A 131,380-nucleotide genomic window follows, 5' to 3' on the forward strand; every position below is an offset into this window, starting at 1 on the left:
CTCTCAAAAGCTTTATCTCCACGGGGTTGTTGTTGTTCTTTTTTTTTTTTTTTTCTAAAGATTTTATTGTATTTTATTTGACAGAGATCACAAGTAGGCAGAGAGGCAGGCAGAGAAAGGGGGGGAAGCAGGCTCCCTACCAAGCAGAGAGCCCAATGTGGGGCTTGATCCCAGGACCCTGAGATCATGACCTGAGCTGAACACAGAGGCTTAACCCACTGAGCCACCCAGGTGTCCTCCATGGGGTTCTCCTACTCAAAACTGTGTTTAACACTGGGTAACGTACAAATGTCTTCTAACCCTAACCAACCTTAAACAGCTTCCTCAAATGACCTCAACCCCAGTGGGAACCATGCCCATTGACCTCCATTCGCCAGTTTGTCTAACACCCGCAGCTTTGCCTTGTATCAGAATCCTTCCTCTCCTTCAAGGTCCTTACTAAAATCTCAAGCTTTTGGTTAAAACCATCGACATCCTCATCCCCACCAGTCCAGGGATTTCTGTCCTTCCCAAACCTATAGCACTTCTGTTCAATGTACATTCCCTTCCTGAACGAGGCCCTTCCTCGCAGCACCATGACAGTGACTTCCACTTGCTCTGGAAAAGCAGGGAGGGCACTTTGTTACAAAGGAGGGGGCACAGCGGAAAATGGTGTAAATCTGAGCACCAAGCCCCCAAGTATCTTGTTTTATGGTCTTGGGCAAACCCACTATCACCTGCTGCAGGAAGTTGGAGAGCGGACAGAAGGACTAAAGTTCCCAGGTGGATTTTCATCTTGGAACATGAAGCGCTTTGCACAGTGGAACAAATGACACTCCCAAGCACCTCCGTGTTACAGCCACTGCAGTAACTACACTGGACAAGAAATCAATTTTTTTTTTTTTTTAATTGGGAAACCAATGTAACAAACCTAGACTTATTGAAAATGAAATCAGTAACTAAGACTCTGCAGGCCTCATCCCCAGCCAGCACCAAGGCCTCTGCTTGGCCTGACCCCAGTTCCTCAAGCTCCCAAAAAGGACAACCAATTTGAGAAGATGAGGTCAAGCTCCAGGCTACTCTCCCCACAGTGCCAACTCCCTCCACCCCCACCCTCCATTGACACAAACATCCTGGATCAGCAGTCTGGGCCCAAGGAGGGTACAGTGAGGTTCCCGGGGTGGCAGGGAATGACAGCCACACCCCCACCTGCTCAAAAATCCCACGTTAGCAAAGGAAGACAGAAAAAAGACTGGCTTGCCCACCCGCTCCCCTCCCCCCAGCCACCCCAGACAACAGCCTCACATCCCTGATCAGTAACACTGTGATTCTGAGGTGCCAGTGGGGCTCCCAGTGGCTTTACCAGCCCCTGGATGATTACTGCAAAGAGCTCAGAGCCCAGGGGAGGGGGCAGGCACTGCCCTACCATCTGCTCAGTATCAGCCAGCCAAACTGCTGCCCTAAGCTTATGCTGGGGGGTGCCTGTAACCCCTCTCCCCTCCAGATAGCCACGGCTCGGAACCAGTCCTCCTGCCAGAGAAAAATCAGTTCCAGGAGGCCTTTTCTCCCCCAGCCTGGGAGGAAGGATGGCCTGTGAGGCCAGGGATGGCTACACCAGCTTCTTCGCTTCAAAGAAGCTTTTGAGGTGCCGCATCTGCCAGACACCAATGGCTACGAGGATGAGGGTCTGCAGAATGGACCACCACAGCACCCGCTGGTTGGTGCTCTCACTCGTTTGCCGGAAGCGCTCCTCTCGCCACTGTGGGAGGAGAAAGGAAGAGGGGCTTAAGGTTGCTGGGCCCCAGCTGGCACCACTGTAACTGGGAGGGGAACCCAGGGCCAGGCAGCTCCACTCAGCTTCAAGTACCTGCAAAGACCTGAAGAGACACCCCCCACCCGAGGACTGCATTCCTCCTCCCCTGCCAGAGGACCTCAGGGAACACACTCATTTAAGCCTGTCTTCTCTGGTCCCCTCCCCTGGTCCCCTCGTGGAGCCTCGGGCAGAGGTAAAGTAGCTGCAGTATCACCCCATCAGAGAGAGCCGTCCTCTAGCACTCAGGAGTGGACATGCTCTCACCTCTCTGCCCAGGTCTCCCCAGCTGCTCCTTGAGGACTGTGGGCACAAGCTGCAAACTGGTGGCCCAGTGAGGACATCTGGCATGCACGTGTTTTACAAATATTTAAAACCCAGGAAAAATCCACATAGCTTCTCTTTAAACCCAGGTCTAGAATACCTGCAAGGCTGCCCTCAGCTGACAATTAAGAGGTCCCTGAGGCTTAAACACATAACAGTCCTTATGGTCACAGAGCCACTCATGGTCCCATCCTGGCTCCCCAACACAACGGAGTTTGAAATAGCTGCTCCTGGAAGCACCTGGAGCCACGGAATTAACACCCAAGGTATTAGCATCGATCCCTCCTTTTGTCACTGTGCATGTGTCATTGTGATTTAGAGCAGTAACAGCCTCTTAAGAACCTATCTCCTTGGTTACAAACAGGAGTTAGTGGTACCCACCCTGCCTTTTAGACTTGGCAGAGCAGCACAGACATGTGAATCCCTTGGGTTTCATAATGAAACCCAAGTTTGACCTGCATGCAACTTCTGGATGTGCCAGGGGAAGGTACCTGGGATGAAGCCCACCCAGAAGGACCTGCCCGACATACCCGTTGGTAGTTCTGCTCTTTCTGGATCTGCTCTACCTGCTCCACCAGCTGTCTCACTCGGAGCTGCAACTCACTCAGTTTGTCTTTGGCCGCAATTTCTGCATAGTCGTTGGCGTGCTCCCCTACCTGGATGTCCAGGTGAACTCTCTGGGGACAGACAAGGAAAAGAAGAAATGAGGCAGCCCTGTTCCATTGTCCTGCCAGAGATGAGCAGCTGGTCCTCCACAGTGTCTGGCCCTATGCAGCTCTGGGAAAACAGGCAAGAATCAGTTTAGCGGAGCCTTGGACCAAGGCACACACAAGGAGTTCAGCAACCGTGCCGGGATGTTCACTGGAAACCCAGAATTTTTAGGAAACACAAATCCGACATACTCATCTCACACCCAAAGCACCTCCAAGTCTCCAGGCCTGAGCTGGGTCTAGAACCTGAAAGCTACGAATCCCACGTGGTTCCACTCACCAACATGCCTCCAGCAAAAAGAGAGAACTTGGTGGAATTGGAGTGAAGACAGATCTGGTGTTCGCCAGGGGTATGGGAGGTGAAAGTGAACCGGCCTTCAGAGCCATACTGTCTGGCCAGGATGACCTGGAGAGAAAAGCCTTCAGTGAGTGTTACAGGCGGAAAAGGGCCAGAAGGAAACAGAGCTTCACGCTCTGAGTGCCTGAAAGTTGGCAAACAGAGTCCTAAGCACCTCACAACACGACAAGGTCCAGAGAGCTGCTCTGCAGCAGTTGCCAAAAGCCTGTATCAGAACTTTCTGGGGAAGGTGTGAAGGGTCTGAGACAGAGCCGACATGTGACTGCTCTTGGGAAGAAGGGCTCTTTATTCAGAGCTCCTGCCATTTCCGCTCTTTTGGTCTGGTTCTTCTTTGAAACGAAAGGTGACAACTAAGGATTTTTGTTTTTCTTTGGCTTTAATGTCCTTACTTGTCGAAATTAAAAGCTGCTCCCTCGTTTTGGGAAGCACCCCGTTCTGGGACATCCTCAAGTCTAGATGTCACGGCATCACAGTGACCGGAATTCTCTGACGGCCAGCACCACAATTTATCCACCAACCACGCCTACCAGACAGGTGAGTTAACATCTCACAGGCCAGGAAAACCGCGGCGGCTCGGGGCCGGGAAGGGGCTCCGCCGAGTCGGGCAGCAGTCGGGAAGAAGCTGAGAGGAGCCGCTAGCCAGCCCCGCAGCGGCCCAACTGTGGCCTCGAGCGCAAATCCGGGATTTTCTCTCCAGCACCCAGCTATGCTCGGCAGTGGAGCGGCTGCGGCGAGCAGGAGGGGGAAGAACCAGCACCTGCCGGGTCTGGCGGGGAAAGGCAGAGCGGAGGGCTCGACGGGGCTCAGGGGCCGGCTCACCTTGTCCTCTGGGTCCTTCACCTCCACGAACATGCCAAGGCCGGGGGTGGCCGGCTGGTACTCCTCCCGCTGCTTGTCATACAGCTGCGTCCGGTAGTTTCCTGGAGGAAGTGGGGCGAACCCAGGTCAGAGGAGCGCGAGGTGGTGTGGAGTCGGACCCCGCCAGGACGCGGCGAGACCCGCTGCTCCCCGCTCCGGCCGAGCGGACTCTCCCGCGCCCACCGCCCTAAGACCAAGGTCTTGTTCCAAACTCTCCCCTTCCACCCGCACCTATAACCATGGTCTCGTCCGGAATCTCCTCAATAAAGCACTTCTTTTCGGTCTCCCCGATGTGGAAGTAAAGCGCGCCTCCGCGGGCCGCAAAACACAGCAGCAACAGGAAGGCCCGAATCACCGTGCCCAGTCCCGCTCCCCTCCGGGGCCCGACGACCCTCACGCCCTGCTCTGCAGCCATCTTGCCCCACCTGCCGGCGCAAGCGCAGCCGGCGGCGCCACGTAGCCCTGCCGCCGCCGCCCCGGGGCCTGCCGGGACAGCGAGTTCCACAGGCTGGACTACAAGTCCCGAGATGCCCCGCGGCCACGGCGAGGCAGTATCTGATTGGAGAGTCGCTTCTGCCTGCAACCTAATTGCGCCCTCAGAATTGAAACCTCTGCGTTGATCGCGGTGGCTCCGGCGGCTGCTAGTGTTTATCACCTGTTTACAGATGCTGCCAGTCCCGCAGTTTGTGGTCGCAGAATGAATTATGGCCAGATACGGGATTGAAACCGAGGATCCCTCACTTGATATTTCTGCGTGCGACACTCTGGGCTTCTATTTTTAAAAACCGAACTTTGAAAAAAATGACAGCAGAAGTGCACCAACTTACCTTTGGGGTAAAAAATAAAAGAAGCCTGGGAGACCTCCTTTACCACTTCTTTGCCATCTCCAAATTCATCCACTCCTAGATCTGGTCTGATCCGGTCTGTATGGTCCCAAGCATCCCTCCCCCCATCCCCCGCCCCGCCTCCGTCCCCGCATCGGCCCCAGACATCATCCGCCCCGGCCTTTCTGCACAGCTCGCCCGAGGTGGCTCCTCTCTGGAACGTCGTTCGGTGCCTCAGTGGTCCGCAGGTGAAGGACTATCAGTTGGGGTCTTGAGGGCAGAGGTCTGGGTGTGACCTTCCTGTCCTTCCTGTATTTTATCCATATCCCGGTGTATTTTGGAAGCTCTTCGGAATTGGCAGTTTCTGATTGTGCTACTTCAGGGTTTCATAGAAGTTGGAGGTTTTCTCTCTAATTTGGGTTCTCTTTTTTGTTTCGTTGGGTCTTGGGGAGGGAAATTTAATGAGGATGTGTTGACATTTCCCCCTCATTGGACGTCTTTACCTTATTTTTCTTAAAAGCAACAATATAACATCATCTTGTTTCATACCTTAGTTTTTTAACCATTCCTGTGATGAAAGTGGTTAAGATTTCTTTCCCCTAATCATTTGCTTTCATATATATTGCTGCAATAAAAAACTCCGTTCCTTTGTTTCTTTAAAAAAGCATTACTGTAGGACACTGTGTGTGTGTGTGTGTTATAAATTGCCCTTTCAATCATACCAATTTACAGTCTCATAGGCAGAGTGTTTTGGGGCTTACTTCCGCACACCCTGGACAAAGGTTCTCAATCTTTTTAGTCTTGCAAAATAATTGAATGAAAAGTTGTATTTCACTATTCTCTTAATTTTATTTCCTTGGATATGGAGCAATTTTTTATTGGTCATTTGTTTTCTTCTGTGAATTACAGCTTGTGTTTTTCTTAGTGCTATTTTTAAAAATCTGTCTCTTTTATTTATTTATTTTTTTTTTTTAAAGATTTTATTTATTTATTTGAAAGACGGAGATCACAAGTAGGCAGAGAGGCAGGCAGAGAGAGAGAGAGAGGGAAGCAGGCTTCCTGCGGAGCAGGGAGCCCGATGCGGGGCTCGATCCCAGGACCCTGAGATCATGACCCGAGCCAAAGGCAGCAGCCCAAACCACTGAGCCACCCAGGCGCCCCAAAATCTGTCTCTTTTAAAAAATATTTTTTTTTATTTGACAAAGAGAGGGAATACAAGCAGGGGGAGTGAGAGAGGGAGAAACAGGCTTCCTGTGGGCCTCGATGCCAGGACCCTGGGATCATGACCTGAGCGGAAGGAAGCACCTAACAACTGAGCCCCACCCAGGCACCCATTTATTTATTTATTTATTTATTTATTTATTTATTTATTTATTTCTTCCTTTCTTTCTTAAGATTTTATTTGATTGTCAGAGAGAGAGAATACACACAAGCAGGCAGAGAGGCAGGCAGAGAGAGAGGAGGAAGCAGGCTCCCTGCCAAGCAAGGAGCCCGATGCGGGACTTGATCCCAGGACCCTAGGATCATGACCTGAGCTGAAGGCATCAGCTTAACCTACTGAGCCACCCAGGTATCCCAGGCACCCATTTCTTGGTGCTATTATAACTACATCCTACTAGTGCTGATGTCACCACCATTCGGGATTCACAAATGATTACCGAATTAACATATGATAACATTTTATAATAGACATTTTTAGTATTTTTATTTTTTAAAAAAATTTATTTATTTATTTGACAGACAGAGATCACAAGTAGGCAGAGAGGCAGGCAGAGAGAGGGAGAGAGAGGTAAGCAGGCTCTCCACTGAGCAGAGAAACTGATGCGGGGCTCGATCCCAGGACCCTGAAATCATGACCTGAGCAGAAGGCAGAGGCTTAACCCACTGAGCCACCCTGGCAACCCTTTAGTATTTTTTAAAATTAAACGTTTTACATTGAGATAATTATAGATTTACATGCAGTTGTAGAAACAATGCAGAGTGATTTAGTGAACCCTTTACCCAGCTTCTTCCATGGTAACATTTTGCCCAAATAAATGCAATGTTACAACCAGGATATTGACATTGATACAGTCAAGACACAGAACATTTCCTTCACCATATGGATCCCCCATGTTGTGTATTCAAGACATACCCACTTCCCTATTCCTTCCCCGTCTCCTTAACCTCAGACAAGTAATCTATGTTTTCCATTTCTATAATTTTGTCATTTCAAGAATGTTATATGAATGAAACCATACAGTATGTAACCTTTTGAGATTGACTTTTTTCACTCAGTTAATTATCTGGAGATTTAATCAGCTTATTGCTTACATCAATAATTATAGCAATAAAGTAGCCATAACATGCAATGTGTACAGCCATAATTTGATATCAACCACAAAAAAGGGGTGAGAATAGAGCTATTAAAGGAGCAGAGATTTTTTTCTGTTATTGAAGGTAAACTGGTATAAATTCAAATTAGAATGTTTAACTTTAGAATATTAACTGTAACATGGTAACCACAAAGAAAATATCTGTAAAATATACAGAAAAGGAAATGGGAAAGGAATTTAAGTGTTTCACAACTAGGGACACCTGGGTGGCACAGTTGGTTGGACGACTGCCTTAGGCTCAGGTCATGATCCCGGAGTGCCAGGATCGAGTCCCGCATCGGGCTCCTGGCTCCATAGGGAGTCTGCTTCTCCCTCTGACCTTCTCCTCGCTCATGCTCTCTCTCACTGTCTCTCTCTCTCAAATAAATAAATAAAATCTTTAAAAAAAATAAATGTTTCACAACTAAAAAATTAACTAAATGCAAAAGAAGATAGTAAAAGTAAATAGTAGAAGAGTAAAAAATTAACTAAATGCAAAAGAAGGTAGCAAGAGTAGAGGGACCAAAATAAAAGCTATAAGGAAATAGAAAACAAATAGCAAAATGACAGAAGTTAAGTCCCTCCTTCTGGTAATTACTTAGTTAATATTTTTTAGAGGGAGCACACACAAAAGTTGGGAGGGAGCTCAGCTCTGAGCCCCCATCCCTACCTCCTTCTCCATTTGCCTAATTCCTTTTTATCCTATTAAGACAGGTTCAGCAGCATTGTCTTATTTGTTTCCTTCTTCTGGGTGCTTTGACAATGCCTCTATTGCAGTGTTAACCACATTGAATTGCAATAGTTCATTCACAAGCAAGGTGCTCCCAGCCTGATAGCCTTAGGAGATAAGGATATGGCCTCCTGCTTCAGATTTATCTCTGGTGCTCCCCACAGCCTAGCAAAGAACTAGCAACAGCCTCAGTATGCAGTTGATGTTTGCTTGGAGAAAGGGAAGAGGGAGGAAAGAGAGAAAGGAAAGAGTATGGAGGGAAAAGGAGAGAGAGGCGTGAAAATGAAAGAGAAGATGGGAGAAGAAGGAAACAGTGAAGGAGAGAGAGAAGAGGAGAGGAGGAAGGCAGAGGGAAGCAAGCAAGGAAGAAGTGGGGGGAGAGGGAAGAATGGTAATGATGACATGTAATTATAGGAAAAGCCAAAATCTCCATACTCTACGTCTGGTTTTCTTGTGATGTCTCCTCCTGATTATTTCCACAAGGCATCCTGACCTGGGCATAGTAAGGATGGAATGTTCTGTGCATAAAATCAGAGTCAACAGATTAGGAAATGGTTGCCATTGAAAGATAGTTTCTTACCCATAGTTTCCAAGACAAGTGACTGTACTGCACCACTCAAGGGCTACAGGGGACAGCGCCTGAGAGGGGAAAGCAGGCTCCCCACTGAGTAGAGAGCCTGATGCGGGGCTTGATCCCAGGACCCTGAGACCATGACCTGAGCAGAAGGCAGAGGTTTAACCCACTGAGCCATCCAGGTGCCCCAATCTTTGTGTATTTCACAGAGACACAGACACACACACACACACACAGCGCCAGGGTCTGTCCGGGGGTAGAGAGTGACAGGAAAGCATGGGTAGAAGCCTTTAATGTATCTTTATGGGAAGGAATGGGAGGTGCAGGGAGCAAGTGAGCAGGTTTAGGATTGACTAGTTGGAATAATTTCAACAGGCTCCACTTCTTTTTTTAAAAAGGTTTTTGTGTATTTCTTTTTTTTAATTTTTAAAAAAGATTTATTTATTTGACACACAGAGAAAGATCACAAGTAGGCAGAGAGACAGACAGAGAGAGAGGGGAAAGCAGGCTCCCCACTGAGCAGAGAGCCTGATGCGGGGCTTGATCCCAGGACCCTGAGACCATGACCTGAGCAGAAGGCAGAGGTTTAACCCACTGAGCCATCCAGGTGCCCCAATCTTTGTGTATTTCACAGAGACACAGACACAGACACACACACACACACACACACACACACACACACACACCAGCAGGAGGAGCTGCAGAGGGTGAGGGAGAAGGAGAAGAAGCAGCAAGCTCCCAGTTCAGCAAGGAATCTGATTGGGTGCTCAATTCCAGGACCCTGAGATCATGACCTGAGCCAAAGGCAGACGCTTAACCGACTGAGCCACCCAGGTGTCCCTGATTCAGGATTTCTTAAAAAAGTTTTTAAATTATAAATTATATCAAATCTACCACTGTATGAGTGGAAATTAAGTCTTTATGCAATTTTATATGCTGTAATATTTCTTCAAATAAATCTCTCCTTTAAAAAAAAACCTAAGTCTGAGGTCTTCGGTGAACCACAGATGAGGCAAGTAGATGTACCACCACAGTGTCTTCTTTGAATGTCACAAATGGCACCCAGGTTCAGTGATCTTGGCAGTCATTGTGGAATGAGATTTTTGCTAAGTGGGAGGATCCCAGAAGGGTGGGTTCACTGCTCTTATGTTCCTAGTCTTGTTATTGGTCAGAAACAGTTGTTCTTCTTTCCTCCTTCCTTCCTTCCTCCTTCCTTCCTTTCAGGGGGGGAGAGAGAGAGAGTGTGTGTGCATGCCTGAGAACATGAGGGTGGGGGAGGGGCAGAGGGAGTGGGAAAAGCAGACTCCCCACTGAGTGCAGAGCCCCCCTCCCTGCCCACCTCCATGAGGCCCTATACAAGAACTCTGAGCCCAGGACCCCAGCCAAAGTCAGATGCTTAACTGACAGCCACCCAGCTCCACCCCCACCCCCGGTTGTTCTGTTTTAACAAAACACTTGTGCTACTTGGACAGTCATGTCCAACTCCTTCCTAATGTCTGGGTTCTGTGCCTTGAAATCTCACCGGTGTACTATATCCTTACATACATGTAGCTGCAAGCATTTTCCACTTTTTTTTTTTTTTAAAGATTTTATTTATTTATTTGAAAGACGGAGATCACAAGTAGGCAGAGAGGCAGGCAGAGAGAGAGAGAGAGGGAAGCAGGCTTCCTGCGGAGCAGGGAGCCCGATGCAGGGCTCGATCCCAGGACCCTGAGATCATGACCCGAGCCAAAGGCAGCAGCCCAAACCACTGAGCCACCCAGGCGCCCCGCATTTTCCACTTTTGACCCTTTCGGAGGTTCCTGTGAGTAGTCTGGCCAATGGATCACTGCCATGCAAGAGTGGTATTCACAGTGTGGTGTGGGTGCTGGTACTGGTTCATGTTGGTTATAGGTCTGCTTCGAGGTTAAGTGCAGATATTGAGTTAAGTGTTTAGGAATTTTTACAGAAATTTAATATTGATGTGATATCCAGATACACGATTAGTTTCATTTTTTTAATTGTATTTTATAGGAGTATTGGCTTGTGAGGGATTGCAAATTTTATTAAAAACAAAACAGAGGGGCGCCTGGGTGGCTCAGTGGGTTAAGCCGCTGCCTTCGGCTCAGGTCATGATCTCAGGGTCCTGGGATCGAGTCCCCTTCTCTCACTCTCTCTCTGCCTGCCTCTCTGCCTACTTGTAATCTCTGTCTGTCAAATAAATAAATAAATAAAATCTTTAAAAAAACAAAACAAAACAAAACAAAAACAGAGCCTAAGCTTTACTCTAAGTGGTGGTACTGGTCTGGAGAGGACTGACGGATCAGGACCACGGACAGCACCTCTGTCTCCCAAGCCTGCTTTCTACCTCTGCTCCCACCTCTGGCTAACTCCCTTGGTGAACCATTGGCTCTCAGATCCAACAGATGCTTTCCAGCTTTTGTCTTATTTGACCTTTCTAAAGTATGACTTTTGTTAACATCCGAATCTTTCATTTTTGTTTAATGATCATTCCCAGTGAAGAAATAAAAAACGCTCCCCTAGGATTGCCAATGAACTACACCACTAAAATGAGGGGACCATTCCTGGTAACTAAAAAACACATTGTCAATCTTTTTTTTTTTTTTTAAGACTTTATTTATTTATTTGACACAGAGAGAGAGAGAGTGAGCACAAGCAGGGGGAGTGGAAGGCAAAGGGAGAGGGAGAAGCATGTGGGCCTCAATCTGAGGACCCTGGAATCGTGACCTGAGCTGAAGGCAGACGCTTAGCTGACTGAGACACCCAATACCCCCATATTGTCAATCTTAACTTCCTGTACTGATTTTATACACACACACACACACCACCACCACCACCACCACCACCATCATCATCATCATCACATATTTGCTGAATAAACGGACGAGTACCTCTTACTGCCAGGCACCAGGTGGTGGAAGACTTCATCCCATTACCTGAGTTGGGCTACAGCTTTCTGTTGAAGTGTTTGGGTCCACACTGTTCTACCCAGGGCACTGTGAACTTTTGATTTGCTTTTTCTGGGTCCCCATTTTGTCATGTTGGCTTCATCCTCCCACCCCGTTCAGTTGTGTACCCCTACACTTTTCCAGTGGCTTGCTTGCCATCTTCTCTTCCCTCCAGGCTCACCAGTGCAGAGAAAAATACGCTGGATGAAGGGCTCCCCTGTTCAAGCAGGCTTGGCACCTCCTGCGCCCTCAGATTCAGCCCAATTGCCTCCTCCCTCCACGTTCCTATAACTTTTCTTCCCCCAGTCCCTTAACTGGTCTGGCTGCTAGGCAATGCTACGTCCCCCTGCCTAAATTGCTCTTGTTCCCCGCGCTCAGGGAGATTTTAACCATCCTTCAAGGCTTGAGTCAAATCTAATCCCTTCCATGAAAACCGTGACATCTCCTCCTCCCCTTCTTGAATTACTGCTTCAGACTCGAAACCCCACGGGCCTTCTCATTCCGTCTCACCATGTCACCTCCTTTCCCCAATCAATCCTAAACTCTTCGAGGTTCAAGTCCAAGTAATAAACTTCCCATTATCCCCATTCTTTCCGCACACATCTGGGGTGGCTGCCCTGTAAGTTGCAGAGGGCAAGCCCCCCCCCCCCCCCAGGCTGTTACCTCAAACAGGAAGAAGAGCCAATAGCACCTATGCCTCCACAAGTTTCTCGCGGAGCAAGCGAAGCGGGGCCTGGGTTGAGAGGGGGCTCTCGGGGCCCCTTCGCTGCGTGGGTCGGCAGGAATGCGCCGGGGGCGGGGCCGCGCGGCGGCTCCCGGGAGTTGTAGTCCGCGAGCGCGTTCGCAGTCTCCGCAGGCTCCGCGCGGAGACCCGTGGACTCGCCTGCGAAGGTGGCGGGGGCCTGTGGGGCTCGAGGAGCTGGGCCCGGGTCTGGCCCCGGGCAGGGATGGAGCAGAGCGCGAGCAACCGGTATGGCCTGCCGCTGCTGCTAGGGCAGCTGCTGGCGCTTATGGGCTACGGGGGCGCCTTCTACCTCGAGGTCCGCGAGCTGGAAGAGAAGTGCTTCATCCAGGAGATCCCCGATGGTACCGTGGTCATAGGTGCGCGCGCCGGCCTTTCCGGCCTTGCGCTCCCTGCACCCAGAGTCCTGAGAGGGGAGGGGAATAGGGCTCCGTGGCACCATCTCAGATCCCACCTCCCCTCCCCTGCCGGGGGCGGGGGTGGGCTGGGGGGTCGGTAATGGGTGGACAGCAGTCTGGCCAAGGCATCCTCTCTCTTGCCTGTGCGGGGGACAGGGGGCACCGAGTCTGATGCAGACTCTAACGAGGGCAGAGAAGTGGTGCTGGAGAAGGGAGGAGAGGCAGAGCGCCATGGTCAGCTTCCTCAGATTCGAGATCTTCCTGTCCCCCCACCCCCACCCTGGACCACCAGGTCTGAGTCAGGGGGATGGATGGGAATGCGCCTCTGTTGCCTCTCCATTAGGTAACTACAAGACTGAGCTATACGACCCTGCTATGGAAAAGTACCAGCCCTCCCCACAGTGGATCAATTTGTTCGTGTTTGTGAAGGACCCCGAGAATAAGGTGAGGCAGGCCTTTACTCCTTGCAGCACCCCCGAGGTCCCAGCATCAATGTGTGGCCTTCTCTGGTCCCTCATTTCTCACTGAAGGATGTTTCCTGACAGGCAGGTTAGCTCAAGGAGGGCCATGGTCTTTGCAATCCTGTATTCTGTATCAATGACGTTGGCATATGGGAATTTCCAGCCAAACCTATCCCATTTTCCTTGCACCCACCCCTCGGGCCTGCGGGGGTCTGCACCTGGGATTCTCCTGAAATCATCTCCTGGAAGCAGGTACACGGCTAACTTGTGCTCACTGAAGGCTGCTTCCTCTAGAACCTCCTGGCCCGGCAGTACGGCCCTCAGGGAAGCTTCACCTTCACCTCTCAGTCTCCAGGAGAGCACCAGATCTGCCTCCACCTCGAGTCCATCCGGTTCGCCCTCTTCTACGATGGCAAGCTGGTGAGTGTGGCAGGCGGGAGGTCCACTGTCCCCAGGCGTTCCCCTTCTCAGCCTCTATAGAGTGAGAAGGGTGTGGTGGGTGGTGCCTATTGAGTAGGGCTGGGACTTTACCTCAAGTGTGCATCCCAAGAATCGGTCCTGAGGATGAAAGGACACCTGAGGAGGGAGTCACTCAGACTTAAAATGCTCCCTTGGCTCCAGGCCATCCCTAGGATAAAGACCAGGCTTCGTAACAGGAGGTTTAGAGCTATTCTGCATCTGAGCGCTTCTGGGCTCTACAATGTCACCTCCCAATTCAAAACTTCTAGTAAACTGCCTGGCTCAGAGTCACAGCTCTACTTCTCTGCACATGTTGTCCCATCGTTGGGGATACTCCACACAAGCCAGGTCCTGGTCTGGTGTCTGGACCCCCAGAGCAGGGCCAGTCACCGGGTCAGTGTGTAAGGAATGGAACTCCCAGTGTCAGGCCCAGCCGGGGTGTAGAAGCTAGATTTCTGGCAGGTTCATGGAGGTGAGCTCCCTGACTCCCCCCTCCTGGGTTCCCCATTCCAGGCCATTCACTTGGACATGCAGTTGGGTGAACACACCAATGATTATGCAGAATTTGCGGCCAAGGACAAGCTGACCCAGCTGCATCTGCGCCTACAGCAGCTTGTGGAACAGGTGGAGTTGATCCAGAAGGAGCAGGAGTACCAGAGGGTGAGGGGCTGGCTTGGGCCAGCTGGGATAGGGTAAAATGTGTGACCTCTTGGGAAGTGGCTCTTCCAGCTCTGCCCCCAGAGGGCGCTCTAGACAGGCATCTTTTCCCTTCTCTCCTCCCACAGTGGCGAGAGGAGCGCTTCCGGCAGACAAGCGAGAGCACCAACCAACAGGTGCTGTGGTGGTCCATTCTGCAGACCCTCATCCTGGTTGCCACCGGTGTCTGGCAGATGCGGCACCTCAAGAGTTTCTTTAAAGCCAAGAAGCTGGTGTAGGTGGGCCCCAGAAACCTAGCCCCAACTCATTCCCTTTCTCTTAACTGATGGCAAGTGGCCTGCCCTGGTGTATTTCCTGACTTCGGATTCCCCCAACCCCATGGGGCTTGGGACTGGGGATGGGGGGTGGGTGGGGGGGGTGGGATCCAGCCATGGGGGATGGGGACAGAGGACCTCTTTGAACTGTTTTCTCTGCTGGCACTTGGGAGAGGATGGGTTTCCCGCCAGCCACTTGTCTGGGGAGCTGCAGGATTCTCTGGGGCTCTGGGCTGCTGAGGAGGAAGGGGAGGATGCCCCCATCCCCCATGGCTAACCCGGATATATTGTCCCAAGATGGAGAGAATTAAGAGTGTCTATAAACTGCCAACTTTCTGACCTGAACATTTATTGCCTCCACTCTGCAATTCATTCTGGTGTTTTGTTTCTAACCATATATTAACATTAAGTTTCTGCAAGCATTTGGTGGGACTGATCCCAAAATGGACAGGGTGAAGAAAGCTTGTTCTCCAAAAGCCTTAGCAACCTGTGGAGCCCTTTCGAGAAAAGTCCAGTTTGGGCCCATCTTATGGGTAACCTGAGTGCTTGTGCTGATCCTGTGCCTCTCTGTGGGGCTCCGGTTCCCACACGTGCTCTTCCACTGTTTTTTTCCAGGCAGTCAGACAGGCACCTCTGTTTTCATACTACTCTTCAACCAACCTGTGTCTCTCTTTATGATGTCCCAGGTTGATTTTTTTTTCAGGATATGCTTTCTTTTCTTTCCTTTTTTTTTTTAAATAGGATTTCAAGTAACTGTTTCCATTAGAGTCAGCATCTTGTTAACTCAACTGTGACAGGCACACACGGGTGTTGATAACCAGGCATCTAGGTACCCAGTACTTCTGCCTCATCTGAACTCTGCTGGTTGCCCTGTTGGGAGTCATCTCACATGTGAATCTGACATTTTCTGTGATAAGGAAATTCACTGGCTGGCACCCTCAACAAAATGAAGTCCAACTCCTCAAGGCTAAGGATGTCAATAAAGGGAGACTCCCCATGAGGAGGGGGATATGGCAACAGCCCAAGCACTTGGCCCCTGAGACAGACACATCCTCCCCTAGGATACGCTTGTGGGACGCTGCAAGCCTCGGGTATTTGCTCATTAGTGGATGTGGTCCTGACTGGCTTCTGGAAAGTATGAGTGGACAGAACTGAAGGCTGGGGGTTGGGGGAAACCACTGGAGAGTAACCTCTGACCAAAGTATGTGATCTTAGGGCCCAATACCCTTATCTGATGGGGTATGTGTGTGTGTCGGGGAGGGGGGTGCTCTGCTCTCTTTCATAGAAGAAGCAAAATGATCCAGAAAGGCACATTCTCGCACATGTCTGATACCAAATGAGGCAGGGCTCAAACAACAGGTAAAGGTGGTATGTGCTTCTGAGAAGGATATGCGCCAAAAATGACATGATATAGCACTGGCCTAGTCTAGGTGGTCAGAGAAGGGTGCTTTTTAGAATTGAATTTGTGATGAGGAATCAGCTGGGGGACGTGTGTTCTGGCTAGAAGGAGTGGCACATATTGAAGCCCTAAAGAAAAAAAAAAAAAAAAAAAAGGCAATTTGAGAAACCAAAAGAAAGTCACTCTATCATAATCCGGACACTAAGAGAGACCACAGGACAGATCTGGTATTTGCTGGGGGTATGGGAAGTGCAAATGAACCTGCCTTCAGAGCCATACTGCCCACCCAATATGACCTAGGGAAGGGGCTTCAGCAAGTGTTGGGGGGGAGGTGAAGCTGGAAGGGCTTCATGCTCTCAGTGCCTAAAAACTGGCAGAGTCCTAAGCACCTCACAACATGACAAGGTCCAGAGAACTGCTCTGCAGCAGTTGCCAAAAGCCTGCCTGAGAACTTTCTGGGGTAGGGGTGAAGGGTCTGAGACAGAGCCGACATGTGACTGCTCTTGGGAAGAGCTGTCACATGTCGAAAGCTCTTTATTCGGAGCTTTTATTTATTTCACATGTGAAAGCTCTTTATTCAGAGCTCCTGCCATTTCCGCTCTTTTGATCTGGTTCTTCTTTGAAACGAAAGGTGACAACTAAGGATTTTTGTTTTTCTTTGGCTTTAATGTCCTTACTTGTCGAAATTAAAAGCTGCTCCCTCGTTTTGGGAAGCACCCCGTTCTGGGACATCCTCAAGTCTAGATGTCACGGCATCACAGTGACCGGAATTCTCTGACGGCCAGCACCACAATTTATCCACCAACCACGCCTACCAGACAGGTGAGTTAACATCTCACAGGCCAGGAAAACCGCGGCGGCTCGGGGCCGGGAAGGGGCTCCGCCGAGTCGGGCAGCAGTCGGGAAGAAGCTGAGAGGAGCCGCTAGCCAGCCCCGCAGCGGCCCAACTGTGGCCTCGAGCGCAAATCCGGGATTTTCTCTCCAGCACCCAGCTATGCTCGGCAGTGGAGCGGCTGCGGCGAGCAGGAGGGGGAAGAACCAGCACCTGCCGGGTCTGGCGGGGAAAGGCAGAGCGGAGGGCTCGGCGGGGCTCAGGGGCCGGCTCACCTTGTCCTCTGGGTCCTTCACCTCCACGAACATGCCAAGGCCGGGGGTGGCCGGCTGGTACTCCTCCCGCTGCTTGTCATACAGCTGCGTCCGGTAGTTTCCTGGAGGAAGTGGGGCGAACCCAGGTCAGAGGAGCGCGAGGTGGTGTGGAGTCGGGCCCCGCCAGGACGCGGCGAGACCCGCTGCTCCCCGCTCGGGCAGAGCGGACTCTCCCGCGCCGCCCGCCCTAAGACCAAGGTCTTGTTCCAAACTCTCCCCTTCCACCCGCACCTATAACCATGGTCTCGTCCGGAATCTCCTCAATAAAGCACTTCTTTTCGGTCTCCCCGATGTGGAAGTAAAGCGCGCCTCCGCGGGCCGCAAAACACTCCTCCCAGACCAGCTCTGCAGCCGCCCTGCATTTGTCCCCAAGCCGAAGACGGCGGCAGCACGTGACCTTGACGCAGCCGCTGGGCGTGCCGGGAGGACGAGTTCCACTGACTGGACTACAAGTCCCGAGATGCCCTCGGCTCCAGCGCAACAGTACCTGATTAGGGGGCGGGTTCCGCTGGCAATAGAGTTGGGGAGTTGGGGAATTGAAAGCTTTCCGTTGATTGTCGTGGTGGCCAGCGAATGGTAGTGATGATTAGCTTTTTACGGATGCTAGAAGTATGTTTGTGTCGTATGTTATGCCGTGTGCTTGTGGTGGCAGAGTGAATTATGGGCAGATACAGGTTTAAAACCGAGGATCCCTGACTTTTCTCCACGTGTCTGCATTTACACTTTGGGCTTGCTTCCATTTTAAAAAACTGAACTTTGAGGGGGGTCTGAGTGGCTCAGTGGGTTAAGCGTCAGGCTCTTGATTTCAGCTCAGGTTTTGATCTCCCAGGTCCTGAGTTTGAAAAAGCAAAATGCAGGGGCGCCTAGATGGCTTCCTCAATTAAGCACCCCCTCCCGATTTCTGCTGAGGTCATGATCTCAGGGTCATTGGATTGAGCACCCGTCCCACTGGGGTACCAGGCGGAGTCCGCTTGAGATTCCCTTTCTGTATCCTTCTGCCCTCTCCCCGCCGCTCGGCGCCAAGTTCGCGCAAGCTTTCTTTCTCTAGGATAAACAAACAAACAACAACAACAACAACGACAACAAAAAACCAAAAACCAAAAAAAAAAAAAAAAAAAAAAAAAAAAAAAAAAAAAAAAGAAGAAGAAGAAGAAGAAAAAGAAAAAGAAAAAGAAAAGAAAAAACCAAAAAACCCTCTGAACTTTGAAAAAGTGACACAAATGGTGCGCCAACTTACTTTGGCGGGAGGAAAAAAAAAAAAAAAGCCCAGGAGACTCACTTTACCTTTTTTGCTCTCCAAAACCCATCCACTCCTAGATCTGGTCTGTATCGTCCCAGGCATCCCCGCACAGCATCAGCACCAGACATCATCCACATGGGCTTTGCTGCAGGAGCTGGGCGGTGGTGGCTCCTCTCCAGGCAGGGTTTGGTGCCCTAGTGGCCCGCAGGTATAGGAGTATTGGTGGGGGTCTTGGGGACAGTCGCCTGTTTTGGAGGGCTCTGTGCTCAGTGTGAGATCAACAGAGGGTCTGTGTCTGCCCTTCCAGGATTTTATACAAATTCCAGTGTATTTGGCAGCTCTTGGAACTTAGCAGTTTCTGACTGTGCCACCTAAAGGCTTCGGAAAAATTGGAGGTTTTCTCTATAATATGGGTTCTCTTTGTGGTTTCGTTTGGTCTTCGGGAGTGAAGTTTAATGAGAATGTGTTGACATCTCCCCCTCATTGGAAGTCTTTAGTTCATTTTTCCTAACAGTAACAATGAAACATCATTTTGGTTCATACAGCACCTTATTTTTAACCATTCCTGTAATGAAAATGGTTAAGATTTCTTTCCCTCAATTATTTTTTTCAGTGATCCATCTGTTTATTTTGGAGAGAGAGAGAGAAGACGTGTGCGTGGGTGTGCACAGGCAGGTGAGGGGCTGAGGAAGAAGAGAAGGTTAAGCAGACTCCCTGCTGAGCACAGAGCCCAATGTGGAGCTCCATCTCACTACCCTGACGTCACAACCTGAGCTGAAACCAAGAGTCAGTGGCTTAACTGTGCCACCTAGGCATCCCCCACTTCATTATTTGCTCTTATGTATATTACTGCAATAGCAATTTGTGTTCATTTTCTAAAAATGCATTACTGTAGGACATGTAGGACTCTTTGATAAGAGAACACAAAATTCCCCTTTCACAATTTGTACCAATTATAGTTTCACCAGCAGTGTACTATAGTGCTTAATTTCCACACTTTGGTCAAATATTCTCCACCTTTTTAATCTTTGCAAAAGATTAGGTCTTTTGCAAATCTTCAAAAGATGTAACCTTTTAACAGAATCTTTAAAAGAGTTTATCTTTTGCAAAGATTAAAACGTGGATGAAAAGTTGTATTTCCTTTTATTTTCCATTTATTTCCTTTCCTTCCTATCCTTTTCATTTTTATCTCCTCAGATGCTGAGGGTTTCTTCTTGGTCATTTGATTTCTTCTGTGAATTGCTGGTTGTGTTGTTCTTTTTTTTTTTTTTTCTTAAGATTTTCATTTATTTATTTAAGAGAGTGAGAGGGAGAAGCAGACTCTGCTATCTAGAGAGCCTGACCCCATCTCAGGACCCTGAGATCATGACCTGAGCTAAGGCAGACTCTTAACTGACTGAGCCACCCAGACACCCCTGGTTGTGTTTTTCTTTTCTTTTCTTTTTTTAAAAGATTTTATTTATTAGACAGAGAGAGACAGTGAGAGAGGGAACACAAGCAGAGGGAGTGGGAGAGGGAGAAGCAGGCTTCCCGCCGAGTAGGGAGCCTGATGTGGGGCTCCATCCCAGAACCCTGGGATCATGACCTGAGTTGAAGGCAGACTCTTAACCAAATGAGCCACCCAGGAGTCCCTGGTTGTGTTTTTCTTAGTGCTTTTATAACTACATGCTGATGTCCCCACTATTCAGAATTAACAAATGGCTCTAGAATTAATAAATGATAACATTTTATAATAGAAGTTTCTAGTATTTTTAAAATTGAACTTTTTATGTTGAGATAATTATAGATTCACATGCAGTTGTAAGAAACAATACAGAGAGAATCAGTGTACCCATTATGTTTCCCCTATGGTAACATCTTGCCCACGTATAATACAATATCACAACCAGACTATTGACATTGATACAGTCAAGACATTCCATCACCACAGGGATCCCTCATGTTGACTTATTATACCCACACTTTACCTCCCCGTTCCTTCACTCCATCTTTCACCCTAGACAGCAAGTAATCTGTGCTCTCCATTTCTTTTCTTTTTTTTTTTTTTTAGATTTTTTTTTTTTAATTTATTTGTCAGAGAGAGAGCGAGCGAGAGTGAGCACAGGCAGATAGAGTGGAAGGCAGAGTCAGAGGGAGAAGCAGGCTCCCCGCGGAGCAAGGAGCCCGATGCGGGACTCGATCCCAGGACGCTGGGATCCTGACCTGAGCCGAAGGCAGCTGCTTAACCAACTGAGCCACCCAGGCGTCCCTGTGCTCTCCATTTCTATAACTTTGTCATATCAAGAATGTTATATAAGTATAATCACTCAGTGACTCAGTTCACTCAGTGAACCTTTTGAGATTCACTTTTTCCATTCAGTATAATTCTCTGGATATTTATGCAATTTATTGAGTGTTTCCACAGCTTCTTTTTATAGTAAGGAGTAACTATTGCACACAATATATAGAGATATAATTCTGAGATACCCACAACTGAAAGGGTAACAACTGAGCTGTTAAAGGAGCAGAGATTTTGCGTTTTACTGAAGGTAAAGTGGTATACATTCAGATTAGTGTGTTATAACTGTAAGATGGTAGATATCATTCCTATAGTAACCACATAGAAAATAACCATAGGGGGCACCTGGGTGGCTCAGTGGGTTAAGAGTCTGTCTTCAGCTCAGGTCATGATCTCAGGGTCCTGGGATCAAGCCCCATGTTGGGCTCTCTGCTCAGCAGGGAGCCTGCTTCCCCCTCTCTCTTTGCCTGCCTCTCTGTCTACTTGTGATCTGTCTGCCAGATGAATAAATAAAATCTTAAAAAAATAGCCACAGAATATATACTAAAGGAAATGAGAAAGGAATTTAAATGTTTCACTACTAAAAAATTAACTAAATGCAAGAAGACAGTAAAGGCAAGACATGAGGGACAAAAAAAGCTATAAAGCAAACAGAAAACTAATAGCAAAATGACAGAAGTAAGTCCCTCCTTATCAGTAATTACTTTAAATTTAAGTGGATTAAACTCTCCAGTGAAAAGGTAAAGATTGGCAAAACTGGTAAAAGCCATGACCCAAGTATATGTTGTCTATGTACAGGAGACTTGTTTTAGATCCAGACACACAAGTGAAAGAATGGAAAAGGCTATTCCACACAAACAGTAATCAGAAGAGAGCAGGGAGACTGTACTAGTATCAGACAAAATAGACTTTAAATCAGAAAAGGTTACAAGATATGGTAATGGCACAAAGAGAGACACATAAATCTATGGAACAGGATAGAGAGCCCAGAAATAAACCCCACTTATATGGTCATTTAATCTATAGCAAAGGAGGTAAGAATATATGATGGGGAAAAGATAGTCTTTTCAATATATGGTATTGGGATAACTGGCAGCTATAGGCAAAAAAAGAAACTGGATCATTTTCTTACACCATACACAAAATAAAGTCAAATTGGATTAAAGACCTAAATATAAGACCTAAAATCATAAAATTTCTAAAGGATGATATAGGCAGAAATCTCTTGGGCATTGGCCTTGGAAACATATTTATGGAAGGAAATGGAAGGTAAAGGAAACAAAAGCAATAATGAACTGCTGGGGGGCACCTGGGTGGCTTAGTGGGTTAAGCCTCTGCCTTCGGCTCAGGTCATGATCTCGGGGTCCTGGGATCGAGTCCCGCATCAGGCTCTCTGCTTGGTGGGGAGCCTGCTTCCTCCTCTCTCTCTCTCTGCTTGCCTCTCTGCCTGCTTGGTCTCTCTCTGTCAAATAAATAAATAAATCTTTAAAAAAAAAAAAAGAACTGCTGGGACCATGTCAAACTAAGAAGTTTTTTGCACATCAGAGGAAACCATCAACAAAATGCACAGGCAACCTACTGAATGGGAGGAAACATTTACAAATTATATATCTTATAAGGTCTTAATTTCCAAAATATATGAAGAACTCATACAATTCAACAGCAAAAAACCCCCACAAAAAAACCACCCCCCTAAACAATCTGATTAAAAAATAGAGAACCTGAATAGACATTTTTCCAAAGAAGACATACAGATGGGCAACAGACTCATGAGAAGATGTTCAACATTACTCAAGATCTAGGAAATGCAAAACAAAATCACAATGACATATCACCTCACAGCAGTCAGAATGGCTAGATTCAAAAAGACAAGAAAAAACAAATGTTGGTGAGGATGTGGAGAAAAAGGAACTCTTGTGCACTGTTGGAGGGAATGTAAATTGATGCACCACTGTGGAAAACAGCATGGAGGTTCCTCAAAAAGTTGAAAATAGAACTACCCTATGACCCAGCAATTGCACTACTGGACATTTACCCTAAAGGTACAAACATAGTGATCCAAAGGGGCACGTGCACCCGAATGTTTATAGCAGCAATGTCTACGATAGCCAAACTATGGAAAGAACCTAGATGTCCATCAACAGATGAATGGATAAATGAATGGAGAATATATATATATATATATATATATATACATATATATTGCAGCCATCAAAAGAAATGAAATCTTGCTATTTGCGACGATGTGGATGGAGCTAGAGGGTATCATGCTTAGTGAAATAAGTCAATCAGAGAAAGACAACTATCATATGATCTCCCTGATAGGAGGAAGTGGCGATGCAACATGGGGGGTTAGGGGGGTAGGAGAAGAATAAATGAAACTAGAGGGGATCGGGAGAGAGACAAACCATAAGTGACTTTTTTTTTTCTCATTAAACTTTTGTTTTAATGGGTCTCAAAATTCTGTGACAGATTTTTGGTCAAGTTGTTTCCATTAAAAAGTACTGATTTTAAAAACTAATAACTTAAAACTGCCACACACACACACAAAAAAACAAATGGTCCACAAAACAGTCTCCTTTCCTTCTGAAGGTTTTACGATGCATTGTTATCATTAACCAGTCTTTTACTATTAAACTTAAATGGCCAATTGACACAAACAGTTCTGAGACCGTTCTTCCACCACTGATTAAGACTGGGGTGGCAGGTATTGGGGATAATATTCATTTAGCCTTCTGAGCTTTCTGGGCAGACTTGGTGACCTTGCCAGCTCCAGCTGCCTTCTTGTCCACTGCTTTGATGACACCCACAGCAACTGTCTGTCTCATGTCACAAACAGTGAAACGGCCCAGAGGAGGATAGTCAGAGAAGTTCTCAACACACATAGGCTTGCCAGGAACCATATCAACAATGTCAGCGTCACCAGATTTCAAGACCTTGGGACCATCTTCCAGCTTTTTTCCAGAACGACGATCTATCTTCTCCTTCAGCTCAGCAAACTTGCAAGCAATGTGAGCTGTGTGACAATCCAGCACAGGTGCATATCCAATTTGGCCTGGATGGTTCAGGATAATCACCTGAGCTGTGAAGCCAGCTGCTTCCATTGGTGGGTCTTTTTTGCTGTCACCAGCCACATTGCCACGACGAACATCATTGACAGATATGTTCTTGACATTGAAGCCCACATTGTCCCCAGGAAGGGCCTCACTCAAAGCTTCATGGTGCATTTCAACAGACTTGACTTCAGTTGTAACATTGACTGGAGCAAAAGTGACCACCATGCCAGGCTTAAGAACACCAGTCTCCACTCGGCCCACAGGGACAGTACCAATACCACCAATTTTGCAGACGTCCTGGAGAGGCAGACGCAAGGGCTTGTCAGTTGGACGAGTTGGTGGCAGAATGCAATCCAGAGCTTCAAGCAGTGTGGTTCCACTGGTATTCCCATCTTTACGGGTGACTTTCCATCCCTTGAACCAAGGCATATTAGCACTTGGCTCCAGCATGTTGTCACCATTCCAACCAGAAATTGGCACAAATGCTACTGTGTCGGGGTTGTAGCCAATTTTCTTAATGTAGGTGCTGACTTCCTTAACGATTTCCTCGTATCTCTTCTGGCTGTAGGGTGGCTCAGTGGAATCCATTTTGTTAACACCAACAATTAGTTGTTTTACACCCAGTGTGTAAGCCAGAAGGGCATGCTCACGGGTCTGCCTGTTCTTGGAAATACAGGCTTCAAATTCACCAACACCAGCAGCAACAATCAGGACAGCACAGTCAGCCTGGGATGTGCCTGTAATCATGTTTTTGATAAAGTCTCTGTGTCCTGGAGCATCAATGATGGTCACGTAATACTTGCTGGTCTCAAATTTCCACAGGGAGATATCAATGGTGATACCAGCCAGCTTTCAGTTTATCCAAGACCCAGGCATACTTGAAGGAGCCTTTTCCCATCTCAGCAGCCTCCTTCTCGAATTTTTCGATAGTTCTTTTGTCGATCCCACCACATTTGTAGATCAGATGACCAGTAGTGGTAGACTTGCCCGAATCTGTGTGTCTGATGACAACAATGTTGATATGAGTCTTTTCCTTCCCCATTCTGGTTTAGGATGAGCGGTGGTTTTCACGACACCTGTGTTCTGGCAGCAAACTCATTATGAAAAAGCCATAAGTGACTCTTAATCTCACAAAACAAACTGAGGGTTGCTGGGGGGAGGGGAGGTCAGGAGAGGGGGCTGGGGTTATGGGCATTGGGGAGGGTATGTGCTATGGTGAGTGCTGGGAAGTGTGTAAACCTGGCGATTCACAGACCTGTACCCCTGGGGATAAAAATACATTATATGTTTTTTTTTAAAAAATAAAAAATAAAGATTAAAAAAAAAAAAAAAGGCAACCTACAGACAAAACAACAACAACAACAAAAAACCAAACCAGACCAAAAAAGGACTGCCATACAGGCCAGAGGTACCTGGATGGCTCAGTTGGTTAAGCATCTGCATTTGGCTCAGGTCATGGTCCCAGGGTCCTGGGATTGAGCCCGCGCTGGGTTTCCTGCTCAGCCAGGAATCTCCTTGTCCCTCTTCCTTTCCCTCTGCCCCTCTCCTTGTTTGTACACACATGTTCTCTCTTTCTCTCTCTCAAATAAATAAATAAAGTCTCAAAAAGAAAAAAGAAAGAAAGAAAGAAAGAACTTACTGTGCAGTCCATAATTCCATTGTTGGGTGCCCAAAGAAAATGAAAACACTTTTTTGAAAAGATATGTGTACCTCTGTATTCATCGAACTGTTATGTACAATGCCAAGACATGGAAGAAACCTGTGTCCATCTATAGACAATGGATAAAGAAGAAGTGGTATCTATCTATCTATCTTCATATATATTCATATATATGTGAATATCACTCAGTCTTAAAAAAAAGAATGCAATCTGTGATAACATAGATGGACCTAGAGGATATTATGCTAAGTGAGGTAAGTCAGACAGAGAAAGATACAATATGATTTCACTTATATGTGGAATCTTTTGTTAAAAAGAGATTTTATTTATGTATTTATTTGAGAGAGAGATAGAGAGAGAGAAAGAGAGAGCATGAGTGAGGAGAAGGGCAGAGGGAGAGGGAAAAGCAGACTCCTTGCTGAGCGGGGAGCCCCATGTGGGGTTTGAATCCAGGACCCTGCGATCATGACCTGAGCCAAAGGCAGACGATCCACCAACTGAGCCATTCAGGTGTCCCTTAAAGATTTTATTTATAAGAGAGAGAGGGAGAGAGAGAGAGAGATCTTGTGCATGAGTTGGGGGAGGGGCAGAGGGAGAGAGAGAGTGAGAATCCCAAGGAGGCTCTATACCCAACATGGAGTCTGACTCAGGGCTTGATCTCACAATGCCAAGATCATGACCTGAGCTGAAATCAAGACTTAGAGATGCTTGATTGATTGAGTCATCCAGGTGCCCCTGTAATAAGTCTTTAAATCAGGTAGTGTTGGTCCTCAAACTTTTTTTTCTGTTTCCATATTCTTTTGGCCATTCTAGTGCATTTCAGTATGAAGAATCAACTCGTTAATTTAAAAAAAAAACCTGCTAGGGGATGTCTGGGGGGCTCAGTCCATTAAGTGTCTGACTCTTGATTTTGGTTCAGGTCATGATCTCAGAGGTCTGGGATTGAGCCTTCCTTATCCATTGTCTATCGATGGACACAGGTTGCTTCCATGTCTTAGCATTGTACATAACGGCTCGATCAATACAAAGGTACGTGTCAGGCTCTGTGCTCAGTGGGGAGTTGGTTCGAGGATTCTCTCTGTCTCTCTCCCCCTGCCCCTGCTCTCTCTCTGAAATAAATAAATCTTAAAAAAAACAAGGAGAGAGAAAAAATATGCTGGGATTGTGATAGGGATTGTGTTGAATTTGTAGACCAAGGTGAGGAAAACTGATATATATATTTTTAATTTTTAGATTTTATTTATTTATTTGATAGAGAGAGAGAGCGAGAGAGAGAGTGCGCAAGCGAGTGAGCATGAGTGGGGTGGGGGAGGGGTAGAGGGAGAGGGAGAAGTAGGCTCCCGGATGAGCAGGGAGCCTGATGAAGGATTTGATCCCTGGACCCTGGAATCATGACCTGAGTGGAAGGAGATGTTTAACCAACTGTGCCACCCAGGCGCCAACAACTGATATCTTTTTTTTTTTTTTAAGATTTTATTTATTTATTTATTTATTTATTTATTTGACAGACAGAGATCACAAGTAGGCAGAGAGGCAGGCAGAGAGAGAGGAGGAAGCAGGCTCCCTGATGAGCAGAGAGCCAGATGCGGGGCTCGATCCCAGCACTCTGGGCAGAGGCTTTAACCCACTGAGCCACCCAGGCGCCCCAACAACTGATATCTTAACGTTATTGAGTTTTCTGGTTTCTGAATACTGTATACCTTTTTGTTCATGTAGATCTTTAATTTTTCTGAGCATGTTCTTATGTAGTTTTTGGTTGTTTAAATCAATCAATTAGCATCAGATAATTCAGTTTCTTTATTGTACATGTTTTGCTACTTATTTGCGGTTAATTACAGTGAAAAAATGGAGACAACAGGAAAGTGACACATACCACTTCAACTCACTATGCATTTGCCAGAGCTAATGGTATGTTCCCACCCAGCTCTAAGGGGGCCAGGAAATACAGTTCTGTTATCCATCTGGAAAGGAAGAAAACCAGAAATATTGGGTGACCATCACTGAAGACTATTATAATACCCTTTGTGGCTATCCAACAGCCATTCTCCATCCTTTATTACTTGCCAAGAGAACCCCAGTCCTGTTTACTCTCTTCTGGGTGATATCTGCTTTAGGAAAGACGGGACCTCTCATGGCAATCCCATTCCTTCCTTTTTGGGACTAGGACATTAACCATGTTCTGGGTAAGAGATGTAAGGATGTCTATTTCTGGAGCTTCTGGGAAGGTTTTTCTCTCTCTCTTAAAAGAAGACATCAGACAAAGGGCACTTATCTTTGGTGGCGAGTTATGATGTGATTACTTTAGAGCTGCAACCAAGATGGGGAGTGGTGGACACTAAAGATGACAGAATGGTAAGCTGGACAGATGCTGGAGGATTGAAGGCATTGGTGTGCCATGTTGAAATGATTGGTCCTGGAACCACCCTACTGGTAGACTTCTTGTTAGAAGACAAGAAATGTCCTTCCTTTGGGCCTTTTTTGGGCTTGGGTTTTCTGTCAGGTGAACTGAGAAGCATCTAAATATACCAAACAGCTGAGTCATGAGTTGGGAATTGTGGTAAGAACTTCATCTGTGTAAAAGTAATGTAATCGCATTTCATCCCCATAAGAACACTGTGCCCTAGGTGTTATCATATCCTTTTTGTGGGTAGAGAGATTAAATCATTGCATGAGGCCACACAACTTTAAGTGGTAAAAAGAAGGACAAAAGCTTTTGGTCTAGTCTATGCAAAGAATAACTTGACATCATTTGTGAATATTGTATACCTTCCCTACTTTCATTTTTCTCTGAAGCATATGTAAAAAGTAGAATTGCAGTGTTTCACCCCAAGAACTCAGAAATTTTCGGGGGTATGGGAAAATACCAGAGAATGTAGAGCTGATTAACCTTATGATTTAGTGTTATCTAACTTTAGGTAAGTATTCTCTTTTTTTTTTAAAAGATTTTATTCATTTATTTGAGAGAGATAGCGAGAGAGAGAGAGCATGAGTTGGGGGGGAGTGCAGGGGAGAGGGAGAAGCAAGCTCCCCGCTGAGCAGGGAGTCTAATGTGTGGCTCAATCCCTAGACCCCGAGATCACCACCCAAGCTGGGGCAGACGTCCCATGGACTGAGCCACCCAGGTGCCCCAAGTATTTTTTTTTTTTTAATTTGGATGAATGTGTTCTATACATCAGCATCAGCAATACAAGCATTTAGTTATTCATTTAAAAGGAAAGGAAATGAATGACAGGGTGCCTGGTGGCTCAGTCAGTATCTGCAATTCTTGATCTTGGGGTTGGGAGTTCCAGCCCCATGTTGGGTGCAGAGATTACTGAGAAAAATAAATAGACCTAAAAAAACCCCCCCACACACACAAAAAGAAAGAGTGAAAAAAGGAACACAGCATGAAGTCAATGCTTGATACTTATATATTATAACATAGTCACAACCATCCTATGAGTATTTTTTTTTAAAGATTCTAATTATTAGGGAGAGAGAAAGAGAGAGAGAGCGAGCGCACAAGCAGGGTGAGAGGCAGAGAGAGAGAGGGAGAAGCAGACTTTCTACTGTGCAGGGAGCCTGACATGAGACTCCATACCAGGACCCTGGGATCATGACCTGAGCCAAAGGCAGATGCTTAACTATCTGAGCTACCCAGGCATCCCCATCCTAAGAGTATTAAATATACCTATTTACAGAGGGGAAATCTGAAGGTTAGAGTAAATGGTCAAACCAATAATTGCTGGAACTCTGTTGTTATGGGATAAGATTGAAAACAGTTATGCGCCTGATCCATTATAAAATGTTTTCTCACTACATACTTGGTATGCTCAGATATTATCTACTATCTGTTTTGTCTCGGAATGAAGCTGGGCTTCATCATAGCCTGGGCCAGCTTTCTATCTCTACCTCATTCGTTACTAGTAGCATGGCCTTGGGTTAGTTATTTTATTTTATTATTATTTTTAAAGATTTTATTTACTTATTTGACAGAGAAAGAGATCACAAGTAGGCAGAGAGGCAGGCAGAGAGAGAAGGGGGAGCAGGTCCCCGACGCGGGGCTCAATCCCAGGACCCTGGGACCATGACCTGAGCCAAAGGCAGAGGTCACCCAGGCAGCCAGGTCAGTTATTTTAATCTCATGCAGCCTGCTTCTTCATCTGTATTATCTGTATCACGAGGTGATATAACTACTTCATATGGTTTTGTGAAGCTTGGGAAAATAAAGACAGTACCCTGGGCTCTTTTTTTTTTTTTTAAAGATTTTATTTATTTATTTGACAGACAGAGATCACAAGTAGGCAGAGAGGCAGGCAGAGAGAGAGGAGGAAGCAGGCTCCCCGCTGAGCAGAGAGCCTGATGTGGGGCTCGATCCCAGGACCCTGGGATCAGGACCTGAGCTGAAGGAAGAGGCTTTAACCCACTGAGCCACCCAGGTGCCCCGAGTGCCCTGGGCTCTTAATTAGCGACAGATATTATATTGGCATAGCTAAGGAAATTATGATACACAGAGATCAAGGTAGTAGTAAATATTCACACGGTTCAGTGATATCTGTGCTGGGGCCAGAATATAGAACCTATTTCTGCAACAGGCAGAAGACATGAACAGATATTTTTTCCAAGGAAGACAACCAGATGGTGAACAGACACGTGAAAAAATGCTCAGTGTCACTCATCATCAGGGAACTACAAGTCAAAACCCCCCTCAGGGGCTCAGTTGGTTGAGTGTCACACTCTTGATTTTGGCTCACGTCATGCTCTCAGGATAGTGGGATTGAGCCCTGCCTCAGGCTCTGTGCTGTTTGTAGAGCCTGCTTGGGATTCTCTCTCCCTTTGCTGCCCCAAAGAGATTAGGAGCTCAAGGATTACAAAGCAAGTTTTTAGAGGGTGGAGATGATCAGTCCTGATTCCAGATTCTAAAATATGGCCAACCAATGAATATTTGTTTTTGTGTCTCTGCAGTTTTAGCTGCTGATGAAACTGACAAGATAAAAAAGGTTCTGGCTCTTGAGTTTATAGTCTAGTGAAAAGAGCAAATTATAAATAAATAAACTAAATAATTTAAAGCAGTGGTAAATCATAATGGATTGATGTGGGAGAGCCTGTCTAGGTAAGGGATAGAATCTTGTCTTAAATGATGAGGAAGTACTGGGAGGAAGATTGTCTTGGGCAGGAGGAAACTATGCAACTGGAAATTTCCCTTGATGGTAATGAACTTGGGTGTGTTCACGGGCAAGAAAACAGAGCCTGTGAGCGCTGAAAGTGAGGAAGATGAGATTCAGGGAGGTAGGGCAGAGGCCTGCTCAGTAGTGTCTTGAGGGTCCTGGTAAAAAATTGTGGGTTTTTAGGGTGCTTAGGAGGCTCAGTCCATTAAGCATCTGCCTTAGGCTCAGGTCATGATTCCAGGGTCTTGAGATGGAGCCCTGCTTCAGGCTCCGTGCTTCATGGGGAGCCTGCTTCTTCCTCTCCCTCTGCTGCTCCACCTTCTTGTGCTTGCACACTCTGTCAAATAAATAAAATCTCAAAAAAAAAATGTGGGTTTTAGTAGTTGGAATAGGGAGTTACTGGAGTGTTTTATGTAGGAGTGTTAGCCTATCTGGCTTATATTTTTATCTTTTTAGGATTTCATATATCTTGAGGGGCAACTGGATGGCTCAGGTCATGATTTAGGGTCCTGGAATCGAGTCCCGCATCAGACTCTCTGCTTCGTGTGGACCCTGCTTCCCCCGCCTCTCTGCCTGCCTCTCTGCCTTTTTGTGATCTCTCTCTGTGTCAAATAAATAAAATCTTGCGGAAAAAGAAGATTTTATTTATTTTGAGAGAGAGGGAGAGAACGTGAGCAGGGGAAAGGGGCAGAAGGGGAGGGAGAAGCAGACTCCTTGCTGAGCATGGAACCTGATGTGGGGCTCAATCCCAGGACTCTGGGATCAGGGCCTGAGCTAGAGGCAGGAGTTTAACCCACTAAACCACCCAGATGCCCCCATCAGGCTTATATTTTTAAAAGGATCACTCTGGTTGCTCTTTGCAGAATGGATCATGGAAAGACCAGAGTGGAAGCAGTTAGGGTGGCTAGGATTAGGTTTATGTCAGTGGAAATGTACGCAAGGAAGAGCAAATTCTCATAATCCTCTTTGACTTCCAAAACAAAAGAGTCCCCCATTTAGGGTCGCCACATAAAATACAGTGCTCTGTTAAGCTTGCACTTCAGTAGAATAAGGGTTTTTTGTTTTTGTTTTTTTACTACGTGTTCCCAAATATTGCATAGGAAATTCTAAAATCCTATTCGTTATCTGAATGCAAATAAAAGGGGGCATCCTGCCTTTTTGCGCGCTACATCGGGCAACTCTACCCCCACCGGAATGTGAACTCCTTGAGGGCAGAACCCGCGTCACACACCTGGTCCCACACCTACGTACGTGGTGGCGTAGTGCCTGCCGGGCACACAGAGGGAGCCCGCAGAGGCTCACCGAAATAATTAATGAAGGATTTAAGGAAAGAATAAAAGGAGGCATGGGAGCCCCTTGGTGCGAAGGTGCGGACGGGGAAGGACGGAGAGAATGGGCTGCGTGGGGGCCGCGACACAGGCAGGCAGCGGCGGAGAGGTGAGGAGCGACCGACGCGCTGAGGTCACCGGCGCCCGCTGCCCTGGTGACGTCATCACGCCCGCGCTCTTCGCTTCGCCCGGGCTCTCTGTGGCGCCGGCGCCTCCTCGGCTGTTGTGGTGACCGGGTGGGTTTCTGCTGACCCCGGCCCGGCTCAGGCCGCCTGCGGAGCGGTCCAGTCCCGGCAGTGGCCGTCCGTCCCTGTCATTGACCGAACGCCCGCAGGCCTGGCCGCTCCCCCGCGGGGAGAACTTCTCAGGGCCATGTCCAGGCCGAGCAGCGTCTCCCCGCGGCCGCCCGCTCCTGGGGGCGGCGGGGGCGGCCCAGCTCCGTGCGGCCCTGGGGGCGGGGGCCGGGCCAGGGGGCTGAAGGACATTCGTATAGACGAGGAGGTGAAGATCGCGGTCAATATCGCTCTGGAGCGCTTCCGATACGGGGACCAGAGAGGTGAGGTTCCCGACGGGGACCCCGCCGGCTGCCCCGCCTCCCCCACGCCGGGACCCGCCGTGTAGAGGGGCCGCCTCCGAGCGGGGAGGGAAGGCTTGGGCCGCCCCCGGGCCCGCGGCGCACTGGAGCCGGCCTCCACGGCGGGCCCGGGGCGCGCTTCGTAGTGCTGGGTGGGAGGCACGGTGTCCTGCATATCCGCACGGCTGAAGCACTCGCCTGGCGTGAGTCGGAAGGTGGAAAGAGACGCGTTGCTCCCCTGCAGGACGCGTTTCTTTCCCCGAGAGAGAGGCCTGCAGGCAGGCAGCTTGGGGGCGTCGAAGCCACATTGATCCTCCCCCTTCCCTTTTTAAAAGGAGATTAAGGTAGCCTTAGCTGAGGCACGTTTAAGCAGAGGACATCAGACGAAAAAATGCATTGGCAATATGTATTTCAACCAATTTCTTTGGTTGAAATCCCGAAAGCATCACGCTTAAATACCGAAAAAAATTAAACCGGTTTTGGTGGATGAAACGTCTTTCACACCCCTTAATGATAGAAAGCTCCTTGCCTTGGGTCAACCCGTGCAGAACCCGCAGCCCACTCGCGGTGATCTGTACAACATAGTGTCCTACCAGTCCATGCTGGCCTAGGAAGGGGAGGCCCTTGACTTTGGAACCTTACAGTCCAGAACAGGCAATGACTTGGGTAGAGTCCGTTTGCCGTAAGCAAAGCCTCAGCAATAGGAAAGCAACACGTCCCCTCTGCGATAGTGAAATATTAATTCTAGACAGTTTTGAAAGCAAAAACAATGGAGTTTGACGTTGAGCATTTATAATGCTTGAGCATCGCTCATTGCATAAGGAAACGAACCTTTTGTGAATTAAGCAAGTCAGGACTCAACTAAGTTAAATTAGGAAAATAAGTTCATAGTCAGTCATCTTACCAAATTGAAGATTCCAGTACAAATAAGAGGAGTAATCTTTGGTGAACAGGAGAGACCTATATCACATTTAGATTTAATTTTTACTAATATGGTAACTCTGGTAGACATTCAGCAGTTAGTTGAATTAATCACTACTTCACACATAAAATAACCCTTTCACAGAATGTGAAAATGACTTTTCACATAAAATCACATATGCTTACAGGGTTTTTTTTTGTTTTTTTTTTTTTTTTTTTTAAAGAATGCTTATTGGGGGAGGGGAGGAGAGAGGGAGAGAGAGAATCTGAAGCTGACTCTATGCCCAGCGTGGAGCCCCACTCAGAACTCAGTACACAACCCTGAGATCATGACTGGAGCCAAGAGTCGTGTGCTCAACTGACTGAGCCACACTGGGGCCCATTTTTTTCATATTTTATATCTGTATGTTTATTGAAGCACCTTTATAGAAAATTGTGTATTCCCAAATGGTCCTTTGTGTGTGTGTGTATGTTTTTTTTTTTTTCATGTAGAAATGGAATTTCCTTCCTCTTTGACCAGCACTGAAAGAGCCTTTATTCATCGATTGAGTCAATCTCTTGGTTTGGTCTCTAAAAGTAAAGGGTAAGCTGATAGCTTTTCTTATTTAAACATAATTATTTTCCAAAAAAGAGAAATGTTCCTGACTCCATTTAAGTAGTCACTACTGTTTTAGATTCACATCCTTAATTATATTGTAGATAAACTGATTTATATCTGTACCAAACTCAGCTCTTTGTGGTTTCCGTTAGGGGTTTAAAAAAAAAAAGTAAAATTTAAAGTGTAAGAAAAATAGTTTAAAAGTTTAAGTTGCTTGCTGGAGGAAAATGTTTTCTTTTTTCGTAGAAACTAGTCTCCTTTTTTTAAAAAAAATGGATGGACTAAAGATAATAAGTACAATTATTTACAGAACTATTTCTTTTTTTTTTTTTTAAAGATTTTATTTATTTATTAGACAGAGATCACAAGTAGGCAGAGAGGCAGGCAGAGAGAGAGAGAGGAGGAAGCAGGCTCCCTGCTGAGCAGAGAGTCCGATGCGGGGCTTGATCCCAGGACCCTGAGACCATGACCTGAGCTGAAAGTAGAGGCTTTAACCCACTGAGCCACCCAGGCGCCCCTATAGAACTATTTCTTTTAATGTTACTATACTGTAATGGTAACTTTAGAATACATAATCATTGTTTTCTTTCCTATCAGCTTAAGAATCTGGTGATTAAAAATGACTAAATAGGGGTGCCCGGGTGGCTCAGTGGGTTAAAGCCTCTGACTTCGGCTCAGGTCATGATCTCAGGCTCCTGGGATCAAGCCCCGTATGGGCTCTCTGCTGGGCGGGGAGCCTGCTTCCCCCTTTCTCTCTGCCTGCATCTCTGCCTACTTGTGATCTCTGTCTGTCAAATAAATAAAATAAAAAAAAAAAATTGACTAAATAAAATGGTCCTATATTTGAGGACCACTGACCACAGAGAGAAAAAGTCATTTGAACTATCCAATTCGAAGGGCTCAATTTTAAAATTACGTGGAACAATTTCATTTTGGGGATAAGAATGATGGGATTGCTATATATAGCAGGGTTTCTGAATATTGGCACTACTAACATTTCAAACTGGACAATTATTTTGGAGGGCTGCCTTGTGTATTGTAGCATATCTAACCTTATCCAGAGGAGCAACTCCACCCACCATTTTAACAACCCAGAATGCCTCTAGACAGTGCCAGAGTGTTTCTTGGGGGAGCAGAATGACCTCTGGTTAAGAACCAGGGATGGGGAAGAAAGATAAAATTTCAGTTTACCAGGGTTTAGGTTAAGAAGAGAGAAAACAAAAGATTATGAGGTCAGAATTTGTAACAAACAGCAGGACAAGTCCTAAGAGGAAAGTATCTGATGTAGGAATGTCTGGCATTTGAATGGCCACAATGATACATTAGAGGAAGATGGGCTTTAGCTTAGGTGAACGTGTATTTTGAACATCACTGAGGCCAGGACTGGAAAACAGTGGTAGATTTTGGGCATGCCCATATCATAGTCATCTGGATAAGTTAAGTACTGCACTCGCAGATGAAAAGAGTACGGAGCCATAATCCTTTAACCAAAAACATTTGGAACAAGTGGATTTTGAGATTCAGATTTTAGAGACATTTTAGGGTATATTTGAAATGTGTTATGTAATACCCCTCATAAGGTACAGGCATTACATTTAATCACAATATTTTTTCTGGTAACCATGGATGTTCACAGTAAAATAAATAAATACTAGAAATAGATTCATGTCCATGTAGTCCGGCTTTCCTGACAAATGTAGTTGCTGCCTTTAACCTTAGAAATAAAACTGCCAGTTACTTTGTGAGCAAGAGGTGGGTTTCTTTGGAAGTAGGAAGTTGCAGGCTGGGACAAGTAAGCTACTACAAAACCATCTGCAAGTCCAACAAAGAAAAGAGAGGAGCATGATTTTGTGGAGGAGGAGGAAGTTGGGAGGGGTTGTTCTGAACAAAAGTTAGAAGCCAGAAGGGTGATGACAGTTTCTCACTGGCTGGGTTTCAGGGATGGTTGATTTCTTGTAGAAGAAGCAGCAGCAATATAAAGCTTTCCTGTTGAGGCCTGTAGTGGAAGCTCCTTTTTTTTCTTTCCTCTCCCCCCCCCCCAAGTGGGAGGGAAAGGGGTAGAGGCAAAGGGAGAGGGAGATAGAGAATCTTAAGCAGGCTCAACACCCAGCATGGAACTCAACACAGGGCTTGATCCCACAACCCTGAGATCATGGCCTGAGCTGAGATCAGGAGTCAGACTGATTGAATCTTAACCAGACTTAACCAACTGAGCTACCCAGGTGCCCCCAAGTTTCTTTCCTCTTGAGGCTCCTCAGCTGGGTCTGTAGTAGACAATTCTTCCTGTAACTGACATGAGTAGTTGGGCTTGTCCTACCAGTCTCTGTTTCTCACATCCCTTTTGCACTAGTGTGGTTCCACTTAGTGAGGTTTCCCTTTATTAATTTTCACAATGCAGACTTAAAGAAATCTTCTAGTTTTCATTGTTGTTTGGGTTAAGAGTTGCTGCCAAGAGGTTGTCTGAAAGCATTTGTTGTAAAGACACAGTTCTGTAGCTCCATCATTTCTGTGGTCGAATTCTGAACAGTTAACATGGAAATGACGTTTAGAGATTACCCTTAGAATAGCAGTCCCTTAGAATGGATGACATCTGCTTCTTCCAGTAGCACGATTGTTTAAGGGATGGTCCCAAATGGAGAAACCTGGGGCAGGTGAGAGTGCAAGATAGAAGTTATCAGGACAAAAAAAAAGTGGACGAGGAAACACAGAAAGGAGAGAGGAAAAAAGATGCTGAGGGAAGCCAGCCAACGCTGCCTTCTCCTCTAGACCCTAGTCACTATTCCTCGTGCTCTACAAACCCTCTAGGGAATGTCCTAGCACTTTCCCTCCCATTTTTATCTTTGATTAAAGGTAGTACAATGTTTATCTAGTGGTCCTTGTGATTTTCAAATGCCTTTTCTTCTTTTCATGTATATGAAGAACTTTGAATGTGGTTCTTGTATCCTTTCTTTTCACTTACATGAGAATTTGTACCTGACTTACATTTTTTTGTTTTTTTTTTAGATTTTTAAAATTTATTTGACAGGGAGATGGAGAATGAGCACAAGTAGGCAGAGTGGCAGGCAGAGGGAGAGGGAGAAGCAGCAGGGAGCCCAATGTGGGACTCAATCCCAGGACCCTGGATCATGACCTGAGCCGAAGGCAGCCGCTTAACTGACTGAGCCACCCAGGCACCCGTTTTTATGGGTTCCTTTGTTCACCATTGAGTAGAGGATTTTTTTCCCCACTTCCTTAGTTTTGCCCCCCCCCCCCCCGCCCACCTTTTGTACCTGGTATCATGGTTTCTTAATATGTATTTGAGAGAAAGCCTGGTGTGGAGGAAGAGGCAGGCAAGTTGGATTTGATTCCCTGTGTCTTACTGCCTCCTTCTCCTTTGATCATGGCCCTTAACTTTCAGGGCCCGTTTTCTTAAATGTAAAGTATGAAGGAGTTAAGTCTCTTTGTTTTAGTTCAGATTCTGTAGTTTATTTTGAGCATCTTACAAGGTCTGAGAATAGATTCTAGGCTTACTGTGTGAAAGTTGACACTTATTTTTTCTCATCACTTTCTCCTTTTTGTTCTTCTTTCTTTCCAAAATTGAACCATGTGTGCTGGATTTTGTTTTTCCTTTCCTCCTGAAGAGTTGGACAGATTTTGCAATTGATTACTTGTTGTGGATTACTTTTTTTTTTTTTTTAACATTTTATTTATTTATTTGACAGAGATCACAAAGTAGGCAGAGAGGCAGGCAAAGAGGGGGGTGGGGGAAGCAGGCTCCCCGCTGAGCAGAGAACCAGATGCGGGGCTCTATCCTAGGACCCTGGGATCATGACCTGAGCCGAAGGCAGAGGCTTTAACCCACTGAGCCACCCTGGCGCCCCTGTGGATTACTTTTTATAATTGCTCATCTTTGGGTGAAAATTCTCTTGTTGGAGTAATGTCCTCATATTGTGCTCTTTAGTGTAGCCTAAAGTTTTGTTTGAAATTGTTGGCAAGCTTCTCCATACTAAAATTTCACCTCCTTATAATTTGTTTCCGTTTTTCCCCAACTGAAATCTGAGTTTTCATTTTAAGAGCACACTTTTCTGAGTCTCTGACTTGCTCATGAACAGAACAGAATTTCTTTTCCTGTTCTTTCTAGTCTTAATTACACAAAATGAAATTTACCAAATGAATTCTGTTAAAGACTTGTGGAAAGAGAAACTATGAAGTACGTGGAAATAGGTTTTCCAGGTACAGGTTTCTTACCCTGTGATTGCTGAAATTCCTGCTTCCTAGGTATCCATGTGTTCTAGTCACTCTGACTGCAAGTCTCTACCCTGTAAGAAAGCCCCCCTTTTCAGATTCAGGTTCCTACCTCCATTGCCTCTTGTCTGGGAAGATTATGTACTGCACTTTTCTTTTTCTGCCCCTACTTCAAATAGTAAAAATTGGTTAAAAGTTACTTAAGTGTCTTACTTACTTTTTGGGCATCCATTGAAAAGAAACAGCCTACGATGCCCAATAGTAATAATAGTGACAATTCATGTTCATTAAGTACTCTTATGCAGCAGACCTTGTGCTAGAGGCTTTAAGTAGATTAGTTAATGCTGACAGTAATCTTAATCAGTAGATTCTATTAATAACATCTGGTATCTGTCTAATAGGTGAGGCAGTTCCGGGTTGGAGACATTAAGTAATTTTCCCAAGAGCACATAGCTAGCAAGGGGCAGAGCCAGGATTTGAACATAGTTAATGTTTCATTACTTTTTGATTGTTTATAGGGGCACAGTAATGTCCTAGGAGCTGTGAGAAGTTAAAATGGAAATATTAGATAGATCTCGCCTTTAAGTTGTTCATAGTCCAAAGTCATAGAATGAACCAGTGTGCCACCATCATAGTGTCCATGACATGAGAGCAACTTTAGTGACAGAGTTAACTGATTGGTTTATTAATTTCCACATAATCACAGAAGAAAGTACAAATTAGTGTGATATAAACTTCAATAAATTTACAATTCTATTCTACAGTATTGGGAAGAAAATGGTTTGGAGTTAGGTCTTTGCATCTTTCTGCCTAAAGGAAGTATAAATTAAGGAAATAGGAAATGATGCATCTGTAAGGCATCGTATGAATGTGGATTATTTTTTGAGACATTTAGCTGCTTGGTGGCTGTGAGCTTCCTACATTGTCATCTCAGATTTTGGCTCTTTAGCTTATTTTTTTTTTTAAGAAAAGGATTATTAGAGAGAGAGAGTGTGCGGGTGCATGGACGAGGGGCAGAGGGAGAGGTAGAGTGTGCGTGTGCTCGTGCATGAGCAGAGGGTAAGGGGAGGGGCAGAGGGAGAGAGAGAATCTCAAGCAGACTCCATGCCCAGCACGGAGCCCCATGAGGGGCTCATGACCCTGAGATTATGACTTGAACCGGAACCAAGAGTTGGGCACTTAACCTATTGTGCCACCCAGGTGCCCCCTAGCTGATTTTTTTTTTAAACTCTTTATTTTTTATAAATATATATTTTTATCCCCAGGGGTACAGGTCTGTGAATTGCCAGGTTTACACACTTCACAGCACTCACCATAGGACATACCCTCCCCAGTGTCCATAACCCCACCCCCCTTCTCCCAAACCCCCTCCCCCCAGAAACCCTCAGTTTATTTTGTGAGATTAAGAGTCACTTATGGTTTGTCTCCCTCCCAATCCCATCTTGTTTCATTGATTCTTCTCCTACCCACTTAAGCCCCCATGTTGCATCATCACTTCCTCATATCAGGGAGATCATATGATAATTGTCTTTCTCCGCTTGACTTATTTCACTAAGCATGATACGCTCTAGTTCCATCCATGTTGTTGCAAATGGCAAGATTTCATTTCTTTTGATGGCTGCATAGTATTCCATTGTGTATATATACCACATCTTCTTTATCCATTCATCTGTTGATGGACATCTAGGTTCTTTCCATAGTTTGGCTATTGTGGACATTCCCCTAGCTGATTTTTTCAACTGTTTACAGATTAGGAGAGTGGAGAATACTAAGGCATATGGTTCTATTTGAGGTAAATGTTCAGTAACGTGCTGTATCAATTGACAAATTAATATTAAAATTGCATCAAATTTGATGAGTTAATAGTTTTTCTTAAAAAGGAAGAAGTCCTGAGCCTGGGTGGCTCAGTGGGTTAAGCCTCTGCCTTCGGCTCAGGTCATGATCTCAGGGTCCTGGGATCGAGCCCCATATTGGGCTCTCTGCTCAGCAGGGAGCCTGCCTTGCCTTCTCTCTCTGCCTACCTCTCTGCCTACTTGTGATCTCTCTCTTCCTGTCAAATAAATAAATAAAATCTTAAAAAAAAATAAAAAAAATATAAAGGAAGAAGTCATGGAAATGCCAAACTTTCTGATAGCATGTATTGATTACTTTTACACTTTGAAAGTTAGATGCTTTGTTCTTGCCTGTAATATTAGCACATTTATGTTTAAAAATCACACGTGGAGCTTGAATTTTATTTTGAAAAAATTGTGACATTAATTTATTCAGCATTGTGCAGCTAGTTTCTAGTTAATTTTGCTTTGAAAAGGAGTCTCCTAATGGTTTTCTTCAGAGTAGTGCCACTTCGGAATGAAAGCATAATGAAATCTCAGTGTGTTAGTTTACAAAGTAGGACAAATCTTTGGTGTGTTGAATGTTTTCATCCTCACAACAAGACAAATATTTTATTGAACAATTCACTAATCTTTTTATCATTTACCACTGTCAGTGGTGCTGAATGTGGCAGGAATGAGAGCACTAGGAGCCACAAGTAGAATCTTCCTGAAATATAAAAACTATCAAGTTGATTATATCTTTCTACCCTACCATCTGTGTTCAAAATTAATTCAGTAAATTTTAAATGGTAATGGCCAAGTACTCACACATGCTTACTTTGAAGTTATTTTTGTACTTAAATGCTGTATTATTAGCAGGCAGCTTATGTTAGGAAAGTTTGAATCTGACCCATTTTAGTTGTGAGCTTGTGAGGAGAGTATATTCTACTCAACTTTGTAATCCCAGCTTCTAGCATAGTGCTTGTCATACAGTAGATGCTCAATATATGATGAATGATTGAATGAATGAATGAAATAAAATTAGTTAAAGGTAAAATACGGCAGAACTTTCCAGAGACAGTTTTCAAGAAAATTAAAGCCTCTTGGAACTGATAGATACAGTAGAGATTTTTAAATTAACTTGTGTATGGTGTGAGAGGAATAAAATTTTTAATCACATAGCTAGTTAGTTGAACACAAGACTCCTGGCTCTTGGCTCTAGTGCTCATTCATTCCAGGACACTTCTTGCCTTCTGTAGTTGAAAGTTTTATGAAATAAATGGCACAGGAGGGGAGTGAATAATTGTGTCTATAATGATTGTGCTGAGTTTTCAGAAAGGTCCGTGGGAGAAGAACCTACTGCAGAAATCATCTCTAGAATCCAGTCATTCTTAATTTATCATAGAAATAACCAAAATTCTTAGATCAGATTAAATTTAGTTATTTCACTTTTATCTCATAATTTAAAGATCACTAAGAGCTTGTTAAGGAATAGATTAGATAGTTCTGAACACTTAATAATTCATTAAAGCATTTCATAAAGTTTCTAGAAATTAAAAATCTTGGTAACTCAAACGTCTCACTTAAGGCTTAAACAGCTCAAACTGTATAGGTTAATCTCCAGTTTGATATTGATTTTGCTGCGAAAATATTGTTAAAGTTTTTTAAATCTTATGAAAATTAGGAAAAGTATACATGTACTTTTCATTGTATTTGTGGTTTTGTTGCTCACTTCTGTAATGTGCTGGTGACAGTAACAAGTGGTAGAATGTTTTATGAAATATTTTGGGTAACTTTAAAAAAAAAGTTATTTTTTTCCAGACTATGTAATAATAGCTTTCCTTCATTTAATACTTACTTTGTAACAGATTTTGCCGTTTATATGCATTATATTTAGTCATGAGTAATCCTTTGGGGCAGGTATTACTATTATCTTAGGGTCAGAGCTATTAAATAATTTGTTTATAGTCCCACAGCTGATAAGTGGTGGAACTAGGATTCATATCCATGTTGGTATACTTTTAGATCCTGAGTGCTTTACGAGTACTATATTGTATTAGATTATGGACATGCATTTTTAAATCAGTAAAAACACATTTGAAGACTTCCTGTGTGTTTAACATTGTACCTGAAACTCTTGGAGCTACAGAAGTCATAAAAGACGTCTTCAGTCCTGGACCAATTGAAGCAACAAATAAACTTACATCAAATAATTTGATAACAGTTATAAAGATGTATCAGGTAATGACTTTGTAATTGAAGGCGAGAGCCCAAGGCTTTGAAAAATTTCTTTTTCCCAAGATGCATGTGAAAATACTTATCAGTAATGTTGATTTATGCTTTTTTGGTCCAGCCACTAAGCTTGGTTCTCAACAGGTTTTCATGGGATGCGACATTACCAGCATACTGTGGAAACATTCAGTGGGCGTGAACTGTAGCTTTTTTATTAGTGTTTTTAGATTCTGTTGTTGAGTTTGGTTTTCTTCCTCTGTATGCTTCCAACTGGTGATGTTTCATCCACCATGAAGTCTGCTAAGTCAGACTTTAACATTTGTGGGTAAGTAAGCCACTTGGGGGGTTTAAAATCTGGATTTGCTGCAGTTTGAGATTTTAACTGAACATGGTCTTGTGGCCACTTCAGCACCAAACCCCCTTCTTATAGACTTTTCAGCATCTTCTCCCAAAGCATTTTGATTTTTTTCAATGTTTTACTTGAGACATGTTTTCTAAGCAGGCATATATCATTTGTGAACAAATTGACTCTATGTAGTAAATAAATGATTTTTATTAATATTCAGAAAGGGAGCAAATAGATACCTAACTGTGAAGAAGAAAGATGGATCAGAAACAGCTCATGCAATGATGACCTGTAATTTGACTCATAATACAAAACATGCTGTTAGGAGCCTAATTCAGAGATTTCCTGTCACCAATAAAGAGCGTACTGAACTTCTACCTAAAACAGAAAGAGGAAATGTGTTTGCAGTTGAAGCTGGTATGTATTTTCTGGGGAGCTTCCTTGTCTGTCCTATTATTTGATGACTGTTCTTTTACCATTTTAAATTTATTATTATTTTTTAAAACTAAGATGCAATAAGATTTCTCAGTTTGAATCGTCTGTTAGAAATGAGAAAGAACTGTGGAAGTTTTTGGAATGACATGCAGTGTTAAGGTGTGTGATGAAGTTAGACAAGTCTTTAAGCGTCACAGTGACAGCTGTCTATTGAGCACCCGTTGTGTGCTAGACAATGTGATAAACTCTTTATATAGGGCCTCATAGAACCTTCCAAGGCCAGAATTTCCTCTATTTCGGGGGTGATTAAATGGGTTCAGAGCAGTTAAGTAATTTACTCAAGGCTACTCAACTAGCCACTACACTGCAGAGCTGGGATTTGACTCCACAGTTTGGACTTTCCTATGTTACACTGCTGAGACATGCTAATCAGTGAGCTTTTGAATTGGGGCTTTAGCTTCTGGTAAGAGGACAGAGTCTTCAGTACACTAACTTGCCAGAAGATAGATAAATAATATTTTTAGGTTATAAAATGAAGTTTTAATTTTATTATTTGGAAAAATAACTTCGTAGAAAATTATTATTTACCTAAAGTGACAGATATGCAATATTTCCATTGTCTGTTGGAGTAGGTTTGCACAGTGTAGAAAATACATAGTCCTAGAGAGCAAAGAATTTAAGTTCTAAATACATGGCCACAAAAATGTTTTGAGTTAAAGAAAATGTTTTGAGTAATGTGAAGAATATAAAACACATCATGCCTCTTTTTTATTCCTGTCTGCTTATTAATTAAATGTAGATGCTGACTCAAATTCTTAATAAGGAAATTTGTTAAGATTAGGACCTTATATTTATATGTATTCTATATGATCACATAGTCTTACATATTTAACTTTACACATACAGACTATTACTCTTTTCACGATGTGTTTTCATATTGTGCATAAAAGACTTGTTATGCACGTTGTTTCCCATTTTAGTCTTTTGTGTCGTTATTGATAGAAGCAAGCAAGAAAACTCTTTTAGGATATCAGAATCCCGTTATATTTTTAGTTACAGAGTGCTTGATTTTTGTTCCTTTGTAAACATTATGCACCAGAAATACTTTTAGAAATTGGCTTTTTGATTGATAACCGAAATTTGTAACTTGTTTTTAAAGAGTATTAAGCGTAGGAGTACAGCGGTGGTGCATTGCTCGCTAACTTTATGTAGACTGAGTAGAGAAGAAACATTCGAATGGAATTACATTGGAAATTACATATCTTTGTTTTGTATACTTTTTAAACATTGCTGACCATAATTTTTTTTTGTTCTTTTATTCATTTTCAAAGAAAACCGGGAAATGAGCAAAACAAGTGGGCGACTCAACAATGGCATACCTCAGATTCCAGTGAAAAGAGGGGAATCGGAATTTGATTCTTTCAGGCAGTCTCTGCCTGTGTTTGAGAAACAAGAAGAAATTGTTAAAATAATTAAAGAAAATAAAGTAGTTTTGATTGTAGGAGAAACTGGCTCTGGAAAGACTACGCAGGTTTGTTTCTTCTTTGTTTTTTATGGAAAACAATATTTTATTCCACAGGATAGTTTTTTTTTTTTTTTAAAGATTTTATTTATTTATTTGACAGAGAGAGAAATCACAAGTAGGTGGAGAGTCAGGCAGAGAGAGAGAGAGAAGCAGGCTCCTGCTGAGCAAAGAGCCCGATGCGGGGCTCAATCCCAGGACACTGAGATCATGACCTGAGCCGAAGGCAGCGGCTTAATCCACTGAGCCACCCAGGCGCCCCTCCACAGGATAGTTTTATATCAAATTTGTACTGAATGTATTTTAACCAAAAAAGCCCCTTTTGGTTACTTAGTAGTTATTTTAGAAATACTGCTGGGAGTGCACTTTGTGAGTTTATAGAAAGGAAATGTTTTAAAATAATACTTTTAAGCTAGCACATTGGGGCTTTGTTTAAATAGATGGGGCGGGCGGGGCGCCTGGGTGGCTCAGTGGGTTAAGCCGCTGCCTTAGGCTCAGGTCATGATCTCAGGGTCCTGGATGGAGTGCTGCATAGGGCTCCCTGCCGAGCAGAGAGCCTGCTTCCTCCTCTCTCTCTCTCTGCCTGCCTCTCTGCCTAATTGTGATCTCTGTCTGTCAAATAAATAAAATCTTAAAAAAAACAAATAGACGTGGGGCATATGATTGGGCATAAAGGGATATGGACGAGGCTAGTCTTGTAACCTTCGTGAGCCAGAGCCCACATTTGTAAAATGGAGCTAATAATTGCTCCCATTTACGGTGAAGTTTAGAGATGTCTGTAATGAGCCTACCAGTGTTTTGTATGTAGCAGCTAAATTAACAGCAGTATTAACAATGGTTTGTTAATATAAAGTTGACTGTAGACATTGAGGCCTGCGCAGGTCCCAACCTGTTTGTGGTTTGGGGTTGCTATCCGTCTCATAAAACAAAGTAGAGGGTTTGTCTTCTGGAAAGACAAAGTCGTCTTCTCCTCTGAGAAAGCCTCCTACATCGTTGGCTTCGGCATCTCCCTTGAATAGGGAGGCAAGGATTGAGGCCTCAGGAGTCTGGGTTTTTGGCTGAGGAAGAGAGAGAATGACAGTGCTTATAACCAGAAAGTCCAGAGTCGTGTGTAATTACCTCTAGGACTCATCCGTGTTAACCCAGCCTGGGCTTCGTGACAGGTGTAGAAGGAGATTCCTTAATATTAATGATACAGTTAAAAAAAATAAAGTTGGCTCTAGAATGGAATTAGTATGACGGTTTGACTTGGATGTTTAGTATCAAAGTGCTTCAGTACGCAATTTCCCTCATTGGGTGATGGATTGGAAGTAAGTATGGTATAGTGATTTGACCTTGTTTATGTTCTTTACATGTTCACATGTTAAAATAGTAAAATTACTTTAATTTTGATAGATTCAGATAGAATAGTCAATATCATTTTACATTTTTTCTCTTCTTTTATGGACACATAAATTTGCTTTTGACAATCGCTTAACATTTCCTATGGTCATATTGGTTGGCGTAATAAGCCTAGTCCATAGGTAAGGCAAGGGGGTAGAGGCAAAGTTGACTATAAAGTTTACCACTTACTCACTTGAAGGACTTAGCCATTTTTACAGAGGTATAACTATGCCTAAAACATGAGCCTCTAAAACTGGATAATGAAAAACATAATGAAATTTTTACCTGAGCACAATATATAAGATTTTTTTTTTAGCGTAAGTCCTTTTATGATTAATTGGAATTCCATGGAGTCATTCCAGAGAATCAGTTCAGTTGTTGATTTAGTGTTAGAGTAAGTTTTGCCAGTGGGTTTTAATTGTACTCATTCTAATTATATTGAGCAGGGATTACGAGAGCTCACTTTGGCAGCACATATACTGAAGGGAGATTATGAAAGTTATGACAAATTTATGTTTTCATTTAAATTATTTGAATATCCTTGCTAAATGATCTTTGTATATGGGCATTAGGTATGCTTATTTTCACAATTATGTATATCATTATATTAGGTATGACGATACTTGAGAATTTAATTAGAAATGGATTATTTGATTATGGCTTTTCTAGAAGAAACTATTAATTTTTTTAGGTTTACACTTAAGAAATGATCACATCTTATTTGAGGAGTTCAAATAAACTTACTGATGTGTCTGTTTTTTGGGATATAAATGTAACAGAATTTAAAGTTCATATCATTAGCCAGTTTCATCTTGCCTTTACTAGCATTAGGAAGTTAATTGCCTTTTGCATTTTCATGTTCACTGTTCATGTTCATTATGTAAAATTCAAACATTATGGAAAATAGTACATAGAAAGTGAAAGATTTCTAGTTCTCTTGCTACTCTCCATGCATTTTTTGTAAGAAACTTGGAGTATGTATTTGTTTTTAAAAAAAAAAAAATTTTTTTTTTTATAAAGATTTTATTTATTTATTTGACAGAGAGAGATCACAAGTAGGCAGAGAGGCAGGCAGAGAGAGAGAGGAGGAAGCAGGCTCCCTGCTGAGCAGAGAGCCTGATGTGGGACTCGATCCCAGGACCCTGAGATCATGACCTGAACCGAAGGCAGTGGCTTAACCCACTGAGCCACCCAGGCGCCCCTTAAAAATTTTTTTGATGCCTTTGTGTTTCATTTTCTTTAGAGCACTGATATATATATGTACATGTATAATTATATATATATATATATATATATATAACATATTAGATACTACATATAACCACTTATATATATATATTTTTTTTATTTTTTAAAAAAGATTTTATTTATTTATTTGACAGAGAGAGATCACAAGTAGGCAGAGAGGCAGGCATATTGAGAGAGAAGGAAACAGCTCCCCGCTGAGCAGAGAGCCCAATGTGGGACTCTATTCCAAGACCCTGAGATCATGACCTGAGCCGAAGGCAGAGGCTTTAACCCACTGAGCCACCCAGGCGCCATATATATATATAAACAAACAAACATGAAATAATAAGCCTTTTGCATCTTGCTTTTTTCACTTAAAAGATATGGGATATTTTTCAGTAGCTAGAGATATAACTCATTTTTTTTTTTTAAAGATTTTACTTATTTATTTGACAGGGAGAAACACAGCAAGAGAGGGAACACAAGTAGGGAGAGTGGGAGAGGGAGAAGCAGGCTTCTCATAGAGTAGGGAGCCAGACTTGGGGCTTGATCCTAGGACCCTGGGATCATAACCTGAGCCAAAGGCAGATGCTTAACAACTGAGCCACCCAGGCGCCCCAAAGATATGACTCATTTAAAAAAAAAACTTTATAGTATCCCCGAACGTTTTACAATAACAATGATAAAAAATGACAATTTACTGGGCGCCTGGGTGGCTCAGTGGGTTAAGCCGCTGCCTTCGGCTCAGGTCATGATCTCAGGGTCCTGGGATCGAGTCCCGCATCAGGCTCTCTGCTCAGCAGGGAGCCTGCTTCCTCCTCTCTCTCTGCCTGCCTCTCTGCCTACTTGTGATCTCTCTCTGTCAAATAAATAAAAAATCTTTAAAAAAAAATGACAATTTACTATGTGTTGAACTTTTGAGTTCTCTCGTTTAAATCTCTCAGTAACTTCAACACATGTAGGCTTTTTATTATTTCTACAGGTGAGGAATAAAAACTGGAACTTATAGATATAATCTGTCCAAATTCCCATAGCTAGGAAGTGGCAGAACAGGGATTTTATTCTTGTATTATACTTCTTAATATTGTATTCTAATACTTCTTTGCTAATTTATGGGAGTAGTTTCATAGGATAAGTTCCTAGGAGTGGAAATGCTTGGTCAAGAATGTGGCAGTTAAATTTTAGTAGCTAGATTAGCTAGTTATTGTCTGATAACTCAAAAGAGAGTTGTATTATAATAAAATTGAAGATATTGAAGATTCCCATTTCTTTGAAGCTTGGGCAGCAATGATTTACCTTTATTAATCTGATAAACAAGAAATAATGTTTTAATTTGTATTTCCTTTCTTAGTTGAGTATCTTTTCATTTTTGCTTGTTCTGTGGTTCGCTTATTTATACCTTGTTTTTCATTTGGCTTAATCATTTTGGTTTATTTTTAATCATTTTGGTTTAATTTTAATCCAGATTAGAAATTTGGATTATTTTTAATCATTTTGGTTTTATTTTTAAATTTTATTTAGTATTTTTTTAAATGAACCCCATCTTAAGGGAGTTTTGTGGTAATTAGGACTATGGGACTGTGCCGGCAGAAGTTAGATATTCAGTATATCTGAAGTTTTTTTAAAGATTTTATTTATTTACTTGAGAGAGAAAGAGAGAGTGAGAGAGAGCATGAAAGGGAAGAAGGTCAGAGGGAGAAGCAGACTCCCCATGGAGCTGGGAGCCTGATGCGGGACTCGATCCCAGGACTCTGGGATCATGACCTGAGCTGAAGGCAGTCGCTTAACCTACTAAGCCACCCAGGTGCCCTATTTTTGGTTTATTTTTAACTGTTAATATATATTTTATATGTTTTGGGTACATGTCTTTATGTATTATGGGTATGTCTCTGTTGCCTGTTAAGAGATCCTAAAAATGATTTTGTCAGTTTTTTGTTTGTGTTTTTAGCTTTGCTTGTGGTATCCTTTGTATTAGTTTCACATTTTTACTTAGTCCAACCTGCCAGTCATTTTTTAGGGCTTTGAGCCATGCTAAGAAAGGCATTTACTACCCCAGGATTAAAAAAACACTTTCCTATAAATATTTTATTCTAGTATTTTTATACTAAAGTTTTAAAAAGTCTATCTGGAATTTATAATATCATATCAGGTAGGAATCTCACTGTTTTCCTCATGTTATTATTTAGTTGTTCCAATGTAATTTTTACTTAATTATTCTTTCCCCTTTTAGTTAGGGTACCACTTTTGATCAAATACTAAGTTTCTATAGTACCTGGCTCCGTTTCTGGAATTTTGTGTGTGTGTGTGTGTGTGTTTTAAGATTTTATTTATTTTTTAACAGCGATCACAAATAGGCAGAGAGACAGGCAGAAAGAGAGGGGGAAGCAGGCTCCCCACTGAGCAGAGAGCAAGACCCTGGGATCATGACCTGAGCCGAAGGCAGAGGCCTTAACCCACTGAGCCACCCAGGCGCCCCTGGAATTTTTTGTTTTATCTTTAGTTATCTATTTTTGTGCCAAGATCCTTCTTTTTGCTTTTTGTAGTTTTACAATATGTAGCATAGTATTCCTCTTTACTATCTTATCTTTTTAAATATTTCTTAATTTGGGTTCCTTTACACTTCTGGATAAATTAGTCAAATTAAAAAAGATCCTAGAGGCCAAGACATGCATAAAATGAAGTTCTCTCTCATTCACAGTTAAAGAGATGAAATCAAAAGAACAATTAAAATTTTCAACTATCATGGGGCGCCTGGGTGGCTCAGCGGGTTAAGCCTCTGCCTTCCGCTCAGGTCATGATCTCAGGGTTCTGGGATCAAGCCCCACGTCGGGCTCTCTGCTCAGCAGGGAGCCTGCTTCCCCCTCTCTCTCTGCCTGCCTCTCTGCCTACTTGTGATCTCTCTCTGTCAAATAAATAAATAAAATCTTAAAAAAAAATTTTTTTTCAACTATCAGATTGGCAGAAATTAAAAAGTTGATGATATCAATATTTGAGTAGGTGTTGGGAAAACAGCATTTTCTGTTTTATGGGTATAAGTATAAATTGTTTTGGAAGGGCACTTTGGTGATGCTTCTGTCCAAATTAAATTTATATACTCTTTCACTTGACACACATATATATAATGTATATGCAAACGTTTGTGAAGATAGGTATTCACTGCACACTTTTTAAAATAACAAGCATCAGTAATAATCTAAAAAACTGGAGATAATTTAACATGATACTTGTTAAATTACAGCACATCCGTAGGATGGAATATACAGCTATTAGAGTGGAGTGGGTAGATCTGCATGTTAAGGGAAATCTGCAAATTATAAACATTTAGTACAGTAATCACTTTATGTGAATAAAAACCTGTTTATATACACAAATACTTTAAATTGTGTGAATACTTTCCCCCCAAAAGCATTCATAAGAAATAGTAGTTACTTTTTTGGAGACTACTGATAGTGGTGGGGTGGGAAAGACTTAATTTTTTGTCTTTCTGACCTGTTTGAATTGAGTGTAGAAAGGTTCCTACAATCCCAGTATTAGGCTGTTTTGGTTTTCTTTAGGCTTTTCACTATTTAAAAATTCCAATGGAATTTGGATTATTGTTTCATTTATTTCATAGATAATTTGGGGAGAGTCGTGAGTCAGTCTCATAATTTGGGGAGAATTGACATTTTTGCAATTACTGATTATTTCCACTCAAGATTGTGTCATATTTCTTTATTTGTAATTTATAGTCTTCTTTGTGTAAGAGTTAACTGTTTTTATATGAAATTTTTTAAATAATTTTTTTATTTTTTATAAACATATATTTTTATCCCCAGGGGTACAGGTCTGTGAATCGCCAGATTTACACACTTCACAGCACTTACCAAAGCACATACCCTCCCCAATGTCCATAACCCCACCCCCATTCTCCCAACCCCCCTCCCCCCAGCAACCCTCAGTTTGTTTTGTGAGATTAAGAGTCACTTATGGTTTGTCTCCCTCCCAATCCCATCTTGTTTCATTGATTCTTCTCCTACCCACTTAAGTGGGTAGGAGAAGAATCAGTGTTTTTATATGAATTTTTAAAATTTTATTTTAGAATGAGAGGGTGGGCGAGGGGCAGTGGGAGAGAGAGAGAGAATCTTACGCAGGGTCTATCCCTGGGCACAGCCCGACAAGAATGCTGGATTTTATACCTCAGATCATGACCTGAGCCAAAAATCAAAGTCAAAAGTTGAATGCTTAACCAACTGAGCCACCCAGGCGCTCTATATATAAATTTGTTTTTAATATTTTAGTGTCTCTTGTAAATAAGATCTTCTAAAACTGTATTTTCTAGTCGATTGTTAGAAGTTAATCAAAGTTGTTGATTTTAAGATTATTTTATGTTAGGACATGTTACAGAACTTTGCTTTAGTTCCAGTATTTTTTCCACTGGACTTTCTGGGTGTATAATCATGTCATCTAATAGGACTTTAAAACTTTCATTTCAGATTCCTCAGTTCCTTTTAGATGATTGCTTTAAAAATGGTATCCCCTGCCGTATATTTTGTACCCAGCCAAGACGGTTAGCCGCAATTGCTGTGGCCGAAAGAGTTGCTGCAGAGAGAAGAGAAAGGATTGGTCAAACAATTGGATATCAGATCCGATTAGAAAGCAGGTAATGCTGGTTCTCCGATAGCCTATCTTTGATCATTCTTCAAAAAACTAATATTTATATTTCACTAAATACAGAGGATATGTTGGTTAAAAAAATTAGATGATCATTTTTTTTTTTTAATTTTTAAAGATATTTTTTATTTATTTGACAGAGAGAGAGAGAGATCACAAGTAGACAGAGATGGGGACACAGGCTCCCTGCTGAGCAGAGCAGGACCCTGGGATCATGACCTGAGGCAGAGGCAGAGACTTTAACCCACTGAGCCACCCAGGCGCCCCACCACATCTTCTTTATCCATTCATCCCATTGATAGATGATCATTTTGCTTCAAGAAAGTCTTTGATAAGATATTGAGGTCATGACTGAACTTAGTAAGGTTTTGAATACATAGGTTAAAAAAGAGTTGGGCCATAGTTCCAAATCCCGTCTCATAGTTTTATAATTAAATACTAGTTAATTTTACCTCTCTGAACCTCAGTTTTCTCATCTATAAAATGAGGCCAGTAAAAGCAGCTAGAGCCCAGGTTTGATATGAAGTTTATAGTAAACAATAAATGATAGTAACAGAATTAATTTTTAGAAGGGGTACTAGTAGTACCTTCTTGATCAGTGTACTGTTTCTTTGCTCTCTGTAGTTTGGATGTAGTAATTCAAAAAGCTGCTCATTTATGATATACTTTTTTCCTCTGAGCAAAAAGTGTTAAAGGTTTTTTAAAAAAAATCTATTTATGGTTCCTTAATAAAATAATTAATTAAAGTCTGTTAATAAAAATTTTGTAAGATTAGCAAGTATGAAAGACATATTTCACATAACTTGGGTCATAAAGCATGCATACCAGTTTGCCATTATATTAATAACCTCAAGTAACCCTTATTAAAGTGCATATGAGACTAACATTTAATGTGATCATGCTTTCATTACATGTAGGAGTTGTAATTGCATGCTTTATTTTTATTTTTTTAAAAAGGGTTTCTCCAAAGACACTTCTGACATTTTGCACTAATGGTGTATTGCTTCGTACGTTGATGGCAGGAGATAGTACATTGTCAACTGTGACACATGTTATTGTGGTAAGAATATTGCCAAGTTTGTCATATACAACTCAGATTGCTTAGAACGTTGAATATGTAATGACATTTTTAGGACAGGATATGTATGAGAACCAATTCTTTTAAACAGCTGTTATAATTAGGTTGCTTTCTATTGCCTGTAATTGTTAGACATAAATATTTGTATTAAGTAGAGATATTCTTACTATCAGTAAGAATTTAGGTTTTATGAGGGCAAATAAATAAGTAGGTAAGTTTTTCCAAAGTGCTTTTTATATGAGAAAATGATACATGTATTTAGCATTTCCCAGAATGGTGAAAGTTTCCTTTTTTCTGTGTGCTTAGTCATCTGATTCCTCATTTTAGCTACTGTGTATTTCCTAGTCTTGGAGTACACTTTTTTTTTAAAGTTTTTATTAATTTATTGGACAGAGAGACAGCAAGAGAGGGAGCACAAGCAGGGGGAGTGGGAGAGGGAGAAGCAGGCTCCTTGCCGAGCAGGGAGTCCGATGTGGGGCTTTGGGGTACACTTTGGAGTCATTTAACTTCATAATTCAGCTGCTAAATTAAGTAGCTACTGATGAAGTGGATGAATTACCACCTTATTAAAAAATTCTAAGTTTTTATCCAGTTTGTGTCAGAAAAACATTAGATTAAGTTGTATAAGTTTGCAGTAAGCAGCTTTTGGAAACTTACTAGTTGTGTGCTTTCAAACCAAAGGGTGCACCAATGCTCCAATGCTAATGGAAGCTTATTTATTTATTTATCTAAAAGATTTTATTTATTTATTTGTCAGAGAGAGAGAGCGAGAGCGAGAGTGCACAAGCAGGCAGAGTTGTAGGCAGAGGTGGAGAGAGAAGCAGGTTTCCTGCTGAGCAAGAAGCCTGATTCGGGACTTGATCCCAGGACCCTGGGATCATGACATGAGCCGAAGGCAACAGCTTAACTGACTGAGCCACTGGGCGTGCCTAGAAGCATATTTAAATACATTTTCTATGTATTAAAAATACGGTAGGCTCCAGTACTTCAGAATTTGTTGTAGTTTGTCCTTTATATCCTCTGGGAGGTGGTGCTTTGTTACCCATGGTGGTTGTTGATGTCTGATTATTTCTGCATTATCCATAAAACAAAATTTTCATGAGTACTGATTGGATTTATTCACATTAAATTTGAATTATTATAAAACCTGTGGTTCTGTACTTTTAAAGTCTTTGTCATCCATAATGTTTTAACTATTCCATGGTTTTGTATATTGCAGGATGAAGTACATGAAAGAGATCGATTTAGTGATTTTTTACTTACAAAGTTAAGAGATCTGTTGCAAAAGCACCCAACTTTGAAACTTATTCTTTCTAGTGCCGCCTTGGATGTAAATCTTTTTATAAGATATTTTGGAAGTTGTCCAGTGATACATAGTAAGTTAAACGATCAGATTTCTTCTAGGATTTTCATGAAAGTATATTTTTTTGGCCTGATTATATTTACTGTAATAGGAGCTGGGAAATGGCCTGAGGTAGGAGCATCCATTTCTGTTTTCTATGAGGTATGCCTCAAAAATCTCTCTAGATTTTTGTCTAGACTCTGTGGGACTGTTGTGAGGGCACTTCTCTAGTCTTAAAAGGACATGTGCTTTATTTTGGTCCTTTATCCTCCTTTAATTCTGTCCTCGTTTCCCCTTTGTTGCTAGACTCCTTGAAAGAGTAGTCTGCGCTCCCATGTTTACTTCCTATGTACTTCAACATAGGCTGCCTTTTCACTTTTGTCCTGTCCTTTAATCCAAACTGGTTTTGACACCAATCTTTTAAAAAACAAATTATTAAATTCTTCCTTAAAAATTGAATAAGTTATGTGTCTTTACCTCAGTGATATAGTACAAATATAAGAGAGAGGTTCAAAATTGCCCCATCCTCTTTCCAGTTTATGGCCTACTTTGCTGATATTACTTGAGGTTAAAGCCTCGTGTATGTCCTTTCTTATGCTCCCCATGCTCATAACATCAGACACATCCATGTACATGTGTCTAAACTGGTTTTAGCGAAATGAGCACATGCCTTCTACATTATTTTGCAATTTGCTTTATTCATATCACGTTACATCCTGAAAAGCCCTCCAGTGTCATAGTTGCAGATGTAGTTCATTATTTGAAGCAGCTGCTTTAATATTTCATAATACGAATGTACCATGATTTATTTAACCATTTATTTTCAGACACTGATTGGTCCTAACTCTTCCCCTGACCATAAACAGTGTTGTAATAAACATCCTTCTGTGTATATCCTTATATACTGGTGCTCTTAATCCTAGGGAGAGATTCCTGAAAGTAACAGTGTTGGGTAAAAAGAGTGTATCTGTTTTTAATTTTCACAGAATTTGCCACTGTACTTTTTCAGAAGAGCTGAAATGATTTATATGTATTTCTGTAGTGCATGAGACTGTTCTTTTGTATTATTACAGGTGTTGTTTGATACTGACTTAATTGCCAAGCCTACTATTTCAGTTTTACACAAAGATCTTGAGTTTTGTGTATTTCTCATGGTTGGCTTCCTCCTTTATTGTGTGTGAAATGCTCTCATTCCATAATTTACTTGACAGTACTGCCTCCTAATTCTTGCATTCTGCATTAGGGTCCATACTTTCATGGTCTCTTTTGTGTGGTTGTTTGTTGGTATTTTATTGGCATTCTTCCCTTGACCCACTTTTTTTCTCTTCCTTACTCACCTTCCCTTCTTTTCTTTATTTTGTTTTTCCTCTTTTTTCCTGCTCTGTACTCCTAGGTACTGGAGACACACCAGTGGTTTCCCTGGAAGCTCTCATTCATGCCCTTGGCTTCTATTTTCTTCTTCAAACTCATGACTCCTAAATCCTCATTTCCAATTGAAGTTGTTCTCCAGAGCTTTGGGCTTAGATGTCTTATAAGCAGACCATTTTTTAATAAGTTCCAAGCTAAATATTTAATCTGTTCTACAAAATCTACTTCTCATGTGTTGCCCCTTTTAGTAAATCATACCATCAACCTAGTCACCTAAGTCACAAACCTGTCTTTCTTCTCGTAATATTCTTAGATGATGAGACACATAAAATGTGTGTGTCTGCTAACTGAAAGCTCATTTTGGCATCTCATGTTTGACACATTTGAAACCAAACTCCAACTCTGACTGGCCAAACTGTTGCTTTCAGCTTTTCTTGTTACCTCAGAGAATGACCTTATCTACCCAGTTTTGTGAGCCAGACATCGAAGAAACATGGTTGACGCTTTGTATTGTTCCCTCACATCCAATTTAGTGTTGAGTTCATGGATTTTACTTCCTGACTATCTCTAGAGTCTGTCTCATGTTCATTTTTATCAGCACCAGTTTCATTCAAATGTTGTTCTCTTTCATGTGAATTATCGGAATGATAACCCAGTCTGTTCCATCCCTTCTGCTCTCTTTTAAATCTCTACTCTCCATTGCAGCTAGAGTGGTCTTTTCTGACATGGAATTCTGAGAATGTTGAACACTTTCTTGATCTGAAGACTTTGGATAACTTTTACCTCAGGATGAAGACCTAAATCCTTAATAAAACTTACCTGGGTGGCTCAGTGAGTTAATAAGCCTCTGCCTTCAGCTCAGGTCATGGTCTCAGGGTCCTGGGATCGAGCCCCACATCAGGCTCTCTGCTTGGCGGGGAACCAGCTTCCCCCCTCTCTCTGCCTGCCTCTCTGCCTACTTGTGATCTCTCTCTCTCTGTCAAATAAATAAATAAAATACTTAAAAAAACCAAAAAAACCAAACTTACCTGTTCCTCCTGCCTCATCTAAAATTGCAGTCCCTTCTTTACTCCCTGTTCTCGCCATGTTCCAACCAGCTTGGCTGTTTAGTTTCTTTCTCAACATAGGATGTTCTCATGTACTTTTGTTCTTCTCATTGTACACTCCTCTCCTGTTAGTTCAGTATTTTGTTTACCCTTTCTTTTGGTCCTCATCTTCTCTAAGAGGATGATTTTCTAAATTCCTTCAGACCCCCCTTTATGTCATGGTATCTTGTCCTTTTCTCTGAGAGGACTTATTACAACTCTGTTTTTACATTTGTATTCTGGATTTTTGGATTGATGTTTGTCTCCTTTGCTAGCATGTAAGCTTTAGGAGATTCGGAGGCAGCTGTCCTTCTTATGATTTGTATTCCTGGTGCCTAGCATGATGGCAGACACATACGCCCTGGAAGAAATGAATGAATGAGTAGTTTTGGAACATAAAAATCAGAATTAGGTTTAAAGGACAATATCATGAGGATCACTTGCCCTGTGGAATTGCTTTTGGATTTTATACTCAGGTTCATTAACTCAGGATTTTCATGTTTTTGTGTGCATTATCTCTAAGATGCAAATGGACTCTTTAAAGTATTCCTGTCGTTTAGTACAGGGAAGACCATTTGAAGTGAAAGAAATGTTTCTGGAAGACATCTTAAGAACTACTGGATACACAAACAAAGAAATGTTAAAGTACAAAAAGGAAAAACAACGAGGTAAGCTTTTTATCAAACAAATACTAAAGTACTATTGATACAATTTTTAGAGTCTTCGACTGTGGAGGTGCAAGGACACTTGAAAGTGTTTTTCCTTTGTATATAATCATATAATAGTATATTAGAATTCTGTCGCAAGTGTACTTACTACATTGTGGTTTATGCCCATAAATTGTGATCTGTGGAGAGGAATTGACAGTGGATGCCAGGGTTGAGGAGGAGCGTGTCTGTATTCAGAGATGCAACCAGTGTTGTAAGGAGGCAGAGGGGTAGGTGCTGCCCCATCTGTGATGGGCCACGGGGTAGGGGGGTAAGAGTGCAGTATGCCATAGCAGAGCTCATGGGATGGGAGTGGGGAGTGGGCGGGAAGGATGGAAAAGGGTAGCATGTGAGTAATGACAGTCTCATCTTTGATACAAATGTCAAGGCTTCAAATCTTGATTTCTTTTTTTTTTTTTTTTCTGAGAGAGTGATCCTTAGTGAGGGGGCGGAGGCTGTGGAGGGGCAGAGGAAGAGGGGGAGAGAGAATCCCAAGCAGGCTCCATGCTCAGCTTGATCTCACAACCCTGAGATCATGACCTGAGTGGACATTGAGAGTCAGACGCTTAACCAACTGAGCTACCCAGGCGCCCCTCGATTTTGTTATGAGTTGCATCTGAACTTAAAATTTAGCTTTATTTGTCCATTACTACATCTTTTCTCATGACTTAACAGTGTCTCTCAGCTTTTGAGTTAGGGTGAGATTCCTTTTTTGCTGACTTGTAATTACATTAATCATGATAGAAGATTTGGCTTCAAGCTTTGATTCTTTTGTTTGTAGTCTGTATGACCTTGGCCAGATATCTTAAGTTCTTTGGATTCTCCACTTGAAGAAAAGCAGTTTGCTGTGCCTGTTTCACAGAGCAGTGCTGAAGTAGTAATATGCAGATCGTGAAACTAGTAGTTCTATAAATTTTTGAAGGTGAAGACGGTGTATAACTATTATCTCAAGCAACTGGCATGGTGTAGAAGTTCAGTAAACTGGTTTTCACAAAGTGCTCTATGAATGTTAGTCGCTGATTTAAGCAGTATTTAGTGTATGGCTAAATACTGTTATTTGAATTTGGACTCACTTAGGAGTAAACTTCTCACTAATAACGTGAACTAGATGTTTTGAAGCAGTTTCATATGTCCTTAAGGAACAGTGTGACAAATTTTACTGAACGTTTCTTGTTAATGTATTTTGAAAAAGTAACTTCAAAATTAGGCCAATGTTTAAGTATTTTTCAAATTCAGTTAATTTTTTTAAACAAAGGCATATATTCCCCCAGTTGAAACTTTTATCTGCTTACTCTTTCTTTTGTTATTAATTTAGAAGAGAAACAGCAAACCACCCTTACAGAATGGTATTCGGCTCAAGAGAATACTTTCAAGCCTGAGTCTCAGAGGCAGAGAACTGTTCCCAGTGTGACTGAAGAGTATGATTTATTGGATGACGGTGGTGATGCTGTCTTCAGCCAGTTGGTAAGACCTCATTGGTTTCACATTGATATTTTGAGTGAAAATCATACAGTTTAAATTAACATCTTACGAGATTATAATTGTTACTGGATTACTACTGTGTGATTCTCTTAGTTTATCTTAGGCTACAACATATTTTTCAGAACAACTTTTTTTTTTAAGATTTTATTTTATTTGAGAGGGACAGAATGATAGAGAGAGAGAGAGAGCGTGAGGGTGGGAAGGTCAGAGGGAGAAGCAGGCTTCCCGCTGAGCAGTGAGCCCAATACAGGACTCGTTCCCAGGACTCCAGGATCATGACCTGAGTTGAAGGCAGTCACTCAATCAACTGAGCCACCCAGGTGCCCTCAGAACAACTTTCTAATGTACTTTTTTGGGGCAATCAATGCAGCATCTTTTATTGTTTTATTTTCAGTTTAAATTATTTCAATAAAATAAATTTTTTGAGGAAAATAGTTATAGATATTATGCGTAATACATTATCATTGTCTGATATTTTGTCATCTCAAAAGTTTAAGAACCTGTGAGCTAAACAATGGCTGATAGGCTCAGTTAAGAGAAAGTTGAGGAAGGACTGTTGATACTAGAGCACATAATCCACCAACCCGCTGTGTGACTTTGTAAAATCAGTGACACACTACAGACCTCAGTCTCTTCTCTGCTCCTTTTCTTTTTTCTGTTTTTTTTTTTTTTTTTTCCTACAGAATCTTTTACACATGAAATATTTCATGGAAGCTGTGCGTGCTCACCCTCAGTGTCCACCCCCATCCGTCCGTGGGGCCTCTGCTACCTTGGGTTTCATGGAATCTGTTTGAAAACTGGAACTAGCTGGTTTCCTAGGCACCTTTGGGTCTTTCATTTTGGCTTAGAATTCTTTAAAAGGCATTGGTGATGAGTGTGATGCAAACTGTTGCTGGGCCCGTGGACTTTTTAGAGAATGTTTAATTGTTTTGAGCATGAGAAGGTACACATGCAGGCCCCTAAACAGATATGTTTTAAGTTCTAATGCGTCCAAATGAACTCTACATGTTCCTAAAAATGCTTGTGCAGAATGTTTAAAAGTTGTTATGTAGTATGGGGAACATCCTTCTGTCTCAGTGAGTGGCATTTGGACCAATAGATTCGTGTTTCTTAAGCCTGGCTGTGCACAATCATCACCTCAGGAACTTATAAAGCCCTGTAGAATGTGGCCTGCATCAGCAGAGGTTCTAACGAACTGGCCGTGGGGTGGGACCTGACATCAGTGTTGAAAAACACAAGGGGTGGTCCCTCTGGTGTGCAGCTGGGAGAGAGAACCACTGGGGTAGGTATGTTTCACAGCGTTCTGCCAGAAGCACATTTAGATAATATTTTGACTGAATCATACTCCTTTGTTTACAAACCCATTCTCAGATAAAAGGTAAATGTTAGAACAAAATAACCGTGTTATAAGTGGAATGTTTGTGTTGAGATGAGAAACTTTTATGGTAAAGCTGACGCTGTAATATGTGGTTAGTAGTACTTGTGGCCACTGTGGTCATCTCACATACTTTGCACATAAAGGTTAAGCTGTTAGGTAATTTATAATCTTTGCTTTTTTTTTTTTTTTTTTTTAAAGACAGAAAAAGATGTGAATTGCCTTGAACCATGGTTAATAAAGGAAATGGATGCTTGTCTCTCTGACATATGGCTGCATAAAGATGTCGATGCCTTCGCTCAGGTCTTTCACCTTATTTTAACTGAAAATGTTAGTGGTACGTGTTATTTCTTAAAACATATTTTTATCACTTTTATGGTTATTTATAGTGGAAGTGTAATTTAATTCGAAGTGTATGTACTACATTTTTTTGTTCATAACCAATAATTTGGTCTTTGGGAGTACTTATTCACATGGACAAATCAGGATCTTATTAGCATAGTAGGATAAATAAATATTTGTTGTGTCAAATCAGGGATTCTTTTTTTTTAAAGTAAGTTCTATACCCAATGTGGGACTTGAACTCATGACCCTGAGATCAAGAGTCCCATGGTCTACCAACTGAGTCAGTCATATGCCCCTAAATATTGGGATTTTTTTTTTAAAGATTTTATTTATTTATTTATTTGGCAGACAAAGATCACAAGTAGGCAGAGAGGCAGGCAGAGAGAGAGGAGGAAGCAGGCTCCCTGCTGAGCAGAGAGCCCGATGTGGGGCTTGATCCCAGGACCCTGGGATCATGACCTGAGCTGAAGGCAGAGGCTTTAATCCACTGAGCCACCCAGGTGCCCCAAATCTTGGGATTCTTAATCCAGTTGTCTCCAGAAGGGTTATATGGGGTCTGTGAATATATGATTTATGTGCAGCAGTATTTTTGTGTATATGTGTTGTGCATATAAATATACACCCCTTCCCTCCCACGGGAATATCTTGGATTTTTTAAGTAATTTACAATTTCAAAAAAGGAAGGAAAAGAAAGGTTAATAACTTTGTTTTGATTTTGTGTTTAGTAAATGGAGAATTTCAGCCTACCTTTAATTATATAAGCTCAAGTGCAAATTCATATGCATATGCTTTTTGTCGTATGATGTGTTTTCACTAATGACCTATCCTGATTTTATTAGTTGATTATGGTGGATGTTGGTAACGAGAGGTCAGTTTCAGAGCCCTGAAGGCTTCTAGGCAAAAGACAGAATAAAAGACCATAGAAGGTCAGTACTGAAAAGGATTTAGATGTCCCCTCACTTAAACTTCTCAACATTATTTTTATTATAATTATTATTGATCACATCTTTCTTGAAACATTTTCTTCAGTTAACCTTAATATTCCATGCTTGGTTTATTTTCTTCTCTCTTGTCTCCCTTGCTGGAACTTCTTGGTTTCTTTGGCAGAATTTCCCTCTTTTTCTTGACTTCTAAATATGAAATGGCCCAGGCCTCAGTCCTTTGGTGTTGCTTCTATTTATACTTACATCTTATGTGGATCTCATCTAGTCGTAGTTTTAAATATTTATTTAAGATGACTCCTAATTTTACTGTTCCAGTCCTGATCTCCCCCTGACCTGCGTACACCTTATCACTTCACATCTCCCCTTGGGAGTCTGTTAGGTGAATAAAACTAGATATGCCCCAGAAAACTTTTGGTTCCCTTCTCACTTCACTCCTGACCTGCCTTTTCCTTAGTGTTTCTTTTTTTTTTTTTTTTTTTTTTTTTTAAAGATTTTATTTATTTATCAGAGAGAGAGAGGGGGAGAGAGCGAGCACAGGCAGACAGAATGGCAGGCAGAGGCAGAGGGAGAAGCAGGCTCCCTGCTGAGCAAGGAGCCCGATGTGGGACTCGATCCCAGGACGCTGGGATCATGACCCCAGCCGAAGGCAGATGCTTAACCAACTGAGCCACCCAGGCGTCCCTCCTTAGTGTTTCTTAAGTGATCATAATCGGTTGTAGACTTCTTTAAAAATTCATGTGCCTGGCCATCCCAGACTTTTTTTTTTTTTTTTTAAGATTTTATTTATTTATCAGAGAGAGAGAGGGGGAGAGAGCGAGCACAGGCAGACAGAATGGCAGACAGAGGCAGAGGGAGAAGCAGGCTCCCTGCCAAGCAAAGAGCCCGATGTGGGACTCGATCCCAGGACGCTGGGATCATGACCTGAGCCAAAGGCAGCTGCTTAACCAACTGAGCCACCCAGGCGTCCCCATCCCAGACTTTTTGAAACTGAATTTTCACCTGGTTGCTGAGGCAACAAAACATGAAGTAAGTCATTAAAAAAAAAAAGATTTTATTTATTTAATTTGAGAGAGAGAGCTTGTGTGCTGTGCATGGTTGGGAAGGGGCAAAAGGAGAGGGAAAGAAAAACAGACTCCCCACCGAGCCGGGAGCCTTATGTGGGGCTCCGTCTTCAGGACCCTGGCATCATGACCTGAGCTGAAGGCAGATGCTTAACCAACTGAGCCATTCAGGTGCCCCATAAAGCGGTTCTTGACTTTGTTTTCATATTCCACATATTCATTTGCAAGTCCTGATGGTTTTACCTTCTAATTAAGTCCTGAATCTGACCCCATTTTGCTCCTCCTCCTGCTGCCATTCTAGTCCAAGCCAACATTTCCCTCCCGGGACGATTACTGAAGCCTGTGAACTGCTTTTATTCTTAAGTCATTCTGGTCTGTTCTCCAGAAAACAGTCAGAGTTATCCTTTCAAAAAAACTGGCATCATGCTACTTCCCTTCTTTCCACTCTCCCGTGGCTTTCAGTTACACATTGAGTAAAAATCAGAGCTCTTTCCCTGACTGGGTCTCTCTAACTGCCTTTTGGACCTCGTTTTCTACGACTGTGGACCTTTTGCCACTATTACCTCCTAGCTCTTCTTCACGTATCAGCACATTCTGACCTGGGGGCCTTTGCTTTGGTTGTTTCTTGTGCGTGGAGTGCCGTCCCCACAGATGATCTTACAGCCCAATGTCTACTTCATGTAGGTGTCTGCTTGGGTCTTGCCTTCTCAGCAAGGCCTCTTTGGGGTCATTTTACTGAAATTGGGCCCTTCTCTCACTCTTTCTCTGTACCCCGCTGTATTATTCACTGTTGTACTTTCATTACCTGACAGTGTATATTTTTAATTTTTCTTACTTCTTACTCTTTCTCATCTACTAGAATGTAAACGACATGAGGGGGAAACCTCATTTGTTTTACTCATCTCTTAACCCCAGAGGTTTTGTAGCAAGTGCCCAATAAATATTTATTGAAAAATGATACAACTTCTAAGGATCCTATCAAATGATTCATTCATCTGTTTGAATATGTTTAGTGATAGGAAGCTCACTACCTTCCTTTGGGACACTTTTTTCAAATTTGGTGTCTTTTAACCGCTAATTTTTTTATATGTTCTGAGGAGTAAAGTGAAATCTACCTATATAGCTTCTACCCTCTTCTGCCTTTGGGGTGATATTGACGAGATTTAGTATCTGCTTATGCCTGACAGACCTTCAGGTATGAAGATAGTTATTCTTCCAGCTTTCTCATTTTCTGGGCTGACCAGACCTGACTTCGTCTGTTTGTCTTTAATGTGAGATGCGGTTTAGTCTTCTAAAGAAGAGGCGGTTTTGTCTGCCTAGGTTATGTGGAGTTTGTCCTTTTTTAAAAAGCATGCTGTCCTTTCCTGAGTGTTAATCTTAATGACTACCTTCAAGTTGAGTAGGTCAATCAGCCTAAAAACCTCTACTTTTTACTTACAGTAATTCAGCCTGTGGTCAGGATAGCTCTTTGCCATCCACATTGTCTTACTGATTCATACTGCCTTTGAAACTTCTAGTTCTTTTTTTTTTGTTTGTTTAATAACTGATTTTAATAAATGAATCCCTCCCATCATTTACTTGTTGTTCTGATATATTTTTTTTTTTAGTTTAAGACTTTCTGTTTGGGGCGCCTGGGTGGCTCAGTCCGTTAAGCGGCTACCTTCAGCTCGGATCATGATCCCAAGGTTCTGGGATCGAGCCCCACATCAGGTTCCCTGCTCAGTGGAGAACCTGTTTCTCCCTCTCCCTCCGCCTGCCTCTCTGCCTACTTGTGTTCTACCTATCTGTCAAGTAAATAAATAAAATCTTTAAAAAAAAAAAAAGACTTTCTGTTTGTTCTGTTTAAATCTCATAATTAAACGGCCCATTGCTTTTGTTTCACAACTCCCCCCCCCCCCAGTCTAATTGTTACCTAATATATTAATAAACTTTCTCAGGTTATGAACTCAAGAGGCCTGGGTCACTGACCAAGTGCTGTGTATGCTTTAGGTCAACATTTGGGTGTGGTTGTTCAAGTGGTTATAATTCCATTCATCTACTAATCTAGCAAACTTCTTAAGAAGGAAAGGAAGATCTTTTGGCCTTTCTTGTTTTTGTTGTTGTTTTTTTTTTTTTTTAAACTTGCTTGTTCATTTATTTGACAGAGAGAGAGTGAGAGCACATAAAGGCAGAACAGCAGGCAGAGGGAGAAGCAGACTCCCCACTGAGCAGGGAGCCCGATGCAGGATTTGATCCCAGGAGCCTGGGATCATGATCATGACCTGCGCTGAAGGCAGATGCCTAACCGACTGAGCCACCCAGGCGCCCCATGGTCTTTCTTATTCTTTGTAAATTTATTTTGGTTTCTATTGCTCTATTTTTTTCTAGCTTATTGGTTATTAAATAATCTATCTGTATTTTGAAATTTTTTGTATTTGGAAACGTTGATATTTGTTCATCTCCAGTTCTCTGGCAGTCTTTTTTTTTCCCCCACAGAAAAAAGCTTAGCCATCTTAATTGAAAGTTAAGAAAATTTGAGCTCTGAGGCATGTTGCTTTAAAATATTTGTATATTTATGAAGCATTATTCTTGACCTTTTTTTTTTTTGTAAAAGAGAATGAGAGAGAGAGAGCATGAGAAGGGGGAGGGGCTACAGGGAGGAGTCTGATATGGGACTCCATCCTGGGACTCCAGGATTATGACCTGAGAAGAAGGCAGTTTCCCAACCAACTGAGCCACCCAGGCACCCTATTCTTGACCTTCTTCCTAGATATTTCTCTAGTGTGTACTAGGCTATTACTTTGATGTCACATCCTATGAATCCAGGTTCCTCATCTCTTTTTTCTCTTTTAAAGATTTGTTTTAAAGTAATTATTATTATTTTTTTTGAGATTTTATTTATTTATTTGACAGAGATCACAAGTAGGCAGAGAGGCAGGCAGAGAGAGAGAGGAGGAAGCAGGCTCCCCACTGAGCAGAGAGCCTGATGCAGGGCTCGATCCCAGGACCCTGAGATCATGACCCAAGCTGAAGGCAGAGGCTCGAACTTACAACCGCGAGGTCAGAGTCACATGCTTTACTGACTGAGCCAGCTAGGTGTCTCTGGGCCACTCATCTTTTATAAGTGTTTCACTGGACATTTTTTTTATCCTTTCTTCCTTCCTTCCCTCTTGCCTTCCTTCCTTCCTTTTTTGGATTTTATTTTTTTATTTGTCAGAGAGAGAAATAGAGAGAGAGGACAAGCAGAGGAGGCAGCAGGCAGAGGGAGAAGCAGACTCCTCACTGAGCAGGGAGCCTGATGTGGGGCTCCATCCCAGGACCCAGGGATCATGACCTGAGCTGAAGGCAGACGCTTAACCGACTGAGCCACTCAGGCCTCTCTCACTGGACGTTTTCTAGAGTGCAGTATTTTTTTTTTTTAAGGTTTTATTTATTTATTTATTTGTCAGGGAGAAAGAGAGAGATGGAGAGCACAAGTGGGTTCCCTGCTGAGCAAGGAGCCCAGTGTGGGACTTGATCCCAGGACCCCTGGGATCATGACCTGAGCCGATGGCAGATGCTTAACCCACTGAGCCACCCAGGCATCCCTAGAGTGCAAGATTCTAATGTCTGAAGCTGTGTGAAGTGAACAAAATGCTGTGGTAGCTCTTTGAACAGTTACTGACTTCCCATCTTTTTATTTCTCTTCTAAAATCTCAACCCTTAATTAGCACCAGAGTTGAAAATGCTTCATGTAATCCAGGAAACCTCCTACTTTGAAGGTTTCTTTTTAATGCCATCAGTTTCTCTGTGGAATCCTGTGGAAGTAGCTAGTAATTAGTGAGACAGGCATTCTCTGTCATGCTTACTATGCTAGTCCTCTGTTGTTGCATGACGAATGATTCCCAGCCTTAGCACCTCAGTCATTTGTTGTCTCACATTGTTCCTGAGACTCAAGAATCTGAGACCGGTTCTGGCTTCTAGTGACTGATAAAGTAGTAGTGGAGCTCTTGTCTGAGGCTTTGGTCGTCTGAAGGTTCACGGGAACTGCAGGGTCTGCTTTCGAGAGGCTCACTCACGTGGCTATTGGCAAGAGGCCTCAGGTCGTCTCGTCTCCTCTTTTGGCAGAAGGCCTCAGGTCTTGCCATCCAGACCCCTTCATAGGGCTGGCTGTCTTAATCTTCCCTGGATGTGGCAGCTGGCTTCTTTCTTAGTGAGTGAGTCAAAAGAAGGAGAGAAAGCAAGCAGGAAGCCATACGTACCTTTTAGAGTGAATCATTTGGTTTAGCTCGTACTCAAGAAGGGAACTTAGACTCTACCTCTGGAAGGGAGGAGTACTAAAGAATTGTTGGATGTTTTAAAACACCCACACTTAGTCACACCCTGCTGCTCAAAATACACACATTTTGGTTCTTTTCTCCAAGGCTATCAAACGAATATTCAGCTGAAGCAGTAATTCTCATATAGTGAGTACAGATCATAATCTTTTCAGTCCATTTTAAAACTACATGTTCCTGGCCATCCTGCACCTACTGACTCTGAATCTAGGAGTCAGTCCTGGCCGTCTTTGGTTTCAGAAGTAAGGAACCTTAGGTAATTCTCTTGTAAGTCCTCTCCACTTGAAAAACCACTGACTTATATTAATAATGGTTACCAAGTTTTAGAGTATTATTAAACACTGAGGATGATTGGGTATTTATGGAAAATTAAAATTGCCCATTTGCGATTATTTTAAATTTTACTGCAGAGTTTTTTTTTCCAGTGATGATTTCTTTTTAAAATCACCAATTTTGTAATTTAAGCAGACCAGTGCTAAGTGATTATAATAGATTGCATTTCTTGAGAAATATATTCTAGGAAGGAAATTAAATTCAGTAGAACTTTAATTATTTTTCTCATGGAGGGCTTTTATGGGAAGTAAACTTTCTGCCAATGTTATTTCCATTAAGCATCTCAGAAAGTAACAGTCTGGAATGATGGCATAAAAGCAAAACAAGAACAACAAAAAATGGTCTTGGATTTTGCATTTGCAGTCTTAAGCATTCTTTTCCAGTTACTGATGAACCTTAACTTTTAATTCTTTAATTATGTCTTGTCATTTGATCAAGACAATATCTGGGCTAGGAAGATTATTTAAGGGTTCTGCAAGTTACTAGCCTTCCTCTTTTGTTCTCATTACCCTGGTGAGCTTGAGACAGCTGAACGACTATCTCTTGTTCTCCTACCTTCCAAATGGTCATCCCTCTTCCATCCTGTTTAGACTAAGGGTGCGTTAATAATAGATCTGCGTCCAGGGTAATGTAATACTGTTACAGTGTTGTTGGATGAAGGAGCCAGTCCCAGGTTGATTGTCCTGACACTCATTTCTTTCATTTAAGTTAAAAAGGGATGAAAATGATCGAAAAGTTTGGAAATATAACCTGCATTTGTCTTTTCCTTGCTTTAGTTGATTACAGGCATAGCGAAACCAGTGCAACAGCCCTCATGGTTGCTGCAGGGCGAGGTTTTTCAAGTCAAGTAGAGCAGTTAATTAGCATGGGAGCCAACATTCACAGTAAAGCATCGAATGGCTGGTAAGTATAAACCACATCCCTTCTTGCTGTGTCTCTGTACAGCTCCACATACCGGTTTTGATTTCTTGTGTTTGTCTTTGTACTAAAAGCTATTGTGTAATAATTGTTGGTCCATCTCTAATGGTGAATGAATCCTTTGACTCGTTTTATACATTTGAGAACATTATTTCTCTGTCTAAATTTGATCTCTTTTTTAAGAATTTTTTATTTTATTTACTTATTTATTTAAAATTTGATCTCTTTGAATTTTGGCAGGATGGCTTTAGATTGGGCCAAACACTTTGGACAGACTGAAATAGTGGATCTTCTAGAATCATACAGGTAAAACTTTATACTGTGTTTAATTAACCCTAACCTGTCTTTTTTAAAGGCTTAACCATGTAAATGACAGCATATGACAAGGTAGGCTATAGTCTCTTTTGCAGAGATTTTCTTTTTTCTTTTTTGAATTCTAAGGAACTTTTGTGTGATTGTTATTTTTTGTTTTTGATAGGGTGCCAGTAAGATCCAGTGTTATTTATTTTATTTCATTTTGCAAAGCAGAAGGGGGATTTTCAGTTAAACCTAGTAGATACAACACATGTAATTTATCTTTGCATTTTCCTAGAACCTCATTGAAATGGTAAGGAAGGATTATAAAATGTGTAAGTTAACAAAGTCGAAGAGATTGGAAGAGGACATAGCAACTGGTGGAAGATAGGAGTAAACTTTTGGGTAATAGAAGGCTAATGGATCAGTGGTGTTTGACTTAGCAGAGTTGAGAAAATGGAAAGCTCAGTGCAGGGAAGGGAAGTACCAGGGAGAAACCAGCTCATTTTAGCTTCTTAGAGGTTCAAAAATCCCACCCAGAATTGATTGAAATTCTTTCCGAGGAACATTCAGAATTCCAGATTTCCACCTCTCCTGCCATTAGCTGAGATCTCCCTTCCCTACCTTGTCAGGAAGTGGGAAGTTTTTTAAAAAATTAAGCCACATGAAGCTTTGGACTTGGGGCCCATCAAGCACAGAGGGAGAGTGGGAATGAGGTATCAAAGAGGAAGGTCCCCCGACAGACTGAAGGTTGAGATTCCATCCACTCCCTTCCACTGCTGTCCCTGCCGCCGTTTCCTGTTAGAAGCTTACATTCTTCAGCAGAAAATGGGAGAATTCTTTCCTGGGAAAACAGACCAAGCTGACAGAAAAGAATTAGAATTATGGAAGGTTTGGTATTCTTTTCATTGAAATGACCATCTTTAAGCCAAATAGCTCAACAGTCGCTGCCTGTGCACATGGACGTTTTTTGTGCATTCTCTTTGAAGATTAACAAACTGCCAAGCAAGTTTGAGGGGAAAAGTACCCATGATCAAACAACAATAGCAACAAAAAACCCTGGAACTTTGATGGGCTGCGCATCAGTAATCAGAAGAAAACTTCAAAAGCTAATAGAAAATACTCATAAAACAGAAACAATGTGTTATAAAACAGGAACAGAACACAAATCTTTATTCAGATTTTATCTTCATGAGGGCTACCTAAATTTATCCTGTTGTGGTAGTTTACCTTCTTGTGCTGTTGATCCTTCTCAACCTACTCTATTTTTCCTTTTTTTTTTTGATTTTATTTATTTATTTGACAGACAGAGATCACAAGTAGGCAGAGAGGCAGGCAGAGAGAGAAGGGAATGCAGGCTCCCTGTGGAGCAGAGAGCCCGATGATGCGGGGCTCCATCCCAGGACTCTAGGATCATGACCTGAGCCGAAGGCAGAGGCTTAACCCACTGAGCCACCCAGGCGCCCCTATTTTTCCTTTTGTCTGTAAGACCTGTCACCCTCTGACACATTTTTTTTTCTTTTTTAAAAAATTAAATTCAATTAATGAACATATGTTTTTAGTTTCAGAGGTAGAGTTCAGTGATTCATCAGTTTTTTTTTGTTTGTATTTTTTTTTTCTCAGAACTTATTCATATTTTCAAGATTTTATTTAAGAGAGAGAGTGTGTGTGCACCTGTCTCTCTAGTGAGAGAGACAGGGAAAGCGAGCGTGAGCAGGTGGGAGGGACAGAGGGAGGAGAAGCAGGCTTCCTGCTGAGCAGAGAGCCCGATGCAGGGCTCAGTCCCAGAACCGTGAGATCATGACCTGAGACAAAGGCAGAGGCTTAACCCACTGTGCCACCCAGGAGCCCATCATCTTATTTTTCTTTTTTAGTTTCTTTTTCTTTAAAAATTTCAATTCAATTAATTAACATGTAATATATTATTAGTTTCAGAGGTAGAGGTCAGTAATTCGTCAGTCTTGTATAATATCCAGTGCTCATTACATCACATGCCCTCCGTAATGTCTGTCACCCAGATACCCCATCCCGTAAACTCCCTCCCCTCCAGCAGCCTTTTGTTTTCCATGATTAAGAGTGTCTTATGGTTTATATCCGTCTCTGATTTCATCTTGTTTTATTTTTTTCCTCTCTTCCTCTGATCCTCTGTCTTGTTTCTTAATTTCCACATATGAGTGAGATCATATATGTATAAATTTGATTTAAAAAAAAAGATTCGGACAATACTTTCAAATGCAATGACACAAATCGTTTATTTAGGTAATTAAAGGTTTTGGCTAAAGTTAGATTAGATATTTAGATAGATATGTAGATCTTAGATTAAATATCTAAAGAAAAGAAAAAGGTAATTTTAAAAGAAAATATATCCAAAGAAAATATGTTTTATAATACATTGATAGCACTTTGTTTTCAACCTATAAGAATCAAAAAAGATAAAAATGAATCTTAAGTTAAAATATACTAAAATATCTTTTACACAAGAATATAAAAATGTTTTATTTGAGTTGGGGTTTTGGATTTTATTCTATAGATAATAGTCTCAGGTGAAGTGAATGTTTGAAGTATGAAGTTATTCTTGTTATTTTAATTTCATTAAATGATAATGAAGGTTAGAGTCACAAAGTTCTTAATAGACCCAAATGCTAATTATGTTATGCCAGATTTTGTTGTCATTTCAATAATAGCACCCAGAACTAGCAGTCCTTTTTGACATTGATGCTTTGAATGTTCCAGACGTTCTTAGGGTGCTGGGAATAGCTCAGTAGACACTACAGATTACCAAGTAGCAGTAATCTGGATAGTATTCTAATTATCCTGCCTAACTGGGCTTTCTTTTTATTCTGCAGATCATGACATCATCAATTACAAATTTCAAATGTTTAAAATTAAATTTATGATGTTTGCAGGATTACTGATAATTGATAAGTAAAGTTAGAGCTTTATTATTATTTTTTTAATTATTTGAGAGAGAGAGGAAGAACACAGAGCAAGGGAGAAAGTTGTGGGGGGAGAGGTAGGGGGAGAGGGAGAAGTGGGCTCCCTGCTCATGGGCTCCATCCCAGGACCCTGCGATCATGACCTGAGCTGAAGGCAGATGCTTAAGTGACTGACCCGCCCAGGGTCTCTGAAAGTTAGAGCTTTAAACGTGGTCTTTTTATGATCGGCTTCTGTCACAGCATTGTACCCTCTTCATTTACCTGTTAAGAAGTAAGAAAACAAAAAATTTGGGATGTTTTAAAATGAATCTTAAAATTTAAAATAACTACAGTTAGAATTTTAGTATTTTCTCTTTTGAAAGCAGGTTTAGTTATTTTTCTGTTAAGCTCTTTGGAAGAAATTGGGCAGAACTGAACTTCTTAGAAATCTTAGTAATAGTTACTAGTAATGGCAGAAGATTACATTTTACATATAGGATGAAAAAGCAAGCTGTTATTTCAGTAATTTATGCTGATTTAGGGCTTTTGGAAGATAGCATAATCAATCTGCTTTTAATATGGAATAACCAAATTGGCAGTCATGTTAAGCTGGCACCAGTAGAATTGTTTTAAATGTAGACTTTGGGGGCACCTCGGTGGCTCAGTGGGCTAAAGCCTCTGCCTTCGGCTCAGGTCATGATCCCAGGTCCTGGGATCGAGCCCTGCGTCGGCTCTCTGCTCAGCGGGGAGCCTGCTTCATCCTCCCTCTCTCTGCCTGCCTCTCTGCCTACTTGTGATCTCTATCTGTCAAATAAATAAATAAAATCTTAAAAAAAAAATAAATGTAGACTTTGCTTCAGAGTGTTGTTTATAAGAGTGAACAATTAGAAACAACCTATTAAAAAGTGCAAATGATGATCAAAGGTTTGTGTGTTTTAAGTTTTATTGAGATAAAGTTTACAACCATGTAATTCATCCTTTTGAGTGTACAATTCAGTGGCGTTTAGTGTGTTTGCCCTGTTATGAATTTTTTTTCAAGATTTTATTTATTTATTTATTAAGAGAGAGCAAGCAGAGGGAGGGGAGAAGGAGAGGGAGAGGGAGATCTTGAGCAGACTCTGCACTAGGTGCGGATCTCAACGACCCTGAGATCATGACCTGAGCTGAAACCAAGAGTCGGACGATCAAACAGCTGAGCCACCCAGGTGCTCCCATGTTATGCAGTTATTATGATAATAATTTTGAGAACATTTTCATCACCACCCCCCAGAAATTCCTGTAATCATTAGCAGGCACTCCTCATCTTCCCCAGCTCTTCGAGCCCTAGGCAACTAGTCTGCTTCCTGTTTCTGTAGATTTGTCTATTCCATACACTTGATATAAGTGGAATGATATATACGTGGTCTTTTTATGATCGGCTTCTGTCACAGCATGATGTTTTCAAGGTTCATCCATTCATGTTCTAACATCCTTTCTGACTTCAGTTATACTTTGCTCTGTGGCTAGATCACAGTTTGTTTAACCATTCTTCAGTTGATGTACATTTGGGTGGTTTCCACTTTTTGGCTGTTATGAATAATACTAGTGTGAACATTTGTGTATACCAGTTTATATAAACATATATTTTCATTACTCTTGTTTATAAACCTAGGGGTGGAATTGCTGGGGCATCTGGTAACACTCTGTTTAACATTTTGAGGAATGGCCACATTGTTTTTCGAAGTGACATCATCATTTTATGTTCCCACTAACAATGTATGATGGTTACAATTTCTCCACACCTTCTTTAACACATATTATCTTCTGTCTTTTGATTATATCGTCATCCTACTGGTATGAAGTGGTATCTCACTGTGGTTTTGATTTTCATTTCTCTGATACGTAATGTTGTTGAACATCTTTTCAATGTGTTTATTGGCCATTTGTATGTTTTCTTTGGAGAAGTATCTTCAGATTGTGTTTTCGAAAAGCACTTATTGATAGATTTTACTTCGGATAATGTATGTGTAAGCCAAAACATGAATTGTAGCTAGGATGTTAAGTATCATTTACCCTCCTTAGGGTATATTCAAAATTTAAAGAAGGACATCATGGGAATCATTGACTTTAAAGGATTACTGTTTTTGATGAAAATTGAGTTGGCCTTTTTTTTTTTTTTCTTTAAGTGCTTCACTGGAGTTTGGAAATCTAGATGAAAGTTCTCTGGTTCACACAAACGGAAGTGACCTCAGTGCAGAAGACAGAGAGCTCCTGAAAGCTTATCATCACAGTTTTGATGATGAAAAAGTAGACTTGGATTTGATCATGCACCTTCTTTACAATATCTGTCATGGTTGTGATGCTGGTAAATGAGTATTGTCTAAAATAACTAGAACAGCAAAGTGTACTTCAATTTCCAAGATAATATTTTGTGTGTACAGATTTTTACAGAATTCCATTGGCAGTACTGCATAAGTAATCTCTTAAGTGTCCTAAGTATTACACTTTATCAGTATTTCAAAACTAGTGATATAGCTCATCATAGCTGGGCCTGTTGATAGTTTCTGGTTTGTAAAGCCAGAGATTTAATATTTTATTTCATTTATTTTAAAAGATTTATTTATTTGAAAGGGAGACAGAGAAAGAGAAGGAGCAGGTGGTAGGGTAGAGGAAGAAGAAGAAGCAGGCTCCCCCAGGATCCCAGGATCATGACCTGCACTGAAGGCAGCTGCTTAACTAAGCCACCCAGCTGCCCCGAGATGTGATTTAAAAAAAAAAAAAAAATCCTTGTTTTCCAAGGTGCAATATTAATTTTCCTACCTGGATATGATGAAATTGTTGGACTGAGGGATCGCATCCTGTTTGATGACAAGCGGTTTGCTGACAACACACATAGGTAAAATCTAAAGTTTTATATTTGTTGCTCTAAGTAACTGATAGGTATCATAGTGTATTTTCCCTTTCCATTGTCAACAGATACCAAGTCTTTATGCTTCATTCAAATATGCAAACGTCAGATCAAAAGAAAGTATTAAAAAACCCACCTGCCGGTGTTCGAAAAATAGTAAGCTTCATACAGTTTTCTTTTGTCCATTGCAATAGCCATTGGTCCTGTATTCATATTAACTGTGATGTCACATCCCCTTGCAGATCCTTTCCACCAATATTGCTGAAACCAGCATCACAGTCAACGATGTTGTCTTTGTTATTGATTCTGGTAAGGTGAAAGAGGTATGTGTAGATAAGTTGTATTTTGTTTAAATGAAGAGGTTTACGTTACATTCTAATAAATGGTTTTATGATTCATTTTAATGAGAAGATGGTTCTGCATGAATTTAACATAGTAATTGTTGATTTCTCCAAAGTGAATATTTTACCATAAGCAGTTCAGAATGTAGGATCTAATTATTGTAACAGATTATACAAAAATAAAAAACAAAACAAACTAGCTTCTGCTGATTAAATACTAGGAAGAATGTAAAGGGTTGGCTAATTACACTGAAAGTTTTGTCACTGTATGGGAATTGGATTACATGTTTTGTATGCTTTCCTTCTTTCCTTCTACATATGGGCATGGAACATGTCCCTCTTCTTCAGAGTTAATCTCCAGGGCTCCACATGTAGTGGGTATTCAAAAGACATTTTGTTCAAGAGAACCATCCTGAGACAGTGCAAGCAGTCAGACCAGACTTCAGCAGATGCCAGTTAGCAGCCACACGGGCCCAGCATCTGCTTTTATAAAAATAAATATCACTGGAACACTGCCCTGTTCACTCTTTTGTCTCTTGTCTGTGGTCGCTTTCACACTGCAACTGGAAGAGTTGCAACAGCGACCCTCTACAAAGGCTAAAATATTTACTGCTGGCCCAGATATAAAGAAAAGACAATATTTATTTTCTGTTAGCACTGGGATGCTCAGCAGTTCTCAATACCCTTCATTTTGGTGGATCCTTTCACGGAAAGAATGGAAAGTGATAGAGGTGGTTGATTTTCAAGGGAAGATCCTGTCTATATTGTGGAAAGCAAATGATGTCTGTTATAGTGGATAGCAATGATCATGTTTTAATGTGGGAAAATTTGTTAATTGCTTTTTAATGTTTTCAATGTAATTTTTAGGAATATCTTACAGAAAACAAAATTTTATTATAAAATTTGGACATTTCAGTATAGTTGGGTACTATAAAGAAGAGATATGTTTTATTTTTTTATCAGAGGTTAATGATGCATATTATCACAAAGTCTGAATGGTGAGTCAATGAAAATTCAGATTTTATTGCCCTGATTATCTAAAGCTGATGAAGTAGATTTTTAATATCTTAGAAATTCCTATAGGTGTCATTTATCAAGTAAACCATGGTTTGGAACATGATGGTAGTGTCAGAAGTTATTTTACATACAAAACTGACAAATATGACATTTTATTAAAAACCACATAAGTAGCATCTTTTCTAAAAATCCCATAATTAAACTATTATAAGAACACATTTGTATTTGCTCTATTTAGTTATTTTATGAAAGGGAAAGTATAAGTCACTGAATGGTTAAGTGTATATTTTAGTTAGGAATGCATTCTTTAAAAATCTCTACAGTAAATTTTGGCTTTAGATTAGTTAGGGAATATAGAGGTGATAATGGTTCTTTACTTTCTCTTTTACAACATTCTGGTTAGGCTAACTGTTTGTAGCTCAGCAGAGGGTAAAATGAAAAGGAGTAAAAATTCTTCACTTGGGGATAGGATTGGTTCAGTGATTATTGTTATTCCTCCATATCAGCTCCCTGGCACATATTTTAGAAACTGTCTTTCCCTGATCATTCCTATTCTTCCTGGTGATAGAAATCTGATAGGAAATGACCTCAAGAGAATAGATTTTTCTTCAGTCTTGATGTCTATGAGTACTGACTACTATTATTCAAGTGTAGCAGAGAGGAACAAATAACTAAACAAGGCAGGGAATGAGGAAGTTTTTATAGCTCTTCGGAGTTTATTTTTCATTCTTTTTACTTAGAATGTTTGTAACCAGATATGGGGATTTTTTTTTTTTAAATCTGTGCCCCATTCTAAATATTTAATCAAAAGGGGCTTCGAATTAAACTTGGCATGTTAAAATATATTCATAATACTTCTTGCTATTTCTTCTTAAACACCTTTTATAAAAGTTTTAATATGAAGATAACTTAAATATTACAGAAATCCTTTGATGCACTGAATTTTGTTACAATGTTAAAAATGGTGTGGATTTCCAAAGCTAGTGCCATACAACGAAAAGGCAGGTAATGTATATTTAATGTACATTCATTCACTCAATTGCCTATAAAATGGAAACATTTTGATATGTATTACATATTTAATGTATATTCTGCTTCTTTCTATATTAAATGTTAACATTTTCATGTTAGTCTTAATTCTTATATTGTTTTTTTTTTTTAATTTTTAATTTTTTATAAACATATATGTTTATCCCCAGGGGTACAGGTCTGTGAATCACCAGGTTTACACACTTCACAGCACTCACCAAAGCACATACCCTCCCCAATGTCCATAATCCCACCCCCTTCTCCCAAACCCCCTCCCCCCAGCAACCCTCAGTTTGTTTTGTGAGATTACATTGTTTTTGCAAGGCAAGGCATTTCAGTACTTTCTTTAAAAGTTGAATTCAGGTTATTTTAAAAATTTTTGACTAGTATAATCTGTCCTCAGAAGATGTAAGAAACTTGAAAGAAACAAAATTGAAAGGAAAATATTTTAAACATTTGCAGTATAGGACAAAGGGCTAATTGCTATATTATGCAAAAAACTCTTTAAAATAAGTTCATAAAAACCAACACATTAACCTCACATACACCACCTCATATATGCCAGAATAAGTGCAAATTAATGAGGAAATTTTTTTGCTTATCACCAGATTGGCATTGATGAAAATGTTTAACAGTACCTATAACAGAGTTGGCCAAAGCATGGGCCAGTAAGCTTTCATAGTTTGCTGATGGGAGTGTAAACTGCTGTGACTTCTTCAGAGGACAGTTTGAAACTGTTTATCCAAATCTCCCCTTTGCCGGTGGATTCCGCTTCTCGTAGTTTATCCTGAGTGTACCTGTGCATGTGCCCAGACGTGTGTTGAAGAATGTTTTCCACAGCACTGTTTGTAATAGTGAACTCTCTGGAAGTTTTGTAGTTAAATAAATTATGCAGTAGTTGTACAATGGTATATTAGACTATGACAATGAAAGATGTGGGTGTTTGTATTGTTTTATGTGCGATGAGTTCTCCGAATATATTATTAATTGAAAAAAGTAAGGTGTACAATATGCATCTATAGTATTTGTGCTTAATATATATGTATAGTGCTAAATAAATATATATGTATGTATATATGTATTTAGGGCAGAATTGCATTGACAGATTTGAGAGAAACATTAAAAACAATTGTTGACTCTGAGAAGGAGGATTTGTGGAACTCTTTGAAGGAAGGAGGATTTAATTTTCTTTTTTTTTTTTTTTTGTAGTTTGGTTATTTATTTTAGTATGTACTTGCATTACTTTTTCTTTTTAAAAGAGGGAAGATTTAAAAGTATCCTATTTATCAGTAATCATTTGACTAATTTTTCTTGCATTTTAATAGGAAAACATCTGATACTGACTTTAAAGCAGTGGCTCATGTGCTGAAGCTGGTGGATGCATTATTTCTGTACTTTATAATTTCATGGAATGTTCTTGAAGGCTTTTGCTATTACCGTACCAGTCGTTTTCCTATGACAGGGTGTGGCTTGATAACACTAGCTAAAGTTAGTTAGTAATACTCCATCTCTTCATCGTGTTTACCTCTTAATCGTGTTTACCTCTTAATCATATATTATCCGGGAGGAAAATCAGAAATTATAGGAATTTTCCTTGTCTTATTTTTCAGCCTATTTCTTTTGACAGCCATTACTGTGTAAGTGTTAGGGATGCGACAATGAATAAACTGTAGTCTGATGAGTGAGGTTTGTGGTGGGGGAATGGTGCAGTCCATCCTGGAATCCAGTAAAATAAGCAATTTTAATACCATGTGATTTGCACTACAACTGGATAATGCTTCTGGAGGAGTGAGGGTAGACTCTGAGATAAATACAAATGAAGAGTTTTTTGAAAAGGCTTTTCTAGCAAAGGTGAGGCACGCACAGAGGCCTAAAGGCAAGAGTGAACAACAAAGTTGTCTGGGTGGAGTTTAGTTTAGAGGAGAATAGTGAAAACATGACTAAGTTGTAGACATGTCCTTAAGGATCATTTTGTGTTTCCTCTCTCTTTTTCTTCTTAATAAACCAGAGGATGACATGATTTTAGTATTCTTTCATCTCCTTGAAGAATGAATTGGTAGAGACAAAACTGACGGCAGGAGGATCCAGTAGGAGGCTCTTTCATTAATACTTGGAATTTACAAAAAGGGAGAGATGACAATAGTCTGGATTGTGATAGCGGTGTTAGAAGATATTAAGGAGAGCAGTATTGGGGCGAGTGTGTGTCCAGGGGCAAGGAGTAGTGTGGAGTCAAGGATGTCATACAGGTGTCTGTCTTAGAAACTTGTGTGGATGGTGGTGCCCTTGTCAGGGGAAATGGGAATAGCGGTTATGTTGGTGAGAAGAATTAATCTTTGGTTGTGTTGAGCTTGGGTTGGCTAGAAAATCCAAGTGGAGCTAAGAGGCTTTTGAAGTATGGGTGTAGGGTTAGGGTGAAGAGATCTCAGTGCATGAAAATTAAAGTCAGGAGGATACTTACGATCCCCTTGGGAGCGAGGATGGACTAAGAGAGCAGAGGGCTGAGGTCCAGCCTCACAGGAACACTGCATTTAAGGACTGGCGAAGGATGGAAATGTCTCAGAGAAGGTTGAATAGGAGGGAAAGCAGAGGGGTTGATAGTGAGGACAGTACTGATGAAGGAAGCAGTGGTCCAATGTCTCATTTTGTCACTTGTAGCACAGTGTGTTGTAGCTTTGTGATGGGAGGGATATTTCTGGATCTCTATCGCTTAGCACATTCAGCCTGGCCATTAGCTGATACAGTGACTCTGGGGGAAATGAAGAGAGGCTGCTTTCCTTCAGGATATTTCTCTCCTACTTCCCAGAAAGTGATACAAGTCTCTCTGGCGACAGGAATTGCCACTCTCTGGAGTTGTGTAATGCTTACTTTGCACAGGTCTGAGCTGTGGGCTTGTGCATAGTGCTTGTGTCAGTTGAGTAAAGCAGATGAAACGTCAATTACCGTGTATTTTTTCATTATTTTTACTCACTTTCATGTGTATGTCACTTACAGATTTGTTTTTATCATTACCTTAGTAGGTGTATCAGGTAGGTGTCATTCGTAAGTTTTTATGAATGATGCCTAGACAAGTGACGTGCCTTCTGGAAAGATTCGGGAGGGAGTCACAGTCAGCTGTCCTGACACTGGTCCATTGCTCTGTCTTCTAAAGCACACTGCTTTTAGAGTTGCCGTGGTCTAGTCTTTATTCCTTGTTTGAAGCTTAATTTTTTATTTCACTTTTAAGGGCAGGGAGATGCAGACCTGGAATTTGTTTCCGGCTGTTCAGTAGACTCCGATTCCAGAATATGTTGGAATTTCAGACTCCAGAACTTTTGAGAATGCCATTACAGGTAGAAATGTACTGAACTCTAAAAGGCTGCTTTCAGGGGTGAGGGAGGAGAGGGACCACTTCAACTTAATACCAGTTGAACTTTTAAATGGTAATTCCTAAAACAAAATTATAAAATATATATGATGGGAGGTGGTTATGTATCTAACTAATATTTTTTTTCTAGACAAGAACATTTAATCCAGGGAAGTCTGGGTGGCTCTGTCAGTTGGGCAACTGCCTTCAGCTCAGGTCCTGATCCCAGGGTCCTGGAATTGAGCCCTGCTTTGGGCTCTGTGCTCAGTGGGGAGCCTGCTTCTCCCTCTCCCCTTGCCTGCTACTCTGCCTGTTTGTGCTGTCTGTCACATAAGTAAATAAAAATTCTTAAAAAAAAAGTTTAATCCATAAACCTCCAAAATTTTATTTATTTATTTTTATTTTTTTAAAGATTTTATTTATTTATTTGACAGACAGAGGTCACAAGTAGGCAGGCAGAGAGAGAGGAAGGGAAGCAGGCTCCCTGCCGAGCAGAGAACCCGACTCCGGGCTCGATCCCAGGACCCTGGGATCATGACCTGAGCCATAGGCAGAGTCTTTAACCCACCGAGCCACCCAGGCGCCCCCAAAATTTTAAAGGATTACTTGAGTTTATTTAAATTATGGTACAGTATATATATCTATATCTATATCTATATCTATATATATATTTTAAAAGCAACATTTTAGAAGTCTGTCAACCATATAATAGTGTTCATCTTTCACATTCTCATTGAGGATTAGAAAACAAATTATTTAAATTCCAAAAGATAATAGCAAAATTTCAGTTTAAGATGCTGAGATTAATCTTGGTAGTCTGGAACTCAGTCCACAGTCCACTGAGATTTCCTGACCTTTACTAATTGTTTTGAAAAATGGTTTTCTGACTTCACACTAGCCAGACATTGTAGTTTCTAGGGAAACCTACCAGAAATACATTAATTTGGTTCTCTGGTGTGCTGAGCCAGATGCTAGCTTCCAAACTTTTTTAAAGATTTTATTTCTTTATTTGAGAAAGAGAGAGAGGGCGTGGTAGGGATGGACAGAGGGAGGTGAGAGAGAAACTCTAACTAGACTCCACTCTGAGAGCAGAGCCTCACTCAGGACTTGATGTCATGACCCTGAGATTAGGGCCTCGGCTGAAAACCAGAGTCAGACATTTAACCAACTGAGCCACCAATGTGCACCCCCCCCCCCACTGTTCTTTTTATTTAAATAATTTTTTTTAAAAAACATTTTGTTTATTTATTTGACAGAGTGAGAGTGAGCACAAGCAGGCGGGAGTAGCAGAGGGAGAGGGAGAAGCAGGCTCTGCACTGAGCAGGGAGCCCAGTGTGGGGCTCCATCCTAGGACCCTGGCATCATGACTAGAGTGGAAGGCAGATGCTTAACTGACCAAGTCATCCATGTGCCCCTCTACTGTTCAATTTTTTTTTTTAAGATTTTATTTATTTATTTGAGAGAGGGAACACAAGTGGGTGGCCGTGGGAGGGACAGAGGGAGAAGCAGGCTGAGCAGGGAGCTTGATGGGCTTGATTTCAGGACCCTGGGATCACGACCTGAGCCCAAGGCAGACATTTAACCGACTGAGCCACCCAGGTGCTCCTCTACTGTTCATTTTAATCAGAAGACTCTGCTAGTCTGTTTGGGGACTATGTTTCCCATGATTTCTTTCTCTTTTTTCTTTTTTAAAGATTTTATTTATTTGAAAGAGAGAGAGCATGAGCAGGGGGAGTGGCAGAGGGAGAAGCAGAAGCAGTCTTCACGCTGAGCGGGAAGCCCATGAGATCTGGCGCTCAGGCTCGATCCCAGGACCCTGGGATCCTGACCTGAGCCAAAGGCAGACACTTAACGACTGAGCCACCCAGGGGCCTTTGATGATTTCTTTGAAAGTCAAAATCAACATAAATTTCAGCATTTCAAAATGATTTGCTGTTCTTGTTTACAGGAACTTTGTTTACATACTAAGCTGTTAGCTCCAGTGAACTGTCCTATTGCCGATTTCCTTATGAAAGCTCCTGAACCCCCACCAGCTTTAATTGTAAGAAATGCTGTACAGATGCTTAAGGTTGGTGTCTCCACAGTTTTATTTTACCTGTTTTATTTGAAATTTAAACACAGTGAGGATACATCTTACTGAATTTTGTCCTTAAAAATGTTATCTTAAATAATCATGTATTTTGAATAATACTCTCATGGTAATTATAGTAAAACAGTAGAGTTCATAGTTCTTTTTTATATAAAATATGGAAAGCAGAATTTTTTTTATAAGATGTAGCAGAAGAAAATTAACATTTTCATTTCCTGATGATTTTTTAGGTATGTGATTTGATTAAGCATAGTTTTTGGTCGTGTCAGATTCTGTTTTGTGTTCTTTTATTTAGACAATAGATGCAATGGATGCCTGGGAGGATCTCACTGAGCTGGGATATCATTTGGCTGACTTGCCGGTAGAGCCACATCTTGGTAAAATGGTCCTGTGCGCTGTTGTTTTAAAGTGTCTGGACCCCATCCTCACAATTGCTTGCACGCTAGCCTATCGAGACCCTTTTGTCCTGCCAACCCAGGCTTCTCAAAAACGGGCAGCTATGCTATGTAGGAAACGCTTCACTGCAGGGACTTTCAGTGACCACATGGCCCTTCTCCGAGCATTCCAGGTATGGTTTATTATTGTCATTTCATTTCTGAACATGGTGTTGCCTATACACGTATCTGGGGCAAGTGTAATGAATTCACAAAGAGACACGATTCCATTAATTTTGTTTCATTCAGAAGTCATATTTTATACTGGCTTATAAAAATACCTTTCTACTGTTAATGTGCTGGAATTATCAGTTTCTACCTTTTTTCTCTTTCATTTTCTCAGTTTTCTCCATGTAGGAATATGTGAATGCATGGATTTATGTTTATTTACTTGTATTCATTTTTTTTTTTAAGATTTTATTTATTCCTTTGACAGAGACAGATCAGAAGTAGGCAGAGAGGAAGGCACAGAGAGGAGGAAGCAGGCTCCCCGCCAAGCAGAGAGCCCGATGTGGGACTCGATCCCAGGACCCTGAGATCATGACCTGAGCTGAAGGCAGAGGCTTTAACCCACTGAGCCACCCAGGCGCCCCTTGTATTCATTTTCTATTACTCAAGTTCCTACTCTTTTAATCCTATCTTGGGTAGGGAATGCACTAAAATTTTAGTTAAGAAGCAATGTATATTACTCAAAGTGTATAGAACAAACATTGGAAGAAAATTACCTTGAATTTAGTATCTATTTATTGATTTCTTTTTAGAGTACATCTTTTTCTTATGTGCTCGCAACACTGCACTACGAACTTAATTTTATAAAGTAAAATCCAAATATCACTTAAAAGTTTTCAAGATAGGAGTAGTGAGAAATTGAGGAATGTGATAAATGGGAAAGCAAAGATAAGGAAAATGGGATTCTGAGGGAAGGAAGTGATACGTAATTTAGAATTTCAAATAATGTGGAGAAAATGATGTTACTTCCTGAAAAGGTAGACATGTTATTTATCCTTAAATTCTCTCGAATGTAGGCTGTGACTATACTTTTTTCTTTGTGACTATACATTTTTTCAAAAAAATTTCATTTTGTTTATGCAGAAAATACTCTTTCCAGGCATACAGGATTTTTCTGTTATATATAGATTAAAAAAAAATAATGGCAAGCTGTTTTGTGAGCATCATTGAACAATGGATAATATCATGCTATTGAGTTCATTAGATACTCCATGTTATGGTAGATTAGTTGAGTGGATAATAGAGGGAGATTTGGTGTAGAATTCCTATGCATTCTTTGTTTTTTCCCCAGCTCCTTCAAAAGCAGAGAGGATAAAGTACTGCCTTGGTCTTTTAGTTATATTCCAAAGTAAGAAAAGTCATTTTCAAAGAGGAGCTTTCTTATACTGCATATAGATGGTTTCTGGAAATCTCACTTCCCATTCTCAGATAAATTAAGAAGAGGTTGATATAAAGTTTTTTTTTGGAGGACAGGAGTGGTAGAATCCTTACATATAAACGGTGTTATGGTGGCTTAGTTAAAAACCTCCAGTACTTCAGTGGAAGAAGACTAGCAGACACATCTGAAAAGGTAGATGTTTTTACATAGCTGGTCCATTTAGGTTAATGGATACTTTATTCTCATTAGGATTTTATAAACTGAATGGCTTTCATAGCATTTGAATATAAATTAATGATAAATTTTATTTAATCATGAAGTCTTAGATTTTCTTATATTTAATTTTAAAATTTATATTTTTTAAAAATTGAGATGTCATTGACATATAAGATTAGTTTTAGGTGTAAAACATAGTGATACTATAATTGTATATATTGGGAAATGATCTCCATAGTAAGTCTAGTTAACATCCATCATTGCACATAGTTATAAATATTTTTCTGTTGTGATGAGAACTTTTAAGATTTACTCTCTGATATGTTAGATTTATTGTGATCATTTCATAATACATACAAATACTGAATCACTATTTTGTATACCTGAAATGAATATAATGTGAAATGCCAGTGATACCTCAATTTAAAAAAAAGTTTACAAAAAAAAAAATCTACTCTTTGGGTACCCGAGTAGAGCAGTTGTTTGGGCATTCAGCTCCTTCTGCTCAGGTCATGAGACTGAGCCCCGCATTGGGCTCTGCACTCAGCGAGTGCAGAGAATATCATGAATATCATGAGACTCTCTTTCCCTCTGCCCCTCTGCAGACTCTCTTTTTCTCTAAAACAAATAAATCTTTTAAAAAAACTATACTCTTAGCAACTTCCAGATATACAATGTAATGTTATTAACTATGGTGACCTTGCTGTAAGTTACAGGACTTAAATATTTTATAACTTTAAGCTTGTATCTTTTGACCCTCTTCACCCCACCTCTCTCTCCTCCCCTGCCTCTGGGAACTACCAATCTGTTCTCTGTATCTTTGAGTTTTGGGTTTTTTGTTTGTTTGTTTGTTTAATTTTGTTTATTTATTTGACAGAGATCACAAGTAGGCAGAGAGAGAGGAGGAAGCAGGCTCCCTGCTAAGCAGAGAGCCCAATGTGGGGCTCGATCCCAGGACCCCGGGATCATGACCTGAGCTGAAGGCAGAGACTTTAACCCACTGAGCCACCCAGGCACCCCTGAGTTTTGGTTTTTTTTAATGAGGGCCTAGATTTTATCAAATAATTAGAAGGAGAATTGACCTTGACCTCTAGCTAATGTAAAGGTTTTCAGTTACTTTGCAGCCTAACTAAGGAATTTTTTTTTTTTTTTTTTTTTTTTTTTTTTAAAGATTTTATTTATTTATCAGAGAGAGAGGGGGAGAGAGCGAGCATAGGCAGACAGAATGGCAGGCAGAGGCAGAGGGAGAAGCAGGCTCCCTGCCGAGCAAGGAGCCCGATGCGGGACTCGATCCCAGGACGCTGGGATCATGACCTGAGCCGAAGGCAGCTGCTTAACCAACTGAGCCACCCAGGCGTCCCACCTAACTAAGGAATTTAGTGAATGTATCTTGTTATATAATTATATTTTCGTAGGCATGGCAGAAAGCACGAAGCGATGGGTGGGAGCGAGCCTTTTGTGAAAAGAATTTTCTTTCACAAGCTACCATGGAAATAATCATTGGCATGAGAACTCAGTTGCTTGGTCAGCTTAGAGCATCAGGTAAAATTTTCCCTAAAAAACTTACTTAGACCACTGAGAGCACCTTACATAATTATAGCTATTTGTGTTTTTATTGTTAACTGATGCCATCTGATATTATTTTTATGACATTTTCACATTGTTTTATATCTTGTATATAACAAACTGCTTTGTAGACTCCTTTGTGATTTCAGCTTTTGTTTTTCGTTAGAAAAACGATATTGTAGAAGCTGTAGCTGAGAAATCTATGAGTACCTTTTGATACTATAGGCAGTGAGCAATTTATAGTACATTTGTTGGCAAAAAGCAATTTAGATGTTGTTCTGTTTTATCACTTTAATAAACAGCTGTTTAGCTCTATAATAGGTTTAAATATATAAGTAGGTTGATACAAATGTGGTCTTCATATTTTTAGAACATGAAACGCTAGTAATCTCTCTTTAAGGCACTTATTTTTTTTTTTTTTAAGAGAATGCCAGTATTGTTATGTCAGTTTGGAATTACTTCTTTAAATTTCCTTTTGTTAATTTTTTAATAAATTTCCTTTTGAGTAGCATAGTACATTGAGAATATAGTCGAAAAATACCAGAGCCCAGATGCATGGATGAGCTAAAGAGCCAAAGTAATAAAAGGAGTGAACCAAAAGGTTTTAGAGTGGTCTCAAATATTAGGAAATATGAAAGGCTTTGGAAATTCAAGCAAGAGTATATGTATTGTCGTCACTCTAGAATTCATGTCTGTCATAACCAAAATGTTATTAATACCAGTCAGAAGAATGATTTAGATTTTCAGCTATGATTTTAGTATATTTCTTTTTTAAAAAAATTTTAGTACATTTCTGATAGCATCTTACAATGAACTTTATAGCAAGGATGTGTATTCTTTAGAAGTCCCTAAGTCCCCCATACTTTACTTTAGCCTGAGCAAACTTAAACTTTCTTAGAATGTTGATTCTGTATTTTAAACTTTACAGAGGAGATTTTATTAATTATTGTAGAATTTGAATATCATGAAACGTGCATGGGTTAGTACAATTTTTGTAAGAAACGCACATGTTTGAAGGTATATTTTGTGCAATAGTGTGTTGTTGTGTTTTTTTCCCCTTTGTCTAGGCTTTGTTAGGGCACGAGGTGGCGGTGACATTCGAGATGTTAACACAAATTCCGAGAACTGGGCTGTCGTTAAAGCTGCCTTGGTAGCAGGCATGTATCCTAATTTAGTCCACGTGGACAGAGAAAATGTCGTATTGACAGGGCCGAAGGAGAAGAAAGTTCGGTTTCATCCCACTTCAGTTCTCAGCCAGCCTCAATATAAAAAGGTAAAATATTTTTAATGCTCTTAGGCCTTGAGGTGAAAGTAATCTAATTTACATAGTTGAAGAGAAACAAAAAGATGTTTCACAGACCAAGCAATTAATTGGCTATATATGTATAATTAAACATTGGAACAAAATTTTGATGAAATCTTAGCATTGGAAGAGGTCATGTGTTAGGTAATGAGGACTTGTTTTCCAGCTGCGTGAGCAATGACTTGCTTTACTGTTTGCCTGACAACATCTGTCATCTGTTGCGCTGAGGGACTTACTGCAGGTTAAAAGTATGGCCAGTAAAGTAGGTGGTAAATTAGTTAAGATTTTGATTTCTTTTTCTGATAGATTCCTCCAGCCAATGGTCAGGCTGCAGCGATTCAGGCACTGCCTACAGATTGGCTTATTTATGATGAGATGACCAGAGCTCACAGAATAGCTAACATTAGATGTTGTTCGGCAGTGACCCCTGTCACCGTGTTGGTATTCTGTGGACCAGCGAGGCTGGCAAGTAATGCTCTTCAGGAACCTTCATCGTTTCGAGGTAAATGGATCATAAGGAAATACAAATCTATTTGAAATGAAAAAAAAAAAAAAAAGATTTTTTTTACTAGACCAAATAAGATTTGAAATTCCAAACACATATGTAGGAGTAGCTCTCTTTTGATATATTGAGACAAATTAAGAAAATACTAAAGTGTACCTCAGTTCTTAAAATTGATTTCTAAAGTAACTCGTTACTGGTTTGTGCATTTTTGGTTAATCTTGCTATAGGAAGGTTACTTTTCTCTCCCACTTGAAGTTAAATAATAGTTTAACATAAAGGTAATTGTTCAAAGGAAATCATAAGAGTGACCCATGACCCCATTTCCCTTATGCAAGCAAACACTTTTTATATTATGTTAAGAATATTGGGGCACCTGGGTGGCTCAGCCGGTTGAAAGTCTGCCTTCTGCTCAGGTCATGATCCCAGGATCCTGGGATCAAGTCCCATATCGGGATCCCTGCTTGTTCCTTCTCTCTCTCTCTCTCAAATAAATAAAACTCTTAAAAAAAAAAAAGGATGTAGCCAAAAAAAAAGATTATGTGATTTTATAAAGTTATATATATTTTTTATTTTATATCCTGCTATTTTCATTGTACAAAAATATTTATATTAATGGCTGCAAAATAGTCTATCACTTAAAAGTGGCAATAATACATTTAAAATGTTCCTTTGTACTTGCTTGTTTTCAAGTTTTTGCTGTTCAGTGATTCAGCAAATATTCATTGGTCAACTCCTATATGTCAAGGATGCTAGACATTGAAGATGTAACAGAAAACAGTATAGACAAGGTGTTTTGGTCCTTAAGAGTTTACATGGTAGTGGGGGGTAGACAGTAAAAAAGTAAATAATCTGCATGCTACTATGAAGGAAATAAAGAGGACTGCCTTAGGGGGGTAACTTGCTTTAGAAAGAGACCCTGGAACAAGTATCTCTGAAGGGGTGTGATTTGAGTATAAGACCTAAAGTATGAGACGCTGTTAGGAAGAGAAGCAGATTCAAAATGATTCTGGAGGTACTGCTAATTGCTAGATTGAATGGGTGGTGAGTGGAAGGGAGGAGTCAGTAACTTGCAGGATTTTGGCTGTGGTGGCTTGCTGGAGTAACTTTTTAAAATTCTTTTTTCTTCTTGATGTTCACCTTGGATGGTTTCTACCGCCCTGTCTTCTAGATCACTGATCCGTTCTACTCATCTAATCTGATGTTCAGTCCTTTTAGTTTATATTTCATTTCAGTTCTTATATCTCTCAGCTTTCTCTTCATATACTGTTTTAGAAAGCTTACATGATTGTATATCACATTTGGCATCTTTGTTTTTTTAAAGTATTCATTTATTTAAATCATCTCTACACCCACCATGGGCCCTGAACTCACAAACCCGAGATCAAGACCTGAGATGAGGGACGCCTGGGTGGCTCAGTTGGTTAAGCAGCTGCCTTTGGCTCAGGTCATGATCCCAGCATCCTGGGATCGGGTCCCACATCGGGCACCTTGCTCGGCAGGGAGCCTGCTTCTCCCTCTGCCTCTGCCTGCCATTCTATCTGCCTGTGATCGCTCTCTCCCTCTCTCTCTGATAAATAAATAAAATCTTTTAAAAAAAAAAAAAAAAAGACCTGAGATGAGATGAAGAGTCAGCCACTTAACTGAGCTACCCTGGTGCTACATCTCCTTTTCTTCTTTTAAATTTGAAACTTATGAATTTACATGAGCTTTTCTTGATTTATAGTGTTTTCATTCCCTTCTTTATGTTCTTAGTTTTCTTCTCCATCCGGTTAATATTTAAAGATTGTGTTTTGATTTTTAAGTTCTTGTCTTTTTTTTTTTTTAAGATTTTATTTATTTGAGAGAGAAAGAGAACACAAATTGGGGTGAGGAGGGGCAGAGGGAGGAGGAAAAGCAGACTCCCCGCTAAGCAGGGAACCTGATGTGGGACTCGATCCCAGGACCCTGAGATGATGACCTGAGCCGAAGGCAGTCGCTTAACTGACTGAGCAAGCCAGGCGCCCTATTCTTGTCTTTTTAAAATTTCCTGCATTTTGATTAGAGATTATAGTCTTTAAAATGCCTTTCCCCCCCTTTTTATAAATACTGAGACTTAATTTGTGAACTTTTGGATTTGAAGAGCTCTCCACCCAAACTGTTAGTATATCAGGTAGATTTATGTAAATACAGAGTGTCTGTGTTTACTGACTTCTTTTGCTGTAAAATGTTAAAAGTGAAATTTTTTGCTTTCGATGTGTTTGAACAGCGGATGGTATTCCTAATGACAGTAGTGACAGTGAAATGGAAGATAGAACTACTGCTAATTTAGCAGCTTTGAAACTTGATGAGTGGCTCAATTTCAAACTAGAGCCTGAGGTAAGTTGCTCTTCAGTAGTGTGGTGAGTTTCTTTCATTCAGTGAGTATGAACTGACATACGGTATGTCACGTGAGCCCTTAGTGTTAGAGAATATTGTTTGTGTTTCAGTTTTCGCGGGGCCCTTATGCATTCTCTGACATTCTAGGGTGTATTCAAGTAGAGGATTTGAAAAGCCTCGGTGTGGCTTGTATTTAAGCACACTGATATTTGAGTGTTTCTGTGGGTGGTACACAGGAACTCCCTTTGTTTCGTGTAACTCTGTTTCTGAGAGAAAGATACGAGTTCATTCTGTTTTCTCTTTTTGTATATTTCTGAATTGGGAAAGATGAATGTCTTTTCTTCAAATTAAAAATGTTCTTGACGAAGCCTTCCCTTCATTCCATCTCCACCTTTATGTATTTATTTTTTTTCAAGGTATTCAAATCTGTATTGTTATTCTCCTCCTTTATCTTTCTATACAGTTTTTCTCCTTTTGGAATGGGAATAACAGAGGAAGTATGTTACTTTCTAACCTTAAATGTTTATACAGATGCTCAACACATTTAATTATAGAAAATCAATTTGTTTTGAGTTACAAAATTGATGTGGATATGTAATTAATGAAAAAAAGATGTTAAAAAGAAAACTATAAGAATACCCAGATACATGCTGTATTCCCAGTTATATGGCTCTGATTCATAAAATATCAGCACATTCACTTGCATACTAATTTAATCCATGGATCAAGGCTATGTATTCGAAGGATGCCAGGACCCTTCAAGAGCTGGAGAAAAGAGTTTGGGAACAGAATATGCTTTATTTAGCCAGTGAATACCTAGAGTAATAAAGTTTTATCTCATGATAGCAGTCAGACTTGCAAACATGCAGAAATAGGATTTAAGGTTTTTGTTTTTTTTTTTTAAGAGTTATTTGAGAGAGACTTATAATGCATGTAAGTAGGAGAAGGGGGAAGGAGAGAATCTCAGGCAGACAACCGCCCTCCCCACCCCTGCCTAGTGTAGAGCTTGATGTGGGCTTGCCCTCATGTTCCTGAGATCACGTTGGAGCTGAAATCAAGAGTCAGATGCTGAACTGACTGAACCACCCAGGTACCCCAGGAATTAAGGGTTTTAAATGTAGTTATAAAGCTCATAAAAAAGCAGACTGAGGTACATTTACTCAAAATGTTGAGATTCATTAACTGGTAGCAAACAAAATAATTCCTCAGACAAATGCACATTTTCCAGTATATTGGGGGAAGGAAGGGAGAAGAATGTGCGTTAAGTAGTGAAATCTGCCAAGCTGTGTATCAGTATTCTGTCACACCAAACAGTTTGGAGACAAGGAAAGTGTTCTTTTTTTTTTTTTTAAAGATTTTATTTATTTATTTGACAGAGAGAGAGATCACAAGTAGGCAGAGAGAGAGAGAGGAGGGAGCAGGCTCCCCGCTGAGCGGAGAGCCCGATGTGGGACTCCATCCCAGGACCCCGAGATCATGACTGAGCCGAAGGCAGCGGCTTAAACCACTGAGCCACCCAGGCACCCTATGGCATGATTATTTTGCTTTTAATCTGTCAAATAGCTAAAAATTGACAATTTTAAAAACTACTACAAAGAACAAGTTGTAGTGATGTGACTCTTAGGTCACTGAACCACTTGTAACGGGGTCGGGTCGACTGATAGTATTTAACCAATTCAGAGAGTTAATCCTCTCTGAGTTAATTCACTCAGTCTCTATGCCTTAGCTGGGACACATAATTACAAAAGATAGCTATTGGTAAAAGCTCCGTCTCTCTCTCTTTTTATCTTTTTAAAAAGATTTTATTTATGTGTTTGACAGAGAGAGACGCATAGAGAGAGGGAACACAAGTAGGGGCAGCAAGAGAGGAGAAGCAGGCTTCCCACTGAGCAGGGAGCCTGACTCGATCTCAGAACCCTGGGATCATGACCCGAGCCAAAGGCAGCTGCCCAGTGACTGAGCCACCCAGGTTCCTGCTCTGTCTGTATTTTTAAGAGATCCTACTATTTCCGTTTTTGTTGTTATTGAAGGGGGAGGGTGGTCAGCAAAGCTATCAAAAGTTGACAGCCAGCTAGGTTTACTTTTTTACTCTCTGTTCACTCATCATTTCAGTCCCACCCCTGGAATTCCACTTCTATTTGCACCAGCCCTTCCGTTCCCTGAAACGGCTTTTGTAAAGGTCAGCATGTCCCCCACATTGTCAAGGGCAGCCTACTGTCCTTGAGTTCACCCTTTCTCTTATGTTTGGCACTGTTGTTCATCCCCTTCCTTGTGTAATACTGCCCTTCTCCAATTTTCCTCCTCACCTGTCCCAGCTTCTTTGTCACAAGTTACTATGACATTAGTCTTTCCTGATTCTTCTTTCTTAAAAAGTCATTCCTTCTTAGGTTCTTTCATTGACTCTGCCCTTATGTGTTTGTGCCTTAAATGTTAGATATTCTCCAGTACTCTGGGCTTTACTGTGCTCTTTTCATGTCTGTGTACAATCTCTAGGGACCTTACCTCGGTGTGTAGGTTTAGTAACCTTTGATGCATGGATGACTCCCAGGTCAGTCTGTATTTCTAGCTTTGGCCTTTCTCTGGATCTGTGAGACTAGCTGCTCTCTGGATCATCATGTGGATGTTCTCTAAGCACCAAAATAAAATATGAAGGAAACAAAATGTATTTTTCTTTATTTACTCTGCTGTTACTGTTCAAGTTTTAATTACACTCTAACCACACATTATTGGCCGTCTGATCCACTGGACTGTGTCATTTGACTTTGTGTCTCTAGTCCTCATATGTGGTCAAGAAGAAATGTTATCTCATTCATGCAACAAAAAGAGTGAAATACATTACTTCCTGCCAAGTTGCACAGTGTCCTTTGGAAACAGTCACAGAGCTTCACTAGTAAATGGGTGTCTTGCAAGTGGTTTGCCATCTTGCTTGGCTCGCCTTGAACTGAGGAGCCCGTTCTATTCCAGGCAGCCAGTTTGCTGCTGCAGCTCCGGCAGAAGTGGCACAGCTTGTTTTTACGCCGAATGAGAGCGCCATCCAAACCCTGGTCTCAGGTTGATGAGGCCACCATAAGAGCCATCATCGCTGTTCTCAGCACGGAAGAACAGTCTGCGGGCTTACAGCAGCCGTCGGGAATAGGCCAGAGGCCAAGGCCTATGTCTTCAGAAGAACTTCCTCTGGCATCTTCTTGGAGGTCAAATAACAGCAGGAAAACTTCGGCAGATACTGAATTTTCAGATGAGTCTGCTGCTGCAGAAAGGTAAATTGGTAACATTTTATCAAAACTGGAGACATTTTTCCCCCTAGAAAAATGAATTATTTATCAAAGAATCATGAGCTTTTGTAACATTTAAAAATTACTTATCATGGAAAAAAACATAGAAAGGTTACAACAAAATGGGAAGAGTTTTTTTTACCTTTTTAAAAATTTTTTTTAAAGATTTATGTATTTATTTTAGATGGGGAGGGACACAGGGAGAGCAACAGCATGTCTTAAGCATGTCTTCAGCTGAGCTGAACTCGATCTCACGGCCCTGAGATCACGACCTGAACCGAAACCAAGAGTTGGGCACTTAACCGACTATGCCACCCAGATGCCCCAAGTTTTTTACTTTTAAAACATGTTTTTCAGCAGTCTTAAGATAAAATGAGGGATTTTAAACTCTTGGTATTTATGAGTTATTTAGTAAGGAAAATTTTTTTATCAGGAAAATCTCAAATGTTTAATTTCAAGAATTGACAAGTTTAGCATCTGTTAAAAAGCTACCATTATTTTAAAATTATATATTTTTGTTGCTACATGTCAAGTAATATCTTTCCCAGACATCCTACAGCAAGAAGCATGGGCTGTGGCCATTTGAAAGAACAACATTCCCACAAGTCTTACCTAAGTATCAGTATTGCTGATTGTATTGTATTCCTACAGGAGATCAATTATTCATTCATTGATTCAGTGATGTGTTACATGTGCATTGTTCTTGGTGTAAGAGATATAGCAGTGTACCAAACAAAGATCTCTTCAGAGAGTTTATCTTTTATCCAGGGGAGGCATATAATAAGCAAATTTACTGTAATGGCAGAATCTGTTACACTTTAGCCAAATTCTTCTTTTTCTTCCCAGCATTAAGCAATTAGATGTGATATTTTTATTTACTATATGATGATGATTAGTAATAAGAGAGCTTTTCTGTTGAATTATTTATCCAAAAATGTACTTCAATTATAATGGTTGTAATGAATCATTGGCCATGATTCAAAAATGTTTGTAGTGTAACAACATTTGTTAGAACCAAATTTGTTTCTTTATATCCATTAAAACATGTCTTACCCTGCTAGAATTGATAACAAAAACAATATTCTTGTCTGTGATGCTAATTTTGGCAATATTGGTAGAAAGTCTGTGTGTTAAGACTATTTCATTGTTAAAAAAAGCTGAAAATACAGTGAAAACATGAAAGTTATGTAATGTTTACTGTTTTTTAAGGATCAGATGGGGCTGTTAGTGTCTTCTTTTGGTCAGATTTGCATATTTGAATGAAACATACGGTTTCATCAGGTCAGGCTTCAGTTAAGGGGAGTATTCCATACTGGTTTCCAAGTTCTTCAGATATTACACTTGAGGAATAATTCAGACATTTGTCAAGAAAATCTTCTCATGTGTGTTCCTGAATGTTTCTGATGTAGGCTCTGCTGGGCAGTAGAAGAGTAAAAGGCACATTTTCTTCTAGACACTAGCTACTTTTTGAAAAGATTTTTCTTTTTTAAACATTTTTTTATATTTTATTTTTTAAAAAATTTTATTTATTTATCTGACAGACAGAGATCACAAATAGGCAGAGAGAGAGAGGGAGGGAAGCAGGCTCCCTGCTGAGCAGAGAGCCCGATGCGGGGCTCTATCCCAGGACCCTGGGATAATGACCTGAGCCAAAGGCAGAGGCTTTAACCCACTGAGCCATCCAGGTGCCCCTGAAAAGATTTTTCTGAAAGCTTCCTTGAACAATGGTTTAGAATATGGGAGTAGATTTCCATAGATACTGTTATGTGGTAATGTTATTCCTAGGCCCATCTATAAAAACCTGTTAGGTTTGTAGAGACTGTGTGTTGTGTGTGTGTGTGTGTGTAAATGCTAGTGTATATGTATGTGTGCATCTATTCGCATACACACATACACATTTTTGGAAAATGTGTAATAGATGCTTATTTAATAAAAGATAGAAATTTAATAAAATAAAGAAAAAATGATAAAATGTAATATTAGTTATAATTCAGATATTCGTTGTCTTATAAATTTAGTTTTTCACCGGTGACACTGGAATCAAGCATTTCTATTTCTTAACAAGTTGTAGCCTGGCAGTCTTCATTTTCTTACCTGTTGAATGATGAGATCTGGAATTTCATCTACCTTCAGAATTTTGGTAGTATTAGTAGATAAGGCCTGGAGTTGGTGGATTTGGTGGGGAATAGGATGAGGACGCTTAGGAAGATTTATTTATTTTTTTTTTTTCAAGATTTATTTTTTTTTTAAATTTATCAGAGAGAGAGGGGGGGGAGAGAGCTAGCACAGGCAGACAGAATGGCAGGCAGAGGCAGAGGGAGAAGCAGGCTCCCTGCTGTGCAAGGAGCCCGATGTGGGACTCGATCCCAGGACGCTGGGATCATGACCTGAGCCGAAGGCAGCTGCTTAACCAACTGAGCCACCCAGGCGTCCCAGGAAGATTTATTTTTAAAGGGAGAAATTAACAGTCTTTGTGAGACTACTTCTTGGAGAGAAAGTATAGTTAAGAGTTTTCCTCTGCAGTGGTAAAATACATTTACTTTTTTTTTTAACATAAGTACTTTTTTCTTTTTTACTATATTTATTATTCTTTTAATAAAAACATTTTATTGAAACTATTTTCAAATAGCTTAAGAAACTATTAAAGTATAAATCATACCAGTGTATTTTTTGCTTGTCATTTTGATAATTGGATGGCAGAGGACAGGTGCATCTTTTCTATAAGAGAAATGAGATAAAATGAATTCAGTGTCTGAACTTCTTAAGTGAAAAGGTGGGGGGGCTTGCGGAGGGCTTTGTTTCCATCTTTATGAAATTTTCCAGGGAAGCCAAGCATAAGAGAGAGAAGCTAGAATGGAGCTCAGATTAAAAGATCAGTTTGAAAACCAAAAGGTAGACCGGAAAATACATTTTTATTTTAATGAGGTTTTACCCTCATTAAGTTCTGTTGCCTAATTTTCAGGTCACTGAGGTGCCAGGCTAAGAACGATGTGATTTTAGGGGGGTCAAATTTACATAATGCATTGAACATCAATTCACAAGAGAAAAAAACCCCTGAAAGATCTTTTACACTTCTTAGTAGGTTGTTAATGATTCAGATGTGCATTCATTATATAGTCTTTTGTTAATATGTTTAGGCTTTACTGCTTTTATTTTATTTGTGAAAGAAATAATCCTAGATCTGAGATAGTTACTCTTGAAGGAAGAGTAATTATAATTGTAGGAGTCTATGGTAGTTTATGAATTATTAAACACATCCTTTTTTGTTTTAAACTTGTTTATTATCAATATTGTTAAACACAGCAAACTAAATGATAACACCATAATGAACTCCATGTCCCACATTCAGCAGTTACCAAGATTTTTACCACTTGCTGTATCTAACCAGATTTTCTTTTTTCATTCTTGGCTTTCTTATTTGGTTTACATATTTCCAGATAAATTCCACACATCGTGTCATTTTACCCTTCCATATTCAAACATGCATCTCTTAAAAATAGAGGAATTTTTAAGTGGGTGGCTCAGCTGGGTAAGCATCCAATTCTTGATTTTGATTCAGGTCTTGATCTTAGGGTTGTGAGTTCAAGCCCGGCATTGAGCTCCATACTGGGCGTGGAGCCTGCTTTAAAAAAAAAAATGAGGAAATTTTTCTACATAATTAAAATCCAATGATCAATCCCAGCAAAATGATCATTTCCCCAGTTGTCATACTATATACATTTATTTGAATTAGCATCCAGGGAAGACTCATCAGGGCGTCATGTTTCTTGAGGCTTCTATGATCTAGAGTAGTTCTTCTGTTAACTTTTTTTTTTTTTTAAGATTTTATTTATTGGAGAGAGAACAAGAGTAGTTCCTTTGTTAACTTTTGTTTTTTAAAGATTTTATTTATTGGAGATAGAGCAAGAGAGAGAGAGAGAGAGTTCTTTAAATAACTTTTGTTTTTAAAAGATTTTATTTATTTATTAGAGAGCAAGAGAGCGAGTATGAGTCGGGGTGGGGGTGGGAGGGACACAGGGACAGGGAGAAGCAGACTCCCTGCTGAGCCAGGAGCCTGCTGCTGGGCTCTATCCCAGGACACCTCAGGATCGTAACCTGAGGTGACTGGGCCACCCAGGTGCCCCCTCTATTGACTTTTGAAGAAAGTGGGTTGGTAGTACCGTGAGGTATATCACATTCTGGATTTGTCTGTTTCTTCTTGGCCGCCTTTGTTGGCATACCATGTGTATTTCGTCCAAATTGGTAGTTAGCTCTCAGGATTTGATTTGAGCCAATATTTTGGCAAGTGTATTTTAATAGGTGGTGCTGTGAACTTTGTATCACATGACTTTAGGAAGTACTCAGTGTCTTTTTTTTTTTTTTTTTTTAAGGTCTGGTTGTTCCACTAAGACCTATACTTTTAGAAAAATTGCAAAGTTTCTGACTGCCAGCTTTGCTGCATTTATTCATAGAATTTTAGAATAGAAGAATTTTTATAGTTTAGTATAATCCTTTTATTTAACACGTAAGTAAATGAAAGCTCAAATAAGTTAAGAGACTTGCCCAGGATTAAATACCTTAGTTGTAAATTTAGTACTGTCTTAGAAGTCTCTCCTGACTGTAGTCCAGCAGTATTTTAATACTTTATCATATTTTTTTGGTATGCTTTTAAAATATATTTTACTTGGCTCTAAGATATTTTGTGAAAGTGGAAGGGAAGTAGAGTGAGTGATATTTTAGTAAGGGCCAATAGCATAGATGTATTTAAATAACTATATAATGTTAAAGACCTCTCCAATAGCATAATACAAGAGGTTAGAAATTTGTTTTTTAGGATTTTATTTATTTACTTGAGAGAGAGAGAAAGAGCAGAAGCAAGGGGGGCAGCAGAGGGAGAGGGAGAAGCAAATCTCCTGCTGAGTGAGGAGCCCGACAGGGGGCTCTACCCCAGGACCTTGAGATCATGACCCGAGCTGAAGGCAGATGCCCAACTGACTAAGCCACCCAGGCTCCCCGAGGTTAGGAATTTTGTAAGGGAAATAATATTTTGAGTATCTGTTAACATTAAGTTAAGAACTTATATAGATTTTTAAAAATACATTTTTACCTATTGTTTGTGTAAATGCACCCTAATATCTCAGATGTTTTTTCACTCTAAATGTGAGATAAATGAAATTCTCTTAGTATTACTCCATGTATCATAATGCCACTGCGACTCTGGTTTGAAATGGGATCTGCTTTGTATTATGAACTTGTGGGTCACTGATCTTTGTTTCCTCCTTCCCACTCAAGAGTATTGACGAAATCTCCATCTCCAGCACTGCACCCCCCTCAGAAGTACAAAGATAGAGGGATTTTACATCCTAAACGAAGCACTGATGACCGATCGGATCAGTCTTCTGTGAAATCTACGGACAGCAGTAGCTACCCAAGTCCTTGTGCCAGCCCTTCTCCTCCATCCTCAGGAAAGGTACAGTATCTACAAGTTGATATAGCAAGGACCAGATGGCTAGCACATTTCACATTACATATTGAAGCAAAATGACAATAGAGTTCTATCTTTGGTTACTAATCCTGGTCTTTGTTCTAGATATAAATGGAATCTGGCAGACTTGAGACACCTTGCTTAAAATTTTTAGTTTTTCCTGCTTGGCAGAGATTTCTAGTTAGCACCATCTTGGGATGTTTTAAAACTAACAGACCGTTTACCAGTGGCATGTAACTCAGCCGCCCGCCATGTCCTTTCTGTATCGTTAGAACCAGTTTTGATTAAGTAACAAGATGATCTCAAATTAGTTTAGGTTTGTAATTTCAGAGTTGCAAACAATGGTTTCTTTGAATTACGAATTGATTTCTCCAATTCAGTGATTATATTAAAAAGTACAAGATAGGGTGGGAATTAGGAAGGTAGGGAATGTTGGTAGGGAATTGAGAACTATGTATCTTTGAAAAAAATTTATAATATGAATGATTTCAAATATTTAGAGTACGTTTACTTCTAATTTCCTGTGTTGATGGTACTAAGTATTCAGTTAGGGTTATTTAGCTATATGTTGTGTTCTGGGACAAATGTCTGCTGAAACACTCTTGTTAAATAAGAGGAAAAGAAATGTTTTTTGTGTATTTGCATTCTTAGGTTTTAGGGTATTTTATTTTAAAATATATTTATTTAGGTATATACATAATAAAATTTACCAGTTTATATAATTCAGTGAATTTTGACAAATGTATATAATTATGTAAACATATCCCAGCCACGTACAGGATATTCCCACCAGCCATGGATCATGATGACTACTGAATTGCTGTCTCTAGAGTTTTGCCTTTTCTGCAGTTTACTTGAAATGGAATCATATGTATGTGGTTTTTTCGTGACTGGCTTATTTCACTTTTGAAACTCAACCAAATTATCAAAGTGTATTCTTAGTTCATTGCTTTTTATTGCTGGATAATATGGCTAATATCATAGAATGTTTATCCATTCCCCAGTTGACAGGCATTTGGATTGTTGCCACATTTTGGCTGTTATGAATATTCGAGGACAAGTCTTTATGTGTACACATGGATTCTGTTCTTGGGTAAATACCCCAGGAGTAGAAGTGTGGGATTGTATGGTTAAGTGTATGTTTAACTTTACAAGAAACTATCCAGCTAATTTCCAAAATGGCTGTACTTTTTTCCATTCCCTTCAGTCATCTGTGAGGGTCCCGTATGCTCCATATTCTTGACAATACTTGACATTATTAATCTCGACATTATATAATACTTGACATGATTAATCTCTTTAACATTAGCCGTTTTGGTGGGTACGTAGTGATACCCCATTGTAGTTTTGATTTGCGTTTCCCCAATGACTAGTGATATTGAGTATCTTTTCGTGTGCTTACTCACTGTTCCTGAATTTTCTTTGGTGTGAAGTATCTGTTCAAATTTTTGTTCAACTTTTTCTGGTGGTTTACTATTTGTCTTTTTTATTTAATAGTAAGATTTTAAAAAATGTATTCTACATATAGATCTTAATTTTATATGCTTTGCAATTTCTCTTACAGTCTGGGCCTGCATATTCATTTTCTTAACAAGTGTTTTTTGAAGAGAAGTGTTTTTAATTTTGATGAAGTCCATTGGAGCTATTTTTTCCTGTTTTGGTTTTATCTATTTTTCTGTTGTCGTTCATATTTTTTGTGTCCTAAGAAGTGTCTATTTAACTCTGGGGCGCCGGGATGGCTTACTCAGTTGAGTGTCCCACTTTTGTTTTTGGCTCAGGTCATGATTTCATGGTCTTGAGATCGAGAACCCCCCTTGGGGCTTTGCCTAACAATTGTTCTAGCACCATTTGTTGAAAAGGTTAAATTTTCCCTTGATTTATTTTGGAACCTTTGTCAAAAACCGATTGACCATAAGTAACGTGGTCTATTTATTGAACTTGATTCTGTTGCATTGATCTTTACACTTCTCTGTTTGCCTCTGCTACAGTGAGTTGATTATAGTAGCTTTATATTAAGTCTTGAAACCAGTTAATTTTTTTCTCCAATTCTGTTCTTCTTTTTAAAAATTGCTTTGGTGTTATGGGTGTGCTAGTGTTCTTTCATATGAAGTTTAGAAAATGCTTTTGTCAATTTCCACAGAAACTTTTTTTGGTGTTAAGTGGAATTGCATTGATTCCATAGGTCAGTTTGAAGAAAACCAACAACAGGTTTTAGTTTCCTAATGCATAAGCATAATATACATCTGCATTTTTTTTATCAAAATAAATTTTTCAGACGTGTTTTGTAAATTTCAGAGTTCAGGTATTACACATTTTTTGTTAAGTTGATCTCGTAAGTATTTTATACTTTTGATGCTGTTCTTTTTTTTTTTTTAAAGATTTATTTATTTATTGGGGGTGCCTGGGTGGCTCAGTTGGTTAAGTGACTGCCTTTGGCTCAGGTCATGATCCTGGAGTCCCAGGATTGAATCCCACATTGGGCTCCCTGCTCAGCAGGGAGTCTGTTTCTTCCTCTGACCCCCCCCCCTTCTCATGCTCTCTCTCTCTCTCATTCTTGCTCTCTCTCAAATAAATAAAAATCTTTAAAAAAAAGATTTATTTATTTATTTGACAGAGAGGGATCACAAGTAGGCAGAGAGGCAGACAGAGAATGGATAGGGAAGCAGGCTCCCCTCTGAGCAGAGAGCCTGATGTGGGGCTGTATCCCAGGACCCTAAGATCATAACCTGAGTTGAAGGCAAAGGCTTAACCCACTGAGCCACCCAGGCACCCTGTTCTTTAAATTTTTAATTTCCAGTTGTTCATTGCTAGCATATGGAAATACATTTGACTTTTGTTATATTTACCCACTATGCTACAATCTTATTTCATTTGTTAATCCTATTAGTTTTTTATGTAGATTTCTCAGGATTCTCTGTATATATAATCATTTCATCTGTTAATAAAGGTAGTTTTGCTTTTTCCCTCTCTAGTGTTGATTCTGTTCCTTTCTTTTCTTGCCTGTTCTCTCTGATTAGAACCTCCATTAAAATGTTTAATAGAAAGTGTTGAGAGCAGACATCTTTGCCTTGACCTTAGAGGGAAAGCTAGCTCCTAGTTAAATCTGTCACCATTTATGATAACATAACTATGAGACATTTCCTTTAGATTTAGTTTGCTAAGAGGATTTATTAGGAATAAATGTTGAATTATGTTGTGTTTTTTTTTTTTACATCTACTGAAATGATAACATAATTCTTTTTTTCTTCTATTAATAAAGTGGATCTCATTGACTGTTTTTCTAATGTTTATGCTTCACTTGGTCACGATGATTATTGTTTTAAATATTATTGGATTTGATTTTGCCTAATCAAAACTTCTGTTAATTTTGGGATCTTTGTTCATGAGGAATATTCTGTAGTTCTCTTTGCTTGTGTTGTTTTTGTATAGTTTTAGTATTAGGGTAATGCTGGCCTCATAAGATTAGTTGGGACGTCTTCTTTCCACTTAAGGTTTTTAGAAGAGATGCCTAGAATTGATATGATTTTTTTCCTTAAATGTTTGGTAGAATTCGTACCTAAAGCCCTTTTTAACTCTCCTTGGTATATTTCCAATTAATATTATGTGCTTCAGGTATAGTTTGAGAAGCTTGCAACAGTGTATTTCACCCCCCAGTCTTTTGTGTTACTGGTCTCATGTTAAAAATGCCAGTGTAGTATTTTTACTTCAAAGTAAAGTGTCTTTTCTCAAAAGTCAGAAAAATGTCTTTTATATTTATTCAATATTTACCATTTCTTGTGCTCTTTATTCTTTTGTGTTGATCTGAATTTCTCTCTTGAATCATACACTTCTGTCTGGAAACATTTTACCATTTCTTTTAGTACAGATATTCTAGAAATGGAGTTGTTAAGCTTTTGTCTAGAAAACCTTTTTCACCTTTATTTTCGGAAGATATTTTTACTGTGTATATAATTCTAGGTTGACAGTGGTTTTCTTTAATTTAGGCAAAGATGTCATTCCATTATCTTCTTGTTTATAATTTCTGAGGGAAGTTGACTGTGATTATTATTTTTATTTTTTCTGTATATAATGTATTTTTTTTTCCCCTCTAGCTGCTTTTAAGATTTTCTTTTTGTCAGTGGTTTTCAGTAGTTCGATTTTGGTATGTTACTATTTGTAGTTCTTATAATCTTTGTATTTATAGTTTACATCAATTTTGTAAAATTTAGGACCATTACTTCTCCATATATATATATTTTGTCTTACCACTTCCCTCTCCTTTATAGGACTTTGGATGCACAAGTGTCGATAATATTCCACAGGTCACTGAAGCTTTCTTCATTTTTTTCAGTTGTTTTCATCTGTTTGTTTCATTTGCAATGGTTTCTCTAGCTATGTGTGTAAGTTCACTGAGCTTTTTATTTGTGGTGTCTCATCGGCTATGTATCCTTTCTACTGTATTTTTCACTGCCTTCATCTCTAGAGCATCCTTTGGGTCTTTAAAGAAATACCTTCCATTTCTCATTTCAAAAGGCATGTTCATGTTCACTTTACCGTCCTGAGCACAGTGCATGTATTGGTAATAGCTGGTCTGACATTCTTGTCTCCTAATTCCATCATCTGTCAGATCTCTTTCCCTATTTGTTCATTTTTTCCCTAGGTTATGGGTCATAGTTTCTCATTTCTTGACATTCCTTATAGTTTTGTTTGGCTGCTAGATTTTTGTTGTGTTCCTTTAAGTACTGTCAGACGTTGTTCTGTTACAGAGCTAAATTAGTTGCTGTCGGTTTAATCTTGTTGAGATTTACTTTTACGCGATGTTATGGTAGGTCCCAAACAGTTTTTATTCTGGTACTAATTTAGTTTCAGTATTAAGGTGTAAGCCTTCTGGGGGCTAATGCCATCTTCATTAACAGTTCTTTCCATCATGGCTGGGGATAACGGGGATTGCTCCCAGCCCCATGTGAGCTCCAGGAATGGTTTAAGTCTACTGCTTTCCTCTGGATCTTTCCCTGGCGTTAGGTCAAGTTTTCGTAAGCGTGTGCAGGTCAGTATGGAGTCAGAAACTCCGTTTCTGTGGGGACCTGTCTTCAGTTCTTCAGGAACTCTGTTTCTGTGCAGCTCTCTTCTGTCCAGCCCTCTGTTATGCACACTCTGACTACTGGCCCTCTCGACTCCAAGCTCTGTCTCTGCAGTTCAGGGTTCTGTTTGTTTCCCTCTCCTGCACTGTTGTCTGGAAACTGTATCCAGGCGGTAAGCTGAAGCAATTTTTGTTTTGTTTTCAGTGTTTGAAAGTTTATTAAAATATTTTCTGAAAGTACATTTGGAGCATAAATCAAAGTTTGTAATCCAGGATCCTTTCTTGATAAGGGATTTTGAATGCTCTTGAAAATGAGTGCTTGGTTTTGGCTCTTTAACCTCATTTTGATCAAGTCTTATGTAGCTTTTCAGGCATGATGGAGCTATTTGCATTTGTTGAATATTTGGTAAAATATTTTGATTTATATGTTTATGAAGATGTTATTTAACGGAGCCTATTGATTTCGGAAGGTCAAATTACCTTTCAAGAATTTATGCATTCTTTTATAGGGCTCAAAATCTCCTTCACCAAGACCAAACATGCCTATTCGATACTTCATAATGAAGAGTAGCAATTTGAGAAACCTTGAAATTTCTCAGCAGAAGGGTATCTGGTCTACAACCCCTAGTAATGAGCGGAAGCTAAATCGAGCCTTTTGGGAAAGCAGTATGGTTTACTTGGTATTTTCTGTTCAAGGATCTGGACATTTCCAGGTGAGCCATCCTGAACCAGTAAAACGGGGTTGTTCTGGCTGCACATTAGACCACACAGATTAAAACAAAACCCCCAAACCACCCTGGCTTTTTATTGTATCGGGATGTAAGAACGCATTTTGCATGACTGAGCATGAGGGATGTAGTGTTAGCTCTTCAAGGGACTGACTCTAGGGATCCCGTTGTTTTCCTGGTCTTACCAGAACCTCTCTAGATGAGCCATTTCTCCTTCTGAGGACAAGTTCAGATTTATTATTTCTCAGGTGGATTGAGAGTAATGAGAAGCTTGACTTTTTGGTAAAATGTTTTTTTTAAAGAGATAAGAAAGTTAGAATTGGTAATCCAGAAACTGAGTGTGTTTCTTAACTCCTCTTGACTCGATGTCCATCTGAATTTAGAAACTAAGGAATTTATTATTTGATATTATTATAATTTTTGGAAGTAAAAACTATTGGGTTAGATTGTATCTGTTTATCATGGAATAAGTGTGGGTTTAGGGCTGTTAATACATTATTTAGAAAGTATCTGTTCATACTGAAATTATGTTAGAAGGCTGGAATCAGTCTTCCCTCTAAAATTTGCGAATACTTCTTTTTATGAAAAACAGTAAGTAACTAATTTTTGGTTTTTGTGAGGTATCTATTATTTTTATATTACATTTTTACCTTAAAATTTAAAAAACCTCAGAGCTTTCTCAGATAAATTGAATTCAGACAATTTTAATATCATCCTCACCTTTCCCCTTGCCCTCATTTTACCCACAGGGATTTTCTAGGATGTCTTCTGAGATAGGAAGGGAGAAGAGCCAGGACTGGGGCTCAGCTGGACTGGGAGGAGTATTTAAGGTGGAGTGGGTCCGGAAGGAAAGTCTTCCCTTTCAGTTTGCTCACCACTTACTCAATCCCTGGAACGACAACAAGAAAGTCCAGATCAGCAGAGATGGGCAGGTATACAGTGGCATTTAATATTTGTCTCCTGCTTTTCTTTTTGTTTTGCTTGCTGTTACTCGGTGGTTTGAGGAGGAGACATAAGAGTACAGAATGTACGTTCCACACACACACAGGAGGTGGTTCCGATGTGTGGAAGAGCTAGTGAACACCTGCTTGCACAGGTGTTTGACAGAGCTCGTGGCTTTCTTAACATTGTGTAACCTGGGCTTCTCTCTGCCATTACATACATATAAAATCTTTCATAAGTTACTTCACGGAGGCTCCTGTTACCTTACTAATGGGAGATTTGCTCAAAACCGAGTGTAATTCTGAAGTCTAAGGGTAACAGTAGTATCTGACTTCTTTGTGCTTTAAAAATTACATAACATAGATAACAGCCTTTTTATATTTTTGTGGCTTGTTTTATTTCTGTTGCATTTACTTGGGCTTTATCATGATAGCTGCTGACATGCATTTTGAACTAGTTAAGGAGATGGGAATTACCATAAATATGGACCACTTTGCTAGCTGCTATACATGAAGTAGTTTAATTCAATGCATGTTGAGTTATTAGCCCAGTTTTAATCAGGAGAAACAGGAGAAATTGTTCTAAGGTCACACAGCTAATAATTTATTTAAACTAGTGTGACTCTGTTTAAATCACCATACATAAAGTGTTTGGGTTCTCTTTAAGTGCACATCATATCACAAGAGGACTATAAATGACATTCTTTTCAGTTGTATCAGAATATTTTAATTTTTATTCTATAATAAGGATTTTGAAATAAGTCTAATTCCTAAGATAAGAATATCATATACTCTCGATGATTTCTTTAAAACCCCCAGACATCTAATATGCTAGATTTCAGAGTAAACCTTTGAAAACTGAAGCTGAGTGCCGTTGGCAAATCCCCATTAAAAACGAAATTCTATATTTCCAGATAGAAGTTCCGGGAGAACTCTGTGGAAATTACCATTTTGTCACACATTGTTGCCATATTCACAGGCTAACTCTAATCTTGAAGTCTGGAAGTGAACTTCACAGACCTGAACACAGAGAATCCCAGAGCAAACATGCCATGTGATTTTATCATGTTCTGGTAGAAAAATGAAATTGAATGGATTTGTCCTACATTTTTATCAGCATAGGTTTTGGTGATTTAAATAATTCAGTCTAGTTCCTTTGGTGTTTATTCTGACATCTGCTTTATCTAGGAGCTAGAGCCTCAGGTTGGCGAACAGTTGCTGCAGCTATGGGAACGCCTTCCCCTGGGAGACAAAACCGCAGCCGACTGACACTCAGGTTATCTGCTCCTTGACTTTGAGTATTGGCAGTATTTGTAATCACTAAGGATATCTTTCAAATTATTTATCTTTTTTTTTTTTTTTTTTTTTTAAACTCGTTTAGAGCTCTTAGCTACAGGAGAACACTGTACCTTATTTAAAGCCACCAAATGCACTGACTTCTAAAAACCGAGGTGGACCTGTTTGTTAGGAGTGGATGGGCTTTTCTGGTTGAGAGTTTCTCTTAAGACCCACCATCTTCATAAAAAAGAGAAAAGGGTAATTTACATTTTTATAGTGATGGTAAAGAATGATTATGTCATGTTTGTTAACTATATGTTTATAAGTGAATAAAATAGTAGTAGTTTCATTGTTTGGCACAACAGCGGTTGTTCGAACCATACTTAATTTTGAAGTTAAACATTTCATTTGTTGAAAACACTGACCTATGACTCTTAATTGACCTATGATTTTTTTTGTAATGCAAAGTTAATTGTTTTAAGAAAAAGGCCTGAATGTGTCAGTACACCTGAGCACCATTTTAGAACCATCAACTCTTAAGTTTTGTTGTTAAAAAATAAGCAAACAACCCAATTCTAAAAATGCCCCTTTTGAAAATAGTGTGTGCTGATTAAGGACTATTCATTCTGCCATTTTAAACCTGAGATACATGAAGAAAAAACGGAGAGATGTTCTTTTTCTTTGATTATGAAGTGCAGTAACATCTGAAGGAAATGAGAGAGTTCCTCACTCCTTGTCTTTGCTCAGATCAGATTTAGTGCTTAGTCTTATTCCTGATCCTCTTGCCTCTTAACCCAGTGTGCTGCATACCAGTCTCTTCCTCCCGTCTTACAGCCTTCACACCTCTCTCGCATGAGTGCTGTAATTATGTCCTCTTCGTTTTGGCTAGAGAAGCTTGATTTAGACAAGTTAAAAATGGAAACAAATGAAACATGTTTAAAAAAAAGTGCCTAACAGTTAGTGAGAGCTTTGTTGCTGTATGTCTTTCAAACTAAGGTCCCCAGCACCACAATTCTGAATGCCTTTTATTTGTTTTCTAGTACTTTCCATCCTATTTACATTTTTGGATTTCTTATTTTTTTTGCATTTATGGTTTAATAAATGGGTAATTTTTTATAAACCTGTGTAGTGCCAACTCTCCTATTTTTTCTTTTTTTTTGTCATCTCAGGATTATTTGATAACTTTACCACCACTGTCTATAAAGTTTCCCCGGAGGCTTTTTGAAGGGAAATAAAGGTACAGGGAGAAATGAAAGAAATGTCTTGGTTATTGAGCTCTAAATAGAGCAGCTTTGATAGCACGTCTCATGATATATTTGGGTTATTGCTGCATGAAGAAAAACCGACCTGAATCTAATTTAAAGACAAGAAGACAACTCCTCTAAGTTTTTTGCTTCTGCATTTGAGAACAAAGAAGTGAAAAGTTAGGGTGACCATAAGATCTTGAAAATCCTCCTTTCTCTTGGAAAGCGTTGTATGTTGGCATAGTAGCTTAGAATGGCAGCTGTGATTTTTTTGCCTATTTTTGCCTTTTTGTAGTTACTGGTTTTTGTTTGTTTTATACTATGAGAGATACACCTGTAAATTGAGCCTATGTGAATTATGTTCTGCTCTATGTGTATTACAGTTCTTTTCCTATTACAGAAACTTGTGTTTTTTCTGATAATGTATATATACTTTGTTGAGGTATATATTTAGCAGTTACGGTGTTCTAAATTTGGAAGTGAGGACTTTTAAAAAAAATAAAACTTATTTTAATTTCCTTCTGTTTTCTAATATCTAGCTCTGTATGTAAATGATGGGTTTGTTGATATTTAAAATGAACACAATTTAAATGTAATTAAAATGCTGTTTTTGGAAGAGATGAACTTTAAATACACTCATTAAATGAAATTCTGTTAAAATATCTAGATCTTGTTATTTCTGACCCTCTGTAATAGGGCTAAGGTAACAATGACCAATAATATCCCTTGAGATATTAGGGAATTTCAAACACCTTGAAGAATACTAAATTGATAGAGAAGGTGATGATTTCATATCAGTATCTCCTCATTGAAAAAATTTGCCTTATTGCCATAAGGGAAGGAAAAAAACCCTCAAGACACATGTTCAATAGGAAATCTTTTAAATGTGTTCCCTGTCAGGACACTGGATCTTGGTAATGTGCCCTTCTATCCACTGCACACCCCAGCCGTATTCTGCCAATTACAGCAAAGCTTGCCAGCGAGGGAAGCACAGTCTCAAATGTGTACTTCGAGAAAAGACTAATTCATTTAAGACTTTGTCTTCAGAGACTCCTTCTTCACCAAAGAAAGCCTTATTTCCTGAAGCAGGGGAAGTCTGGAGGACCAAGTCAAATGAGCTTCACCTCTGAGTCAACACCGGGGCACAAATCCTGCCCTTGAACTTGTCATTGACAGGTGATGACGCCTTCCGGTCTGTGAGCTTCCCACAGCACACATGCTCACTGTGCTCCAGAACCTTCCGCAGCTCCTCTCCACGCAGAGGCCCACCACACAGTGCACTCACGTCTGCCCAGGGCCCCTGGGCGTGCCTTGGTCTTTCCAGCCAAGGGTGAAATTTCCACTCGGCTGTCTCATAAAATCACAAACGCTGCATATTGAAAATGGAACAACTGTTCTTTCCTACAGCCTGCTCCACCAAAGACTACTCTGTTCAGCGGCCCCCATTTCCATCACTTGTGGTTGCTCAAGGCCAGAAAACTTGTAGTCATCCCTGATGTCTTTCCTTCTCTCAGTCTCCTCCAGCAGAGAATCTTCTTGGGTCTACCTTCAAAATAGACCTAAACCCCAACTGTTTCTCCCCACATCTGTCACAACCACTCTGGACTAAGCCATAGTCCTCACCTAGGTTACCGAGGTCGCTCCCAGTCTGTTTTCCACACAGAAACCGGTGATCCTTTTATTATTTTATTATTATTTTTTAAAGATTTTACTTAAATATGACAGAAAGCACAAGCAGGGGAACAGCAGAGGGAGAGGGAGAAGCAGGCTCTGTCCGTGGCAGGGAGCCCGATGCGGGGCTCAATCCCAGGACCCAGAGACTATGACCCGAGCCAAAGGCAGAGGCTTAACCCACTGAGCCACCCAGGTGCCCCTCCTGGTGATCCTTTTTAAAAGTTTGCATTACTTGGCTGCTCAGAACCTTGTAGTGGCCCCCCACTTCTCCCAGGAGCCGAAGTCCTTACAATGGCACCAACACGACATGATCCAGTTCCCCATTATATCTCTGGCTGTCTCGCCTCTCCTCTACTTACTCCACTCTAGCCACACCTGCCTCCCCACTGTTCCTTGAATATCCTAGGCCTGTTCCAGCCCAGAGACGTGAGTGAGCTGTTGACTCTGCCTGGAATGCTCTTCCCAGAATATCTGTGTGGCCAACTGGTTGTCACCATGTAGTGTTAACTCTGCTGTCAAGTTTTCTGTAAGGCTTATTTAACTTTTAGAAGTAACATACAGTAAAGCTAACTTTTTTTAGATGTGCAACTCTGAATTTTGACACCAACACAGATTTAGGAACTTCCACCTCCATTAGGAGCTGGTTCCATCACCCTCAAAATGTCCTCGTGCCACCTACCCCTGTGTAGTAACAGCTTCCTCTCACCGCTCATGCTGTCCCACCATAGATTTATTCTCTGACATGCAAGTTTTTTCCTTTTGAGAACATCAGATAGGTAAAATCTTACAGTATGTAACCTTGTGGGGCTGGCTTCTGTCACTCAGCATAAGGCCTTTGAGACTGATCCAGGCTGTATATATCAAAGTCCATTTTCTATTCCTGCCAAGTAATATTCCATTGTATCGAATGTGCCACATTTTTTTGGAAGCCATTTACGTGTCGGTTATACACACGTGCAATTGTATTTGGAACAGCTAACTGTTTGTGCACAGGTTTTTGGGCAGAAATATGTTTCCGTTTGTTGAGCAAATAACCAGGACTGGAATCGCCAAATCATATGGTAAGTGTATGTTTTATAAGAAACTGCCGAACTATTATCCAGAGTGGCTCTACCAGTTTGCATCCCTATCAGCAATGCTTCAGAGTTCCAGCTGACAGCACTTAACTATGGTCAGTATCCTCTTTTTTCTCTTTTAAGTTGAAAATTCACATCACTTTTATGAAATTGTTGCTAAATTCCACTGAAGAATAGTATAACTAATTAGTACTACAGAATGTGTGTTCTGCATGTTATTTTGTCGTATTTGGTACAATAACTTCATAAATATAAATACACTATAATTGATCAGTTTAAACCGAGAGACCTGCTAGAGTTAATCCAGTGTATCTATCTAAGAAGGATATGTTCATAACCTTTCTTCATTCCTTTTTATTAATTTTTTTCATCATGATGAGTATATTCCTTAATCCCCATCACCTGTTTCCCCCTTCTCCCACCATTTCCTTGCTGGTAACCATCAGTTTGTTCTCTGCAGTTTAAGAGTCTGTCTCTTGGTTTGTCCCTCTCTTATTTCCTTTGCTTGTGTGTCTTACTTAAATTCCATATATGAATGAGATCATAAGGTCTTTCTCTAGCTGGCTTATTTTGTAGTATTTAGCTCTATCCATGTTGTTGCCAATGGCAAGATTTCATTCTTTTTTATGTCAGAATAATGTTACCTCGTATATACATGCCCATTTCATTGTTACGCACTCGTCAATTGATGGATAGTTGGGCTGCTTCCATAATTTGGCTGTTTAAACAATACTGCAATAAACATAGGGCTGATGTATCCCTTTGAATTACTGTTTTATTTTTTGGTTAAATAGCCACTAGTTGCAATTACTGGATCATAAGGTAGCTCTATTTTTAATTTTTTGAGGAATCTCCATGCTGTTTTCCAGAGTGGCTGCACCAATTTGCATTCCCACCAACAGTGCATGAGGGTTCCTTTATCTCCACATCCTCGCCAACATCTGTTGTTTCCTGTGGTTTTTATTTTAGCCATTCTATTGTCAATATCTTTTGTTTTTATCATTCTTTCAGATGTGCAGTAGGATCTGATCATGGTTTTAGGTTGTAGCTCTCTAATGTCTCCTAATGTTGCTCATCTGTTCATGGGCTTGTTATGTCACTCAGTCTGTTCAGGCTGCTCTAACAAAATACCACAGACTTACACAGGCTTACAAACCACAGAAATTTGTTTCTGACAGTTCTGGAGTCTGGAAGTCCAAGATCAGGGTGTTGCCATGGTCAGGTTCTGGGGGTAGCCATCTTCTCAGTTGCGGACTGCTGGCTTCTCGTTGTGTCCTCGCATGGTGGAAGGGGATACAACATTTATCCTCTTTGGTAAAGTGTCTCTCCAAGCGATCGGACCATTTTAAAATTAAATCCATCGTTTTCTTACTGTTGGGCTTTAAGAGTTCATTATATACATTACCCCCCCTTTATGTACAGGGCTACATTCTAATACCCACCGTGGATGCCTGAAATCATGGATAGTGCTGAACCCTATATACTGTGTTTTTTGCTTTCCTCTATATATACACCCATGATGAAGTTTAATTTATAAATTAGGCATAGTAAGAGATTAACAGCAACTAATAAAATAGAACAGTTATGGGGCGTCTGGGTGGCTCAGTGGGTTAAGCCTCTGCCTTCAGCTCAGGTTATGATCTCAGGGTCCTGGGATCGAGCCCTGCATCAGGCTCTCTGCTCAGCGGAGAACCTGCTTCCTCCTCTCTGTTTGCCTCTCTGCCTACTTGTGATCTCTGTCTGTCAAATAAATAAAATATTTTTTTAAAAAATAGACCAGTTATGACAATATACTGTATTAAAGGTCATGTGAATGTGGTTTATCTCAACATACCTTACTGTACTGTACTCACCCTGTGATCACGTGAGATGATACGTACACGATGAGATGAAGGGAAGGGAATGATGTAGGCATTGTGTCATAGCGTTCCGCTACTGCTGACCCGATGATACCTGAGAAGGAGGATCATCCACCTCCTTCTGGATTAAGAGTGACTGTGGATACTTGAAACCTTGGATAGGGAGAGCTTCTGTATTCGGAGTCCAAGATTTTTGTCAGTTCTGTGATTTGCAAATATTTTTTCTCTGCCTGTAGCTTGTCTTTCCATTCTCTTCCCAGTAATTTTTAAAAAAATTTTTTGGTGGGTTTACTTTTTTTTTTTTTTGTAGTTTTAAATTGACAAGTTGCCAATTTTTTTCTCTTATGGATTGTGATTTTGGTGTCATGTCTAAGAATTCTTTGCTTTATTCCCAGTCAGGAAGGTTTTCTTCTGTTTCTTCCTAAAAGTTCTATAATTTTATATTTCTAGATTCATGATTCATTTTGAGTTAATTTTTGTCCAAGTTGTGATAATTAAGTTGAAGTTCATTTTTATGCATGTAGATATGCAGTGGGTCTAACACCATTGTTGAAAAGAGTGCCCTTTATTGAACTGTTTCTGTATCTTTGTGAAAAATGAGTTTGCCATGTTTGTTTGGCTCTGTTTCTAGACTCTTTATGTTCTATTGAACTCTATCTGTCCCTTCACCAACACTGTAGTCTTGATTATTGGTGTTTTAGAGCAACTTTTAAATATTGGATAATGAAGACTTTCACTTAAAAATTTTTTTTTATTTGCTTAGTCTCTATATCCAATGTGAGACTCAAACTCAAGACACCAAGATCAAGAGTCACACACTCTTTTGGGGGAGTCAGCCAGGAGCCCCAAGAAGTTGACTTCTAACTAAAATGAAGTAACATGGACCAGATTTACTTTCTTCCCTGAAACGACATATATATAAATACATGGAACACTGGTTTTCAAAACACTGGTCATCAGGCAGTGAAGGACAGTAATCCCTGAGAGATGAGAAACAAAGACACCTGCCCAAACTTACTGCCTTGTGAGATATCTAGGCCATGACACAGGGAGGGGAGGGGAGATGAAGCAGAACTTGACAGCGTCCAGAGCTGAGGCAACACAGTTGAGAGTGGGGAAACCAAACAGCTAGAGTTCATAGAACAGAATACCAAAGGGAGAACTGCATACAGAGAGAACCCCAGAGATGCATAGACAGTATCCCTGGAATATTCAGCAGAGTGCTGATGCAGCATGCTTGTGCAGAAATGGTCAGGAAAAGAACAATTTGAAAGGATTAAAGGGAATAGTACCTGTTCCCACCAACTAGACTTGTAAAAATCCAAAAGAAGGCAGGAAAGAGGAAAAAAGAAAAAACAAATAGAAATAACAAATAGAAACAACAACAAAAAAGAACAAAAATAAAATAAGTAGCAAGATGATATACTCACCTCTAACAGAATCAACAATCATATTAAATATCTAAAAATACCAACTAAAAAGCAACTGGCTGGCTCAGTCAGTGGAGTGTGCAACTCTTGATCTCCAAATCTCTGGGTTATGGGTTTGAGCCCCACATTGGGTGTAGAGATTTTTTTCCTTTTTCTTCCTTCCCTCCCTCCCTCCCTTCTTTCCTTCCTTCCTTCCTTCCTTTCTTTCTATCTTTTTTTTAAAGACTTTATTTATTTTATTTGACAGAGAAAGGCATAGAGAGAGAACAGAAGCAGGGGGAGTGGGAGAGGAGGAAGCAGGCTTCCCACTGAGCAGGGAGCCCAATGTAGGGCTCTGTCCCAAGATCCTGGGATCATGACCTGAGCCAAAGGCAGATGTTTAATGAGTGAGCCACCCAGGCGCTCCAGGTATAGAGATTTCTTAAATAAATTATAAAAAATTTAAAAATCCCAATGAAAAATCCCAATTATTGTTAGGTAGAATAAAAACCATCAAGATTCAATTACATGATGCCTATAAGAAAGATACTTAAATATGAAAGCACAAATAAAAGTTAAAAAAAAATGGAAGGAGTTACCCTTGCTAGCATTATGGAAAAAAAAGCTTCTGGCTATATTAATATCAGGCAAAAGAGAATTCAGAGCAAAGAATATAATCAGGGATAAAAACTGTCATTTACTCCTAATAAAGGGGTAAATAATAATATATATATTATATAAAATAATATATATATATAATAATCCTAAATACATAGGCACCTATAAAAAAGCTTCAAAATACTTAAGTAAAAATTGATAGAACTGAAAGGAAAAATATGCGTAAGTCCACAATTATTGTCAGAGAATTCAATAACCCCTCTCAATAATTGATAGAAAAAATAGGCAGTATATCAGAAATGATACAGTGGGCTGGAAGAATGCTATCAACCAACTTGATCTAATTAACATTTACAGAAGGTATCACCCAACAGCAATGCTGCAGTGAACATGGAATGCATGTATCTTTCTCAAATCCTGATTTCAGTTTTTTTGGATATATACCCAGAAGTGGGATTGCTGGATCAATATGGTAATTTTGTTTTTAAAGAATCTCAGTAAATTTGGGGCACCTGGGTGTCTCAGTCAGTTAAGCTTCTGACTCTTGATTTAAGCTCAGGTCAGGATCTCAGGGTCATGGGATCCCTGTGTCAGTCTCGGAGGTCAGCGTGGAGCCTGTTTGAGATTCTCTCTCTCCCTCTCTGCCCCTTCTCCCAACTTGTGTGTGCCCTCTCCCTCAAAATAAATAAAATCTTTTTTTTTTTTTAAGATTATTTATTTATTTATTTATTTGACAGACAGAAATCACAAGTAGACAGAGAGGCAGGCAGCCGGGGGGTGGGGGGGGTGGGGGTGGGAGAGGGTGCGGTGGGCGGGATCAGGCTCCCTGCTGAGCAGAGTAGGATGCGGGGCTGGATCCTAGGACCCTGGGATCATGACCTGAGATGAAGGCAGAGGCTTAAGCCACTGAGCCACCCCAATAAATAAAATCTTTAAAAAACACCTCAATACACTTTTTAAAAAAGATTTTATTTATTTATTTGACAGACACAGATCACAAGCAGGCAGAGAGGCAGGCAGAGAGAGAGGAAGGGAAGCAGTTTCCTTGCCGAGCAGAGAGCCGGATGTGGGGCTCCATCCCGGAACCCTGAGACCATGACCTGAGACGAAGGCAGAGGCTTTAACCCACTGAGCCACCCAGGCGCCCCTCAGTACACTTTTAAAAAAGGTTTTATTTGGGGCACCTGGGTGGCTCAGTGGGTTAAGCCTCTGCCTCCGGCTCAGTTTATGCCCTCAGGGTCCTGGGATGGAGCCCCACATCCCACTCTCTGCTTAACGGAGCCCGCTTCCCCCTTTCTCTCTGCCTACTTGTGATCTCTCTCTCTCTGTCAAATAAATAAATCTCTTTTAGATTTTACTTTTAAAAGATCCTATTTATTTGACAGACAGAGATCACAAGTAGGCAGAGAGGCAGGCAGAGAGAGAGGGAGAGGGAAGCAGGCTCCCCGCTGAGCAGAGAGTCCGATGCGGGACTCGATCCCAGGACCCTGAGATCATGACCTGAGCTGAAGGCAGCAGCTTAACCCACTGAGCCACCCAGGCGCCCCTCTTTTAGATTTTTATTTATTGATTAGAGAGAGAGCACAAGCAAGGGGAAAGGCAGGGAGAGGTTATTTGCTTACACATATTATTGCAATAAACGTAAGTTAAAATGAAAGCAATACCATTTATGATAACATAAAATATATCAAATACCTAGGACTAATAGCTGACAAAATATGTAAAAGGCTTATAGAAATACAAAATACTGCTGAGAGAAATTAAAGCAGACCTAAAAAACAAATAGATTAACCTTATTCATGGATTGGAAGATTCAGTACTGTTAAGTTGTAAATTCTCCCCAATCCCAGTCAAAACTCCAGCACCCTTTTTCTGTAGACACTGACAAACTGATTCCAAAATTCATATGAAAATGCAAAGGATCTAGAATAGCCAAAAGACCTCTGAAAAAGTACTGGTTTGGAGGGCTCACACTACCTAATTTTGATACTTACAAAGTTCATGGACCACGAAACTTTATATTGGCATAAAGATAGACAAATGGGGGCGCCTGGGTGGCTCAGTGGGTTAAGCCGCTACCTTCGGCTCAGGTCATGATCTCGGGGTCCTGGGATCGAGTCCCGCATCGGGCTCTCTGCTCAGCGGGGAGCCTGCTTCCCTCTCTCTCTCTGCCTGCCTGTCTACTTGTGATCTCTCTCTGTCAAATAAATAAATAAAATCTTAAAAAAAAAAAAAGATAGACAAATGGATCAGTGGAGCATAATGGAGAGTTCAGAAGTGACTCCATCATCTATGGACAACTGAATTTTTAAAAAAATTCCATTTATTTATTTGAGAGAGAGACAGTGAGAGAGAGCATGAGAGAGGAGAAGGTCAGAAGGAGAAGTAGACTTCCCGTGGATCTGGGAGCCCGATGCGGGACTCCATTCCAGGACTCCAAGATCATGACCAGAGCCGAAGGCAATTACCCAACCAACTGAGCCACCCAGGTGCCCGGACAACTGATTTTTTTTTTTTTTAAACAACAACATAAAGGCAATATTTTTTTAAAATTTTTTATTTTTTATAAACATATATTTTTATCCCCAGGGGTACAGGTCTGTGAATCGCCAGGTTTACACACTTCACAGCATTCACCAAAGCACATACCCTCCCCATTGTCCACATAAAGGCAATATGATGGAGGAAGCCGAGTCCTTCCAAGAGATGGTGAAAGAACAATCGGCTCTCCCTATGCAAAATAATGAACTCAGATCTTTGTCTCATGATATACTAACATTAACTCCTAATACATCATAGGCTTAAATATAATAAGAATGACAGCTATGGAACTTCTAGGAGAAAATAGGAGAAAATCTTACCTGGGCTTATGCAGAGATTTCTCAGATCCACTATCTCTAAAAGAGCAAAAAGGTAAATTCGACTTCATCAAAATTTAAAACTTATGTGCTTCAAAAGACACTTAGGAGAATGAAAACACAAGCCATACACTGCAGGAGGCTATTTGGAAGGCATGTAGTCAATAAACCATTCGCTTCCAGAATACCTAAAACAATTCTCAAAACTCTACAGTAAGGGGGGAAAAAAATCTAGTTAAAAAAATTGGGCCATTTGAACAGATATTTCCCCAAAGAAGATAGAAGACAAGTAAGTACATGAAATAATGCTTAGCACCAATAGTTATTAGGCAAAGGCAAGCTAAAACGCACTACAAGATACCACTGCGTATCTAGTAGAACAGCTAGCGTGAGAAAGACTGCCTGTGCCAAGTGTTGACAAGGCTATCCAGCAACTGGACTTCGCACCCACGGAAGGCGGGAATGTAATATGATAGAACCGCTTTAGAAAGTAGCTGGACACTTTCTGAAAAAGTTAAGCATATACTTAACCACTTGCCACTCCTTAGTACTGACTTAGTTTTTTCCTGATTTGCATATTTTCTTTTCTTTTTTTTTAAAGATTTTATTTATTTATTTGACAGAGATCACAAGTAGGCAGAGAGGCAGGCAGAGAGAGAGGGAGAAGCAGGCTTCCTGCCGAGCAGAGAGCCCGATGCAGGGCTCGATCCCAGGACCCTGGGATCATGACCCAAGCTGAAGGCAGAGGCTTTAACCTACTGAGCCACCCAGATGCCCCCTACCTGGGTCAATTGTAATAATTTATTTTTATTTATTATTATTATTATTTTTAAAGATTTTATTTATTTATTTGGCAGACGGAGATCACAAGTAGGCAGAGAAGCAGGCAGAGAGAGGAGGAAGCAGGCTCCCTGCTGAGCAGAGAGCCCGATGTGGGGCTTGATCCCAGGACCCTGGGATCATGACCTGAGCCGAAGGCAGAGGCTTTAACCCACTGAGCCACCCAGGCGCCCCTATTTTTATTTATTATTTAGAAGTTTTTTAAGCTTTATTTATTTTAAATTTTATTTTTTTTAGAGAGAGAGCATATTGCAGGGGGTGGTTCTGAGGAAAGGTCAGAGGGGGAGGGAGAAAGAGAAACCCAAGGAAGCTCCATGCTCAGTGTGAGTCTATCCCACGATTCTGAGATCATGACCTGAGCCAAAATCAAGAGTCAGATGCTTGATCGATTGACTCACTCAGGCACCCCAAAATTTATTTTTAAATGAGGAAAATAATCTTTATATATTTTTCAACTTTTTAATTTTTTTTTTTTTTTAAAGTAGGCTCCACGCTGTATGGGGAGCTCCAACTCCGGACCCAAACTCAACTGTGAGTTCATGATCTGAGCTGAGATCAAGAGTCGGGTGCTTAACGGAGCCACCCAGGTGCCCCAGGAAAATAACCTTTAAAAAAATTGGGCCTATTATCTTTGGGTTTAAAAAACACACACCCATTTTAACTGCTGGTGGTTCTTTCTCTTCCATGTGGCAATAATATTTTAAAAACAATTCCATAGTTACAATTTATTTTTTTCTAAAAACATGTTTCATCCACTCTTAATATATCCTGGCTAACTATCAGAAACCCTTATGTGAGTATGTAAATATGTAAAATACTCTGTCTTGTTTCAAAAAGGACTTGAGATTGTATTAAATGCTGGTGTGAAATATTGGGGAGAATAACAACACAAGAAATGATTTCTTGGAGGACTGTATAAACAGCATAGTGTAGGGTCTTCCGGTGAGGAAGGGCACCTATAATGGGCCAATACTTGGATCATCTTTAGAGATGTGGTTCATGGAATTTTTTTTTTTTTTTTTAAATTTTGAGGGAGACATGCAGAGAGAGAATTTTTTTTTTTTAAAAGATTTTATTTATTTATTTGACAGAGATCACAAGTATGCAGAGAGGCAGGTGGGGGTGGGGAGCAGCTTCCCTGCTGTGCAGGTAGCCCGATGTGGGGCTTGGTCCCAGGACTCTGGGATCATGACCTGAGCTGAAGGCAAAGGCTTTAACCCACTGAGCCACCCAGGCACCCCCAGAGAGAGAATCTTAAGCAGACTCCATGCTTAGCACAGAGCCCGACACGGGGCTCTATTTCACAACCCTGAGATCATGATCTGAACTGAAATCAAGAATGGGTCGCTTAACCAACTGAGCCACCCATGTGCCCCATTTTCTGGAAATTTTAATTAGTTTTTGGTCTTCTGCTTTAAGTAAAAGTGCTATTAAGTATACGATTAAGTATGTTGGATTGGGGAAGAGTTACTTTGCTGGTCACCCTTATGAACTGAGCATGTGTATCAGTCACAAACTTTGGTGTTACTTAATTGCAGGTATCACATTCCGACTTTAAGTGGTAAAGGGATTTATTGGAAAGGTGCGAAACAGTTCCCAGAATTGATGGGACTGAAGAACCAGGTATGGAAATAGGCAGGAGGAGATGGAATGAGAGCCAGGGAAAGGCTGGGTCGGGACCTTGCCCCTGGCTTTGCTGCTGCTGCACCCAGCCAACGCTAGATTCTCCTCTCTTTTTCAGCAGTTTTCCAGCCTCTTCTGTTTCTTTGTCACACTCTCTGAAGAATCACGGTTGGTGGGAGCAAGTGACTGGTCAAGTGGGTACCCTTCCTGTTAGACGGTACAGGAAAGGTTCCACGGGCAGGAAAAGGGAGGGGTCCCTGGTTGGCTCAGTTGGTAGAGTGTGTGATCCTTGATCTCCAGGTTCTGAGTTCAAGCCTACTTAAAAAAAAAAGGTCTGGCCTCTTCTGCCTCCCACCAGTTATAAAACAATCAATATCCCCTCAAATAGAAGGGACGTTTGGGTTATGGTTAGGTTAAAACAGAAAGTTATAATCTGTTCTATGTATTGATTCCTGATGATTATAGGATCATTTTTCATTTTTTAAATAACGTTTACAGTTGTTAGAACCACGCATGATTGGGAAGGGCTGGGGAAGGCCTCATACTCCCTGAAATTATACACAGAATTTTGGTATGAGTGCCTTTTGCATTGTTGGGTGGCAGGGGGACCCATAGCCTTTGATAGCTTCTCCAGGAGGCCCACAGTCTACAAAAAGTTAAGAGATCCTAACTGGAATATTCTTCATAATTCTTCATAATTAACTTTCTCACTGGGAAATTTCGGTTCATTTGTATTCAAACTGTCGCTGGTATTACTACCTTCTGCCGCTAGATGGCGCTGTGGCGCGCCTTTTCAAACATCAATCACAAGGTTCATTGATTTATCAAGCGAAAAAGCATCCTGGTTTAAATAAATAGTTCATTTTAGGTTGGAAGGAACTTCCAAAATCAATTAGTTCCATCTCATTCTTTTACATATAGGCACCTGATGAGTTTGACTGGGTGGGACCAGACCTTTGGAAAAGTCAAAAGGATGCCCTGAGTAGTAGAAGGGAGGGGAAGGGGGTCGGATTCAGGGGAGTGGGGGGTAGTTGTGGGAAGAGCTGGGGCACTCCTCCTACCAAGCTGTACTTGAAGGCGGTGCCTCTGGTCTCTGGAGGACTGGGGGCAGTACGCCTTGTGGACTTTATAGAGTTTTTCCTTCTGAGACATTTGTTTATTTCACTTACAGTCATGACGTGAAGTGTGGTCCTTACCCCTGCCCGGGGGTGGTATTGCTGAGAAAGGCTTTACTTACTTAGGGAGGGAAGTTGTACCAGTCCCACGCCCTTCCCTGGTTGGCTTTAGACACGGCTCACAATTATGTACATTGTGTTCCTTCTAGAGCCAGTGGTGACCCTATAAAAATATATGTTAAGCAGTATCGATGACACAAAAGGGACATGCTAGGTTGAGTGGAGGGTTTTATAGTTAGCAGTTTTTAGGCATTTACATACTAGTTGAACATTGACATTTTTATTGTATGTGTGTGTGTGTGTGTGTGTGTGTGTGTGTATAAATATATATATATATATATTATTTGTCACAGAGAGAGCGAGCGAGCAATAGCAGGGGGAGAAGCAGTTTCCCCCCAAGGAATCTGATGTGGGACTTGATCACAGAACCCTGGGATCATGACCTGAGCCAAAGGCAGATGCTTAACTGACTGAGTCACCCAGGCATGCCTGTATGTGTGTTTTAAAACACTCTCATAAGAATCCATTACTTCCTGCTTGTCACAGTTTCTGTGATGAACAGAATGATTAGTTACTCAACTTCCCCATGGGGAAGGAAAAACTTTCTCCCCTAGTACTGGGTGGGCTGTGGGCAGAGGCCCTCAGCTGTCAGAGACTCATAGGTGTTGCTCCTCCTGAAGAGAGCTGCCTTGCCCAAGTCATGTCCCATTCCTGGGGTGGCCCATCTCTAGTGGCTGATTGATGTTTGGGGGCATAAAGGTTCAGCCTTCCCGTCCCAACTCTGGACAACTGCGAAAGTCATCTCACCCACAAGACTTCCCTGAGGGAGGACAGAGAGCACCAGGGACACTATGGTGGCTTGTCTTCTCCCTTTGCCAACTCTGCTTCCCTGCTTCCCCCTTTCTGGTGTCTGCCTCTAAAACTCTCCCACATGCCATTCTCTTCCTCAGAGTCAGACCCAACCTGTTGATATCTGGCACCAGAAGTAATTCCAAAATGCAGATGCTGGGAGAAGATTTTGGATCTGGATCTTGCACGAATGGCTTGACCATGAGGACTCCTATCAGTAGTGGCGAGTGGGGTGCAGAGGTACAGACAGCACGAGGTACAGATGTGGCTGTTGAAATTTTTGACCCTGTGTGGGTCACGTGACCACTTCCTCACTGTGGACTGGGTGAGAAGGGGCCTCACCTGGGTCGTATACTTGGCCACCAGGGATAGGCAGGACACCGTGATGGAGATTCCACAGAACCACATGGGGGAGGGTGGGAGTTCACCAAAAAAAGGAAGATGTGGTGTCCAGCACAGTTGCTGAAGTCCTTATTATGGCCCCAAGGCTCTACTCCACCAGACCTTTCTAAACTTCCTTTCCTTCCACTGTGGCCCCCGCCACTGCCCCCCCCCCCCAAACAGGCAATGCTAGCCTTCTCGTTGTTCCTTAAATAAGTGGAGCATTTAGTTCCTGCCTTGGGGTCTGTGCAAGGCCTTTCTCTTTGCTTGGGAAGCTCTCTACTCACCTAACCGTGATTACTCCCTCACTCCGTTTGTGTCTCTGCTCTGTGACATTGGTGTCACTTACTTAGGTCTTCTAGACTACTTCTGGAGTCATTTGGTTCATCTTACCCTTTAGCTAAGCTTAATTTTCTTCACACCATCAAATTGCACTTGGCTTGAAAATTTTTTTAAATTAACATATAATGTATTATTAGCCCCAGGGATACAGGTCTGTGAATCACCAGGCTTATACATTTCACAGCACTCACCATAGCACATACCCTCCCCAGTGTCCATCACCCAGCCACCCTATCCCTACCATGCTCTCCCCTCCAGCAACCCTCAGTTTGTTTTGTGAGATTAAGAAGTCTCTTAATCTCCCTTTGTTTGTCTCCCTCCCAATCCCATCTTATTTCATTGCTTCCCTCCCTACCCCCCATGATTCCCTGCCCTGCCTCTCAAATTCCTCATATCAGAGAGATCATATGATAATTATCTTTCTCTGATTGACTTATTTCGCTCAGCATAATACCCTCTAGTTCCAACTACATCATTGCAAATGGCAAGATTTTGGTTTTTTGATTGCTGTGTAGTATTCCATTGTATATAGATACCACATCTTCTTTATCCACTCATCTGTTTATGGACATCTACGTCTATGTTCTTTCCATAGTTTGGCTATTGTGGACATTGCTGTTATAAACATTCGGGTGCACGTGCCCCTTTGGATCACTATGTTTGTATCTTTAGGGTAAATACCCAATAGTGCAATTGCTGGGTCATAGGGCAGTTCTATTTTCAACATTTTGAGGAACCTCCATGCTGTTTTCCAGAGTGGCTGCACCAGCTTGCATTCCCACCAACAGTGTAGGAGGGTTCCCCTTTCTCCGCATCCTCACCAGCATCTGTCATTTCCTGACTTGTTGATTTTAGCCATTCTGACTGGTGTGAGGTGATATCTCATTGTGGTTTTGATTTGTATTTCCCTGATGCTGAGTGATATGGAGCACTTTTTCATGTGTCTGTTGGCCATCTGGATGTCTTCTTTGCAGAAATGTCTGCTCATGTCCGCTGCCCATTTCTTGATTGAATTATTTGTTCTTTGCGTGTTGAGTTTGATAAGTTTTTTATAGACTTTGTATACTAACCTTTTATCTGATATGTCATTTGTGAATATCTTCTCCCATTCTGTGTTGTCTTTTGGTTCTGTTGACTGTTTCCTTTGATATGTAGAGGTTGAAATTGTTTTTGATCATTGCTTTGTATCAGCCACTTGAAGATGAGCTCCTAGAACAAGCATTGTACCTTTTTCCCAGCACTGTAGCAGTGCTCCTGAGAATAGGGCTTGGCCTATAGTAGGTGTTGGGTAGTAATTACTGAATGGATGGAGATAAAGTGCAGATGGTAACAGAGAGAGGCAAAGTAGGGAAATTAACCTGTTTTGACTAAAGAAAGCGATGATAAGGGCTTCCCGGAGGAGAAAGCATTTGAGTTGGATGCGGAGGGTTGGATAACATCAACAAGCAGAAATGGAAAAGTTCAGGGAGAAGGGTGTTTGTGGGCCTTAGAGAGGAGCGAGTAGCCCATTGTGTCAAGGGTTATGATGTAGTCTGGTGACTCAGACCACGTGGTCTTGGGGCTGGTTCATAGTGTGGTCTAGGTTCCATTGATAAGCAGTGTCTAACTATGGAATTCATGCTCAGAAATTCATTTCTGCAGTTCTTCAAATAATTCCTTACTAGGTGGCGTGCAAACCACCCATTTGTGTTTCCTGCTCACAGTTCAAACTAATTTACATATCTGTTGACCACACCATTGTTGATACTTACGCATAGTATGTTCAAGTTGAGTAGTTACTCATCCCTGGGGTGTGCCTGGGTGGCTCAGTGGGTTAAGCCTCTGCCTTTGGCTCAGGTCATGGTCTCAGGGTTCTGGGATCAAGCCTCACATTGGGCTCTCTGCTCAGCGGGAAGCCTGCTTCCCTGTCTCTCTGCCTACCTCTCTGTCTACTTGTGATCTCTGTCTGTCAAATAAGTAAATAAAAGAAAATTTAAAAAAAAAAGTTACCCTTCCCTGCCATTTCCGTGTTCCTGCAGGGTCCTAGCACAATGCAGAGAGGACCAGTACTCCTGGCAAGATGGTGGTCGAGAGGGAGCGAGTGACATGATTTCTTAAGCCTGTCAGAGGTTCACACTTGAACAAGGCTTAGGTAAGTCCTCTCAACAATGACAATCAGAAGAGGTTTCAGGTGTTTGCATGTTTGTGTCTTTTCTCGATATTCAAATGTATAGCTAGCTCTGCCTTTTAAAATATGGAATATCTAATGGGTATTTTGATGAATAATCAATTATTTTATCAGGTACTTAAATATTCAAATTAGAGAAATTTCTAGAAAGATGGTAAAATCAAAGCAAGTTTACCTTGTTCCTCTTCCTGAAAACTAAAGAAATGAATACAAAGAAATAAATGTAGGGAGAAAAATATCTATAATGAAACTAGGAAATAGCTCAATGCCACACCACAGGTTAAAGAATATCTTCTAGATACAACTTCATTTGAACCTAATCAAAGAGGGTACTCAGAGCTGACTCCTGTATCCTCTGATATTGGGAAGGGATTAATCTTGTGGGTGTTTCAAGGACAAATAGGGTGGAGCATGGGAACATTTCTATTCCAGAAGGGAGATGATGGTGAAAGGGATCATGTGGCCATTCGATCTTGTCTGTGACCTGTCCCCAGAATAAGATAGCTTCCTGAGTAGCAAGACCTTGAGAGAGCACCCTCACAGAACCAGTATGTTTACATAACAGAGGAATCTTCAGTTTTGTAAGAAAAGAGATTATATGAAGCCAAGGTTTCAGTGGAAAGCACCCCCTACCCCCAGATTTAAAAAAACCAAAGACTAATAAAGAAAATGAAGATTGTGGCAGAGATATTCTAAAGCAAGTGGTTTTGACAATAAAATGATCAAGAGAGAAAGTCATTGTGAAGATGTGGTACTACTCAATGCTCTTTTTTCTGTCTTTTGGAAACGTCTAATTCCTGGTTTGGACATAGAGAAAGGGGGAGATTAGAATAATTTTGAAGTCATTTGCTTACATGCACCATTGACTCCCATTCTATTTGACTATTATTCCCCTATAACTCAAGTTAATGTTCGATCTTTGTGCATTAGTTCTTTGCAGCCTAATCTAACTTCTTCTAAGTCAAATAAGGAATCAGTAAAGCAAATTTGGAGCTTTCCCAAGATTTCCATGGTTTAGGTCTTTTTCTGATTTTTGTATCCTGATGATCAAGAATTGATTGGAGGTGAAAAACACATTGAAAAATTTTGTCATTAGGTGATTTCTTTTCCTCCCTTTAAGATTTCTAATATATGCAGGTTACCAGTTGCTCCTTATCATTATTTCCTGTAGAGGTTCTGTAGTCCAAAGACAGGGCATTAATTTATGGCTCTGCTGTTTACTTATCTGCTTGAGTTGGGGCAAGTTTCTTAACATGTTCAGGGTTTGCCTTTGTAAAACACAAGTCATATGCACCTCATAAGTTGTTGTGAGGATTAAACAAGATATCGTTTTGTTGGAAAACACCTGACTCAGAGTCTGGGACAGAGAGGGCATTCCAGTAATGTGCTGTTGTTTCTTATTTGATAATAAGAGCTCATAACTCATGAAATATGATAATGCCAAAAAGAATGGTTCCTTCACTGAAGGATTTTGTCCCTCCTAGGTAGTAGCTTGCCTACGACATCTGTTACATTATTCTATATTCTTAAAATTAGCATACCCTATCATTCTGCTGGACATTTTATGGATGGAAATAATGAGAAATTTTATTTTTGGTTCAGATAATGGCCTCTGAGCATATGGAAGCCTCCTAATTCATTGGCAATGAGTTCATAAACTCTGTTGGGCCTGCAGCTGTGAACCTACAGGACCCGTCCTCTGGGTATTTTTAACAGGTTTTTGCTCAGTGATAATTAATAAATTAATAATTGGTGTTAAGAGAATTTAATGTATCATGCACGGAGAAGCAGAAACAGCAAGTAAGAAACGCATGTTTCTATAAGGGACAGGCTATTAGAACAAAAGGAAAGCTCAAAGGGTGGCTTGACCTTGGCCAACATGTTGGCTGGGTAGATTGCTTACCCCCCATCCCCTCGTGATGGTAAAATGAATGTCCATATTTCAAACACTGATCGTTGATGTTATAGAAGTCATCAAACTTTGTTAGAATAATGGTATGATGGGAACTCTTGAATTATTAATGATCAGTGCCTAAGTATTACATTCATATGGAATACATCTGTACCCTTTAAAGGAAAAGTGATGTACATGTTGTCTTTGTTGTAGGAAGTCCTATTTTTCTACATAATTGTTCTCTTTTGTAGGAAAGAACTCTGTGTACAGTCTCGTCGCCATTCATGTTCAGTATGATTGTAGAAGGGGCTCCTGGGTGGCTCAGTCAGTTAAGTGTCTGCCTTCAGCTCAGGTCATGATCTCAGGGTCCTGGGATCAAGCCTCTGTTTCAGGCTCCCTGCTCAGTGGGAAGTCTGCTTCTGTCTCTCCATCTGCCACTCCCCAGCTTGTGCTCTTTCTCTCAAATAAATGAATAAAATCTTTAAAAATACCCAATATGATTGTAGGCACCCAATAATATGAGCTCAGAATCTATACAATGCTCTTTAAAGAGCTTCCTCAAGTATTATGCTGAGCCAAATTAGTCAGAGAAAGACAATTATCATATGATCTCTCTGATATGAGGAAGTTGAGAGGCAACGTGGGTGGCTTGGGGGGTAGGAAAGGAATAAATGAAACAAGATGGGATCAGGAGGGAGATGAACCATAAGAGACTCTTAATCTCACAAAACAAACTGAGGATTGCCCGGGGGGGAGAGGGGTAAGGAGAGGGTGGTTGGTTATGGATGTTGGGGAGGGTATGTGCTATGGTGAGTGCTGTGAAGGGTGTAAGACTGAAGATTCACAGACTTGTACCCCTGGAGCTAATAATACATTATATGTTAATACAAAATAAAAAAAATTATTTAAAAAAATAAAGAGCTCCTTCAAGTTGTTTGGAATTAAATTTATTATTTATTTATTTATTATTAGTAGTATTAGTTAGTATTATTTAATGTCCAGGGATTGAGAATATTTATTTATCAAACATTACAGGCCACAGTGCCCTTCAGATAGAGTCATGGCCTGGGAATGAGACTGTTCTAGTAAGAATAGTGCCTATTAATTTTCTTAGAAACTGGAGAAAGGGGATGCCTGGGTGGCTCAGTGGGTTAAAGCCTCTGCCTTTGGCTCAGGTCATGATCCCAGTGTCCTGGGATCAAGCCCCAGTATTGGGCTTTCTGCTCAGCAGGGAGCCTGCTTCCTCCTCTCTCTCTGTCTGCCTCTCTGGCTACTTGTGATCTCTGTCTGTCAAATAAATAAATAAAATCTTAAAAAAAAAAAAAAAAGAAACTGGAGAAAGGAATAAGAAACATACATGAAGAGAATATTGTTTTTGTGCTTTTTCTTTTTTTTTTTTTAAGATCTTATTTATTTATTCGACACAGAGAGAGAGAGATCACAAGTAGGCAGAGAGGCAGGCGGGCAGCGGGGAGAAGCAGGCTCCCTACCAAGCAGAGAGCCTGATGTGGGGCTCGATCCCCAGAACCTGAGATCATGACCTGAGCCAAAAGCAGAGGCTTAACCCACTGAGCCACCTAGGTGCCCCTGCTTTTTCCTTTTTTAAGGAAAAAAGGACTGTGATCAGAACCCACATGAGAGGCTGACAATCCACATTGCCCGCCTAACATCTCCATCGGATGTCTTGAACGAAAGCTAAATCACCATGTCTAAAACTGTACCAAGCTCGCCACTGGGACTCCCCCATACACATTCCCCCTTTTGGGTTTCCTAGTTCAGCAGATGGCACCGCAGTTCCCCCAGATGGGTATGTCAGGAATTGGGCATTGTTCTTAATCCGAGTACAGCCTTTTGGCTTTAACCTCCAGAACCACAGCTGACCATTTTATTTCTCAGTATCTTCCAAATCGGTCCGATTCTCTCCACCTTCATTGCCACTGCCCTAGATGAGCCAGGAGTACAGCAGAGGCCATGTAATGGGTCTGTTCCTTTCTGCTTTTCCCCGCCAGTGCATTCTCTTGCAACTCAAGTAACCATTTAAAAGCTAGTTGGATCACATCACTGGCCCATCTTAAATACTTGCAGCTGGGATAAAGCCTGTCTGATCTGGACCCGGGTTTGTCTGATTGCTACTGCTATCTTCTTAGACTCCTTCAGCTGTGACGTGCCCCTTCCAAAAGCAGGAATCTCACCTTAGTTAACTCCTTCAGACCTCAGAGCAAAAGCTACTCTTGGGAAGATCTCAGATACTCCAGACTTTTGGTATCAGGTACTTTTCCCTTGAACATTGATCACACACATTCATTGTGTGATTGCTCAATATTTGCCTATGCAGGTACCCTGTGAGGTCACCATTGTGACATTGTTGCCTGTCCCGTGCCCTTCTTTTTACATTAATTCCTTAGCTCCGTTCATTTTCAATATGTCATCTTCAGGGCTGGTTTGGGGGAGGAAGCACAAGCCTACGATAATTACCCATCTTGATAGGTGTTCCAGTCCTTTTAATTTTCACAAATAGTATTTTAGTGGCTTCTGTAATCACTATGAGGGACCACAATATGAGATGTTCAGAAAGGCGGGGAAAACAGAACTGTAGTATTGAGGACCGTATAGAGATAATAAAGCAATGAGGTAGTTACCATAAAAATTGGGATAGATCTTAATTTCATGGGGAGAAAAGGGATTGTAACTTGGAAGGGACAGGCTAGAGGGGCTTCTGAAATATGACTTTTTTTTTTTTTTAAGATTTCATTTATTTATTTGGGAAGTCGAGAGAGCATGAGCAGGGGAAGTAGGAGAAGGAGAAGCAGACTCCCTACTGAGCTGGGAGCCTGATGTGAGGCTTGATCTTGGGACTCTGGGATCATGACCTGAGCCGAAGGCAGACGCTTAACTGACTGAGTCACCTAGGTGCCCACATTTGTTTATTTCTTGACATGGACCTTGATCAGGATGGGTAACATAAATTCTGGAGTCTGTACCACATGGAGACATGGGGCCCCCTGTTTTTAAAATTATTAGAAATATCAAAATGTTGACAGCAAGTCAGCAGGCCAAGCATGGTACCCTTCTAGGTGGGGGTCCCTGTGTGACAGGACAGGCTGCATGCCCATGAATTCAGTCTTGGGGGTGATTATATGAGAATTCACTCTGTAATGATTTGTTAAGGTATGTATATATATTTATGTTTTATGGATTTTCCTCTATCTTTGCAGTGTTTCACAATGAAAGAGATGAAAATAGTTGAATACAATGAGAAGTCCAAAATATATATAAAAAAATTAGAACCCTATATGATTACTTTGAGGAACTTCTACTAATAGGAAAATGTAAAAGGGTAGAAAATATGAACAAAAAGTCAAGAGATAGGAATAGCAAAAGAAACTGTACTAGCATCTGCATAAAAATAGGGAGCCTCCAAGGAGATGAAAAAATATAAGCAGAGAAGTAAATCTTTTAAGGAATAATGACCGAGAACTTTCCAGAATGAGTGAAAGTAGAAAGAATTCATAGCGTACAAAATAGGATAGATAAGAAGTCTACACCTATGTTTACTGTCATGAAATTGAAGAACAAAAAACCATTTAAAATTCTAAAAGCTTCCAGGAAGAGAGAACAGATAACTCATAAGGAACAAGAATGAAATGGATGCGTGCTTCTCTTCAATGGCATGGAATACAAAAATATAACGTAGAAGTGTTTTTGAAGTATTCTCTAGGGTCATTCAGGAGGCTTCTGAAATAAGAATGTGGGTAATCAGAGGACAACAGCATACCCTAACATGAGGCTTCATTCCCACTTAACCTAAGAGTTCAGGAAACAAATGCAAAGGAAAGAAACCAGCCAATCAGTTTTAAAGCAGAAACCTGGGCTCCAGGGTAGAGTAGAATCTAGGACAAGAGTGTTTAAGAAAATAATACCCAACTTTTGTAGCAACATGGACGGGACTGGAAGAGATTATGCTGAGTGAAATAAATCAAGCAGAGAGAGTCATTTATCATACGGTTTCACTTATTTGTGGAGCATAACAAATATCATGGAGGACATGGGGAGTTAGAGAGGAGAAGGGAGTTGGGGGAAATTGGAAGGGGAGGTGAACCATGAGAGACTATGGACTCTGAAAAACAATCTGAAGGTTTTGAAGGGGCGGGGGGGTGGGAGGTTGGGGTACCAGGTGGTGGGTATTATAGAGGGCACGGATTGCATGGAGCACTGGGTGTGGTGCAAAAATAATGAATACTGTTATGCTGAAAATAAATAAAAAATAAATTAAAAAAAAAAGAAAATAAGATCAAGAAAAATAAATAATGCTGAAAGCACCCAGGAAATGAAGCCTGGGCTACTGCTCACAGTCAAAGGACTACATCAAAAGTAAAAACTTGGGATGTCTGGGTGGCTCAGTCAGTTAAGCGTCTGCCTTTGGCTCAGGTTGTGATCCCAGGGTCCTGGGATGGAGTCCTGCATGGGGCTGCTTGCATTGCAAGAAGTCGGCTTCTCCCTCTACCTGCTGTTCCCCCTGCTTGTTCTCTCTTTCTCTCTCTCTGACAAATAAATAAATAAAATATTAAAAAAAAAAAAGTAAAAACTTTCAGGTGTCTTAAGTGACATAAGAAGCAGGTCAGTAAGCTGAGCAAGGAGGAATTCAACAGCTACTGGCGAAACTTTTTCCATTTAGGCTCACAAAACAAAGCCCCGTCATGTAAAGGGTCATCCTTTGAGAAAGCAAGCCTTCATCCACACTGTTGTCTTGGTCTGGCACTTCTCTTTCACTCTTGAGAGTGCAGATTATGTGCAAGGAGCCTATAACTCTTTCCCTAAATCCATAAGGTAAGTTAGTCATGTTCCCATGGGGTCTACTGTACCCTTAGCATTTTTAATCCTAGTATGGGTAAGCCTGGAGAGGAGGGAGAATGGATTCATGTGATGTTTTTTTTC

At 40.7% G+C, this 131,380-nt stretch overlaps 3 protein-coding genes, 2 long non-coding RNA genes and 1 pseudogene across 9 annotated transcripts; 2 read left to right on the forward strand and 4 right to left on the reverse strand.

Moving 5' to 3' along the window:
- Positions 1-856: 856 nt before the first annotated feature.
- Positions 857-4,536, reverse strand: TMED9 (transmembrane p24 trafficking protein 9). The gene is made up of 5 exons (XM_082723681.1): positions 4,271-4,536; positions 4,001-4,101; positions 3,104-3,229; positions 2,644-2,790; positions 857-1,738 (listed from the first exon to the last, which is right to left on the reverse strand). Exons 1-5 carry the CDS (start codon positions 4,452-4,454, stop codon positions 1,589-1,591), a joined length of 708 nt encoding a protein of 235 aa, XP_082579807.1. The 5' UTR covers positions 4,455-4,536; the 3' UTR covers positions 857-1,588.
- A 6,582-nt stretch (positions 4,537-11,118) lies between these two features.
- LOC309861108 (transmembrane emp24 domain-containing protein 9-like) lies at positions 11,119-14,845 on the forward strand. 2 transcript variants are annotated; one of them, XM_082723682.1, is made up of 5 exons: positions 11,119-12,570; positions 12,953-13,053; positions 13,365-13,490; positions 14,043-14,189; positions 14,315-14,845. In XM_082723682.1, exons 1-5 carry the CDS (start codon positions 12,417-12,419, stop codon positions 14,462-14,464), a joined length of 678 nt encoding a protein of 225 aa, XP_082579808.1. In that variant the 5' UTR covers positions 11,119-12,416; the 3' UTR covers positions 14,465-14,845. The 2 variants fall into 2 exon arrangements, with proteins under 2 accessions (XP_082579808.1, XP_082579809.1); XM_082723683.1 differs by having other exon boundaries at positions 11,119-12,555.
- Positions 12,599-17,373, reverse strand: LOC309861114. The gene is made up of 3 exons (XR_014309757.1): positions 17,277-17,373; positions 17,007-17,107; positions 12,599-12,617 (listed from the first exon to the last, which is right to left on the reverse strand). It is a non-coding gene; the product is annotated as an uncharacterized lncRNA (long non-coding RNA).
- A 5,622-nt stretch (positions 17,374-22,995) lies between these two features.
- Positions 22,996-24,722, reverse strand: LOC309861088 (elongation factor 1-alpha 1 pseudogene; annotated as a pseudogene). The gene has a single exon. The product of its transcript is annotated as an elongation factor 1-alpha 1 pseudogene (transcript).
- A 7,195-nt stretch (positions 24,723-31,917) lies between these two features.
- YTHDC2 (YTH N6-methyladenosine RNA binding protein C2) lies at positions 31,918-108,342 on the forward strand. 3 transcript variants are annotated; one of them, XR_014309755.1, is made up of 30 exons: positions 31,926-32,310; positions 33,742-33,832; positions 42,684-42,880; positions 44,230-44,429; positions 51,503-51,669; positions 52,638-52,740; positions 53,978-54,134; positions 57,114-57,221; positions 58,576-58,724; positions 60,319-60,454; positions 67,872-67,998; positions 68,254-68,319; positions 73,388-73,566; positions 74,001-74,097; positions 74,178-74,265; positions 74,352-74,432; positions 76,390-76,472; positions 79,720-79,825; positions 81,788-81,907; positions 82,224-82,496; positions 85,381-85,507; positions 86,599-86,804; positions 87,141-87,336; positions 89,585-89,694; positions 92,659-92,951; positions 98,238-98,415; positions 103,999-104,202; positions 104,967-105,149; positions 106,347-106,694; positions 107,606-108,342. XR_014309755.1 is itself a non-coding variant. In XM_082723511.1 (29 exons), exons 1-29 carry the CDS (start codon positions 32,127-32,129, stop codon positions 106,425-106,427), a joined length of 4,290 nt encoding a protein of 1,429 aa, XP_082579637.1. In that variant the 5' UTR covers positions 31,918-32,126; the 3' UTR covers positions 106,428-108,342. The 3 variants fall into 3 exon arrangements, 2 of the variants coding, with proteins under 2 accessions (XP_082579637.1, XP_082579638.1); XM_082723511.1 differs by having other exon boundaries at positions 31,918-32,310; positions 106,347-108,342; XM_082723512.1 differs by lacking the exon at positions 104,967-105,149 and having other exon boundaries at positions 106,347-108,342.
- On the reverse strand, positions 82,402-85,469 carry LOC309861126. The gene is made up of 2 exons (XR_014309771.1): positions 85,329-85,469; positions 82,402-85,090 (listed from the first exon to the last, which is right to left on the reverse strand). It is a non-coding gene; the product is annotated as an uncharacterized lncRNA (long non-coding RNA).
- Positions 108,343-131,380: the final 23,038 nt, after the last annotated feature.

The sequence above is a fragment of the Mustela nivalis genome (assembly GCF_964662115.1).
Source record: "Mustela nivalis genome assembly, chromosome: 3".
Taxonomy (NCBI): Eukaryota; Metazoa; Chordata; class Mammalia; order Carnivora; family Mustelidae; genus Mustela; species Mustela nivalis.

Excerpts from the sequence above, each read along its gene's own strand:
- TMED9 (XM_082723681.1), bottom strand. The coding sequence starts at position 4,454 with ATGGCTGCAGAGCAGGGCGTGAGGGTCGTCGGGCCCCGGAGGGGAGCG. Across the intron at positions 4,102-4,270 it reads GGACGAGACCATGGTTATAG|GAAACTACCGGACGCAGCTG; the intron begins GTGCGGGTGGAA and ends CACTTCCTCCAG. Across the intron at positions 1,739-2,643 it reads AAGAGCAGAACTACCAACGG|TGGCGAGAGGAGCGCTTCCG; the intron begins GTATGTCGGGCA and ends CTCCTCCCACAG.
- LOC309861108 (XM_082723682.1), top strand. The coding sequence starts at position 12,417 with ATGGAGCAGAGCGCGAGCAACCGGTATGGCCTGCCGCTGCTGCTAGGG. Across the intron at positions 12,571-12,952 it reads CGATGGTACCGTGGTCATAG|GTAACTACAAGACTGAGCTA; the intron begins GTGCGCGCGCCG and ends CCTCTCCATTAG. Across the intron at positions 13,054-13,364 it reads TGAAGGACCCCGAGAATAAG|AACCTCCTGGCCCGGCAGTA; the intron begins GTGAGGCAGGCC and ends TGCTTCCTCTAG.
- YTHDC2 (XM_082723511.1), top strand. The coding sequence starts at position 32,127 with ATGTCCAGGCCGAGCAGCGTCTCCCCGCGGCCGCCCGCTCCTGGGGGC. Across the intron at positions 74,266-74,351 it reads CTGCCGGTGTTCGAAAAATA|ATCCTTTCCACCAATATTGC; the intron begins GTAAGCTTCATA and ends ATCCCCTTGCAG. Across the intron at positions 79,826-81,787 it reads TTTTGAGAATGCCATTACAG|GAACTTTGTTTACATACTAA; the intron begins GTAGAAATGTAC and ends TCTTGTTTACAG.